This window comes from Neofelis nebulosa, chromosome 1 (assembly GCF_028018385.1).
Source record: "Neofelis nebulosa isolate mNeoNeb1 chromosome 1, mNeoNeb1.pri, whole genome shotgun sequence".
Classification (NCBI taxonomy): Eukaryota; Metazoa; Chordata; class Mammalia; order Carnivora; family Felidae; genus Neofelis; species Neofelis nebulosa.
Window position 1 is genome coordinate 33,051,987 of NC_080782.1, and position 124,690 is coordinate 33,176,676.

General features: G+C 39.4%; 1 protein-coding gene and 1 pseudogene across 1 annotated transcript; one reads left to right on the forward strand and one right to left on the reverse strand.

The window, feature by feature from the left end:
* Window positions 1–2,934: 2,934 nt before the first annotated feature.
* On the reverse strand, window positions 2,935–97,545 carry LOC131505115 (52 kDa repressor of the inhibitor of the protein kinase-like; annotated as a pseudogene).
* Window positions 97,546–98,352: 807 nt separating this feature from the next.
* Window positions 98,353–112,358, forward strand: PTGER4 (prostaglandin E receptor 4). Its single transcript, XM_058718250.1, has 3 exons — window positions 98,353–98,489; window positions 98,950–99,871; window positions 110,423–112,358. Exons 2-3 carry the CDS (start codon window positions 98,993–98,995, stop codon window positions 111,017–111,019), a joined length of 1,476 nt encoding a protein of 491 aa, XP_058574233.1. The 5' UTR covers window positions 98,353–98,489; window positions 98,950–98,992; the 3' UTR covers window positions 111,020–112,358.
* Window positions 112,359–124,690: the final 12,332 nt, after the last annotated feature.

The window sequence follows — 124,690 nt, forward strand, 5'->3', positions numbered from 1 at the left end:
TTTGTCTTTTACAGCTTTTAAAAGGTAGTCACAATTCTAGGCTTGTGGTTCTTTCCATCTGTAAAGACTGCAATGGCTGGTCAAATCTTTCTCCTATTTTATGATTCTAATGCCCTTCTGACTCCCAATTCCACTTTCACACTGGGTCCTCCCAAATAACTCAGGATAGTCTCCGAATTTTAACGTCAGCGCATTAGAAATCTTGATTCCACCTGCAACCTTAATTCACCCTTGCCATGTAACATAACATATCCACAGCCTTCAAGATTAGGGCATAAACATCTGTGGGTGGCCACTATTCTGCCTACCACAGTAAGTAGATTACATAGATACATACATACATCCATACATTACATACATAGAGGTTCTGAAGAGATATGGCTTCTTCCATAGGATGGCTTTTTTTTTTTTTTTTAATTTATTTTTGGGACAGAGAGAGACAGAGCATGAACGGGGGAGGGGCAGAGAGAGAGGGAGACACAGAATCGGAAACAGGCTCCAGGCTCCCAGCCATCAGCCCAGAGCCTGACGCGGGGCTCGAACTCACGGACCGTGAGATCGTGACCTGGCTGAAGTCGGATGCTTAACCGACTGCGCCACCCAGGCGCCCCCATAGGATGGCTTTTTACATTAGAAAACATAACATTCAAAATCCTTGTCTGAAATAAGTGCTTTTGGATTCCTTTGGCACTGTTGGGAACCATTCCAAGACATATAAGGAAGTAGTTGTGACAGTCTCTAAATATATGCTCTGCAGCCTGACTTCCTGGTCCCAAATCCCAGGTCTACCCCTTACGCTGTATGACTTGTACCTTAGTTTCCTCATTCATAGAATGAAGTTAGTATTTAGTACCTATATCACAGGGTTGTTATGAGGCTTAAATGAGTTACTACCATTTAGCGTTTATTTATTTTTGAGACAGAGCATGAACGGGGGAGGGTCAGAGAGAGAGAGAGGGAGACACAGAATCTGAAACAGGCTCCAGGCTCTGAGCGGTCAGCACAGAGCCCGACGCGGGGCTTGAACTCACGGACCGCGAGATCATGACCTGAGCCGAAGTCGGCCGCTCAACCGACTGAGCCACCCAGGCGCCCCGAGTTACTACCATTTAGAAAAGTGCCGCACATAATAAGTAATCAATACATGCGACGTAGTTTGACTTGATTCACACCTGCATGACTCAGAGTGCCCACAAAAGAATCCCTCCCAGGACACAGAAATGGTCAGCCCCAAATCCTGTCTCTGTCCTAGGACCATTGAGAAGAAAATATTGATAATTTTTTAAAATCCACCTTTAAAATCCACTGCCATCTAGTTTTTTTTACCTTTGACTTACCAAACTGAAAGTTAAAATAACAGCCTATCCAGTAAAACATCAGGTAAGAACCTGGTAAGCCTACTGGTTTTCTGCTATGGGTTATATGGATTGAGACAGTCTTTGACCTTAAGGAAATTGCCACGCAATGGGTAGGCAGTACAAACAAAGACAGAGCATAATTAAACAAATTTAACAAAAAGATACATTTCTACAGCCTCAGAAAACTCGGATCTAATAAAGCGAAGGAAGTGGCTCTCCATTTTGTTCTGTTTGCTCCCAATGTCCCAAGTCTGAAAACTCTGTATAGCAGTTCTCATAGCTAACACCAAGGAAATAGAACACACGTGTCATTTAAGGTACCAACTTTGGAACTATAGCCACTCGGTGGGACCAAACTACCTATCACCAATCCTTTAGAAAACTTTTCCTCTAGTTTCTAGGGATTGTTTCTGGGAAATAGCTAAAAAGATAGCTAATTCATCCCTCTTCATCCCTCTGGATCAATCATGCTAAAGGATTACCCAGTGCACAAAGCTCAAAGACAATTACAGGAGCACATGGTATCTTAGTCCAACAACTAAACAGTACTTAAAACATAAAGATTACACTGAAAACCCTTTGGAGTTTTGTGATTAGAATGTTGTAACGGCCTATCCTCATTCCTGCAAAATTACTGCCAAATTTGAATCAGTAAATCTATTTATTCTCCTTTCAAGTATTTTGGCAGCCACTCCACCATATAATTTAAAGCACTAAGAAAACGGATGATACCTGAATGTCAACACCATGGAAAAGGAGTGCATGCTTGATAGTCTGTACTTCATCGTGATTATCAAATGAAATTCAATTTTATATTATCAAAGATGGCAATTTCTCTCAATGTGATAAGCTATATAATTAATGATCTCAGGAGAAATTAAATACTAGCCTGCTAAGTATACAATTAAATCCAGTCTTCAGCCATTCCATACTTTTCATTACCCCTATGGAAACGTTCTGGACTAGCAGCCTTTTAAGTTTTCTATATGGAAGATGAAATTTCGTTCAATGGGAATAATACAGCCAGAATCTATACAACCAGAATATAAAACGGTTTAGTGAGATTTGTCTGTAGCTCCCATTTACAAATATCAAAGTTATAAAGCATTTTGGCTGGTAATGTCACATTTACTGGGATTTAGGTTAATCAGATTATAAGCACTTCTAAGTGAACAACATCTTTTTCTCTTTGCTCAGAAATTGTCCACATCTCTGGTTCAGTGAGGAGAGAAGAAAAGCTTTGTCAAAGAGGCTGAGAATCTAAACCAAATAAGATGCTATGTGACCACAGTAGAAGTCCTCATGCTGACTGTTTTATTTTTTTCTTTTAATTTGGGTCCATTTATTCGGTCAAAGTGAGTTTTTGGTGAGATTAAAAAATAAATAAATAAATCACACCTGAATTTCTGCATTCATTAAGAAGGAATTAAGCGTCACCCATTAAGTGTCAGGCACTGTTCTAAGAACTGGGTATACGTACCTAAGGGACACGTCCAAAGAAAGGCATCATCAGGATTCCAAAGGTTGGGCAATGGCTAAAAGTGAGTGCTTGAGAGTAGCTGAAATGTCTGTTGAACAAAAGAGAAGAAGTGTCGTATTCCAGGAGTACGGTCCAGCCAACCAATTTTTTAAAAGAACTGCCATTAAAAATAATTGTAAATTAATCACAAAACTGAAGACAAGGCAAAGATGTACAGCACACAAGATAAGGCCAAAAAGAAAACGGAGAGAAAGCGGTCTGCAAATACAAAATAAAGCATGGGCACAAAGAAACCCAGAGTAGAAACTTCTAGGGGTGAATGAGAATCTTTGGAGAAGTAAATCTGATGATTTTGACTATGTCCATCTCATCTGGCTGTGTTTATAAAAAGGGGAAAAAAATGATGAACTCGGGATTGTTTCCCCTCATGCTGCAATCAATAGAAACTTCCTTTTCGCAATGAGACTTTAAACAATTAGGGAAACATTTTGGTTTCCAGCTAATGGATTTCATAGTGATTGCCATTGCAGGAAAAGCACTTCATCCAATTGTAGGCATGCCAGAGGTGGAAGAGAGGGAGGCAGAAGACGCATAAACTGCACTAAAGGCCCTCACAGCTGGCTTTGAGTCACTGAGAAAATAATATCCTTCCTCTAATAATCCCTTAAAGACTTGGGTCTGCTTTTGTGCACGATGAGAATGTGCTGGCCTAAGAACAACTGTTGTTTCAGCACTTGGACATCAGGGACCTAGATGTTCTATTTACTGTACCGATGCCAGGCATTCCTAAGTAATATGTGAGCTAACCTTGAGAAAATATACATGTAGTGGAGGTTCAAATACTTACATACCAGTATCTAGTTAATGGCATATTCAATCCTCCCACATTTTTTCCTAATGCTCATCATCCTAGGGTCTCTAAGTATTTTCTGATTCCCCGGCTCTTCACCAGAGCAAAGTTGGGCAGAGAAAGGAAAAATACCCTCGGTCACCCACACTAGCACTGTAAGTAATCTGTTAAATTTGGGGCCTGCTTTTCCAGAATTAACCCTCACATCTGCTTGCACCGGTGCCATATTATTTTAAATACATTTAACTTATGGCCTTGCTTTATGTATGCATCAATATTTCAACTGACCTACAAATGTCGGCATATAAAAATTTGCTATTATAAATACTGATGTCAATATGATATAGGAGGATGATAATTAAGCTTGGATAATTTTATGAATTAAAGATAATTGGCATTGAACCAATAAGGCACATTTATGCATTATGTATTTGCTAAATTAATTTCTTGCCTACTTTCTTAACATAATATTCAAGTGCCCTGTCTATTGATTTTGTGTTATGAGATTATGCCATTTGTTGTGTGAACAAACTGTACTTTTATTTTTTTAAGTAAAATTCACATTTTATTGAAATAAACTCTACAAAATTGATTTTCTTCACCAAAAATAACAGCAATATTTTCTGTATTATTCCTAGATACACCACAAAACACTTGTTTTTGTAGGTTTTCCAGGTTTTGCTTATAAATCAAGATGAGGCAGTAGATATAGTCGTGAAAAAGATAGAGGAAAACAGACAAATCAGTTGTCCATGGCCAGTATCCATGGCCTCTGATCTTGACCATGAAATAGAGGTGTTCAACAAACACCTGATAAAAAGCTTATGAAGATGTAGGCTCAACAAGGACTACAAACAAGCAACAACCTAATGTGCACCAACAATGGCAGGCTCGCCCATTCAAACTGTAACTGTAACTTGTTCCTTTAGGTTCATTTGATAAAGACAAAATCTACACTGAAATCCTTGCTTGGCAAGCTCACGTGTTTTCCATTCTCTCTATATATATCTCTCTCTGGCTGTCTGGTAACTCTCTTAACTGTCCATTTTAGATTTTTAACAAACTTCACACTCCAGGTCACTTGTGAGCTTCATTGTAACATTTTATACACTGTATTCCTTTCTCCCACACCTCTTCAAAATCTATTTCTTCCAAGAACTGATAACTCAATACCTGACAACTGGATCCAGTGATAATAAATGTTGTGTCTAAAATGACCTCACTAAAACAATTCCAAAGCACGATTAGCAGAGATCACACAGAAGTGTAATGTGGCACTTTCAGTGCTATCTTCTGGAAGAACAGTTATGTCTCCAAAGCATAAGAGTTCCAACAGGGGCCATTTAAGTAGGCAGATCATCAATGACTAATGGACTCAATGAGAGGTTGACGGGTCAAGATATTCAGTGATTAAGTGGCCTACATACATGTGACAGCTTTTCATGAGATGTTTTCAAATTTCTTACAGATTTTTCCAAATATCAAACATAAGAGAGAGCCTACTTTAAAAGTCTCCTAGGTATTTTCAATGGTGTCTGAGTTATCTGTAGGAAGCTCTGACTTAGTTGTATAGAGTTTGATATAGGTGTCCACCATTAAATCCAGGTCATGTTTTATATCAAAATTTATGTTAAGCAAAGCCAAGATACTTGATATTTGATCTGTCAAAATGTTCCTCAGGTACGCTTTGAGATGCTTTTGCCCATTTTCATAGCATTCATTCTCAACCTTCATCACAGGAAGAATATATAGGGCTTTTGGCAATGCATAAACATTTGGAAAAAACTTGATGTCTTGCAGATGCAGGGCTCCATAAATGGTGGATGGAAGCTCCATATCTTTCCCTCTGTTTCCACCTGATTCTCCAACAAAGCAGCTCAGCTGACAGTGTGTCGGGGTTGGGTAAGTCACTCCTGTATATGCCAGCATGGTGCCCCTCCGATGTATTAAATTTGAGCTGTCCCATGATAGAGGGTACCAGAGATAAGCATTTAAGAGCTCTGAAGTGCTGTTCTGAGAATGTACCTTTCAGTTCCTGAATAATGCGTTCCACTGTTGGGACATTTAGAGTTTCTTATAGTAAGGTAGAGTTACTTTATAGTAACTCTCTCAGAGGTTAGCTGCGATTCCACATTACCTTGCTGGGCTCTGCAGAACTTCCCAGGGAGTTTCAGCTGAATATCAAGTTTAGTTGCCAAATTTGTGGCTTCGGCAGACCAAAATTCATGATCAACTTCAATATTTTCCATCACTTCATTTAGTGAATACAGCACTGCAACCAAGCTACCGGCGGCAAAGAAGACATTGGAGGTTTGCCCTCGAGATTTTTCCCAAAGGCTCTTGTAAAAGATAGAACATTTTTAAGAACAACAATGGTAACAATGAAATCAAAATCTGTTACTGTGCTACAGAGTACAAATGCTCAACCAGCTAAACAGTTATTCCATCTAATGTTTGTATCACTATACCGTCTAAACTATACCATAAAACAAGTGCTTATAGGAGGTCTTTTAAAATTTCAAAACCATTATGCCTGCCAGTCCACTAAGAATGGCAAATTTCCCTCATTTCTTTACCTTTTTCCTCACTGCTCTGAAAGAGGACAGAAATGAGACTGTCAAGCTCTAAAAGCAGTTTTAGAGTTCGATGGAAGGAAGAAAGGACTTCCTCAATTGTTCCTAATACAACAGATACTCCCACAACAGGCACGGATTTTGCCAACCATGTATTTAAGGGACAGGCAGAGCAAAGTGTGTAGACAGCTTGGGGATATTTCTCTAAAGTCCAGAAGCAACAACTTCCATTTTGGAAGAAAATCCATTGGACACAGCGTTAAGCCTGGCCATGACAACATTCCACGTTCAGTCCCCACTTCTCAATTACCGCGGTGTGAAATTTCACAGCCAAACTTTCTGGATCAGCTTCCTGAGGCACGAAGGCCATAGAGTCCTCTCTCAGGTTATGAGACTCCTCAACCAAGCTCACCAACACAGGCAAGTGTTCTTCCTCTGCTATGTCCACTACATCATCAGTGATGATGGAAAGAAGTGGGAGTCTCTCATTTCCCTGAGGGTTTCCTCCCGAACGCAGCTCTCACAGACCTCTGGCATCTGCCTCTGCTGTGTTTTCGAGCGGAACAATGCGTTAACTGCTGTTGTCTCAAAGAGCTTTCTTGAACCTCTTCTCCGGAATTTACACCGCATGCCAGCAGTGCTTGAAAGTTACCAGAAGTAAAGAGACCCTCTGGGGGCTCATCAGTTTCATGTCTGTCCAGAGGTATGTCTTGTTTTCCTGCAAGAATCAAGATTTCACACAAAGATTTGAAGTACTCTTTGTTTTCTTTCTCTTCAAGGGTTAAAGGTAAAATGTCTTCATCCTGGTCTTTACCCCCTTCTTCTGCACTGGGGTTCTGAGCATTGCTGTTGTTTATTTTTTTATGTTTTTGTTCCTGTTCGGAAGTTTCACCCATTTTTTTCTGTATCAGAGTCTCAGGACCCAATTGAGTCTTCACTCAATTCTTTCATTCATTTTCTCTGTCTACTATGATAGACACAAATGACTATCAAATGACTGGTCAAATGACTGGTAAGATCAAATATTGTTGATATCGCATTATCTCAAAGAACTGTCCTGTAAGGCCTCTCCCAATGACTTCACAAGTATCTGCCTCAATTAATTTTTACAAATAAAATAACCCAATCATTCTTGAGTTTGCCGATGCCTCTGCAAAATGCACAGTTCTACAGATCATAGAGGTCTCAAAGTGTTTGGCACGTAATCAGTAATGTCTATTTAGTGGATCGGGTGTTTTATCTTCTAAGACTGCTCTCCTGCAATTCTCCACCCACTTCTGGCATCTGGAAGCATCCCGCGGGAACCTGGAGAAAGCCAGGTCTCACTGAGCGCTCTCCCTCATGCAGTGGGGAGAGTGCAGAAGTTTGGCCTCAGGGGAGAGGCCAGGCTGACTGGCTCAGCCAGGGGGCAGGGGGTGGGGGGGGGGGGGCGCGGGTGAGAACTAAACTGTACTTTTAATTATAGTGTAAGAACTTCTGTAGCGTGAAATTAAGTTATGAAAAGCAAAATATAATATACAATTCCCTTTTAGGATATTCTATCACTTAGGAGTAGTTTTAGCTGCAAGTAACAGAAAACCCGACTGGTGGGCTTAAGCCACAGGGACATTACTTAACAAAAAGACCAGAGAAAAGCCATCCCAACATTGAATCAGTGGCTCAATGATGTCATCAGGAGGCAGAGGCTCCTTCAAATTTTCTGCTCCACCATCCTTACTGTGTATTTAATATTTTTCCTCAAGGTCTAAGATAAGTACCACAGCATGCTGTTTTCAACGACAATAGGACTTTCCTAGTGTATTACCTAAAGATTATTTTCCAGAACAGGTTCATATGCTCATCCAAACAAGTCACTGGCAAGGAGCAACAAGACTGTCATAAGTGCTTTTACACCAAACGTGATTTATACCCGGAGCCAGGTACACTGGCATGGAAGTAAGCAAGCAATAGAGTCCGTCCCATGTGTGAAACCTCTGAAGCCAAGCACGTAATGGAGATCCTACCAGGTAAGTAAATGGTGATATTCTGAGTCTTGCACACTAGAGTCAAAGCTGAAGAGAAAATATGCTTATGGGCTTTGGCATTGGATCACCCCCCACTGAATTACCTCTAAGTCCACAGGTCCTCTCCTGAATGGACAGACACCGCCTCTAATGTCAATAGTAAGAAACAAGTGCCACTGTCTACTATCCCCAGCTGGGATCCGGCAAGGACGAGAGGGGAAACAAAGAGACAAGGAGTGGAGAGCATCTTCATGTCTGCAGATGGAAACTAAAAAAAAACTATGAAGCCTTAGGTCTAAAAGTTTTGCCAAGAAACCCAGATAACATTTTCTTCTACTAACCCTGCTGGGAAAACTATAGGAGCTTTGAAGTAAGGGTCAGAACACTGCTTCAACTCCAAGATGAAGGAGCTTAGGAACAACAACTGCCCTCATCACCATAAATCATCTTTGTGACATTACGTCTCTTTTAAAATAGGAAGTAAGGGGTCAAATTTGTGGGTTAAACGATGACCCCTACTAATTATACATGTACTGCAAAATAATTCAAAAACTGCTTTAGGGACACCTGCATGGCTCACTCTGTTTAGCATCCAACTCTTGGTTTTGGCTCAGGTCATGATCTCACGGTTCATGAGTTTGAGCCCTGCATCAAGCTCTGGGCTGACAGCTTGGAGCCTGCTTGGGATTCTCTCTCCCTCTCTCTCTGATCCTCTCTTGTGTGCTCTTTCTTTCTCTCTCTCAAAAATAAATAAATAAACTTTAAAAAACTACTTTAGAGCATAAGCCTGGCAATTTAGCTTATTAAGAAAGAACTTTCCAGATTTGCAATCAGAATGTACTAAAGAGGGAAAAAAACAAAATATGAAATTAAAGCCATAATCAGCTTAAGTGGAAACAATAGTATCTGTTCATGATTGCCATTCCCATCATCAGCTGAATTAGCAAAAGTCCTGGACTGCATGACTCCAAGCTTCAAATGACTTAGGACTGATCCAAGCTTCAAATGACTTAGGATTGATACTCAGCAGTGCCTTGTAGTGGAAGGAGACAGGTCATTCACTGAGGTGGCCAGCAGTGAGCCTTTAGGAAAGCTGCTTAAACTTTATGGGTCTTGGTTTCCTTATCTATAAAATTATAAAAAATAAAGTCTGTGCTACAGGGATGGAATGGAAACAAGGCAAATTAAACAAAGGATGCTCATTTATTATCATACTGATATATCAAGTTACGTTCTTTTTAGAAACATCTTAAATATATGGGTCACTAAATAAAACAAATACATGGGAGGGGTGTCTGGGTGGCTCAGTGGTTAAGTGTCTGACTTCAGCTCAGGTCATGATCTCACGGCTCATGGGTTTGAGCCCATGTCAGTCTCTGTGCTGACAGCTCAGAGCCTGGAGGCTGCTTCAAATTCTGTGTCTGTTGTCTCTCTCTGACCCTCCCCCACTCAAAATTAAATAAAACATTAAAAATTAAAAAAAAAACACACAAATATATGGGGAATGAGAGGCCCAGAGAAGGATCTTCGTTTGACACACTGTTGTGCCAATTTATTTTTTCCAATGTAGTGGTTTTAATCCAGACTATCACAGTATTCCATAGGAGCTGTTAGCTACAAATTATAGACATTTCATATATTTCAAGAAACTGAAAAGTGAAAATGACATGAAATCCCAATGCAAGTCTAAAGCCAAATGTGGTTAGAAAATTTTTGACATTAAGCCTGGTTTTCAAAATAAATCTCTGAAATTTAAAAAAATGCTTAGGAATTTATACATTAAACCATTTGGCATTTCATTTTCTTGTCCTTTTAATATAATATCAACCAGGATATAATCGATACATGGTAGGAAAAAATGAACAAATATCTCTTCCCATCTTCTATGTCACTGTTACTTTCTAACTTTGTCTTTATCTCAATTTTTGTCTCTGTTAACATGCAACCACACACACACACACACACACACACACACACACACACACACACACATCTGGGCTAAGGAGCCAGGCACTGATTTAGAGAGGGAAGGCCAGGGGAGTGCCTGGCTGGCTCAGTCGGTAGAATGTGTGACTTTTGATCTAGGGGTTGTAGGTTTGAGCCCCACACTGGGTGTAGAGATTACTTAAAAAAAAGAGAGAGAGAAGGAAGGCTGGGATCCAGATCAACACTAACAGAGGTGAGCTCCAAAGCAATCCATCGACAATTACCTCTCTACCGTTAAAGCCTCGTCATGTGTACATGTATGTGTGTGTCAGCAATATGCTCTCATTTTCCTACTTTCCTCCTTACGTGTTACCCCAAGTGTTCATTTTTGTCTGCAAGAGACAGGCAGGTAGGGAGGGAAGATAATTTCCAATATAATTACCCACTTCTAGTGCCACCATAGCTGAACACTGTGGCTGGTTTATGGCTCTGGTTGGTAATTTACATATCACTTTCCTCCTCCTCTCAAAGCTGATACGTGTTTTCTAAGCAACTATTTCACTTCTTATTATCTGCAACTGATCCTTAACAGATACTTTCAGAATCAAACTTTTATTTTCCTCTATTTTTAATGATAAACCACCTATGGTTCTACTTTTTTGACTTTTTTCAACTTTCTGCTTTTTTCCTGATAAAAGGCATGAATTCCTTAATAAAATTCATTTTCTCACTCCAAAAATGTTTTAAATGTTTATTTATTTTTGAGAAGGAGAGAGACAGAGCACGACTGGGGGAGGGGCAGAGAGACAAGAAAACACTGAATCTGAAGCAGACTCCAGGCTCTGAGCCGTCAGCACAGAGCCCAACGCGGGACTCGAACTCACAAACTATGAGATCATGACCTCAGCCGAAGTCAGACGCTTAACCAACTGAGCCACCCAGACGCCCCTCTCATTCTCATTCTTAAACATTATGTGTACATTCACATTCTTAAATATTATGTGGGGCTACCTCTTCCCTGTTGACTCCAAATTAGATTTTTTTATGAGGCATGTCCCCATTAGATATGCACCCTTGAGAATAGATGGGTGCCCAAGTCTGCAATGCATACAAGAAAAATAATTAGAGAGAAAGTTATTATATACTTTTTCTTAGGATCCTAGGACTTTATATTAGGAAGGCAATAGGTTCATCTACTTTGTAGAACACTTACACTTTCCTTTCCTCCTGTCACACACACCCAAATCTATAACACATTAGAGTAAATGGGGAAGATCAAAAGACATGTTTAGAGTATTGAAGACAATGTAAATCATCCACAAAAGACAACTGATCCTGAATTATAGATGGTTCTATTGTTCTAAATAGTCATACCCTCCAAGTGATGTTTTTCTGATGAGATGAAATGTAAAGAGGAGAAAATGCATTTCTTCCCCCCACCCTCCCTCCCTCCCTCTCTCTTTTCTTCATTTAGAAAAAGAAGGAAGCCACGTAGTACTCCATTGTGTATATAAACCACAATTTTTTTATCCATTCATCAGTTGATGGACATTTAGGCTCTTTCCATAATTTGGCTATTGTTGAGAGTGCTGCTATAAACATTGGGGTACAAGTGCCCCTATGCACCAGCACTCCTGTATCCCTTGGGTAAATTCCTAGCAGTGCTATTGCTGGGTCATAGGGTAGGTGGATCCTGACTTAACAGAAACCCATGGGGGAGGGGAAGGGAAAAAAAAAGGGGGGGGATTAGAGTGGAAGAGAGCCAAAGCATAAGAGACTCTTAAAAACTGAGAACAAACTGAGGGTTGATGGGGGGTGGGAGGGAGGGAAAAGTGGGTGATGGGTATTGAGGAGGGCACCTTTTGGGATGAGCACTGGGTGTTGTATGGAAACCAATTTGACAATAAACTTCATATATTGAAAAAGAAAAAGAAAAAGAAAAAGAAAAAGAAAAAGAAAAAGAAAAAGAAAAAGAAAAAGAAGGAAGCAAAGAAGTTTGTCAACAGACTGAATTTCTTCAGGAGATTCTTTTTAAAGGTAATGAGACTGTTTCAGATGCTCCCGAAAGGACAAAATGGGAGAACCTTTGGCTCACACCCACTTTCCCCAGCCACTGCCTTTGATTCTATGAGAAGAGACTTTTCAACCCTACAACCTGCATCAAGCACCTATTCTGTGCCAGACCCTGAGCTAGGGCTTGGGAAGAATAATACACAGTCATGTGTCTAATAATTTCCCAGTTTGGAAGGAGAAACAAACACATGGAATAATAATTAAAATACCACGTGCTGAGAAGCATACTAGATAGAGGTACAGGCAAAGTATTCAGGGCTCATAGAAAGTTCTTTCAGCTGAAGTCAGGGAAGGCTTCCCAGAGGCAGTGGCACATTACAGAGAATAAAGAATGAAATCTGTACCAACAAGTCCTAGTTCTCCCTCCTAGTTTCCCCAGAATAATTCTGCAGAAAGCAGCCCAACAGCATATTTCTTTAGGATGAATCATGTTGCTGGGCAACTACCACCCCTAACAGCATTTCTAAGAAAAGCAATTAACTAGCAATTTTCCTTTATTATTTCGCACACCCACATAATTAAATATTCTTAACGTACTCATTTCATAGTGCTTTATGCAGAATGATAACACTATCTACTGTATACTAATGACAATATAATTAGGCACCAGTTTCACATGCTTTGATGTATTCTTTCAAAAAATTATCCTAAAATACAAGTTTAATGTGAGGTTAAGAGTGCACTAAGTCTTTTCTAAGACACCACTGCTTGTCTTTATTTCACACAGGGAAATATCTTGAAGTCTTGCTTAGATTACTCTGGTTTTCAAGGAAAACTTAAAGGTCTATATGAATATATTTAAAATGTCACTGGTTCCTCAAAATCACTCCCAAGATTTCTGTCAGTTTTCTCATTTTGCTTTCAAATATGATTACTGTCATTGTGATGTATTTATTATACCATATAAACATGCACACATATATAAACATATACACATGCCTACCTATGTATAAAACTTTGCATGTGTTATATTTTATATATACAAACATATACATATGTGGTTATATATATGACACACATATATGTAAATTAAAAACCCCTTAAGCTTGCCTCAAATCTCATCTCTATGTCTTACAAATATCAAAAGTTATTCTTCCTCAATCCCTTTCATGAAGTCTTTGTGGGTCAAGCTAAAAACGTTAACTCTAGATATGGTTTCCTTAGAGTTATGTACTATGAGACACATCCTGACTCTTCCATTGTACCCCATATGTATGATTTTATATTCACTTTTCTCAAGTAAGGAGGAGTATATTTATTTCCTTTACCTTCACCATCATTTATGCAGTTTCAGGCTGTGTGGGAACCGAGTTCAGAGTTGCAGAGCAAGACTTTCAGTAAAACAAACTGGCCCCCATTGATAATTATGCACATAGCTTGGCCCTTTCTATCCTAACCTCTCCTAGGAGAGTTTCCTTTGAAGGTTATAACCTCCTGCTTTTTGAGGTGGACCAAAACCAATTCTTGGTATGCTCAATGTTTCAAGAGATGACTTAACATTTCCAGCAATAATATTTCAGTTATATTTAACATTCTTGTTTTCAATGCATTTTTGCCTCCTACTCATGCCCACAGAAGTTTACGTTATCAGGTAAAGGAATTTAAGATACAAACCCCTTAAAAGTCGGGAGATAAGCTTTAATAGCTATATTTAAAAGCTGTCTTACAATAACTTCCAAACCAGGGCACCCGGTGGCTCAGTCAGTTAAGCATTTGACTTCGGCTCAAGTCATGATCTAGAGGTTCGTGAGTTCGAGCCGCATGTCAGGCTCTGTGCTGAAAGCTGAGTTTGGAGCCTACTTCAGATTCTGTGTCTCCCTCTCTCTCTGCCCCTCTCCCACTCGTGCTCTGTCTCTCTCTCTCTCTCTCTCAAAAATAACTTAAAAAAAAAAAACATTAAAAAAAGTTCAAAAAAACCCAAAACTTCCAAACCATGAAATGGTTGACATGGTTAACTTTGGAGGAAAGCAAAACCAAGGGTTTGCCTCAGGTGAGTCAATCTTTGGTAGGACTCAGACCAAAGTCTCTCTGATTCCTCACTCATCAAAACACACTGCCTCTGTCCTTTTCCAATGTATACCTTGTGCACAAAATTACAACTTCTGTGCTGTGTCAAAGCTTATGTACTACTTTCTTCTACTTTGCAGACACTACAAGATCGTTTACTCCACCCTTTTCTTAAGCTGGCTTTGTGCTCAAGAATGCTGGCCAAGGTTGTGCCAAAAACTTTCTGTTGGGTTTTTTTTTATTTGTTTTGTGCACAATTATTATTAAGGTCAACGCATAACTATCAAGCAAGTCATTTATCTGTGCAGTGGCTTAACAAAAATTAGGCTGTATCATTCTTTCAATACCTCATTAGTCAGTGCTGCTGATGCTCCTTTGTCATTAACCATAAGCCACCTGGGATTTTCCAGCTCTGCTGTATATAGTTGGTTGCCTCGCAAGAATAGAGGCACATAAGCATAATTAAGGACCTATTTATTAATGTCATGCAGGAGTGTGGAGTGTACACTTTACAGAACATTTTGTCTTAAGCGAGGAGGTTGGTTTTTCCAAAAGCCTAATTCATATGCTTCCATGATTCTGAACACTAGCAATCTAGCATGAACACTGAGAGATAAGACAAACATCATTTCTAAGAGTACTTTCTCTGTTTCTGTCTCTAAACACTTAGTTGCTTTAAAAAAATAAAAAATTTTATTTTTTTAAGTTTTATTTCTTTATTTTGAGAGAGAGAGAGAGCATAAGCAGGGGAGGGGCAGAGAAAGGAAGAAGGAGAATCCCAAGCAGGCTCTGCACTGTCAGCACAGACCCTGATGTAGGGCTCGAACTCATGAACTGTGAGATCATGACCTGAGCCAAAGTCAAGAGTCCGATGCCCAACCAACTGAACCACCCAGGCACCCCTAAAAAAAAAGAATGTTAAAAGGAAGATTATCAAACGAGAAACATCTAGCACCAATCTGAAATCAGAATGGAAGCTTTGGTTTTGTTGAGAAGGATTTCCACATGACAGCTATTAACATTTTAGTGCTCCTCTCCTGCCATCCTTTACCACCAACCACTCCTCAGCTCCTTCACAATAGCCCTTATTTTCTTGCTTTTGTTGCCTCCTTTCCATTTAAGCCCTCGTTGCCAAGAGACACAGTAGAATGGACCATTCTCAAGGTTTACCCCTGTAGAACACTGAGGCTCCAAGAGACGGACAGAGACAGCTTTTTAAATCCAATCTGGGTGGCTTTGTTTTACGACTTTCAGGAGTGGGGAGAATTCACAGATTCATTTTTCTCAGTGGAATGTGTTTGTTCTAAATCTTTTCCTTAAAAGGTTGACATATCTGTAGCTCATCTATACTAGAATTTGGTTTGAGATGGTATTTATAGCATGAAATGATATTCTTAAGCTTAGTAGAACAATTGTTCATAATGTTTTACAAAGATGATTATGACTTTCAAGAGTTCTCTCATGTGAGCCAGTTTGGGCTTCTAAATCTTCTTCCTGCTTCCAATTCCTCCCAGAATCATTCTTCTTAAAACACCTCTGATCTCATTCCTTGATGAAAAACTTTAATTGGCTCACCATTATTTGTTGCACAAAATCCAAACATCTGAGCAGAGTTCCCAGGGGTCCTTTGAGCTATATTATAGTGCATTGCTTTTACAAAAATAAACTTTCCTTACTTCACACCACAAGGATTGATATGCGTGTGTGTGTGTGTGTGTGTGTGTGTGTGTGTGTATGTACACAGAGTCATATCACACAATACACACTCGATGGGGTATTGTCATTCATAATACAATACATTCCTGGAATCTATATGATTTATTTTTGCAAAGAACCCATGTTTAATTACATACTTCATTCTGAACCAAGAAACTTATATGAAATGAATTACATGCCGATAGTAATAGGTGAGAAAATAAAGCTAAAAATACATATCCTAAGGACTTCTGGATATAATAAAATCATCCTTCAGGTAAAATACGAAATATGATCAAATACTGTAATTGTAGATCACCTCAGAGACTGATGCAAATATAGCACATATGAGCACTCTAGTCCATAATATTTGTCTAAAATTAATATGCAGACTATAACAAACACTGAAATGCTTTAATTTATACATTGTTTATAATTGCTTAATTCATAATAATAATGTTTATCTAAGAATTTAGAAATATTCAGTTGAGTAATTTGGAGTGCTCCAGTCTCTCTAAGAAAGCTGTCCAAAGAAAACTTAGTGGGTGTCTTTTTCTTTTTACAGTAAATGTCCTTATTGTCGGTAGTATTCAAATTCATTCTAGTTCCTTTAGAAATATTTTTTACAGGCGCCTGGGTGGCTCAGTCAGTTAAGTGTCCAACTTCAGCTCAGGTCATGATCTTGCAGTTAGAGGGTTTGAGTCCCACTTCAGGCTCTGTGCTGACAGCTCAGAGCCTAGAGCCTGCTTCAGATTCTGTGTCTTCCTTTCTCTCTGTCCCTCCCCACTCATGCTCTGTCTCTCTCAAAAACAAACATTTTAAAAAATTTAAATAACAAATTCATTCTAGTTCCTTTAGAAATATTTTTGGACATGTCCATATATTTTCATAGTTGTTATGTTGTTTCCCTTGCTGAAAAGCATTTTTTTTCTTTAAAAAGGATGGTTCCAACATTTCCACATTTCAATGTGTCTTTCTTAGTTTAGTGGAAGCTGGAAGCAAATTGAATAAACACCACAAAAAAAATTTTTTTAAATGGGTTCCATTTGCCATTTTTTGATACTAGTCAGGGAGGAGTAATCTTTAAAGACTCATATATTTACATTTTTCTTTAGTATAGACAATTTAAAAAATTATTTTAAACCATCTCCTATCTCATAATGGAAGCTCAAAGCATTATTTGTACCTTTAGTGGAACAAAAGAGCCATAGGCCTTTATGATTTCATTAAGTAAGAGTTAGGGAAAGATCAGAACCTTAGCGATGAAAGCTTACCACAATTCAGCTTTAATATCAGAGCCACTTGTTCAACTACCCTTTTTCCTTTACACCTTCGGGAACATCTGTTGCAGGGAGTATGGCCGGAGTCGCAAAAGATGAGTCTGCAAAGTGCAGTTAAGTGAAGGTCCTCACACTCAAGTCCAAACGAGGGCCCGACTCCAGAATGAAGCTTCTTTTTATTAGGATAATTGCTAAAGACTATCTACATAAAGTCAGCTAAGCAAGTGTGTTAATCACTCTAATGGTTTAGCATTTCAAGGCTGAATTTTGAATTAATTGATTTCTAGAACACTAGGAAGGGCCAGGTGTGAAGGAGGAACGTTAATGGCTCTAAGGTGTTCCTTACCAGCCGCAGCAGCCGCTTTCAGCTGTGTAAACATGTCCTAAGGCCTTGCACCCTCTCCAGCCCTTCCCTTTTGAAGCCTTTTCCTTTGATGCTTCTCTCCTGCATCTCCCACAAACACGAGTCAAAAGAACCCAAGGATGAGACAGTAAATTAGTATGACTTTTGAAAGCTGGCAGTATCTAGTGAAGCTGAACTTATGCATATCTTATAACCTAGCAATTCCATGCCTAGGAATATATCCGACTCAAACACATACATATCTGTTCAACAAAGACATGTCCTGTCATGTTCATAGCCAAACTATTCATAAAGGCCAGAAACAGAAATGCCCAAATTCCATCAACAGTAAAACTGATAAATAAATACTACATTTTTACACATTATTCATAAATGAGAATGATTGGCACGTACATATAACCCAATGATTCTCACTAACGTAATATTGAATGAAATAAGTCCTATCCAAAAGACTACTTTTGGATAGGCAAATAATGTCTTTGGTATGACCAAAACAAGATCAAAGTATAAAAACAGGCAAAAGAAGTCTATGCTGTTGAAGTCAACATCACGGTTATCGTTGGTGGGGAGAGCAGATAGGAGCCTGAACAGAGCACAAGGGGGCCTATGCGATGCTGACAATGTTGTTGTTGTTTTTACTTGAGAGAGAGAGAGAGAGAGCAAACAAACAGGGGAAACGGGCAGAGGGAGAGTGAGAGAGAATCTTAAACAGGCTCCACACTCAGTGCACAGCCCAGTGCGGGGCTCAATCTCACGACTGTAGAACTCAATCTCATGGCTATGAGGTCATGAACTAACCTGAAATCAAGAGTTAGATGCTTTACCCACTGAGCCACCCAGGTGCCCCAGTGTTTTGTTTCTTGATCTAAGTGCTGGTTACACAGTTGTGTTTTTTTTTTTTTTTTAAATCTTTTTCCAACGTTTTTTATTTATTTTTGGGACAGAGAGAGACAGAGCATGAACGGGGGAGGGGCAGAGAGAGAGGGAGACACAGAATCGGAAACAGGCTCCAGGCTCCGAGCCATCGGCCCAGAGCCTGACGCAGGGCTCGAACTCACGGACCGCGAGATCGTGACCTGGCTGAAGTCGGACGCTTAACCGACTGCGCCACCCAGGCGCCCCCACAGTTGTGTTTTTATACTGATGCTATGTGTACTTTCCTGATATGTGTATATCTTATTTTGGTAAAGTTTTTTTAAAGGGACCCAGGAAGTCAAAAGCACTTTTCTACATCTACAAAGGGAACATGACCTTTTAAAGATTTTAAGGTTTTCTGAGTATCCCAGTAAGACCAAATGGAAATGTTATTCAAAGGAGGCACAACTCAGCCAAAATTCAATCCAGTCGACTTAGGGTTTTTTTGTTTTTGTCCTTTTTTTTTTTTTTAAGAAAAGACAATTAGAACATTGGGAATGAAGGTAAGTTAATATCTCAGTTGCACCAAGTAGTTTAAGGATCACCTTCAACACAGTTCCCATAAAAGGAAGTACTTACAATATACCAGCCCAGTTTTTTAAATCAGATCTAATTCCTATGAAGTAGAAAAATGATGGAGAATTAAACTTCATGGGGAATCTCAAAAGGTCAAGAAAGTGACAGCTTGTCTTCCTCTGGAAATTTGCTGTGGCTTCATCACCATGAAAATATGTTTCTCCACCCTCACCATCACTTCCCCCAAATTATTTTTCTTTAACAAGTCAAATACTCAGAAAAAACATTCTTACCAACTATTCTGCCATTGTGACATGGCTGTAAACTATACTTCCCAAGACTAAGACATGATATATTGTAATGATAACAGCTGGACATTTGGAAGAAGTTAGCAAGTGACCAAGCTGATACTTTAAATCTGGACTTTATTCGGATGCCAAATAGCATATTTCTGAGATCACATTATCTTCTTCAAGAGTCAAACATACAATCTCTTTGCTCAGGAAATTCCACAGGGACAAGATATAGAGCAAACCATAAATATTCAAAGAAGAGGATGTGTTGATGGATCTGGTTCTTGCTTACTGAAAAATTAAATACTCAGACCTGGGCAAGAACTCAAGCTTCCTTCTTCATGGGAATAAATGCAAAGTATCTCTTCTAACTGGTTCCTCTTTATCCTCCTTTTCATTTACTCCTAGAATAGCCAAAGACACAGGACTGCCTGCAACACAACTTTATGTATAGCCCTTTGGAATGTCTTTATTTCACCAAATGATCTCTTTACCATCTAAAAGGACATATGGGCCACACCTGAATATGCAAAATAAATATATGCCTAAAGCATGTCACACTTTTGAAAACACATTCCTCTCAACTCACAGATGCTGAGAGTGTTAAGATTTGGAAAGAATATTTAGATTATTTTTATTAAGGCCTTCATTGAAAAATCAAATTAGGAGACTCGGCTAAGGGCATGTAACTAATTAAAGGTTAAGTTAAGACTAGAATCCAGAATTGCTGATTCTTAGTCTAATACTTTTTTGTGCTATCTCAAAATGTCTTGACTCACAAGAAATTATATGAACGAATTACAATCCAGTTTTGTGGGTTATGCATCGCTACTCAAGCAAAGCCAAGAGTTGTAAGCCACAAGAGGTAAAATTAAAACTTTCTGATCTATGAATGGGACATTCTTCAAGGGGGTACATGGTCTGGTGGAAATGCCCAACTCCACCAACTCACACAGCTGTTGTATCTACATGAACAAGAAGGAAATAAAAAGAAAACAGATGTCTGGCTGCCTCAGTCAGTGGAGCATGTGACCCTTGACCTCAGGGCCATGAGTTCAAGTCCATGTTGGGCCTAGAGCTTACTTTAAAATAAAAAAAAAGGAAAACAGAACACACATGCATGTGCATATACACACATGCTCTCTCCTTTACCCTACTTTATTCTACCCTGACAAGCTACTTACATCCTAAGAATACTGGTGAAGAAATAGATAAGCAACAGACTGTTTTACCAGAGAGAAATGGAGGGATCAAGTCCACCAGAGATGGACTTTGTCAAGGACCTAAAGAGTCAGTACACAAAGAAAGGAATTCTCATTCATTCTATCATTCAGTCAATACTTTTGTATTTCATGCCTGTCATGTTGAGATATGGTGCTAGTGAGTGAAGACACACAGTGAAAGACACTGGTCCCTGCCCTCAGGATGTGGCAGTTAATTGGGCATGCAACAGTTGCCAAGCAGTGTGATAACTGCCACCCATGGTAGAATACAGCAGCTGAGACAAAGGGTTTCCAAGGGTGGAGGTTGGGAGATGTAGGGAAGCAGAGGGGAGGAGAGGATAAGGGGAAGAGTTAATGCTAAGAAGATCCTCCTAAGGGTGACTAGTAAGAACATGAGAAATAGTATCATTTTCTTCTCTGAGGGACTTTCCCACATTCTTACTTGCTCAATGGTTCTCAACATGTGGCCCCAAGACTAGAAGCATCATTACCTGAGAACTTGTCAGAAATATAAATTCTTGGGACCTACCCCAGGACTGCTGAATCAGAAACTTAGGATGGGATCCCACAGTCTGAGTTATAACAAGCCTCCCAAGTAACTGTGATGTGTGCTAAAGTTTGAGGACTATTGTACTAGATAAATCAAGGTGAAGTTAGGTAAATGAAATTCCACAAGGTCTGGTCTGAGAAGTTTTTATGTAAATGTACCATTCTGAAAAATCATTTTGCCAGGCATGTTCCAATTTGTATTTCAGAAAATACAGTTCTCTGTTTATGTTTGGAGCCTGATGTTTCTGAAGTAAATGCTATGCATTTTACCTGGAGTCAGGTGTCTTGAATGGGGATCGAAATAGATCAAACTTCAGAAAGCAGAGGAGGGTCCTTATGGAAGGAACCACAGAATATACTGATTCACAGGGACTGCACCTTTGACTCGCTCAGGCTACGTGGTCTCTGATGTTCAGCACCCATTTCTTTCCCTACATCCCCTCTATAGAAAAAGTTTTCTACTTCACCTTTTTTCAAAACATGTAGTTTGCTATATGTCCACTCTTCTCCTTAACTCTGTATGACCATAGAGATCCAGGATCTATTACATTTAGCTACATTCTCTAGGTTCCTAGACTTTATGCTTTTTGGCTAAAATTCTTAAGAGAAAAAAATGTGTCCAAGTTTGGCTCAGTGGTTCATCTAGCTAGGGGCCCTGGGTATTAACAAGGCAGACAGGACAGAAGAGAAGGCTGGAACTGACCTCGGAAGAGGTTATGGCTTTGGCAAGGAGATTACTCAGAAAATCTAATACAATAAAAATGATCCATCCGGCCCCTGAGAGTTTATCTAACTTCAGAAGTCTGTGAAGCAACAATGTATCCTTAATTTCTGTGATTTCCCCAACAAATGGTAAGAAATCCACATAAGAATGCAACGGCTTTTGGGGTACCTAAGCAGCTAAGTCGGTTGAGCATTTGACTTCGGCTCAGGTCATAATCTCATGGTTTGTGACTTCAAGCCCCCCATCAGGGTCACTGCTGTGGGCACACAGACTGCTTCAGAATCTGTCCTCATCTCTCTGCCCCTCCCCCACTTGTGCACATGCTCTCTCTCTCTCTGTCACACACACAAATAGATGAACATTTTAAAAAGTGCAACAGCTTTTGAAAAGATAATTTGTTTACCTACCAAAACCTTAATTATATATACACCCTTCACCACAGAAATTTATATTCTAGGTTTTTATCTTCAGGAAAAAAATGGAATGTGTCCATTAAGAAATGAGCAAACAAGGATTCTTATCACTGTATTATCTTTCAAAGCAAAATTAAAAAGGAAACTACCTGGAAAGTCTAGGAAGGAAAGATTTTTATGAATGGACCTCATATTCATATCCATCTAAAAAAATCCATCTACTTTTTCTCCTTCATTAAAAAAATCAGTAAGCCCTAACATTGTTTTAATACTGGCATAAGGCAGTTGCAGGCAGGTTGCCTCCCACGGTCTGTTTTTCTTGTCTGGGTTACAGTCACCATGATGATCCAGCCACAGCTGCTAGATGATCTCCTCCAGCTGCAGATGTCATCTGCTCCTACCAGCCACTAATTGAATTCCGTTGCTTCCCCTGTCTCCTCCGCTTCAGCAAAGGCCTCCCAGTCTTAAAGTCCAAGTCTGCCTCCTTGCCTCTGTCCTCCAGTCCAATAGCAGAAAAGCCCATGTCTTGGGCTCTAAAGCTCAACTAGAACACATTTTTGTCATTCTAGCCAATAATTAATATTAAAAAAATGTTTAATGTTTATTTTTGAGGGGGAGGGAGAGGGAGAGAGAGAGAGAGAGAGAGAGAGATAACATGAGCGGGGGAGGGGAGAAGAAAGGAAGACACAGAATCCAAAGCAGGCTCCAGGCTCTGAGCTATCAACACAGAGCCTGACGCAGGGCTTGAACTCACAAACTGCGAGATCATGATCTGAGCTGAAGTCGAATGTGTGACCGACTGAGCTACCCAGGCGCCCCGTACCCAATAATTTAATATAATTTTCATAATACTAGCTAAACAGTTCTTACCTCTGACTTGATATAGAATACTTGAGTCTCCTTGCTCTCTAATTATCTTAATGGATAAAAGCAATAGAAGCTGGATTGCTAGAAACCTAGAATGAGATGTATCTTTTCTTTGAATATTATGTCCAAAGACTACAGAATTATAGTCTGAGAGCACAAATAGAATTAATAGAGTCATTTCCCCTAACCCAGAATCTTCTCCTCTATCAAAGTGTTTGATAAGAAGATGTGGAATTGGGTTTGCATGATAATTCTTAGTCTATCACTAAGAAGAATGTAACTTTGAAACCGTGACTGGAAAGGCAGGACTTCAACTGGAATCATGGGCAACAATCCCAGAGGAGGTAACACCAATAAAGGTCAAAGCCATGTGCATCACGCTCACTGACTGCAATTTCTTAAAAGCCCCAAAGTCACCACAGTGGCCATTAGTTGATGCCTATGACATGGCCACCTGAATGCAATATGACCGTCTTGGCTGCAGCATCGCATAAACATGATAAAAGTGAAATTCACTCCTATAAAGAGTATGGAGAGCATAAAGAATACTATGCAGCTCATTGGTTTGGCAAATGGAAGGATCCTATTTTTGTGCCTTCTTAACCCACCATTTGTTCACCTCAGATGCTGACTGTCCCTAAGTTTCTTCCTCTGTAAAAGGAAGAAACTTCAAAAGGGCCAATAAGTAAAAGTTTGGAGCTGCTCCAGTGGAAGGGGACAGGAGAGAACCAGAATTCTATTACTGTCTCCCCTGTCTCTTCCTTTCTTCCCTGTGCCCAGTGATGGCTGTAGATAAACCAGGGTAGAACCCAAAGGCCCTGTGGAATCCAGAGTGACAACCAATAGGCTATATGATTTCTAAGGCCCCTTCCTACTACAACATCCTTTACTTACATTTTTTACTTCTACACTGGCACCCAGTACATGGCAGGTGCTCCGTGGATGTTAAGCAAATTGAACTTGAAGCTTTATCAGTTGCCCAATGATCTAGAAAAGCTTTTATAAGAGCAGATGTTTCTAGGTCCTGACTTATTCATTTTTTAGCAAATAAAATCAAATTATAAGTCAATTTTTTAAATTAGGACACCTCTGGGGCACCTGAGTGGCTCAGTCAGTTAAGTGTCTGACTTGGTTTTGGTTCAGGTCATGATTTCACAGTTTGTAAGATGAGATCTCGTGTCAGGCTCCGCATTGACAGTGCAGAGCCTGCTTGGGATTCTCTCTCCCCTCTCTCTGCTCTTCCCCTGCTTGCTCTCTCTCTTAAAATAAGCAGAAAGAAAGAAAGAAAGAAAGAAAGAAAGAAAGAAAGAAAGAAAGAAAGAAAGGAAGGAAGGAAGGAAGGAAGGAAGGAAGGAAGGAAGGAAGGAAGGAAGGAAGAAAGAAAGAAAGAAAGAAAGAAAGAAAGAAAGAAAGAAAGAAAGAAAGAAAGAAAGAAAGAAAGAAAGGTTAGAGCACCTCTTAATTAATTGTATGACTTTAGGCTCATATTGTTAACGTCCACTTAGAGCTCCTTATTGTTACTGCTTTTTAATTACTCACATAACTCACAGAATATGTTCTTCTTTTTACATCATATGTCACACAGAACAGGTGGCAGAGTGTAACGTGGCCTGTTTTTTTGGAGTCACTCTGAGCGGCATTCTCATTCCAGCTCTAACATTTACTCTCTGTGGGACATGGAGAAAAACTTTAACCTTTCCACCCTCCTCATATGAAAGACAGGAATAGGGAAGTAGGAACAAGACTGTCTGAACAGCATCTGGCAACTAATAAGTGCTCCATAAATGACAATTGTACTTATTATTTTTTTCCAAAATTGATCAAAGTAAGGGACAGATTACATAGCATATCCTATAAGACTAGAAGGCATGGAGCATATGAGAAAGATAGAAAGTCCATAAAATTATTTTGTTTTGTTTTGTTGCAAGTTTTCATGATTCTGTTTTTAAGTAATCTCTACTCCCAATGTGGGCTCAAACTCACAACCCCAAGATCAAGAGTTGCATGCTCTACCGACTGAGCTAGCCAGGAGCCCCCATAAAATGATTAAATAACTACCCGATAGTAAATAACAGCAAGAATAATAAATGAAGTAAGACATGTGAGGCGCACTGAATAATTTTAGAACTCTATACACTCTTGATAATTAATAGTAATTATTATCATTAGGTTTCATGCTAGAATTGCCCAAACCTTTCTATGGCCATGGATGAGACAGTTCCTAAAAAGTTAAAAGCCATAAAATAAAATAAAAATTATAATTCATCTCCTTAACATTTAATTAAAAGAAATATTCCTTGAGGCCAGCAATCTGTAGCAATTATTATGAGTTCTGTCTGGAAAGTGATTTATCTAACAATTGCAGCAGAATTTTCCATCCTTCCTATTTTGGCACCTTATCAAAGAAAAGGCAAGAATGTTATTGTGGATAGAATGAAAAACAGAAATAGTGTTACCTCAAGTATTGCCAGGCAGTTGTTTGGGGTTTTTTGTTTTTTGTTTTGTGTTTTTTTTTTTTTTAGTGTTGACATAAGGATGGTAAACAAATGTACACAAATTGAAACTTGCAAAGTTTCTCTCTTGACAGAGTCAGTACCCACATGACTTAAAAGTTTTTCAACAGGCAAAATTATCAGAAAGGAAGAAAGGAAAGGACAGAAGACACAAATGTATCATTACATCATCAGGGATGCTACGGAACAAGATGCTATAATCTCTTACAGTGATAAATGTAATTATGTTGCTAGTAATATTGTGTTACATTTCATCAGATTCCTTCCCTCCTCCCAAGTAGCCTCCCATTACACACATTAAGCCACATTAAGTCCTGAGTCATTTCAAAACTCAAGGGCACATATTAATAATAAATAGAAACACCCAGGATTTCTACATGAATTTTCCTCCCACCCAAGAACACCAAGTAATCTTGCTAATTTCACAACACACCTTGGAAGAGGATGCAGACGGCCATCACTGCTCCTAAGTCACCAGTTAGAAAAGTTTCACAGGAAAGCTGAGTGAACTATCCTACAACATGGTGCTAAACTGCACTGTTATCTCTTGGTAAGGGAAAAGTCAGGATGATGAGGAAAAAGCACTGGTATAATGGATGACTTAAATTGCTTATTTATAGGTTATAGAATGGTTCACGGGCACTCTTTTAACACAGATAATAAAACATAGTACACCCCAATTTCAATATTGTAAATGTAATTTATGAATATAGGTGTTTATTACAAACAGGGATTCACGCTACATATACTCTTTATAGCCTATTCTTTTTGGATGGCAGCCTATTTATAAACAATTTCCATACATCTACATCAACATGTGCAATGGCTATAATGTACTCCACTTATAAATCTATCCTAGCTTACTTGTGTTTGAAAATCTCTTCCCCAAAGCCAGGCATGAATATGCTTCCTTGAAAAAAAAAATCAATATAGATTGATTCCTTCAACAAATAATTGCCACTCTGATAGGAATCTCCATGAAAGACAGCATCAGCACACTCAAGCACCAAAAATTTAGGAAGGGACATCAAATAAGTCAGCAACTACAACGGTATGTGGTCAGCCACTCTTATCAATTGAAACAAGATTTTTCTAGAGATTAATTTGGCTGAACATATAAAAAATTCCTAAAACTGTAAATACCATTTGCCCCAACAACTCCCCTACTAGAAATGTATCCTTAGTTTATAATGAGATAAGTTTCAAAGACGTCTATACAAGACAATATGTTAAACAATAGTGAGAAAGAGGGGAAAAGAGAACAGTTTAAATAAATTAGGATATATTCAAAGCAAATACATGGAAGCCTTAAAAATGATCATGCAGGGGTGCCTGCCTGGCTCAGTGGGTTAGGCGTCTGACTTTGGCTCAGGTCACGATCTCACAGTTCTTGAGTTCAAGCCCCGCATCGGGCTCCGTGCTCACAGCCTGGAGCCTGCTTCGGATTCTGTCTCCCTCTCTCTGACCCTTCCCCAGCTCACACTCTGTCTCTCTGCGTCTCAAAAAGAAATAAACATTTAAAAAAATTTTTTTAATGTTGATACAGATTATGGAACAATATTCAAGATATAGGATTATGTTTTTAAAAAACAGGCTACATCAAGGAGTGCCTGGGTGGCCCAGTTGGTTAAGCGTCCGACTTTGGCTCAGGTCATGATTTCGTAACTTGTGAGTTTGAGCACCACATCAGGCTCTGTGCTGAGCTGAGCCTGGAGCCTGCTTCCGATTCTGTGTCTCCTTCCCTCCCTTCCCCTCCTCTGCTCACTCTCTCTCTCTCTCTCTCAAAAGTAAATAAACATTAAAAAATAAATACATAAATATAAATAAAAATAAAAAATAGGCTACATCAACATGTGTGTATGTGTGCAACGGAAAGATAAAACTCAAAATACTAGCAGTGGTTCTCTCTGGGTTACGAGTTTCTTAGAGGCTCTCCTTCATGTTCATCAGATTTTCTAATTTCGATATAATGAACACACACTACTTACCCAAAGGAGAAACTGACATGAACATTTTTTTCTTATGATTTTTTATTTACTTTGAAAGAGAGAGAGGGAGAGAGAGCTAGGGAGTGGCAGAGACAGAGGGGGAAAGAGAGAATCTGAAGCATGCTCCACACTGCCAGGACTTGTCTCTCTCTCAATAGAAAAACTATATATATATATATATATATATATATATATATATATATATATATATAGGGGGCACCTGGGTAGCTCAGTCAGTTGAACATCTGACTTCGGCTCAGGTCATGATCTCAGGGCTCGTGAATTCGAGCCCCTTGTCGGGCTCCGTGCTGACAGCTCAGAGCCTGGAGCCTGCTTCGGATTCTGGGTCTCCCTCTCTCTCTGCCCCTCCCCCATTCGTGCTCTCTCTGTCTCTCTCTTTCTCTCAAAAATAAATAAAAACATTTAAAAAATACAAATAAAAAATTTAAAAAAAGATAAATAGAGGGTGCTCTAGGAGCCCCTAATAGTCTGAAGCTGACAGGAAGACTGGGGACAGCCTCCCGTATTAGTGCCACTAACACGAAATCTTCCAGGCTACATGGCAGTCAGCCAGTTAAAGAAAAGAGAAAGAGCACTCTAAAATGAGGGAAAGCCTTGGAGGAATGTGACAGCATTCCAGTCAAAGTAAGTAGTTCACAGGCTCCGGAGAGAGCAACTGAAAGAAATAAGAACTAAAGGTGCCTGCTAGATTTTGAAATGGGGGGGTTCCATTTTGACGTAAGCCTGCACAGTGTCAGGGAATAGGTGAAGGCAGAAGCCAGAGAGATGAGCACAGGCTAAGGAATGAATGGGAGGTAAGGAAGCAGGGATGAAGGTGAGCACTAATTCAGGAAGTGCTGTTCTAACCCTGAAAAGAGAGGAGCCATGGGATTCGATATGGGGCTATAGAGAAGGTTCTATTTTCTAAGATGGGAGAGCTGAAGGGTGTTAATAGGAGAAAGAGCCAACATAAAAGGAGAGGTTGACTTACAAAAAAAAAAAAAAAGAAGAAGAAGAAAGAAAAGGAATGACAGGATGTGGATGCCAGTTTGATATTCCTACATGGACCCTGCAGTTGGGTCAGGTGACATCACAGGAAATCATCCCTTAGCTTCAAACGACAAAGTCATTCCGTGGAAGGCACTTTCTTAGAATATAGGCCCAGTGAGTAGGTACCACCAGGAGAACGCAGAAAATATTTAGTATCATCAGAAAATGTGGTATAAACAAAACAACACATTGTTATCTCACCTCCGTATGACAAAAAATATGTGTGAAATTTCTGTGACCTCGCCTAAGGAAAGACATAAAAAAGCTATTAGAAAAAGTATAGAAGACAGAAACTAAAGTGTTGAAGTGGATGGCAGGAGAATGAACAAGATGTGAACTTTTCACCAAGAAAAAAACAAAGCCTATTATGGGACATATTTTATGTTAGTGGCTTCTGGTCTTTCTGAGTATAAAAACCTTTTTTAATACCAAAATAGTTTGAGAACACACATGATAGTGTTTAAACACTTAATAATTATTGATTGGGAAAAGACATTATGACAAAAAACATTCACAAATTGAATCATTTTTTAATTAACTTGCATTTTATTAATCTCAGCACTACCTACATATTTTTGGTATGTGTGTATTTATGTGTGACATTATGTATTTATCCTCCCAGAGACAATATTTGGGCACACATGAAATTGCAACTCCCTTGTGATAATTCTGAACTATCAACCACCATCCTGCACATGCCCAGGACCCTCAGAACATATCTGAGAAACACTGTCCCTAGTTTATAAAACCCTGAATTGAATGAATACGCATCTCATCGCCTAATATCCAAATACTACAATTAAAACATGAAACTTGAAAGACGTGTATCTAGAACACAGTAGTCTTTTGGAAGATTTATAAACATTATCTTAAATAATATAAAATGAAATACAGAAATGGTTTCCAAAATGTTTACATAAGTCACTAGATGATATTTCTGTAGTAAGTTTTAAAGAAGAATTGTGTTTGCAGAGGCCATAAGCTTTTGGGTGACATCAGAGAGTGTAACAGGGCTCTGTGCCTGGACACTTCTTGGTGCTGCTGAACCAAATAAACTTTAAGTCTTGTCAATGTTAATTCTCAGAGTCGTATTCTGATCAGGCATAATACAGAGGAACACATATATTTAAAATATTCTTGTATAAAGAATGAATCAATCAATCAATGAATCAATGAATGGAAAAGATGGAAACTGGAAGAAAAGAAACCCAAGTCCAGGGCTCAATAATTTCACTATCCTACAAATAATTTAAAGTATAGAAATCACTATTTGCAGGGTTCTAAGAATCGATCCTGTCTGGATTTCCAGCAAAGATAGAAACTACAGATTAGAGAAAATGAAACAGAGAATGGTTTAGTTTCACTTTTCTATTGACTAGAAAAATGTATTTTGGAATTTGCATATATATAATCCCAATCAATGTATTTTCTAGGAAAACCTGGTCAGTTAGTTAGCTATTTTGCTGTTCCTTTAAGCAGATCTGAACCTGCCTATTTAATTTCCCTGTGCAAGCTGCCTTTGAATCCAGCAACCTCCCTATGACCACAATCTCCATATCTTACTCTATAAGCTTCTGCACTACCCATTCGAGAGGGAAGACTAGGGGTGCCTGGGCAGCTCAGTCAGTTAAGAGCCTGACTTCAGCTCAGGTCATGACCTTGCAGTTCATAAACTGGAGCCCTGCGTCAGGCTCTGCGCTGACAGCTCAGAGCCTGGAGCCTGCTTTGGATTCTGCGTCTTCCTCTCTCTCTCTCTGCCTCATCTCAGTTTGTACTCTGTCTCTCTCCCTCTCTCAAAAATAAACTTTGAAAAAAAGTTTTTTTTTAAAAAAAAGGAAGACTAGAATGAACAAGATAATTAATCTTCATGAATAATCTGTGTTCTAGCAAGATCTGCTTTTGTCAGTAAATAACAATATGGGGCCATTTCAGTCAATTAATAAATTCTAAAATTTCAGTAAACCGGGATGGGAAAATAAACTCACATACTCTTCTTTTTTTTTTTTTTTAATGAAAAACCAGGGCACCTGGGTGGCTCAGTCGGTTAAGCATCCAACTCTTGATTTCAGCTCAGGTCATAATCTCATGGTTTGTGACTTTGAGCCCCACATCAGGCTCTCTGTTGTCAGAACAGAGCCTACTTCGGATCCTCTGTCCCCCTCTCTCTCTACCCCTCCCTAGCTCATGTTCTCTCTCTCTCTCTTTCTCTTACTCTCAAAAATAAATACAACCACACAGAGAACTGATTCTATTAAAAAAAAAAAAAGGCAACTACTTTTAAATAAATGAAATGAAATGAAATGAAATGAAATGAAATGAAATGAAATGAAATGAAAAACCAAGCACCATCTAGTATTCATTTTGTTTTGCTTTAAAGATGACTGTGCAGGGGCGCCTGGGTGGCTCAGTCGGTTAAGCGTCCGACTTCAGCTCAGGTCATGATCTGAGTTCGAGCCCCACATCAGGCTCTGGGCTGATGGCTCAGAGCCTGGAGCCTGCTTCCGATTCTGTGTCTCCCTCTCTCTCTGCCCCTCCCCATTCATGCTCTGTCTCTCTCTGTCTCAAAAATAAATAAAAACGTTAAAAAAAAAAAAAAGATGACTGTGCAGAGCTCAGTGTCCAGCTGTGGCTCTGTTAACATTTATGTGGCCTTGGTTAAATTCATTAGCCCCTGCCCTCAAGTTCCTCTTTGACAATATGTGGAGGTTGAGTCAGGTGATCTTTAATGTCTCTATGAGTCCAAATACTTCAATGACTGATAATTAAGAAATTTCATCTATCTTCTATATTCTTTATGTTAAGAAAATGGTGAAATTTCTAATAGTGGTTCAGCAAAGACATCAGCCAAATCATCTTCCCATTCATTAACTAAGCCCCTAAAACGCTCCTGAACTAGCTCCCAAAATGACATTATCTTTCCACATTCTGAACTATAAAGATAAAATTGGAATCACTATAGGCCAATTATTTCAGATCCATATTTAGAAAAACATGAATCTACATATTGATTTAACACATAATTAAGTACTAAGTGAATTAGCAAACACAGGGAGCACAGAGAAGAAACAAACCTAGGGCATTCCCTCAAACCTATTAGAATCAGAACAGGGACAGGCTGTTAACTCCACGTTTATAATTCACTATGATAATTGCTAGGATGGAACAAATTATACACAGTACAGTTATGGAGGACATTTTGATTGTTTGATTATGTCTTTTCTTCCACTAGAGTCTAAGCTCCATGAGGATAAGAACCTAGATTTTTCTGGTCATTATTCCCCCAAAATCTGGCATATGATTAGTTCTCAAAAAATATTTGTTGAGTTAACAAAGGAATGAATGAATGGCCAAGTCACAGGGACATAAAAGAAATGAACCTAAGTCTGCTAGAACAGTATAGTTAGTTAAGGGCAAAGTTAGAGGCTACATCCTGAAGGTCCACATTATTCATTGTCAGTTGTTTTTTCATTATATTGGAGAGAGAAAGAACAAAATTTGTACAGTTGCATTCCCTTTATTCATTTCAAAACACACTTTATTATTTATTTATTTATTTATTTAATTATTGTGGGGTTTTTTTTAGTTTATTTATTTTGAGAGAGACTGAGAGAGAGTGCAAGTGGGAGAGGACAGAGAGCAGGGGGACAGTGGATCCGAAGCAGGCTCTATGCTGAGGGCAGACAATTTGAGAATTCACCAACCGTGAGATCATGACCTGAGCCGAAGGCAGATGCTTAACTGACTGAGCCACCCAGGAGCCCCTTTAATGTTTATCTAATTTTGAGAGAGAGACAGAGACAGAGAGAGAGGGAGCCACAGAATCTGAAGCAGGCTCCAGGCTCTGAGTTGGCAGCACAGAGCCAAACATGGGTGTTGAACCCACAAGCCATGAGATCATGACCTGAGCCCAAGGCAGATGCTTAACCGACTAAGCCACCCAGGCGCCCCAAAACACATTTTCAACATTATAGAGCTAGGGTATTTTTTAAAAAATAGGAGAATTTTCTATGTGGAATTCAATGTATAGAACTCATAAATTTATGTAAATGAAAAACAAACAGTCCAGATGACAACCACTGCCACTTCTGGTGTGGGTTCATTTATGTGACACCTGTCATACTTACATCAAATTCCCTACCACCACCACCACTGCCAAAAGCAGAAAAACATCAAATTAAAAACTGCTTGCAATTTACTGGTATCCTTTTTTGTATTTGCTAAGAGCTAAGGGCATGGAATCTGGAACCAGGTCCGTTCTCTCTATATGTATGACATTCAGCAAATTACTTCACCTCTTTTGCTTCAATTTCATTTGAAAAATAAAGACAATAATATTACCTCATAACATGTTATAAAAATTAAATAAATTAATATGTGTAGACCTCTCAGAAGAATGTCTATCACATGAGAAGTTCTAAGTTCTGCTAACCACATGAGATAAACAAAATCATTATATTATCAGCCTACTCCATTCAGTTGGAGCAGTGGAAGACAATGTATGCTGAAGACAATTTGGGGGGAGGGGATTATGTTAGTGAATTTTTCAAAGAAGAAAGCTGTGGATTCAGAATATCCCCAAATAAAGTAAACTGGTGAACAGAGAACGTGAAGGAGGGCAGGGGGGAGACGGGGGGGGGGGGGGGGGGGGAAGGGAATTCTAGAACATGTTAAAAAGAACCAGTCACGTAACTGCTTCCATTTTATCATGAGAAAATTTTTCCTCAGGGGAAGTAATGACTCCAAGTTAGAAAAGATATTAACAGTAATACTATTTTTGGAGTAGTGAATAAAGAGGATTTTTAAAGGTATTAGGCTTGAAAAAAATGTCATGAAAAGTACTAAAAACCTATCCAGCAAGTGCATTCATAAAGTTTAAAAATAATACCTAGCGAGCATTAAAGTGGCAATCCCTAAACCTGACCATGTGTCACACTTAACCTGGGGAGCTTTTGTAAAAATCGATACCCTGGAGGAGATGACTCAAAAGGTCTGAGGTAAAGTCTGGCATTTTGATTTTTTAAAAATTCTCCCAGTAATTTCCAACTACAACCAGTCAGAATGAATTGTCTGACACTGCTACAGAGAGATCTCTAGAGGTAGGTGGCTGTATTGTCTGTTCAGCCCCACCTCTGCAACCTTATTGCCCTTAATGATGTCAAAAGCTATCAACTGCAGATAGGACAAAGTCATGAGACAGGACAACATGCTGCCTGACCAGCCCAAGAGTCCAAAAAGGCAGGAAAAAATAAACTGTAAATCTCATGACAAATGAACCTTCATTCAGATTCAGAAGTCAAATGTAAAATTGCAATAAACAGGTGCCATAAAAAATGTTTCACAGCTCTTCAGTTGAAAATATTTCCTAGGTTTGTTTTTATCACCAGACACACAGCCTACTGGGTGATGCAGATGTCTGCAAGCTGACACCTTCCCACTCAACTCTGTGCCTCAGACCACCTCTACAGCATCATGTTCCAAACTGGAGAGGTTTTTGGTTTTTTGTTTTTAGAGAGAGAGAGAGAGGAGGGGAGAGAGGCAGAGGGAGAGAGAGGGAATCTTAAGCAGGCTTCTCAGTGTAGAGCCCAAAGTGGGGCTTGATCCCACAATCCTGAGGTCGTGACTTATGCCAAAATCAAGAGTCAGATGCTCAACTGACTGAGCCACCCAGGCGCCTATGGAGTTGTTTTAAGAGCGAGGTTGACTAGGCTGATATTTGGCAAGTGTGCACCAGGATGGCCAGAGTGACTGTTATAACACTGAAATGCTTCAGTACCAGTTGGTGAATAGCTGCTGCTTAGAGCCCCCGGGTCATTTCAGCCGTTCTCCCAGGACCTCGCCCCTCCCCAACAAAGTAAAGGTTAATGAGAGGCATACCCAGGTCTCCACTCTGATTGGGTGTTACCTGCTGCCAGATGCATTGTTAATATTTTCAAAATGGAAATACCTAGAAAAGCAACTAACCAGGAGAGGGAATTGCCTGGAAATTATATCCAAGGAAGAGTTCCTGCATCTTTAGCCTTGAAAGGAGAACACATGAGATGGGGTGGGGACAGGAGGAATGGGATTGTTGCCTTCAAATACTTGCATGGCCTCATGTGAGAAACATTAGATTTGGTCTCTGTAGCTTGGGTGGGAGGAATCACACACAATGATTGGAAGTAACAATGCGGCAGGCTGACGTCAGTTCCATATAAGGAAGAACTTTCGAATCCTGGTGCCACCCAACCACAGTGGCTTTGGGAGAACAGCGAGCTTCCAGGGGCAGCACAGGAAGGAAGTCATGACTGAGATCATTGCAGCTGCAGGTGTTTCTGCTCCGAATGGTGAACTAGCAAGACCACTGATTCCCAAACCTGACTGTTTACCTGAATCCTCAACAGAACTTTTTTTAATAGACTTTATTTACTGCTCACCACAAAACTGAGCAGTAAGTACAGAAAACATCCATATACTCCTTGTCCCCTCATATACAAAGCCTCCCCTACTGTTAACAATTTGAACCACATTGGTACATTTGTTACAGTCACTGAACCTACACTGAAACATCACTGTCACCTGAAGTCCATAGTTCAACACACAGAGTTAACCCTCAGTACTGTACTCTCTGTGGGTTTTAACAAATGTGTAATGACACATATCCATCATTATCAATGGAACTTTTTAAAGATTAGACCTCCTTCTCTCCACTCTAGACCCAATAAATCAGTACCTTCTGGCATTAGAGTTTGGGAAAGTGTATGTTCTAAAGTTATTCAAGTTATACTGACACATAGATAGTTTAGGAAATCTTCAATCAGTGATCTAGAAGGTTCATTCCAACCTTCAGATTCTGTAATTCTCTTCCGTAAAAATCATGTTATCTTTTTTTTAAAGAAGTACTTGATTCTTGAAAACTGTCCAGGGCTTAGAAGCAAATCTGTGGGATATATATGTATATGTATGGTCAAGCACTGTGCTAGACCCCTTTAATTATTTAAAAAAAAATTTTTAATGTTTTATTTTTACTTTTTGAAGGAGAGAGAGAGAGCATGAGTGGAGGAGAGGCAGAGAGAGAGGAAGACCCAGAATCTAAAGCAGACTCCAGGTTCTGAGCTATCATATCAGCACAGAGCTCGATGTGGGGCTCGAACCCACAAACCGAACCGTGAAGTCATGACCTGAGCTGAAGTCAGACGTTTAACTGACTAAGCCACCCAAGTGCCCCTTTATTTGTTTTTTTAGACACCTTTAATTCTTATAAGAACCCTACAATGTAATTGTTAATATATATCCCCACTTAATAGACAATAAAACTGAGGCCTAGATAAGTTAGTGCCCAAGGTCACAGAGACATAAAAGGCAGAGGTGGGATTCAAATAGAGGGATATTTGATCCACATTCTCTCCCTTATACCAATAGAGAATACAGTGACTATTACTTTACTTAAAATATTTCTGTATCAATATTGTGATACTATATAAGTACTGATTAGCTCAAACTTTAATTCTCAGGGTATTCAGCAACATTCTTTCAAGAATGCATAGTCCAGGGATGCCAGCTAGCATTATATCAGAAAGGGTCACTTTCCAGGGGTGATTATTCTAAGTCTCTCTACTCTCCATATCTTGATTGACAAGTGATTGTTTGTTAAGTAGCATATTATGTTAAAATGGATGGTACTGGTGAAACTAACGAGTGATTTATTTGCACAATGCAAGCTATAAATGTTCTCCCATTGGTACAATTAAAAGCATTCAAAGAATGTGGATTGTCTAGCATTGTTAAAAATCTGTCCACACTTTCACGCACAAGGAATATGAATATCTTGTCCCCTTAAGGGATGGAACCTAATTCCTAATACATCCGATATCCAGCCATTGATCTGACTGACTAGAAGACACTAAAGCATGACAATATGTACTCTGATGCTCTGAAAGAACAGATTACAGAGGTTTCAAGGAGGCTACAGATCAAACCTGTGAATGGTTCTGTGCCTGCTAATGAATTGTTAATGAATGTTTGTTGAATATGCATTTGAATATACAGGAGAACTTCGTCTGAGATCTACACATATCTTAGTATTCTTTATAACCTGGTAGTGAGGTTGTGAAAAGAAGTCAACCATCACCACCTCAAATACCTTTTGCAATTATTGAAATGTACCAAAAAGAAAGAACCTAAAAGTTTTGCATGACTAATGTTAAGTTAGATTGGCTTATAACAAAGGCTTTTTTTGCTTTCTACTGACCTCTTTCTGAAGTTATTGGCATTTTGTAAGTTGAATGACTATTATTTGCAAACAGAAAATGAATTAAAATTCTTAGTAGAAAAACAAACATAAGCAGGTATTTCACTGGACATACCAAATATAGTCAATAACAATATGAAGAGCTGCTCAGCGTCATTAGTAATCAGGGAACGACCACAAGAGATACCACCTTAAACCCACTGAATTGGGAAAAGAAAAAAAAAAAAAGTCTGACCAAGCCAAGTGCTGGAGAGGATGTGGATCCACAGAATCTTTTATTCACTGTTGAAGAAAGTGTAAATTGGCTCAATCACTTTGGAAAATAATTTGGCACTATCTCATGTAGTTGAATATTCACATATTCTTTTTCACTCCTACATATAGACCCAAAAGAAACCCTTATGCTATTACTCCAAGAGACCTGCTCAAGAATGGCTAAAGCAGAAAAGCCAAAACCTAGGAATAACCACAAAGCCCATCAACAGGAGAACGGATGGAAACCCCTGTGGTCTATCCATACAATGAAACACTATCCTAAAGTCAACATGGAATAACTACAGCAATACGCACCAATATGGGTAAATCTTAGCTATCGATGCAATAAAACTATATTAAAAGAAGTGAGAAAGCAAGTAAAAGAAAACCACAGCGTTAAGGGTGAGGCTTCTTCAGGAAGTGAAAGGCAAGGGGTGGCTAGGGAGAGGGGAACCATATAATTTGATGTAAGTTATTAACAAGAATTAGCTCTTCTTTTTAGTGATGGGTTCATGAATGATTACATTATTAATGAGATGTTAGATAGATAGATAGATAGATAGATAGATAGATGCAGGCTATACATAGGCCAATGATAAAACTGTATCATGAGACATTGACTGAGGTTTGTCCAATTCTGTACACTTGAAGACAAAACTAAGATAAAACCAGAAAAAGTATAAAAAGTAAAAATAAAATTTAAATACCTATACACAGTGTGCAACAATTCTGTGTTTAAGTCTAGATGAAAACAAATGCCTTATCATACTTCTTACATCAAAACACATGGTCAATATTTAGCTGAATTGAATTGTTTTTCAATAGGAGCCTGAGTTTTACTGGGTTGTTGTGGGCTGTTGTTGTTGTTCTTTTGTTCGTTTGTTTGTGTTTGCATTTTCTGCTGCAGCCATCATATGCCAAGTCTGATAGTTCTCTGCCTTTCTGCAGTTTTTTACGTGAAGAAGAGAATTAGAAAACAAGCTGTCTCATCCTGAGAGCTATGTGAATGCCATATGGTACTGTAGCTGGTTGATCCAGGTTTGTCATCCATGAAGCAGCACCAACTATGTCCCAGGCTCTGTTCTAGATTCTGAGGACAAAGCAGCAAATGGCAAAGTACCTGCCTTCATGAAGCTTAAATTCTAATATTGTAGATATTGTCATGTCATGAGCAATAATATGAAGAATGCAAGACATGGAAACAGAGAAAAGACAGAGTAATCTTGGAAGCCTCTCTGAGAAACAGAATGAAACATGAAACTGAGTCTAGCTAGAATAGGAGCATTCCAGAGGAGAAAAGAGCAAGTACAAAGTCCTGGGGTGCAAGATTTCTTCAGGTATTAAAAGAACAGTAAGGCCAATGTGGGATGGAGGGGAGACTGGTAGATGATGAAGTTGGGGTGGGTGTTTGGAGCACTCTAGAGATCTTGATAGGAGTTTCACCTGCATGGAAAGGAAGAAAGCCTAACTGAAGTGAGTTCAAAAGAGGCTGGGGAATGAGGAGTTGAGGTGGCAATACAGCTAATTCTTTTGAGGAGTTTACTCAAAAAAATAAATCTCCAAGAAGAAATAAAATATGCCGCATGCCAGAAACCTAGATGTGTCTCATGACTTTGAAAAAAGGGAAGACTGTTCTACAGATTGTCCTATGGAGATAACACCTTACTAGGTGGATTGACAAAGAGGCCATTAGGGACAGGAGTCCCTCAAGGATCTGTCTTTGGCCTCCCAATCCCTTCTACTTCTACTCCCTTGGAAAACCTCCGTAATCCGAGTCTTTCTCCTTCCTCCTCTCCTATCTGTATCTTCAGCTAGGCCCTCTGATTACAGGATTGATCGCATATCTCCTTACCACCCACCCTCTTCTGCAAACCACCACCCAGAAGCTAACAAGCTATTCCAAGTCAGGAGCTGCATGGCCCTCAGAACCCCTCAGCCTGTGATCAGTCCCAGAAATGCCTTCAGGCAAAATTGTTCTTTTTCTCTGAGGCTACACTAGCCTGACTTTGCACAAAATTGGTTGACAGCTTGTTCTCTTCTTGTTGTAGCCTGTTTCAAGAGACTCCATAACCATGGTGAGATGGCTGCTGTCTGAAATCTGATTTCTGCTAACATGGGGCAGAAACTCTGGGTCTGGAGGCCAAGGTGGGGGTTACCTCTTCTCTCAGTTTCCCCTCATGGAAAGGTGTGGGAGGTCCCAGTCATTTTATGAATGCCACACCCACCTGCCTTCCAAGCCTTATATAGGCCCCTGCAAGTGAAGCAACATCAGAAAACACTCACAGCAGGCCCATGCTAGCACAGATTCCCAAGGAACCTGAAAGGCAGACTTTGGCAGTGTTTCCCCCTTCAGCTAAATTGTCTTAGACTCACTGACATCTCTCTCAGCCTCAGACTCCTAAGACACTGTTTTTCTGATGACCACCTAGATATTCTGGTATTGACCAGATTAGAAAGTCTCCGAGAAAACCTGTCCTTCAGGAATCACACAGGAAAAGGGAGAGTAAAGACAGATGGACAAATGTGTAAGCACTCCAAACAGCCAGGACCTTTCCAGCCACAGGTGTCTTTCTAATACTGCTAAATGAGTCAAGAAGCCATCACATCAGGTCAGCAGAACAAATGAGAAAACAAAATTGTGAATCAGTAGACACTGATTTACCCCTGCTATACTTTAATGAAGTTTCAAAAGAAAAATCATACTCCAGCAGAGGCACACATCAACAGTGGCCAGCTTTCCTGATCAATCAAGAGTCCTATAAATTGCACAGAATTAATTGCATAGAATTTCTGTTTAGGGGATCTGGGTGGCTCAGTCGGGTAAACATCTGACTCTTGATTTCAGCTGGGGTCTTGATGATCCCAGGGTCGTTGGATGGAGCCCCGTGCCAGGCTCCTCACTGAGTGTGCTGCCTGCTTAAGATTCTCTCTCTCTTCCCCTCCTCCCTCCCCTGCTCAGGCATGCTCTCTCTCTCTCTCTCTAAAAAAAGTTTTAATTTAATTTTATTTATTTAATTTTTAAATGTTTATTTATTTTTGAGAGAGAGAGAGAGAGGCAGAAAGAGGGAGACAGAGGATCTGAAGCAGGCTCTGAGCTGAGAGCAGACAGTCTGATGCAGGGCTCAAACTCGGGAACCGCGAGATCACCGTGAGCCACCCAGGTGCTACAAAAAATGTTTTGTAATTTAAAAGAAAGAATTTCTGTTTAAGCTTTTTAAAGAAAGATATCTAAAGTTTTTGTAAATATTACATGTGGGACCAGGAAGTCTGTCTTTTCAACTCATTAAATAGTTTTTTAGTTAATTCAATCATAAGGGCACCAAGTTAAGCAGAACCTAGAGGTATGAATTAGTTCCAAGTTCCATAAATCTTTCATGTTGAGAAACAGGCTAGGACCTGAGTATTTTGTTCCAAAATACTAAGACATTTTAAGTACTTCAGAATCATATGAAATTATTCTGTGTCTAAGAAAAAAATATTTTATTGAATCAGGTTTTTTTTATACACCACTACATGCACAGATTCTCTCTGAAAGAGTTCGGGAATCGCAGTGCTTGTATACTGATGAGAAAAAAAAAAAACCTACTCAGACCCAAAAAGAACCTCACAAGTGTTACAAAAAGGAGTTCTACCCCTTTCAGAAAGTGCAGACGGGAACAGCTCCTGTTATGGACACGGGGCTGGTCAGTGAGGAAACAGAGGCCAGAAGCTGGGAAGAGGAAATAGCAATGCCATCAGCCAGCTCAGGGGCGGGAAAGGGGGATGGAGGGAATCCCTGGTTTACCACTGTCAGGGGGAAATCCCTTGCCTGTCATTTTTCTCTGTTACAGAGTTGTCCTTTTCCAGCTGAGATGTATCAGCTTCACTGTAAAGGTCCTCTTGAAGCTTCCTTGAGAACATGTTGAGGCATGTTGACACCTCAAAGCATCCCCGTATTTTGAGAAAATGAGAAGACCTAAGCTGCTAAGCCCAACTATCAAGGAAAACTACAAAATGAAATGGAAATGTGTTTCAATAAGCGCAGGGGCAAAGGCCGGCAGGCCGGGCTTCACTTAGCTCTATTTGGATAAACACACACTCTAGGATACTAGCCCACACCAGAAACATATGTTCTGAAAATATCAGAGGAGGCCAGCGAGCAACACAATCCCAGGTCACTTGATTGAACACCCTCCTCCTCTAAGAAGATAAGGAAGAGGAATTATAAAAAGACAAAGATGAGAATCAGCCAAGATTTAGCTTTCGATAAACCTTGAGCTCATACAAGGATATGAAAAAATGACAATCTCTGGGAGGAAAATTATGCATTTCTCTATACTAACCAAGCAGTTCATGAGAAAGCTGCTTCTCATTTCCAATGATGTTGAAACACTTCTTCCAAGAAGTCTTCTCTCTGACTAATGGGAAGAGGGTTGTAGTAAATCACTTTAGAGTTCCTCCTTGGGGCAAAATTGTAAGCTTAGTAAAATACATCTGACAGATTTACTGATCCTTCCTCCATTCTAAGTACTTTGTGCTATCTAGGACTATCATGCACATCTCCATTCCTAGGGCCTTGCTGGGGTAAGGATACACCCCATACTCTTAACATTTTCCTACCTTTTCTCTTCCATGTAAAATGTGTTTGTCCTATGTTCAATCTCCATAGATCCTGTCCTTAATCGAAGTCACAGTGAATTAGTCATATAAACAAATTAGCTAGCCCATATGCTACACTGATGTGCCACAGATTAATGTGTCTAATCTTGTTTTTTATCAAAAGACATTCAGTTGGGCTAGGTAAACTTCATATTCTCTCCGAACTCTAATATTGTAAAATTTTATGAGTGACTCTGGTCAAAAAAAAAATCTTAAACCTTGGGCCCCACTAGTTGGCAAATTGACCTTTTAAGGCCCTTGAAATTAGACCAGTTGTGTTGTTGTAAACACGTCATATCTGATAGCTGCCCTTCAATCAAAAAGTTTAATGGCAATTTTTAGACATTATTATTGTACATCTTGTATATTAGTGAACTGAAGATGACCTAAAGTCTTGGCTTTCCTCTCATCGAGAAATTAGTCTCCTTTCCCTTTGACATGGAATCCAGGCTGGTCTTGTAACTCTCTTTAATCAAGGGAATTTGGGGAAAGTGACATTTTGCCAGTTCTAGCCTAGGCCATAAGAGGTATGGAAGCTTCTTCTGCTTTCATCCTCTTTGGAGCCTTAAACCAATGCAAAGAGGTCCAGCTATTCTGCTGCAGACACTGTGTAGAGAGAGAAATTGATTCCCAGCCAGTCCCTATCTGGTCCAGACATCTCAGCTGAGGTACCAGACATATGAGTAAAGCCACTTTGGACTTCCAGCCCTAGATCAGCTCCAGATAACTGAAGCTGCATAACCCCAGATGAGACCAGGAGAAGAACCACTGAATTGAGTTCAGTCCATAGACAGCTATTCTTATTTTAAGCCATTAAGTTTCAGAATGGTTTGTTATGCTGCAGTAGATGACTGAAACACATTCCTAAAAGCTGGCCTCATCTTTTCTTTGAACAAAGAAGGAATGGGAAACAAATAAGAGAATTTTTTAAATGAAGTTCCTAAATTATTATCAGTTATTCCACCATCCAGCACTGACTGACTCCTTCCCATATACAATGGCATATCCATAAATTCGTTCAATACTTTCTCAGCTATACATATGTCCCCAATATCTGCTGCCATCCAAACAGAGAGAACTTGTAAGCTCCTGCTGGTCAGAAACCAAGAATTTTAACAGGTCTTTTATAAAGGCTTTTTAGCAATAATAATTTCTGCAGAGGACTTCAGCAATGATCAACACTATGTCCTAGAAGTCTTGCTACTTCTCCAGACTGATAAGTCTAGAAATGGAACCTCAGACAGAAACTCCATTTTGAAAGCCTAATGTCATCCTTTTGACACTGAAACCATAAGACCCTCTCCTGCACTCCTCCCACCAACAAAATACATTACACAGTGACCATAGGCTTATTCTACAGGAGTATTTTTTTTAAGTTTATTTATTTTGAGAGAGAGAGAGCGAGCATGAGTCAAGAAGGGGCAGAGAGAGAGAGGGAGAGACAGAATTCCAAGCAGGCTCTGCACTGTCAGCCTGGAGCCTGATGCATGGCTCGATCTCATGAACCATGAGATCATGACCTGAGCTGAAATCAAGGGTCAGAAGCTTAACCAACTGAGTCAGGTGTATTTTTTTAATCAGTGGTTATAAGGTTGGTTATTCCTAAAGGGAAATTTTATATCTCTCTGCCATGCATTCATGTGTGACAAACCCCTAACACCTGTATGGAGGCACCTAGGCCAGAAGCTTGTGTTCTTGTCTTGCCACTATGCCTAGGAGTCATCCTGAAAGAAACTGTGAATAAAAGAGGCTACAGTGTGCTCACATAAAATGCTTACAGTTTGTAAACCTCTACCAGAATACAACCGGGCCCCTCATCATGTTTCAAATGACAATGAAAACTGAAATGTTGATGAAATATTTTTTTTTTAATTTTATTTATTTATTTGGGGGGGAGGGGCAGAGAGAGAGGGAAAGAGAAAGAATTCTAAGCAGGCTCCACACTGTCAGTGCAGAGCCTGATGTGGGGCTCAAACCCACAAACCGTGAGATCATGACCTGAGCCAAGATCAAGAGTCAGCCGCTTAACCGACTGAGCCTCCCAGGTGCCCTGATGAAATATTTTTTCGAAAAACTTTCAGAGTTAAAACTTCTTTAAGGTTAAGAATATTTGATTTTTATTCTATATACTTCTGAATTGCTAGGATTTTTTTAGAATAAATATGAATTATTTCAGTAATTAAAAAATAAGTATACTAGGGCAATCATATTGTGTCTGAAATATTCATATAAATTTTTTTTGCATTCTTTTTGGCATAGTCATAGCATAAGTCTGGAAACTATGAGGTGCAATAATAGAGGCAGAAAAGCCCATTTTATACGTCAGCAAAGAAGTAATATTGTCATCCTTTATCTTAATGTAGCAACAATTGACTTATAAATGCACTATGTCCTTTCCTGTCCACTGCATTAATCCCCACATCACACACCAAACTCTTAAACTCTGAATAATGTAAACTGCCACTGGCTGTTTGTTATGTAAACTGTCCTCATATAAAAGTCCAGAGTAGGTCATACTCCCTAAATCTTTCTCCACCAGCCTAACTCTATGCTTGAAGTTCCTACTAAACCCATTCTTTGGGTTAAATTGTTGTAATGCCTACAGAATATCTCTCAAAATACAAATACTGTAGTGGTTTTCTTAAAGGAGTAACCAATTAACCTGTTAGAACCAAAAGTTTTAGATGATGAAACCAATGCAAGGCTCAACTCAGAAAAAAAAAAATCCATTGTTGATTGGTGATTGGGTTTAACTTCTTCATCTTTTTCTCATGTTATATTAATAAAAATGATCATTATTATCAGTACAATTTATTGAGCACCCATAATGAATTGGGCCCAGTAGTTAGTACTTGCCACATATTACATACTACTTTTCCCATTTCATAGATTAGGAAACTGAGATCAATGAAATTAGGTGATCAGTCAGGATCAAACAGCCCCTAAGAAACAAAGTTGGAATCCCCAAGATGATGGAAGAGTAGGAGGACCCTATTTATTCATCCCATAAATACATCTAACTAACTATCAAATCATCCTAAATACCCCCCAGAAATCAGCCTGAGGACTGACAGAACAAATTTCACAACTAAAGGGAGAGAAGAGGCCACATCAAAGAAAGTAGCAAGTGCAGGGACATGGCTTAGGGGAGAAACAGACTGTGGCTGCGGAGGAAGGGAGGGAGCTGTGGTTATGGAGAAGGGCAAGCGAGAGAGAGAGAGGGAGGAGTATACAGGGGAATGCACAAAGAGAACACTTCCCTAAAGCCACTGGTTTGGAAAAGAAGAGGGCTGAATTTTGTAAGTTCTTGCAACTAGTGGGGCTTAAAGTCTAGAGTTTTAAAGGTCAGCAGGTTTGGCTGTGATAGAGCCTGGAGGACACTGCCCAGCTCCTGGAGAGAAGGAAGGCAAACAACCCAAGGACAGACAGTGTGGAAACAGTGATCTGAAGAGGGCCTGTGGCACACAAGGAGATTATTCACTCTTCTCTGAGTGCACCCCTGAGAGGCAGCATTCTTGGAGACTCCTCTCCAAGAACAAAGGAGCTAGCCAGCAGCACTTCCTTCCCCCACCCCTTAGCATAAACACAGAGCCACCTGTGTTTATGTGGGAAGCAGCACAGCACCAACGCTGGCTGTCTAACTTGCTTAACATCAAGCCCCACTTCTCCTGCACTTCAGTGGAACTGCCCTTCTCAGTCATGCTTGCTTCAGTCCCAATGCAGCACCTCCCACTCCCCAGAAGACCAGCACAAACCCCTGCTCACACCATATCTCCTGACCAGAGAGTTCTGCAGAGACTCAGTTCGGGTGGAGTTGGTGTCAGGTCTCATTTCACAAGCAGACCAGAGCACACCTGGTTAAAACTTGCTACATCGTGCCTGGGACCAAACACTGTCCATAGCAGGCAAGGTGAGCCTCTGCAGATGACTGGCCTGAAGGATAGAGCAGCATAGACAACAGCATAGCACACGCAGCACACCCTGGAGACACTCCTTGAAGTGCCAGGCCTTGGGCACTACAGCACCTCTTCTTCATAAGACCATTACTTTCAGGAGCAGGAGACATTTTTGGCTTTTATAGCACACAGACGAAGGCAGAGACTCAGATAAAATGCCAAGACAGAGGAATTTATCCCAAATGAAAGAAGATAAGGCCACAGCCAGAGATATAAGCAAAATAGGTATAAATAACATGCCTGATGAAAAATTTAAAGGAACAATCATAAGAATGCTCACTGGGCTTGACAAAAGAATGGAAGACATCAAAGAGACCCTTACCACAGAGATAAAAGAGTTAAAAAAGAATCAGTCAGAGATGAAGAATACAACAAATGAGATTGGAAACAGGTCTGATGCAATGAACAGCAGGTTGGAAGAAGCAGAACAATGAATTAGTGATATAGAACACAAAATAGTGGGAAATAATGAAGCTGAAGAGAAAGAAGTATTATGGAACAAGAGGATACACTTAGGGAATTCAGTGACTCCATCAAACATAGTAACATTCATATTACAGGGATCCCAGAAGAGAGAGAAAAGGGAGCAGAAAATATACTTCAAAAAATAATAGCAGAAAGTTTCCATAATCTGGGGAAGGAAACAGACATCCAGATCCAGGAGGCACAGAGAACTCCCACTAAAATCAACAAAAGCAGGCCAACACCAAGACATATTACAATTAAGTTTGCAACATATAGTGATAAAGGAATAATCTTAAAAGCAGTAAGACAAAAGAAGTCCTTAACTTACAAGGAAAAACCCATAAGGCTAGCTGGAGATTTCTTAACAGAAACTTGGCAAGCCAGAAGAAGTGGCATAATACATTCAAAGTGCTGAATGGGAAAAATCTGCAGCCAAGAATGCTCTACCCAGCAAGACTATCACTCAGAATAGAAGGAAAGATAGAGTTCCCCAGACAAACAAAAACTAAAGGAGTTCGTGAACGCTAAACCAGCCCTACAAGGAATATTAAAGGGGACTCTTCTAGGGCAAAGGGGAGACAAAAATAAGAAAGGGTCAGGAGAAAATCCCCAGAAACAATGACAAAACAAGTAATAAAATGCCAATAAATACATATCTATTAATAATTACTTTGAATGTAAATGGACTAAACATTCCAATCAAAAGACATAGGGTATCAGAATGGATAAAAAACAAGACCCATCTATATGCTGCCTACAAGAGACTCCTTTCAGACCAAAAGACACCTGCAAATTTAAAGTGAAATTTATTATGCAAATGGATGTCAAAAGAAAGTCATAGTGGCAATACTTACACTAGACAAACTAGACTTTTTTGTTCTTGTTTTTATCCTGCTTTGATCAGGATACTACTAGCCTGAAGGAATGATTTTAAATATGTTCCCTCTATTTCATTATTTATAAGATTTTGATAAAGACTGTCATTAATTTTTTTTTAATGTTTTGTACAATTCATCAATGAAACCATTTATGAATGGTTTGGGGCTTTTCTGTATTAGATATTTTTTTTTTTATTCCTAATTCAACTTTCCTTCTTGTTATTGGTCTAAGAAGATTTCCTATTTCTTGGATACAAGATTCATCACTCAATCTTGGTAACTTGTGCATTTTTAGGAATTATCTGTGTTTTTTTCTAAGTTATCTGATTTGTTAGTATATAATTGTTTATTGTTATCTGTTATCATACTATTTCTGTGGTTATCTATTGTATTGTCTTCTCTTCCATTTCTCATTTTGATTTTTGAGTTTTCTCTCTTTTTTTCCTTAGTTAATGTAGTTTAAAACATTACCAATTTTGTTTATTTTTTGGAAAACCTGGTCATTACTTTCAATGTTATGTTATTGTTTCTTCTAGTCTCTATTTTATTTTTGAAATTTCTTTGTTATGTTTTTCCTCTAATAAATTTCAGCTAAGTTTCTTCTTTTTCTAGTTCCTTGTGGTGTAATGTTGTTGTTTACTTGAAATTTTTTTCTTAATACAAGCATTTATAGCATAAACATTCTAACATTTGGTTTTGCTGCATCCCATACGTTTTGGAATATTGTGGTTTCTTTTTTCTGTTTGTTTTGAGACATATTTTGATTTGCCATTTGATTTTTCATTTGGCCCACTGCTTGTACAGTAGTGTGTTGTTTAATATTTATATATTAAATATTTAAAATATTTTTTAATATTTATTTATTTTTGAAGGAGAGAGAGACAGAGCGTGAGCAGAGGAAGAGTCAGAGAAAGAAGAAGACACAGAATTCGAAGAAGGCTCCAGGCTCTGAGCTGTCAGCACAGAGCCCAACGCGGAGCTTGAACTCACAAGCTGTGAGATCATGACCTGAGCTAAAGTCAGATGCTTAACCAACTGAGCCACTCAGGTGCCCATTAAGTATTTAATATTTTTTAAAAAAGAAACAAAGTCAAGATTCAAACCAGAACTGTCTGATGCCAAAGCCCATGTTCCTTCTATATACTGTGCTTTATAATACTTGAAGGCAAGAAAATGCTATAGCTATGACAAATTTTTAGAGTTAGCTATTTGTGATGAAAAATTCCTTTTCTCTGCCATATTGTTGCCATCCAGAGCCAGTAGCAGAAAGAAAGCCATTGCAATCACTCACAATCCAGTCCTTCCGTGTGGGCCTCTTTCAAGTTCTAGTCCTTAGCCAAGCCTCCAATCTGTCCCATCCCCCTGTGGTTTCTCTAGTCTAATTATAGCTCTTAGAAGATTTGCTAATTCAGACAATAATCACAACATCCTGTTGAGTTCAAACAAAATGTTTTTTTAAAAACAAGGATAATTACTCTTCAAGGTGTTTTATAAATAATAAAAAGATAATATCTCCTTCAATTCATACAATGGGTGCTCTTTCTTTTCAAAGAACTTTACAACTATCAACTAATTGGTGCTTTAATATAATACTAAATATCTTTTAACCCATGGAAGCAAAAGTGTCTTACGGTAAAGCAATTCTGACTCTTGCCTGACAGCACAGGGGGTTCTGACTCTCATTTTGGGGAGTACAGCCTCCTGAACATGAGGAGGACAGAGCAGAAAGTAGTGAGAACAAAGGCTGGAAATTAATGGAAATCTTCCCATCTATTAGCCACGCAGCTCACAAGGCACTTGTTTAGATAAGATGTTCCTTCAGCCATATAATTTAGTATTTTAAAAGGTGGCTTCCATCAATTATGATAATGTGGTATATGATGTAAGGAAAAAGCTGAAATCCCAGTGAACTATATTATACAATAGCTGACCTCACACTGGCTAAGACTGAGTTAAGAATGAACACACATGAGGTTGCTGTCAAACAACCCTTTGCCACCTCACGATATTATTCAGAAGATCAAATAATACTTCCCTGGTTCTGTACTGGCTTTTAAAAATATTAATATACAGTTTATTGCTTTCTTAGTTTTAATTTATTTTTATATATTTTTATTCAAGTATAATTAACATACAGTGTTATAAAAGTTTCAGGTGTCCAATATAATGATTCTACAATGTGTTCTTCATCCCCTCACCCACATTTCCTCTGGCAACAACCAGTTCCCTGTATTTAAGAGTCTGGGGTTTTTTTGCACATCTCTTTTTTTTCTTTGTTCTGTTTCTTTCTTTCTTTTTTTTACTGTTTATTTATTTTTGAGAGAGAGACAGAGAGACAGAGAGACAGAGCATGAGTGGGGGAGGGGCAGGGAGAGAGGGTGACACAGAGTCTGAAGCAGGCTCCAGGCTCTGAGCTGTCAGCACAGAGCCCGACACGGGAACCCAAACCCACAAACTGTGAGATCATGACCTGAGCCAAAGTTGGAAGACTAACGGACTGAGCCACACAGGCACCCCTGTTGTGTTTCTTAAATTCCACATATGAATGAAATCATGTGGTATTTGTCTTTCTCTGACTTATTTCATTTACGATTATATCCTCTACATCCATTCATGTTGTTGCGAATGGCAAGATTTCATTCTTTTTATGGTTGAGTACTACTCCACTGTGTATGTTTGTGTGTGTGTGTGTGTGTGTGTGTGTGTGTGTGTGTGTGCGCGCGCGCGCCACATCTTTATCCATTCATCTATATATGGACAGTGGAGTTGTTCTATAGAACTGTGGCCAGTTTCATCTACTATTTTATTGTAATTTGTTGTAATAGTTAAATAACATAACACTTTTCTATTAATTTTTTATATTATTTAAAGACTTTCTTTAAGGATTCCCAAATAACAATTATTTACATGGAAACATGGGTCTCTCAGGAGCACAACTTCAAAACTAAATCTAGACAAATACATGGGACCCTTCTTGGTTTCCTAGAGCTGCAAGATACACAACTGTAATTCAAACTATTCTGTACAGAAATGTGACCACATGCAACATTCAAGAAACCAGCTTTTGGGGTCAGTAAGGAAAAAAGAGACAAAATTCTTGACAGATGGGCTTTAAAAAATTGCAAAAACAACAACCTAAACCAGCTTCCTTAAGGCTTATTACAATATCCTAAACAACAACCAAAAAAATCCAGATTAATCTTTAATATGAAACCTTGGTTCTCTTTTGGTTTAAGGAGGATGCTTGGTATTTTGGCAAAGTTTCCTGCATTCTTTTTGTTTCCTTAGGCAAGAGGAACTCATCTCTTATAAGAAATCCTTAAACACTATTATAGGCTTAATGTTTATGTCCCCTCAAAATGCACATGCTGAATGCCTAACCTTCAGTGTGACTATATTTGGAGAAAGGGCCTTTATGGAAGTAATGAAGATTAAATGAGATCATAAATGTAGGGCCTTGATCTGATAGCAATAGAGTCCTTATAAGAAGAAACAACAGAGTTCAGCTCATTCTCTCTGTCATGTGCAGACACAGTGAGAAGGTGGCTGTCTGCTTTCACAGGAACCAAATCGGCCAGCACCTCAATTTTGGAGTTCCCAGCCTCCAAAATTGTGGACATAATAAATCTCTGTTACTTAAGCCCCCAGTTTACAGTATTTTGTTATGATAGCCCTAGCAGACTAATACAGATACCAATTAAAAAGAAAATATTCTACAGTTTGGATGAGAACTATATAACAAAAGAATATTTGCAACTGAAAATCTATAATGGAACTTGCTTGTATAATTTTTTTCAGTTGGGCTTCTACGGAAGAGTCCAGTTAAACATCTTGCAGAACCAGGGCATGGTAAAAGGATAACCTGACTTTAATTATCTTGCATGTTTAACTTATTTTAATAAAAGAATTTCTGCAACAACGAGAATAAAATACCTAGAAATAAATTTAAGCAAAGAGGTCAAAGACCTCAAAAGCAAAAGGTCAATAACAACAACAACAAAAAATCCATTTAAAAATTGAAGACATACAAATGGCCAACAGGTGCATGAAAAGATGCTCAACATCACTAATCATGAGGAAAATGCAAATCAAAACCACAATGAGGGGTGCCTGGGTGCCTCAGTTGGTTAAGCGACTGACTCTTGATTTCAGCTCAGATCATGATCTCACGGTTCATGGGTTTGAGCCCCGAGTTGGGCTCCACAGCAGGCAGCACAGAGCCTGCTTGGGATTCTCTCTCTGTCCCTCTCTCTCTGTCCCTCCCCCACTCATGCTAGCTGTCTCTCTCAAAATAAATAAATAAATTTTAAAAATAAAAAAAAGAAATTCCCTAAAAAAAAAAAAAAGATTCTCTCCCTCCCCTCCTGCCCCTCCCTTGCTGGCACAATGAGAATATCACCTCACACCAGTCAGAATGGCTATCATCAAAAAGACAAGGGGGCACGTGGGTGGCTCAGTGTGTTGAGTGTCCAACTTCGGCTCAGGTCATGATCTCATGGTTCAGGGTTCAAGCCCCATGTTGGGCTTTGTACTGTCCATGCAGAGCTTACTTTAGATTTTTCTGTCTCCCTCAGTCGGCTCCTTCCCCATGTACATGGGTGCACGTGCTCTCTCTCTCTCTCTCTTGCTCACTCTCTCTCTCTCTCTCAAAAATAAATATTTAAAAAAAGACAAAAATAACAAGTGTGGTCAAGGATGTGCAGAGAACCCTTGTGCACTACTAGTGGGAATGTAAATAGGTGCAGCTACTGTGGAAAACAGTATGGAGGTTCCTCAAAAAATTAAAAATAGAACTACCACACGATTTAGCAATTACACTTCTGCATATTACTCAAAGAAAATGAAAACAATAACTCAAATGGATATACTGCTTCATTACATTGTAGCATTATTTACAATAGCCAAGATATGGAAGCAGCCTAAGTGTCCACTGATGAATGAATGGATGACGAAAATGTATATACATGCACACACACATACACATACACACACGAGATAGAGTACTAGTCAGCCACTAAAAGAATGAAATCTTGCCATTTACCACAACATGGACAGGCACTGAGGGCATTATGCTAGTGAAAACAGTCAAACAGAGAAAGACAAATACTAGATGATCTCACTCACACGTAGAATCTAAAAAAAAAAAAAAAATTGAACTTATAGATACAGACAACAAATTGGTGGTTGCCAGAGGCTGAGGGTGTGGGTAGACAAAACGGGTGAAAGGCATCAAAAGGTACAAACTTCCAGTTATAAATAAATAAGTCATGGGGATATAATGTACAGCATGGTGACTATAGTAAGAATACAGTATTGCATATCGAGCAATCTTAAAAGTTCTCATTGGAAATAAATATAACTATGATGACAGATATTAATTAGACTTACTGTGGTGGTCATTTCACAACATATACAAATATCAAATCATGTGTACATCTGAAACTAATATACTGTTACATGTCAATTATACTTTGATAAAAAATAAATTACTTTTTTAAGTTAAAAAAAAAAAGAATTTCCCATAGAACTGACAGGTGAGCTCATCTGTATGTTTACATTATTTGGCATTCAGAGGTCAATATCTAAAGCTACAGGTAGAATCCCCAGGGCTCTACAGAAATCCTGATGTGGCAAAGACAGTGCTCATCGAATGAATATTCCATGAACTCCCCTATATTTCACAGTACATTTGGGATCATGTAACTAATTCTAGCCCAAGGACTCTGAGCGGATGCATGTCACTTCCAGGACAAGGCAGGCGAGAGCCAATGCACCTCAACTGTCTCCATTTTCTCACCCACAACCACCCCAGAAAACCACACATTCCAAATTCCATACCAGCAAAATAGGAAATAAGTAAGAACTAAGCATTTATTTGGTAAGCCCGGGAGATTTCAAGGTTTTATTTGTTGTGGCAACTAAGAGTAGTTACCATAATATATCTTGGAACTCTGATTCTGCAGAAGATTTTGGGACTTCAATGCTATTTGAAACTTGAACATAGACTTAAACCTACCTGCCAAGTTGCGACAGACCATAAGCAATTGAACATGGAGGTAACTGGGGAGATGAAGCATCAGTGTCTCCACAGGAACCACTTATTAAACTTCTTCTATGTTCCTTGATCTGAGCTACATGATGTGGAGTGAAAAGAAAGAAAAAGACATGGTTTAGGCTCTCACAACGCTCCCAGTTTTATTACCAGCAAGGTTTTAGATTCCTGCCTCTCCTAAGCAGGGTATTACTAATGTGCTGGAGCTCCTTTGCTTAAGGAATTACATAATTATGTCACATGGAGATTTTATACATACCTAGAATGATGATCGCATGAACCAAGGAAATAAGAAATGAGGATTTAATTGATGCCATGGGTTTCAACTGCAATTATAGCAATAAAATTCATAATTTGGTTTATAGTAACTTTCTCTACTGCATCCCTGCCAAAATGCTTAGGGCTTATAAGGGTAATTACATATAATCAAAGAAAATAGTGCTAATTAAAATCGTAAGCTAGACTATGGTGATGGTTAGATTAAATGGACATCCTAGCTAATGGTACATTCCCTTATCTTATTCCAAAAGACCCAGCAAAAAACCTTTTGTCATCCATCTTGTTTTTACTAATGGAGAAATCGAAGGACATGGAGGCCACCTGGCTGGAAAGCATGGCAGAAAGACCAGACAGAAACCCATGTGGAACACTGAGTTTACTTATGGGCCTGTGCTCCCTCACAACCCCCATGCTCTGTCCCTTTGTCCCTCTTCTCTACCATTCTCAGATGTCACTTTCCAGTTTTCAGAAGATACAAAGTTTATTTTTGTTGTTTTGATTTTGTCTTTTTTGCTTTCATGGTGTCTACCCGATGCCTTTGTGTTCTTAGAAAACCAGGACACTGCCTGGTTCTCATACGACCCTCCTCCACCGGCTTCCTCCAGTGTCCACTTTTGAAAGGAAAAGAGAGAAAGAAAGAGAATGATTTACTTCATGGATTGGCCCCCTCTAAGGCCCAGTAGAATCCTAATTATCAAGGCCTGACATGGCAACCTGTCAAGAGTATGAAATGACTGGTGTATATTAGGTCAACTGTCTCTTCTGGAACCTCCTTTTGCCCAAAATAACCTCTTTTAAATTGTCAACTGCTTCTTCTAGCTACCATAAAAAAGCTTCTCAGAGCTTCTTCTGAATGTCTCAGGACAGAAAAAAAAATCTGGTTAAAGAATATTACATTAAAGATACAGAACAAATGAACACAAGGGAAGGGAAGCAAAAATAATATAAAAACAGGGAGGGGGACAAAACATAAGAGACTTAAATATGGAGAATAAACAAAGGGTTACTGGAGGGATTGTGGGAGGGGGGATGGGCTAAATGGGTAGGGGCATTAAGGAATCTACTCCTAAAATCATTGTTGCACTATATGCTAACTAATTTGGATGTAAATTTAAAAATTAAATTAAATTAAATTAAATTATTTTAAATTAAATTAAAAAAAGAAAGAACTACAGATAAGCTTGGAAATATGTTTAAAAAAAAAAACATGTTATATTAAGAAAAAGAAGAAGGGCACCTGGGTGGCTCAGTTGGGTAAGTGTCCAATTTCGGCTCTGTTCATGACCTCACAGTTCGTGAGGTCAAGCCCCGAATTGGGCTCTCTGCTGTCAGTGAAGAGCCTGCTTCAGATCCTCTGTCTCCCTCTCTCTGCCCCTCCCCAACTTATGCACGCTCTCTCCCTCAAAAATAAAGCAAAAGAAGAACAAAAATATTGAGCACTTGCTGCACTAGGGGCCAAACACAGTTTTATTTGTATTATGTAAGTTTACTCAACTATTCAACTCACAAAAAGTTATGAAGTATAAATACAGGTATGACAATTACTCAAATATAAAGCTTAGTTAGAAGTCATCAGTATGTGACTAACACTAAAACATGAAAATTTTAAAAAAATGTTTTAATGTTTATTTCTTTTGAGAGACAGAGAGAGACAGAGCATGAGCAGGGGAGGGCCAGAGAGAGAGAGACACAAACACAGAATCCGAAGCAGGCTCCAGGCTCTGAGCTGTCAGCACAGAGCCCAATGCAGGACTCGAACTCATGAGCCCTGAGATCATGACCTGAGCCAAAGTCAGACGCTCAACCAACTGAGCCACTGAGGCACCCCTACAATTTTTATAAATTCTTCCACTGAGAAGATTCAGTTCTTTAATCTTCTTTATGAAGTCCAAAAATACCATGAACCTTATGTTGACTAAGAGTGTTCCTCCATTTGCATTAGTCTCAAATACGCCAGAAGGAATCAACTTGCACCATAATGAAGGAAGCTTATTTTGCTGGATGTTTTCCTCCACATAATCAGAAAATAACTTCTATTCATCCACTGTTTGAAAGTGAATTACACTGAGATAGACTGAAAAGAACATGGAACTGAGAACTGGAACATCTGCATGTTGAACCTGGCTTTGTGTCTCAGTCAGCTGTGCCACTTGAGGAAGTCACTTCACCTCTCCTATGACCCACTTCCTCATCTATAAACTGAAGAGCACATTTCCATATTGTCTGTTTTGACTGAAAGAAGCTAATTTAAGATACATGCTGTTTAGGATACATCCATTTAAGAATAGTTTGCATTACTTCCGACATCTCCATGTTTCCATCATCCACTAACCAATGATCATATGTCAGACCCATAGGTCAGACCCTGTGAGGTATTACATGGGTCTATAATGTTTTAGGGATACAATATGTAAAACATTATCTTTGCCTTCTACAAGACCATAATTGGGTAGAGGGGAATAGTCATGTAAACAAGTAACTCTAATTCAGTGTTACTGCTACAACAGAGGTAGGGTCCCAGTGCTATAAGAAAGCAAACGAGTTAGGGTGTTCAGGTAACACTTCAGAGAAGATGTGACATTTGATTAGTACCTTGAAAAATGAATGTTTCATATTTTTCTATAAAACCTCTCTCTCCATGTAGCACCATTTTAATAGACTTTAGTAGACTTTGGTCTACTTTCATGACACGTTAAAAACCAGTGCTCCAGGGGTACCTGGTTGGCTCAGTTAAGTGTTTGACTTCGGCACAGATAATGATCCTCACGGGTCGTGGGTTCGAGCCCTACATCAGGCTCTGCACTGATAGTGCGGAGCCTGCTTTGGATCCTCTGTCTCCCCCTCTCTCTGCCCCTCCCCTGCTCATATGCTCGCTCTCTTTCAAAAATAAAAATAAACATTAAAAAAAAAAAACAAACCACAGTGCTCCAGCCAACTTGAACATGGTCCTAAATAAAATTTCCTTCTGACAAGGGGGGATGGGCAACCCCATTGCCAAAATAAAGACCACATTTCATCTCTTTTGGTGTGATAATGGACCCAAACAATTACAATGAAATATGGAAGTGGCCTGAGGATATAGACGGAGTCAACTGAAGCCTTCCAAAGAGCCCACATTGCCTTTTATCATTAGAAAACATTCAACTCCATTTTTAGAGGTCTGTAGATGCCCTGTGACTGTATCATTGCTTTCTCTAGCTTAAATACCCAAACTCCTGTATCAAGAATTCCAGCCAAAGAATTAAGCTTCAATTTCTCTTTGGGGATATCCTCAACCTACAAAGACATATACTATCACACATGACATGCTGGCTCACGCACACATCTCTATTAGGACATCCACAGCTGCGCACTCCAACCAGCCTCTATCACACACACAGAGCAGCTCTTTCAAACCAACCCAAGTAACCTGTTTCTTCCTATCAGCAACTGCATCAGGACAGTATTGGTGTGGAAAGATTCACACATAGGTGAGGCAATATACCATAGTGAATGGAGTAAAATCATAAAGACATGTGCACGATGGGACTCTGTAGGGGGATCTTAAATAAAATAAAAATTATTATTTTTATATTAAAAATAAGTTCTCAAGGGGCGCCTTGGGCGGCTCAGTGGGTTAAGCATTCAACTTCAGCTCAGGTCACGATCTCACAGTTCGTGAGTTTGAGCCCCACGTCGGGCTCTGTGCTGACAGCTCAGAGCCTGGAGCTTGCTTCAGAGTCTGTGTCTCCCTCTCTCTCTACCCCCCATCCCATGCATTCTCTCTCTCTCTCTCTCTCTCTCTCTCAGAAACATTAATAAAAATTTTTTTTAAGAAAAATAAAAAGAGGTCCTCAAGTCTGACAAGAGTTCATTAAAAAGGGAAATATTGATGCACTATAGTCAGGGCTGTGGGAGATTACAATCTTTTGGGAAGCAATTTATTCGCCTGTATCAAGAACTTGAAAATGTTCATATCCTTGGACCCAGCTTCTAGAACATAATGCTGTTTAGAGAAAATTCTTTATGTATGAAGGTGGTCATCACAGGATTATTTACAGTAATTAAAAAACGGTACAATCCAAAAGTTCAACAAGACAATGACTTTTTTAAAGGATTATACATCTATGTATTAGTATACAATAGATCCATTAAGTAGAACTTAACAAAAAGTTTATAAACCCTTGAAAATCACTTAATTTAAAATATTAAGAAATAAACCAAAATATAAAATCAAGTAAACAGTTGGAGTTTAGATCACAACCCTGCTTTAAAAATGCACAGACACAAGAAATATATCAAAAGATCCTCAATGATGGTCTTTGAGTGAAATAACTGACTGACATATTATTTTACTTTTTCATATTTTCCCTGTTTTCTCTAATAAGCTTCAAGAAATAAAATACGTGCATTAAATGCAATAACTCAGAATAGCCCTGTTTAGGTATGGTATTACATATTCATAGATCCACAGACAGCCAGACAGACCAATGACCAACATGAACAAACACAAAATCCAAAAGAATGTCAGCAAACTGAAAAGCTAAAGGAGACACAGTAATATAAAACAGGAAAGTTAGATTCCCAGAACTTATGAGTAATAAGAAGATAAATACAGAGAAAAATTGCTATTAGAAATGCATCTGATTTTCCAAATAATCTGCAAGACAAATGAATTCAGAATGTCTCTGGTAATGAAGTTAAATTTGACCAAAAAACTAATTCAATTAATTCAACAAATCTTTACTGAGAACCTGATGTATGCCGGGCACTTGTCCATGTGTCTGGGACACAAAGATAAATATGACATGGTCCCTGCATTCAAGACGCTTAGCAGAATATAGTTCAATGCTATAGCTTTTATTATATTTGGACTTAATTAATGCAGGTAGCTTCCCAAAAACTGACCAAAGATAAGAAATTTTTGAATACTTTATTTCCACTGGTGGGAAAGAAGGAAGATTAAATTCCAAAGAACTGACTGATGAAAGACATTAAAATTTGGAGTTAGAAAATCAAGTTAAAAGTTCAATAATTCATGTTGTGATTCCACAGCTGCTAACACCAAAATAGGCTGGAGGAAGAAGTCAGCTTACCAGAAGTGAGTCAGTTGGCCAAAACCATTTGTTGAGTGCCACAGCAGCCTCAGGCAGTGTAAAGATACTGTGAAACAGTGTCCAAAAAATAGAACATTCTATCTCTTCCACAAGAAGCTTCCATGTTGACCTGGGAAACAAAACACAAAAGAAATAGTCAAAGAAAACTTTTATAAATTTCATTTGTCAATATATCCAAAAGGGAAAATTAGTGCATAGAAGTAAAGAGGGCACTACAGGAACAGGGACCATAATCTAGGGTCAAAATTGTAGTACAAAGTATTTGAAGTTGTTTTTTGGTTTTTGGTTTTTTTTTTAGTTCAAGTTAGTTAACATACAATGTAGTCTTGGCTTCAGGAGTAGAACCCAGTGACTTGGCTCTTATATATGACGCCCAGTGCTCATCCCAAAGGTGCCCTCCTTAATGCCCATTACCCATTTAACCTACCCTCTACCCAACACCCCTTGAGTGACCCTCAGTTTATTCTCTGTATTTAAGAGTCTCTTATGGTTTGCCTCCCTCTCTGTTTTTATCTTATTTTTCCTTCCCTTCCCCTACGTTCATTTGTCGAGTTTCCCAAATACCACATATGAGTGAAATCATATGGTATCTGTCTTTCTCTGACTGACTTGTTTCCCTTAGCATAATACCCTCTAGTTTCATCCACATTGTTGCAAATGGCAAGATTTCATTCTTTTTCATCTCTGAGTAGTATTCCAGTGTGTGTGTGTGTGTGTGTGTGTGTGTGTGTGTGTGTGTATCTTTCCATAATTTGACTATTGTTGATAGTCAAATATTGGGGTACATGTCCCCTTTGAATCAGCATTTTTGTATCCTTTGGATAAATTCCTAGCAGTGCAATTGCTCACTGAAGTTGTATTCTGAAGGTCATGGGGACACTGACATAGAAAAGAGAAAGGAATGGCGCACTCAACAGAAGGGGAACAAAAGAGTGTTATGCAGAATAAGGCCTGGAGGTCAAGTTTGGCTTGGGCTATCAATGATTTCCATCTTTAATTGCACCTGCAAACTTTTTAAACACACCCACACCCAGAGTTCTAACTTCACTGATCCATGTAGTGCCCAGGCATGAGTATTTTTAAGAGAATTCCCCACGTGGTTCTGGTGTTCAGCCAATGTTGAGAATCCCTGAGTAAAAGGACCATGTAACTCAGTAAGGAAAGATGATGTACTTGAAATGGGAAACAGATATTTGCAACTTAGTTAAAAGACAGCTTTAAATTCTGGAATTAATTTGGTGTGTTAGACTGTGAACTTCTTAGAAGCAGAAATCATGTTTTTGTTCATTTTAAAATAAACATACTATCAAATTTGTATTTTTGAATGAAACGTTGAATAAATGAATGAATAATTACCTTAGGCAATTCAGTCAATAGAGATGATGATAATGTTTAAGGGAGATTGCTTCAATATTATAACAGAAGAAAGAAGAGATAGACAACAGCTAACATCCACTGAGTGTTCCCTACGTATCAGGCTGGTTCATACTTAGAACCAGCCTATTAAGTGGACATTGTTATCCCAAATTAGGGAATGGAGGCCTACGGTGATTCAGTGTTGATGAAGAGCAAAGCTGGAATCTGGCTTTACAAAAATGACATAGTAGTTCTTCCTGGTGGATGCCTACATGTATATGAGCAGTATACAAACAGTATACAGTATACAAACCAACATAAGCTCAAATTTCTGAACAGAGCTTCAGCTTTTGACTTATTCTAATGATGCAGAAATGGCATGTGATTTAATTAAGGTATTTACCTAACTACAAGATTAGACCTCTTAACAGTAATCAGACAGGTGGGTCAACATCTGGTGTTTCTGGAAAATAATTTCTATTGCTCTGTCTCTTCTCACATAGGACTTTATTAGAAATATAATAAGAAAGAAACCATGCTCCAGTGCAGTCTGTTTTGAAATAGGAAATATAATTGCTTTATAATTTAGGGGAAATTGTTCACCATCTATTGTTTCTCTGTTCACATTTAAGGAAAATTTTTCCTTTCATCCTTTCAAAGCTTGTCTGGAAAGAAATGTTTCCACTCTACCTGATGCCATGTATTATGTAGAATAGCAGGATTATATGTCAGTAGAAATAAGAAATTAGTAAACTGAGGAGGGTTTCTCACACTCATGTGTTAAAGATTGTGATTGACATTAAAACACTGCTTTGGATGACTTTACACTGGGAACTACAAGAGAACCAGCCACTCAAAACAGTAAATTTGTTAAAAAAAAAAAAAAAAAAAAGTAAAATTGAGGACATTTTAGGTAGTATCTCTCTGCTTAAGGGTAAGTAGAAGCCCTCAATTTCTAAAAGAAAAACTTAGCTTTCTTAAGAAGGAAAATGGGAAACCATCCTATTAGCATACAGTAATATCAATATAAACTTAAGCACATTAACCACTCTGTGATTTCTTGGGGAAACCAGAAACTAGATCTTTTGAGAAGCTCTGTGTTTGGGTATAACCAAAGTCAATTTACCTGAACAACAATTTGCAATATATCGCCAACTGGAAACACAGTTGAATTTTTCTTCTGTCCCTAAAACACTTTAACTTTGTAAACTCAAAAATCATAACCTTTACACATTTCTCATTCTATCTCCTTTTTACATTAATGATCTTCTCCCTTGAAAACCTTGAATTCCCTATTAGCATTTTAGGCTCAAGCTCAGCAACTATACTCTCTGAAATATTCATTCATTTATTAATGAAGTTTGCTCATATTTTTAAATATCAAGCTTTTAATGTCCCTCTCTGTGGTTTGTTCCTCCTCCTTCAGATCCATGTATGACTCTATCATAAACAGCATCATTTATTTTTAATTGGCATCAAAACTTCAAGGTTCTAATTGGAGGTTTCATTTGGCTTCATTTTGGCTGTTGTGAGTGTCTGAATTGCTCTGGAAGTAAGAAAATAGCATTATCTAGAAACTTCCATGAGCTATCTTTAGGACTAACCTACTACCCTCTCACAAGAAAGCTTACTCTCTGGATCTCCTGAATTACCTGGAAGGACCCTTTTGGAAGGTGGAAGGGCCTTTCTAATTCATCAGATGTAAGATTGGAGCTTCTCCATAGGCCAGCTTATGAGAGCTGCTCTGAAAAAGATAAAGGCCTTCCTTGGGCAGGGATGTCTAGAGGAGACACAGAGGTCTTCCCTGTTGGGGACACAGGCTGTCACATTACACAGTAGCTGTAAATTCCACTTCTTCCCATTTTCACTCTCTACACTTCTCATCACTATATACTCTGTGTCATATTCTGCATTTCAAAGTGAAAGAAAAAGGGAAGTGAAGGATGATAAAATAGTTCAAAGATTACATAATCAAAGGCGGAACTCAAACCATAAAACAAGTTGCTACAGTAAAACCACCAAACCCCCCATAGGACAAAAACACTACCAAGAGAGGAGAAGTCTTCTAAGTTTGGTTCATTGAAAGGAAAGTATTTTTGGAAGGGAGGCCAGGCCAGAAGGCATCTCACATGAGGGTATCAATGGTCATACACCCATTACTACCCAGAAGAGGCAGAACAGAGCTCCTGCCATCAGCATTCCATAGCATACAAAAGCTCTTTGCCCAGTAGACAAGGCAGATCTTCCTGTCTGTTGTACACACATGGTGTTCTTCCTTTCCCATTTTCCTTCCTTAAATTACTGCTTTGCAGAGACTGGGGCTTTAGTCATCTTCTTTTCCCAGCAATACAATGCTCTGCAATAAATTCTTGTTGAATTAAAAACTTCTAAATTGAGGCGGTGCTATTAATACAGGTCTTTTAATTACAAGTGCACCAATGGGAAGATCTATTTCTATACATACAGACCAGTTCTCCATGACTACTATGAAGGATTTCCTGTGTCAAATTGATCATCAGGATGCCATGTCTTAAGCATAACGTTTTGTATATAGCATTCAAATACCAGTTGTCAATATTTTGAATATTAGTCTTTAAACGTGTATTTTATGGGGTATCTGGGTGGCTCAGTCGATTGAGCGGTCGATTTCGGCTCAGGTCATGATCTCACAGTTCATGGGTTCAAGGCCTGCATCAGGCTCTGTGCTGACAGCTCAGAGCCTGGAGCCTGCTTTAAATTCTGTGTCTCCCTCTTTCTCTGCCCCACCCCTGCTTGTTCTGTCTCTGTCTCTCAAAAAGGAATAAACGTTCAAAAAAAAGGTTAAACTTGTTATATTCTATGCGGTGACATTTAACTGTCACAGCCTTTCTTTTCTTTTTATCCTAATACAAGAAAAAACAAAACAAAATAAAAAACAAGGGACAAGAAGGAATTTAGGCCTCTTCTACACACACACGCACAAAATTAAATTAGATACATAGAAATATTAACATGTTTCATATTTGAAAACCCTGGTTATATTTTCTCTTTTTAAGTTTTTTAGTGTTTATTTTTTTGAGAGACAGAAAGATAGAGCGTGAGCAGGGGAGGGGCAGAGAGAGAGGGAGACACAGAATCCAAAGCAGGTTCCAGGCTCCGAGCTGTTAGCACAGAGCCCCATGCAGGGCTTGACCCCACGAACCGCGAGATCATGACCTGAGCTGAAGTCAAATGTTTAACTGACTGAGCCAACCGGGTGCCCCAAAAACCCTGGTTATATTTTCTATTCTACCACTGAATGACAGAAAAAGGTTTTCCTTACAGTTTAACCAAACCAGATTGAGAAAAAAATGAACATATCTCCTACAGCATCTTCAGTCAATCATCTTCATGGCCACTGAATTTTCTCTAAATTCATTTCCCCACTCTCAAAACAGAAAGCAAGGGAGTTAGAATTTCTCAGGTCAGAAATATCATACCTTAAGTTCTCTGTTCATCTAGGTTAAGTACAAGAAGAGGAAAATATTTCCACATACAGGCTTCTGTCCCCACTTCCCTTTGCATGTGAAAAAAAAAAAAAACTATCTGAAAACAGTAGTGATAATAACAACAATCTGGAATTCTGACTTTGTTCACAGCTTTACACACACTATCTCCACCCAACTTCCATCGCAGCCTTATGAGATCAGTATGGTTGTTATCTGCATTTTACAGATAAAGAAACTAAGGCTTAGAGAAGTAACGCAACTTGCTAAAATTTCTTTGGGTAACTTTTTTCTTTCTTACAGGAAAAGGGAAAAGGGGAACTTGTCCAAGGTCTAATACCATAAGAATACCCATAAGGGACTAGAACTCTTTAAAATTTTAAAGAAAATGAGGCTGACGATATAAATTTACATGGAAGCATGGCTGATATCAGATTCCTTTCTCATATCCCAGTTCAAAAGTACTGGCTTGTTTTCTCAAATCCAAACAGAAAGAAATTCCCCATGTGATGGTAAAGGGAGCCCAAGTTTCACTGACTAGCTGTGTGGCCTTAGGCAAGATCCTCAGCCTTCTTAGGATGGACTGAGAAATGGAAATGAGAAAGACTTGCCTCTTGTGGTAGCTGTATGGGTTAAATGAGGTGACCTATGAAACGCCCCTGGTATGTAGTAATCACTCAAGAAAGAAACTTACACTAAGTTCTCACTGGAAGACATAAAGACCCAGGGTTCAGGAACTGGAGTTCAGAAGTTGGTAGACTTGGAGTAAGTGTCTCCATATTCAGAAAATACTGGCCTCTGTCAGCATCAGAAGGGGATCATATGTGGAAGCCACTATCTCCTTCCGCTACCCTGCCCTCAGGAACATTGGCCTCCACCTGGCTCTTAGGACAGGTCACCTGATTCCAAGGAGGTCTTCCTTTCACTCCATTCACAGCCACAAGGACATCTGTGAAACACAGTTTATTATACAAAGCAAGTTGTATCTGTTGGTGGGAATGCAAACTGGTGCAGCTGATCTGGAAAATGGTGTGGAGGTTCCTCAAAAAATTAAAAATAGAATTACCCTATGACCCAGCAAAAAACTACTAGTAATTTATCCAAAGGATACAGGAGTGCTGATTCGAGGGGGCACGTGCACCGCCATGTTTATAGCACCGCTATCAACAATAGTCAAATTACGGAAAGAGCCCAAATGTCCATCAATTGATGAATGGATTAAGAAGATGTAGCATACACACACACACACACACACACACACACACACACACACACACACATAATGGAATACTACTCAGAGATGAAAAAGAATGAAATCTTGTCATCTTGGCTTCAGGAGGGGAACCAGTGATTCATCTCTTACATATAACACACAGTGCTCATGTCAACAAGTGCCCTACTTAATGCTCATCACCCATTCCCCCCATCAACCCTCAGTTTGTTCTCTGTATTTAAGAGTCTCTTATGGTTTGCCTCCCTCATAACATACACTGTATGTTATCTAACTTGAGAATAAAAAATAAAATATAAAAAAATAAAGCAAGGTGCATGAAAACTTCAGTGTCAGAATAGTCTATATCCCAAGGCTAGGGTCTAGACCTTCTCCCTTAAAACCTCCTCACCCGAACCACTGCTAAGCTTGAGTTTATAACCATAAAGCAATAAGCAGACATGATAACCCATCTCCCCTTATCTAACTTTATAAAGTAGGCACATGGGGAATGGTTCAGTTTATGTCACTACAAATCCCTTTATTACTGAGGAAAGCCTACAGAATCACTTATGCACATTTTCTAAGCCTATAAAAAAATTAATCTGCACCTCAACAAGGTTCACTCACATTACCAAGTATTATATATGTCTCAGTATCTAACAATTCCTATCTTTAGGGCTTGGTTCTAACATTTCCTCTAAATAATATAGTTTAGTTCTGTACTAGAGTTCTTTCTCGGTGATAAAATCCAATGTCTTTGGAACACATGATTTAATGTTTATTTATTTTTAAGAGAGAGAGAGAGACAGACAGAGGATGAGCGGGGGAGGGGCACCGAGAAAGGAAGACACAGAATCTGAAGCAGGCTCCAGGCTCTGAGCTGTCAGCACAGAGCCCAACACGGGGCTTGAATCCAGGAACAGTGACATCATGACCTCAGCCAAAGTTGGACACTTAACCGACTGAGCCACCCAGGTGCCAAGGGACACATGATTTAAAATAATTACTATAAATATTTCCAATTCTTTGATTCACACTGCATAGAGATGTTACAAGAACCCAAACATGAACTTTTTGGATACATCGGCATAAACAAGATCAACAACCAGGAACACCATGAAATCTCTCATTCAGTTTGTATAGTTTCTAACATCAACTCCACAAGGAAGGTAGTTAGGAATGCCATTTGTGATACAACCATACATAAGGGGAAATGGAAAAGACTAAAGGAGGAAAATATCTAACATTTTTAAATGATTATTTTGTGTGGTGCAAATATAAGTAATTGCTCCCTCTTTCTGTTTTTGTTATCTTCTGTATTTTAAATATTGTCTTAAAGAAAAATCCATATTTCATAAAATCTAAGATACCATCAACTTTTTGTTTGCTGAATTAACTGCCCAAAAGTAGTTATTGTAAAATGTCATCAATTATAAGATACACCCCACTTTTAGAGATGTAAGAAGATATAAATAGGTGCATCTAGGAAACACGAAATACGGTATAAAGTAAACATACTTTTTAAAAGTGGTCTTCTTTATCTTAGATTTGTGTATTTCAATACAGAAAATATACAAATAAAAGCTGAACGTCTATCATTCTTAAACTACATCATGCAATTTAGCAACCAATTAATCACTGTCTTAAAATATACTCCAATGGCAGTAATTTCTCTGACATCGGCCATAGCAACATTTTTCTAGATATGTCTCCTGGGGCAAGGGAAATAAAAGCAACAATAAACTTTTGGGACTATATCAAAATAAAAAGCTTCTGCACAGTGAAGGAAACAACAAAACTAAAAGGCAACCTACTGAATGGAAGAAGATACTTGCAAATGACTTGTCTGATAAAGGGTTAGTATCCAAAATATATAAAGAACTGATACAACTCAACACCAAAAAAATAAATAATCCAATTAAATAAGGCAGAAGATATGAGCAGACACTTCTCCAAAGAAGACATACAAACTGCTAACAGACACATGAGAAGATGCTCAACATCACTCATTATCAGAGAAATGCAAACAAAAACTACAATGAGGTATCACCTCATACCCATCAGAATGGCTAAAATAAAAAACACAAGAAACAAGTGTTAGCAAGGATATGGAGAAAAAGGAACCCTCATGCACTGTTGGTGGGAATGCAAACTGGTGCAGCCACTCTGGAAAGTAATATAGAGGTTCTTCAAAAAATTAATTTTGTATGATCCAGTAATTGCACTACTGGGTATTTACCCAAAGAATGCCAATTTGAAAGGATATATGCACCCCTATGTTTATTACAGCATTATTTGCAATAGCCGAACTGTGGAAGCAGCCCATGGGTCCATCAATAGATGGATGGATAAAGAAGATGTGGTGTGTGTGTGTGTGTGTATATATATATATACACACACAGTCAGAGAAAGACAAATACCATATGATTTCACTCATATGTGGAATGTAAGAAACAAAACAAACAAGCAAAGGAAAAACAAAAGGAGACAAACCAAGAAACAGACTCTTAACTATAGAGAATGAACTGATGGTTACCTGGGGGGGGGGGTGTGGAGGGGGGGGAGGATGTGTGAAATAGGAAAAGGGGATTAAGAGTACACTTACCATGGTGAGCACTGAGCAATGTATAAAAATGTCAAATCACTCTATTGCACACCTGAAACTAATATAATGCTGTACGTTAACTATACTAGAATTAAAATTAAAAACTTAATAAAGAGAAAAATATGGTCCAATAGTTTGTAAGTTAGTTTTCTCTCCCCAAGTAGACTATACAAGTCTGTCTCCCTCAGGAACTTTGCCTTTTTTATTCCTCTCATACTGTTTGCATCATTACTTTTTACATTTTGTGTAATGACCCATTTGAGAGTTATGATATCACTCTAGAGTGATAGGTGCAATACATAATAAAGGTAAGAACCATTACATAATACTTTTGGGTTTTTTCAATTATATTTATAATGTGTATACTGGTTGTGATATCTAATGTATTTCTTATAGTATGCCATAATCAAAAATGTTTGAAAAATATTACTATAATAGCATAAGAAGCATTCAATAATATTGATTAATTGATTTTTGCAGACTGAAGCCGATTTTAAACGTTTTTGAGTGGTCCAAAATTTTGGTTTATTTCCTTAAAAGTTATTATCAGGTTGATATACTTTTATCTTCTTTAAAGGAATATTAGAATACCCTTTCAATCTCTCTGTTTATCTTTATGATTACAAGATCGCAACCTAACATATTTCTGTTTCTCAAGGTAAGAGTCTCAATTCCAACTTGCAAATGAGAAAATCAGAGTTCAGTCATCTGGACTGGATCTAGACTTTTGAGTCCTAAAGAGGCAATTTGATCAGCAAGACTGGCCCCAAATCTGCAAACTCAAACCAATGATAGATACAAAGACCTGATCCACCAGCCTTGAAAGCAGTTCCAGGACTAATTTATTTGAGTTTCTCAAACACAATACTTGAGGGTACCTCACATCTCATGCACATGACTTATCAAAATATATCTTCCAACAAAGTCAGTAGTCTTTCAGGAAAGAGTTCTGGTACATATCATTTCTTCCCTGTTACTTTCTATTACTTTCTCAGTAATGTCCAGTTCCTAGGCAAACTGGCTTCCTCCAGAGCTGCCTGACTAACCTACCTTTTACTCCTCTTAATCTAGCTCTGGCTATAACAGGAAAATCTCTGCCCTGGGGCCAGCTGATTTGAGTGCCTATCCTGGTCATGTCATATAACAAAGAACCTGCAGTATTTTATTTAGATTCACTGAGCTTCATTTTCTTCATCTATAGACAAAAATGAGTTCCCTGCCTTTATGTGATCTAATGCTCTATTCTCCATGGTTCCATATCTTTGATGAGTTGTCTTCATATCTGCTCCAAAGAATGGGGTTTATAAAAGATGGGAGTATGGACCTCACAACCATGCCCTCCTTTTAGCCATAAAAATTTTACTATAATCAGTTTCTTTTCTAAATCTAAGTAAGATTTTATTTGAATAAATAATTCCCTGGACAAAATAAATAAAAATATTCTAGGAATTTATTCATGTCAAGCATTTGTTGAGTAGGGACTATGTACCAGACATTGTTCTAGGTGCTAGAGTTTTCCTTGTGAACAAGACAGAGAAGTCCCCTGTGTGGTAGATATTTGAGTGACTATTCATGTTAAAGTAATTTGTAACCTTGAAAGCACTACACAAGACAATATGTTTGCTTATGTAAGTGAATACAATTTTACACTTATTTTATTGTTAAAATATTTCGTCAGACCTCATATTTGTTATGATCCATAAGAATATAGTTGAAAAAAAATCTCTAAAATCAACTAGAAAAGAGAAACATTTTATAAGGAGAAATGAATTTCTGTAAAATATATCTCACTTAATGATGTTAACGAAGAAATGCTATTAATATGGCATTTCCTTTCAAATAAGGAAGTAGAGGTAATCTGTGAGATTAACATCAGGAGAATAGAGACTAAAATAAATAAGAACATACCAGTATTGTTTTGACTCAGTAATAGCCATCTCTTTCTCAACACTGTAAACTCCTTGACGGTAGGAGATGTACATCTATTTCTCTCACAGCACCTACAATAGGACTTTTATTACATATTAGCTTTAGGAACGAAACATGCCAAACACTCAACTCTGGGAAATTACAACCTGCTGCCATCACCATTGTTAGGGTGAATACATGACACTCATTTAGCCAGGCCAGCAGCAGTTCAAGCCTGCTGTAAGGTAACAGTGTCGGGTTTGGCAAGATAATCATATGCTTGCCCTAATCATAAGCCTCAATCACATGCATCCTGTTTTTCAGTTGCTTTTAAGGTAAAGAACTCTATCTAGAACATTCTGGCTCAGGTTCTGATTTTATTCTACTCTATGAGCAAGCAGAGTAAGTGCAGATCTTGAGAACTGTATTTCTGTTCCTCTTTCATTACGGTATGGAGAAGTACAGTCCCTCAGGGGAAAGGTCTGTCTTTGGGAAACTGAGCTAAACCACAAGCACACCTTGCTCTATGAAGACAAGGCCTGGCTGAAAGAACCTTTCACCTCAATCCCGGCGATCCAACATTGCTATTAGGCAGATATGCCCTGCCGCCTGCTACACCCGGGGATTTAGGAGGATAACTGGATCACATCTGGTAATCACTTTGAGGTCCATATAAACGGATGCCAGATAAATTCCTGGCATTGTTAGAAGAACGTTACAAAGGCCAGACTGTAGAAATTTCCACTAGTCATAACTTCAGGGAAATTATCTTAACCAAACTTCAGCTTTCATCAAACATGCATAGGAAGAAGGAGAAAAAGAAGAAGAAGAAGAAGAAGAAGAAGAAGAAGAAGAAGAAGAAGAAGAAGAAGAAGAAGAAGAAGAATACAGCAGCATCTATTTGACTCTTACCTACCTGCCCTCACACAAAAACCCTGTGAAAGCAGATGGGGAGGTAACGCTGGGGAATACAGCAGCCAACGTTTATGTCAGGGAAATGCCTACATTGAGTAGCCAAGCTTTGAACGAAGAGACTAGCCTTGAAAAGAAATAAGGTAAAAGCAGTCTGCATCATTTGTATTAATATAAATAAAGCTCAGATCGGGGCGCCGAGCCATTGCCTTCTGATTTCTAATCCCCCTCTGTCCTGGGCCTGGCAGTGATAAAGGCAGTTCTGTGGCAGCCACAGCGCCATACTGGACACTCTGAGAAGGTCCTAGAAAGGGAGCACCATCGCCCTTCTTTCCAAGGTGAGGTTAATTCCTGCCCAGTCTTAGAAGTTCAAATTAGAGAAAAGAGTTCTGGGTGTGATGCAAGGGGAAGTCTGAAGGTAGGTACCCACTCAGGTATTCTTGAGGACAAGAAAATTAGAAATGTATGCTGACTTGACTGGTTTATGTCACCCTGGACATGGATAAGACAGGACACATATCCCAAATTTAATTCTGGTAACAGATTAACTTACCTCCCCTTCTTCCTCTTTCCCTGTTACTTCTTGGTTACCCCCACTTTCGTACCCAAAAGTGACAAATCATTTAACCTCCCTGTATTTTAGTTTCCTCATCAGCAAAATTGGTGGGGCAGTTGGGAGCGGGTATGGATTACATTTAGGCAATGACAATCCCAGAGTATTAGAGAAACCCCCATATTCCTTCAAGAGGCAAAGGCATAGCTATCATCTCCCTTCCCCAGTCATGCTGGCCAAGTGTGGAGACAGAAGTGAAAGGAACCTGAGGCACCAACAGCAAAGGAAAGCCAATTCTGTTGCTGTAACAAAGGATGGTTAGAGCATAATCAGATACTCATTTCAGTTCCTTCCTACTTTCTTTTCCCTCTGTCTTTAACTTAGTCAAAATGACTGGCATTCTCATTATCCCCATCTGTCCTGCCCATAGAAAGGGCACACAGCTGGACTTTGGAAACCTGGCATCCAGCACGCTCCAAACAACAACCACTGGTGTGGCCCTGGTACAGGAACTTAACTCCCTAGACTGATTTTCTTCACCCGTGCAATCAAGGGCATGGGCTCCATGAAATTTAAGATCTCCTCCTACTCAAATATCTGTAATTTCCTAAAACTCTTTACTCCTTTTTCTTTGCACCCCCTCCCTTCTGACTTCTTACAGTTGTGCTTGTGCTCCTGAGCTCCTATATATTTAATCAACTGGCAGAGGCAGGAGAGACCAGAGATTAAAAAGTACAGAGCTCTGGCAGCAGAGAAACCAGAATTCAAGGTCCAATCCTACGACACACCAGCTGTGCGACTTTGGGTAAGTTATTGCCTTATCTGTAAAATGAGATTAATAATAGTATCTACCTCATGGGCTTGTTGTGAGGATTAAATGAGATACAGCATGCAAAGTGCTTGACATGTAGACTTACTGTGGTGATCATTTCACAGTACGTATAAATATCGAATCATTATTCGATAATCATTATGTTGTACACCCGACACTATTATGCTATATGTCAATTACTTATGTGTATATATATGCTTGACACATTTTCATTCAATGATTCAAGCACTGACTGTGTGACAGGCACAGTCCTAGACCCTGGGAATGCCGCACCATAGAGAGGTTATATAGCGGGGGAACAAGCTCTTGAACAAATCACTGCAAAAGTACAAGAGTGGTCTGTTATGAAGGAACCATCTGGAGATAGGATACTGAGGATTGTAACAGGGAAGTTAATTTTGGTGGTGGCACGGCAAAAAAATCTTCCGTGAGGAAATTCAGTCTGAGTAAAATGGGGTCAAGGAAAGAGTAGGAACAAAATCCCAAGCAAGGTTAAGGAAGGGCTTATGAGAAAACCCTAGAGCTGGAAGGAGCAGCCATGACGGGAGATCCTGAGTGCAGGAGGGGTTCCATCATGCAGGTAGACGAGGTGCAAAAGGTTAGCTGTTGACATGATTACTCTCCCCACAAATGTCACATATCCAAAATGGAATCTATCTTTCTGCCAAAAGCGACTCTTCCCCTCCTGTTTTCCCCATTTCTTGTCATGGTATTATTTTGCTGACCCTCATATTTTGATGTCCTCTTTGGCACTTTTCTCCCTTAGCCCTTTCCATACATTTATCCCACAAATCTTAAGTACCTATTGTGCTCAAGATACATAATCTAGTGCTTCAACTTTTGAGACCTTCTTCTACCTTGCACTCTTGCTGTATGTATTCTGTGTATTCTGGATGAAGACCTGAGGGTGACTCCTCTTCTGACCTCCAACAGCATATTCAAAATTCAGTGATGGATATTTTTCTCACTACTTAGAGGTCTCTTAGTGCCATGGATCATTAACCCCAAGGTGGCCAGAAGCCTGAAATAAAGTATGTAGGAGAGACCCTCTTGTTGAGTAACTCTGTATTACTTACGCAAGTGATTCTGGTCTTTTGGTGGGAAGATTGCAATAGGCAATGAATGACCTATAGGTGAGTGTTAAGAGTTAATATCCCCATCCCCATCCCAATCATAAGACGTAAAAACCTAAGTAGCCTTTGTACTGCATTAAATATATGTTTGGAATTAGACAGTCATCGACTTAGGCCATTTCCTAAAAGTTTACTTGGGCCTCAAAATGTAGTTAGGTCCTTGACTGTATTCCATGACCCCCCTAACAGTAAAGGCCCACAATCTCCTGGTTATAACCTTATACAAAAGCATCTGAAGCCTTTCCAAACTACTTCTCATGTCTAACATAAGATTTAGGACAAAGTAAGCACTCATATCCATCATGTCATCAGCAGCTACAGTGGTTAAGATTTTGCCCTATTGATAACTCTCTGGCTATTGAACTTATAGTTGTATTTTAATGCGTATATTTTCTTCCTACTTTAAGCTCCTGCTTTTCTTAAAGAAAAGTGAAAACTAAAGCTATTTCTGCACCTACATTGTTGTTATGGCATCTTTATACCTGCAAATCAATCTTCCTTTGCGTATTTGGTTGGTTTCTCTCTCTCTCTCTCTTTCTGCCCCTCCCTCCCACCTAATTGTTGGAAACTTAACATGAAAATGAATCAGCAACAGCGAATGCTGCACTTAAGGAAATGTATGATCTGCTTTATAATTTATGCACCGACTCCCGAAGGAACGTATTTAACTCCTAATTTATGAAGAAAGTATGAGTAACAGCAGCTCTCAATTTGATTCAACTTGCTCATTTTATCCAAATCGAATGTCTAGATTTAGTTCTCACTCAGCACGCATTTCGCCAGCAGCTGAATCCCTAAAAGTGGAGCTGCTGTAGAATATCTGGGTTTAGCTAAAACCCCTATTTCTAGTTTCAAGACAAACCACAGCAGAGGCCTTTGATATTCACAGAGAACATTAGCGCTCTACCTGACGGTAAACAGCGTGAGGCAAAGGAATTCCTTCTCAGGGAACTGAGGGGGTGAGAAGGAAAGAGAGAGGAAGGCAATCACAGAAGCATTTTTTAATCTGACGAATTAATACAACTAGTTTCAGAATTTTCTGGGGATCATTCCATGCATGTCTTTCCTGACAGCACACCTAACGTCAACTTCTCTCTGGTTTAGCAGATTTGGCACTTACCCTTTACATTGACCTTCCGTTTCCCCCCAACACAAAGTGCCAGCCCCTCCCCCGCACCTTTGGCACTGGGTGACTTGACCATCCAGGGGGTGTGTGCATATGGGAAAGACACCAGATTAGGAGATAGTAAGCCCGGATCTTATTCCTTTCTTGCTAATAAACTGGGTGACCTTAGCTATGTTGTTTAACCTTCCTGAGTCTCGGTTTCTTCATTTATAAGATGAGAGGGTTAGCTTGATATTGTCTGACTATGTCACTTCTTAGAGCTTTCTCTAATTTAACCTAAATATTCGTTTAATTCCGTAGTACTTATCATTTGACATAATATATATTTTACTCATTTTTTCTTACATCCCTCCATTAGAATGCAAGTTGTGTGGGCAAAGACTTCTTCCCATTTTGTTCACTGCTGTATACTTCCAGCACTTGGAGAAGTTCAAAGCATCATGGCCACTAAACAAATATTTGTTGAATGAACTGATATATTTTTTTTTTTAATTTTTTTTTCAACGTTTTTTATTTATTTTTGGGACAGAGAGAGACAGAGCATGAACGGGGGAGGGGCAGAGAGAGAGGGAGACACAGAATCGGAAACAGGCTCCAGGCTCCGAGCCATCAGCCCAGAGCCCGACGCGGGGCTCGAACTCACGGACCGCGAGATCGTGACCTGGCTGAAGTCGGACGCTTAACCGACTGCGCCACCCAGGCGCCCCTGAATGAACTGATATATTGAAGTATCATGCATACTATTCTTCCCTAAAGATGCTCTGCAAGTCAAATTTCCTCCATCAGACTCTGCTGACAACTCCAAACCCAAATCTCTCCCTTCTGTGAACTTCTAATACAATTACAGTTAGTTTAGTACAGGTTAGCATTTCAGAATTATCTGAGTATTTCAGATATATCAGCACTAACTTGTTTGGGTAAGAGTTTACATTTCTCAAGGCCAAGGCTATCACTTAGACCTAGTGTGTCACACATTTATTAGGTATTTGGCTGATTAAATTTAGGAAACATTTTTTGCTTTGTGTTAGGCAACAAACTCAGGTTTCAGTCATCTGCACCTCTTATCTGTTAATCTCTACATCTGTTCTCTGGCCAGGGCTTGCAAGGATGATGAAACCGCCCAAGAAACCACCCACACCCAAGTCTCTGCAAGCAGCAAAGGAAAAAAGTAGTCAAACATTTCCTTTGCCCATTACTGTCAGTGAAAGCATCCAGTATCTCCTGGTAATACAGAGAGTACAGTGGGTGCCAAGGGAGTTTTTTGGGAGAATCAAAATAAAAATAACTGGAAGGATCTTTTAAATAGGAGAAAGAAGTAGAGAACATGACTTCACATGGAATTCTAGAAATAAAGAAGTATCTTAGACGTTGCCTCTTCTCTTACCCTGCGTTTATCTGAGAAAAGTGAGGATTACAAAGTGAAGTGACTTGCCTAAATGCACACAGATTATTAGTGAAATATAATGAAATACTGCTGATCAAACTCTTGTCTAGTAAATTGAATTTTCTCATTAAAGTTGTACAAGACATCCATTTGATTTGTAGCTGTGATCAAAAAAGCTTTCTAAAATATATCTGCAAGGATATAAAAAATATTGGGGCATATTACTTCTAAGTATAGCCTATTTAAGTAATTTAATCTGTCTTTGATATTTTAGGGAAATATCACTGAGCGTCAATTATGTCAGCAGCATATTAAAGATGTAAAAATTATAGGAGATAGAACTGAATTGTTGATGACAATTGACTTGGGGATATTTGGTTTTTATAGTAAACTGTCTTCTTTAGATTTGCTTGTTTCTCCTAAAAGTCCAATGCTTAAACAATTCATTCAATTAGAAGTCCAAATTAGTGCATGTCCAGTCATCATTTTATAATCACAAAACAGAGGGGCTTTTTTTCAAATACAGGATTAGCTGTATTATTGCAAACACTTAGATTTTGCCCTTATGAAGACATGTAATGAGTTAACAAAGTAGATCTTTATTGACTGTACTTCTACTTGCCCTGCAGAATCATCACAGACCGCTGAATTTAGATGGGAAATTAAAGAACATCTTGTTCTATTCCCTCATACAGGAGGGAACTAAGATCCAAAGAAGTTAAGTGACAAACCGGAAGCCATACAGCCAGGGAACGTTAGAACCTCTCATAACATCGCGATGGTTAATTTTAGGAGTGTAACCAAAGGTATCTTAGTTGTTGGAGGAGGCAACCTCCAACAGGCTAGCAGTAGCTCTCAGTTGGTACAAACCAAGCACCACACACACAGCTTCCTTGTGATTCCATCCTGACTTATTTGCTAGAGCTAAATTCCCAACTGCTGGGAATTAACCTGATGGCCCTACAAAGGCTGTCAAGTGAGTGCTCTTGGTCTACTGTGTCCTTCATCATTCTGTTAAGTAACTCACCACATTGAAGCCACATCTGTGGAGTTCTGAGAAAAGCTCATTCTGTGTTCTATTCAAATTTCTGAAGTGACTCCTTTGTAGGGAACTATGATCAATACTGTCTGTACTTCACTTTAATCAGCTCGTTTTGGGGGCATGCACTCACTGCATAGCACTCACTGTACAAGATCTGAGGGAGCCACCGTTTCTGAAGAAGGATTGTGCCATTAGTGCTCAGCTGGTAAACAGTCTCAAATTTGGCGTGGGAAGCATGTCTTAATTTCACAGGTTAAAATCTACTTTGCTTGTGGAACGCATTTACCAGTGAAATGATTTTGTTTTGTTTGCTTAACTGAGTAACATCACAAGTATAGGACACCAATAAAGTAGCTGGCTTGGTAGTCAGGGGTCTACACCTATTTCAGTGAACTGATAAAGACACCTTAAAAAGCAGACCCTTGGAGCACTTATGATGCATCAGACACTCTTCTAAGAGCTTTTCACTGATTAACTCATTAAATCTTGAAGAAAACCCCTGACAGGCAAGTATTAATACCATGCCATTTTATAGATGGGAAACTCAGGCACAGATAAAGTTGGTAACTTGCCCGTCGTCACACAGCTAGTAAGTGTCAAGGCCAGGATTATGAACTCAGCAGTTCCTATTTTTACCATTATGCCATACCTACCACAGGTAATTTGAAAAAAGAAATGAAAACCTTTCAATCTCCATTTTCTAAGCATTTCAAGTTAAAAGTATATGGGGATCTGAGATAATTATTTGGACAACTGACCCAACAGCTAAAGACTCAACCATGCATTTATCTGACTTTTTTTTAAATCATAATTTAGTTCACATTTTCACAGTTTTACAAAATAATCATATGTATAAGAAATTTTGTATACTACTTGACCTTGGTACGTTAAATATTTCACTAGCTACCTACTATGTGCCAGGCTCTGGAGCAATAATCATAAATTAGTCATGGCCTTTCCCAAGATGCTCACTGTCTTACTGGTGAAGACAATATTTGAACATAGGGGGGAAAAAAAGGCAACAACACAGGCAATGCATGGTACACGTCAAATTGGGAGGCTGACAGTAAGTGTAAAAAAGAAATTCTTCTAGAAATAATTTGGGCATTGAGCATTCTAAACACTAAGGAATATAAAAACCTCTTGGAATAACTCAAATTTATAAAATTGTGGAAAATATTGTATTTTCTATTATAATTGTGGTGCTATTACTTTTCAAATCTTGGTATAATCAAATAAACATTTTATTAAATATATACTCTGATTTAAATAGTTGGATTATGCTTTTAAAAAGATTTTGAATTGGATACCAGCTAAATATTTCCTTTGTAACTGAACAACATATTCTATAAAAGCTTCGGTGTGTTTAATGTTTATACCTTCTTGCCATGTCTGTTTTTCTTTAAAATATAATAAAGATGGGGCACCTGGATGGCTCCGTCTGTTGAGCGTCTGACTCAATTTCAGCTCAGGTCATGGTACCAGGGTCATGGGATTGAGCACCATGTCGGGCTCTGTACTGAGTGTGGAGCCTGCCTGGGATTCTCTTTCTCTCTCTCTCTTTCTCTCTCTCTCCCCCTCCCCTGCCCCTCTCTGCTACTCGCACACTTTCTCTCTTGAAAATAAAAACTTTTAAAAATTAAAAAAAAAAAAAAAAAAAATATATATATATATATATATATATATATATATATATATATTTCCAAATAAATCACACAAGCACTAAAAATGCCAGCATTCTTAACAAGTTACCTTCCTTTCTCTGTAAATGTACAATTTCTTGATTATTCTTCATGCATTAAATGTGTCACATAACTGTGCTTACATCTCAAGATGATATTCAGTTTTAATTTTATTTTGCACAGTGGGTTCATGATTAACATGTTATTCTTCAGTGAACTATGGTTACTTTGAGTCTGAATGTTTATAGTCATTTTCATTCCCAACTCATTTTCACTGAAGTCTGTAAGAATAAAAAGCTCTAAGAAAATGTATCTAGTGATACAGACTGAATTGTATACCACCACCCACCCCTCCGCCAAATTCATGCTAAAGCTTAAACCTCAGAGTCTGACTGTATTTGGAGAGAAGATCTGCGAAGAGATAATTAAGCTAAAATGAGGCAATTTAGGTCTGCCCTAATCCAATCTGATTGGTGTCCTTATAAGAGGAAATCAGGACACACCCGGAAGAGCACCCACAGAGGAAAGACGAGGGGAGGACACAGTGAGAAGGCGGCCATCTGCAAGCCAGGCAGAGAGCTCTCACCAGTAAATGAACCTGCCAGCACCTTGATCTTAGACTTCCAGCCTCCAGAACTGGGAGGAAATAATTTCTGTTTAAGCCCCCGAGACTGTGGTATTTTGTATGGCAGCCTAGCAAACTCCTACACCCACGGAGGAGCATACTCTCCTTTCCCACCAAGTCAGTTCCTTAGAGTCAACTTCATGTGTTCTGCTTTGTCCATATCACCTCGGGCTCTGCCTTCCCTCCATGTCATGCTTCCTCTCCATTTCTTTACTTAGTCATGCCTAATTTTAAAATACAAGCTATAGTTCTGGTAAGAGGATCACTTCTGAACCACATGCAGAAATGCCGACAGCTTTTTTATTTTCAACAAGAACGGTATAGTAGGTCAGAGTGTCTCTCCAAAACTAAAAGCGTTTGGGAAGCTACTAGTTTTGTACAAATCATTTTTATTACAAATGTAATTTATATTAATTATGTTTTTAAAACTCAAACAATATGAGCATATATAAAGTTGAAAATGGAAGCAACTCCTATTTGCTGACCAAATCCTTCTCCAAAGAAATACCCACTGTTGACAACATGTGTAAAACTCCTGCTTTAAATAGGGCGACCTTTTTAAAATCACATTTGCAATACTCTACAGATTTCTCCACAGACTGTTCTGCAAGATGTCTCACTCCCGGCCCGGAAAGATACCTCCTTCGTTTCTAGAGACAGAGACCCAGCCATGGCTTCATAACCTGGGTATCTGCCAGCCAGAGAAGAATGTCAACCTTTACAGAAAGGCTTCTATCAAGTCCTAATAAAAGAATCCCAGAATTGTTTAAACATTAGATGAGTAACTGTTAAGATTTATTTGTTCCTGACACAATATGTCAGCCCTTGTCGTTGAAAATTAAACGATAATATACTTCCCCCTCTGCTCCACAAAGCAATAACCTGTTTCCCTGGTGGTTGATCACAGGCCAAAGGGTGGGTAATTTATCACAAAAGAGAAATTGGAAGACTGCCAAGAGTAACAACAGGGCAGTGATATCCTTGCTCCCTCCTGCATGGCACCAGTTTAATTAAGGCAAACCTAATAAACTTTACCCCTGATTCCTAACCATTTAAGATCAAGTTCAGTCTTCTTAAAGCCAAGATGGCCAGCCAGATCCCAGAAAATATGTAGGAAGTAAAAGATACCATGTCAATCAACTTTTTCATTTTCAAGCGCTGTATGATCTAGGAATCAAAAGACTGCTATGTTATAATCTAGTTGGTTTCTTCAACAATCTCTGGCAATATTTTATAGAATTATGTAAATTAACATAGGCCATACTACCAGGAACTAAATGAAATCAAGACAGGTCTCAGGAAAAAGATGCAAAGTCATTAAGAATATTAAATTCTGTATGTTTTTAAAAATAAGTAATTTATAGGTTATTTTTCATGAGAACTGTGTGTGTGTGTGTTTGAAGCATCGAGCGTCCGTTCATTCTCACAATCAAATGATAGTTCAGAAATGACACTGAGGAAATAGAAAGTAATATTAATAAACACATGAGGAGTTAGCGCAAATTTCATAGCTGCTAAGCTGTGCTTGCAGGTTCAAACTTATATATATGGAAAGGGTGACTGTGGCTTTACACATAAAATGAAACAAGAGAATTCAAAGTCAGTGCTTAGATAATACAAACATATGTGTAATGGCATAAATAAAGAAGAGATTAATCACATGGCTTGTATGGGGCATATATGCACATGTCTGTTAATTTAGACTGAAATAATCGCTTTGGGTCATGGTATCTCAAATAGAAAACATCCTACAAGTGTCCTATTTCAGGCCCCCACCAAAGACTTGAGCGAGCAGAAGTCCTCCAGCCTCACTCTGGCTATCTCTTCAGGGAGAGGAAGCTCACTGAAGAAACCTCTGTACAAGCGGCTCTGACTGCTAGGAATTTCTTTCTAGTAGAGATGCACTCCTTTCCCCTTAGCTTTCACTTAGGCAAGCATTCAATATTTGGTTTGCACCTTAGCCCTAGAAAATCTCATTCCCCATTCACTAGACAGCCTTTGAACGTTTGTGGAAGACGTTACCCCAGGGCTTCTCTTTACTATGTATTGAAAATGATTTTCCCCTAAAAACAAGCCAAATCACATCACTCCCTATTGGAAATGACTCTTCACCTATGAGGCAATGTCCCAATTCCTTTGCATGGCAAGCATATGCCATGGCTCAAACCCAGGGAGTCAGTTTCTTCCTTATACTGAATCCAAAAAGGGTGTTCCTTATCTGCAGGCACCTATGTTCCAAAAGGTGATTCAAGAACCTAGGCATTGTCGTCTTATGGCTTTACCATCTTCTATAAGTGACTTCTAAAGTTGCCACAAATGTTTACAGTGAGATGGAGACTAGCTTGTGGGAGACTTTTAAGGGTGCAAAGAAGTCTAGAACGATGCAAGTCACTTCCACACACATTGCAACCATGAGGACTCTATCACATGGCCTCAGCTAACTGCAAGAAAGACTGGGAAATGTGCGTGCTCAGGAAGAGGAGGAAATAGCCTTGGGATCAGCAAGCCACTCTGGTGAGACCTTAACTTCTCTTTCCTGCTTCATATCCCACCTCTCCCTCAAGCAACTACATTCAAATCCAACCCAACCTCTCATTATTTCAAAGCATATCAGATCCTCACTTTGCCTTATGCCTCTTCGCTACATGTAAGTTCCTTTGTTTGTTTTATGAACTCCTATTCATACTTCAAGTCCCCAGTTCAAATATCACTCCCACTCTTCTCCACCTCATTTCTCTGAATACTAGTGTTATTTTCTGCCTCCTGTGTTCCCATAAAACTTTACACATGTATGCACTGTAAATTTCAATATGTCTATATGTGTATAAACAAAAACCTCATTGTATCAATCTCTTCTATTTGTGTGATCTTCATTATTGTTACAACTCTTATATTCTCCTTTTTACATCTCCATAGGCCTTCCATTTCTCTTACCTGGACCATCGCAAAAGCTTGCATACTGATCTCCCTTTCTCACCATCTTACCACCCTCTGCACGGCTCCCCAAGTAATTTATCAAAAATGTAAATCAGGCTGAGAACCTACTGAGAACCTTCTAACTCCCTTAGAGCAGCTAACCTTAAAACTCAACTTGAGTTCCTCCTCCAGAGGGTCCAGAATATGTGTTCAGTAAGTCTAGAGTGGGGTTCAGGAAAGTCCCCAAATGATTTGGATGTGAGACGTTGGTAGACCACATTTTGAGAAATACTGAGTTACAGAATAAAATCCAAATGTCTTGGCAAGCCATTTGGAGCCATTTGCCATTGAGCCATTTGTCTCAATAGCAAGCTATACATAGTCCCTGTATACATGTTACCGTTTCAGTCCAGTGGTACTTCTGTACATGTTCTTCCCTATATTTAGATTGTTCTTGTCTGTGTGGTCTTCCTAATGGATTTCTACTCAGTCTTGAAAATGCTGCTGTCTGTCTTAGAGCCTTCCCAGTCCCTCCCTGCCCACAGGATAAGAATTAATCTCTTCTTCCATATAATTTCTGTGTCTTGTAAATATTTATACTTTTTACATATAACACATTGATATAGATATCAACAGCTCGGACTGAAAAGGACAGAGATAATACAAAGTGAAAAGAGGACTTTATACCCCAAACTTCTACAAGCAGGAAGTAAGCTACACATTGACTACTGAGCTGCAAACACATACCTCTCATGGAAAAAAAAAAAAAAAAAAAAAAAAAAAAAAAAATGGCTGAGAGCTTGAAAATAAGAGCAAAGAGCCAAGGAGCATTATTTCCAAGACTTGATTCCTAATTAAGAACTGTTAACCTGTGCCCAGCGAGAAATCAGAACTGCGTGGACCAAGCACTACTGTGCACATTCGGTTCACCCTCTTTCTGACAGAACTGTTTACAGTGGTTCTGCTAGGCCCATCCCACCATTGTAGGCTGGCTGGGGTGGAGTAGATAACTTGTCTCTTCAGTTCACTGGTCTTAAGATCAAGAGGAATGGTATTAAAGGAGCTATATGTAAGGGACTACGCCCATGAACTTGTCTCTCCATACTTGGACCTGATTTTGAAGCTAACATCCCACATTCCAAGCTCATAATTTAAATGAATACAATTTGGGGGGGGATGGTAGGAGGGGTTTGGATATTTTTCACGTGGAGGCAATATAAGTAATTATGGCTAGAGGAAGAACTGTGGTGGTTTCCAAATATGCCCACAAATTCTCTGATACCCCTCCCTTCAAATGATGGAGCGGGACACCTGGGTGGCTCAGTCCGTTGAGCGCCCGGCTCTTGATTTTGCCTTAGGTGATTATCTCACAGTTCCTGGGTTCAAGCCGTACATCAGGCTCTGCACTGGCAGCTTGGAGCCTGCTTGGGATTCTCTCTCCTTCCCTCTCTCTCGGCTCCTCCCCTGTTTGCACTCTCTCCCTCTGTCTCTTTCTCTATCACTCAAAATAAATAAACATTAAAAAAAAAAAAAAAATGGAGCCAACTTCCTCTCCCTTTAAATGTGACCTGTATTTGGTGACTTCCTTTTAACAAAGAGAATATAGCAAAAGTGACAATACGTGACAGCCAAAGTTCCCTTTGCCTTTTGGATCATCCCTTTAGGAGAAGCCAACTGTCATATGTGAGAACACTCCAACAGCCCTATAGAGTCACCATGAGGCATGTAACAGAGGCCTTCTGCCAACAGCCCTAATAACCCACAGAAAATAGAAAAATTAGTTAATTTTTAAAAAAATTCCTGGCTTACTGAAACTATGACATGAGAACTCTTTGTTGTTTTGAGTAAATATTTTAAGTAAATGTCTAAACTTGTGCCTTCATTTGCTACACAGCAGTAGGTAACTCACATACTGGGTAATTACAGATCTTGTATTTATTCAGGACCAGGTGGTATGCTAGGGACTGGGGACATGATGATGAACAACGTAGCCTAAAACTCTTCTCTCAAAACACACGAGTGAGGAAAACAGATACCAATAAACACATGCATTTATAAATTGTGATAAGTACCAAGAGAAAAGAAATACACAGGGAGGAGAAACACTGCAGAGACAAAATGTAGACTTGGAGGGTCTCTCTAAGGATGTGGCATTTAAACACGGATGGAAAAGAGGGGCAAGAGTTAGCCAGGTAGCAAGAGACTTACAGATAGAAGGAACAGCCTGCATGAAGGCTCTGAGTTAAGAAAGGGCTTGCACGGGTTAAAGAACATCTTAAGTGAAATGGGCAAGAGAGAGACAGGATTGAGCTGAGGTCGGAAAAGGGAGCCCAGAGGCAGACGGTGCAGGAATTTGTGGACCATGATGAGGACTTTGCACCCAAGGAAAGCCTCTGGAGGAGGTGGAAGAATGACATGATCCAATTTATTTTATTAAAAAGACCGTTCTGATAGTAATGTGGAGAACTAATTAGAAGGGGTCAAGAATACGGGGGGAAACAGGAGCCCATGGCTCTAGACCAGCAGGGAGAAGCAAGTACATCATCAGCCCAGGGTGGTGGTGCAAGTGGAGAGAACTAGGTGGGGTCAAGCAATATCAAAGGATCAGGGTCAATATGACTTTAATCCATCAAGTCCAGCAGGACAAGCAAAACCTCTAATTCAGATAATTGAAAGCAAAACCAAACTCCACAAAAATTTTTCTACGAGTTATTGCCAAATATCTCACTACTTGGTAAGCAGTCTGCTTTTTCTAAACGACTCTCCAAAAACATATGAACTTTAGTGTTCTTCAATGTCAAAAGAGAAGAAACAAAGGGATAGTTTTCTAAACTTCTCTTTTGGCTAAAAATTTGAATTATCAGCCATTTATAAAATGATCCACTTGCAAACCTGCAACACCAAACAGGTGAACTTAGGTTAAATAGAACACCTTCGGGAGTGAGCGAGTCGGTTGTTTGTTTGTTTCCATTTTATTGCTACTTGTACAGTCAGGTAAAACCTTAAGTTACAGTGTTTCACCTGGCTACTACATAATACAGATAATACCCATAAGATTGCCAAGATAAATAAGCTAAGGGTGATCCTTTGAAAAGCTAGATCCATTCTACCAGGTCAGTTCCAAAGATTTTGCAATCAAGGGGTGTGTTCTGAGCTGGATGTTTCCTGTTCTGGTTACACAAACTGTACCACCCCTATGTTAAACACCATGTGTCTAGGTCTATAGTAGGAAAGTCTAGAAAGGACTGACGGATGAAAAATATTTTATTACATGTTTTAAAAACTGATCACGAAATGTGGAAGGGTTGTCTTAGGTAACTGCTTCAATTACCAACATTTGCAGAATGTCTTTCTTCAGAAGAGACATTTATCCCCTAGAGCAACATTACTCAAGTGTGGTCCAGGGGCCCTTTGCAAGCATCAGCATCACCCACATGCTCATGAAAATGCAAATGCTGATTCAGTGAGTCTTAGCTGGGTCCCTTGAATCTGAGTCTTAAATAAGCATGGAGATAACCCCTATTTATATACACTATAATTAAAGTACCTGCATTATAGGATACACTATCATGGCTTACATAAAAACTCTTGAGTAGTTGCAAAGTTATCTGGTTTGATAGCCAAATGACATCAAACCATTTCAAAAGAGATCAGAATTATATTATTTATAATATATTAATTATACTCAATTATAAATCCTATTTTACTATATGAGGAGAATATAATTCAAAACTGGCTGCTGGCTGTCAAAACTAAATTGGTCAAAGCAAAGTCAATTTTCTTTCTTCAAAGGTTTTAGCACACAAAATGGTCTTTACACTGGAAGGTGAACACAACTATAGCTGGGTGAGATGTGTTTCTTCATCTTGGTGTTTGTTACAAAGTTGTGTTCTCTTTGTAAAAATTCATCAAGCTAAACACTTGTAGTATATCAACATTTCTGTATACAGAGTACTGCTCAAAAAATTTTAATTGATCTTTTAAAAAATCCAACCTAATTAAGAGTTCTATAAAAACGTGATATGTCTTGCCTTTTGCATTACTAACCCTCAGTTTTGATGACTGTTGAACTGAAATTGTCATTCTTGTATGCATTATTTTGGGGGAATATAAATACATGCAAACCTTCTGAAAAGCAATTTGATAATCAATATTTGACCAAAGCTTTTAAAACAATCGTACACCCGTTGGCCTAGTAATTCCACTCCTCAGAATCTATCCCATGGAAAGCATCATCAATATGGGAAAGCTCTAGTCTCAACATCCAAAATATAAACCAGTATAAATAATCACAATAGGGGAACTACTAAGTAAATCATAATACATCTATATGGCAATATTTATTCACTGGTAGTAAAAATAAAAAGGAAACGATGGCTAAAAATTCCTGATACAAGTGGGGAAAGGCACTAAGAGCTCCCAATTGCCTCCTCATATTCTATTGAAGTGTGGTGTATACACAGATATTCCTATTATTATCATCATTTAAACTATACCTATATTTTATATACTAATACATGTGTCTATGTTACATTTTATAATATACAATTTTATATACTCTAGGAAAAATAATGTTTGCTAAAATTTATTAACATGAAAAATGCTCATGTCATAATGAGGAGTTGAAAAAAGGATATAAAATTGATTATAAATTATAGTAGATAGATTATGTGAAAGAAAGTTGGAATCGTCACTACAAGACAGAAATCATCTCAACTACTATTTGATGTTGTGCTGAAGAATCCCAGTAAAGAGTTCCTCTAGAAAAACAAATCAGGAAAAACATATTTAAGCTGATATTCTTTTCATGTGATATAATTACGTGCCTAGAACTTTCAAGAAAATCAACTGACAGTGTACCAATATGAGTGACAGTTCAGGAATCTTACCAAAAAATTGTCCTAGACACTGGCTGTAATAACAATAGCTAACAGTTTTTGAGGGCTATTTACCAGGCACTGTACTGAGTGTTTTTTAATGTATTTTAATCTGAGGGAGATTAGTAGTATTATCCTTATTTTAAAGATTAAAAACACCCAAAGGAAGAGACAGGTTAAGAAACTTGTGTAAAGTCAGTTAGTAAGTGACAGAGCCTGATAGAGTTTGTGTACATAACCATTATATTACAGTTACTTAACCGTAAGCCATTAGAAATGTAATAGATCGCAGGATCGTATTCATAAATCAAGAATCATTAAAAACACAAAAATCAAAACTAAAAAGCCCTAGGGATAAATCTATCTAAAGAAAGTCATTATTTTTGAAAATTTAAGACAAGACTAGACTGGAAGTCTAAATACTACATTATATGGATGACAATTCTCCAAAATAACAAAAAACTGCAGAGAGGGGAGGTGGGTGGGTGTAAAACCAAAGAGAGTAAACCTTGCCCTCCAGATTAGTCTCATCCACAGGCCAGAGAATTCCCTGGAGCTAGAACTGCAGGGTGCCCCATTCACACAAAGAACTCAAATCCAAGAACCTGGCTCAGCTATTTTGAGAAAAGGGCGCAAAAAGATCCCAAATAATGGCATGTCAACGAACGAAGCGTTCTGCTTCACCGACACCCAGGAACCAAAGCAAACCTGACAGCCCAAGTAAACCTTCAGTAAGGTGCAGTCAGCGCAACATTTGGCCATGGTTTTCCCGGTAGAGATAGCTACAGGATTACAACTCTCCAGCTATGCAACAACAAAGGAGCTTTACCTGAGTGCCTGAGGGGAGTTGGCAGATCAGATGGCCACTGTAACCTTCCATTCACATCAATGTTGCTGAGCTTAAGTCAGCCTCAGATGTTCTCCAATCCAGCAATCCCTATTTACAGATAAGGAAACTGGGTCTAGAACAGGCTTCTCTTCCAGGTCATAAAATTATTTTAAAACCAGAACCAGAGAGCTACTGTCCTTCTTCCCTATATGTCCTGATGATGAGTTTGAATATACACATGCAAATTACTGCAACCTATTAATATTTCCCAATCTTCAATTACTCACCTTCTACCTTCACGATTTTGCCATATCTATATCATTTCTACTATCATTCACTTTATACTTTCTTTAAATCTACTCATTTCTCACATACATTAACTTAGATTCAGTCCAAGCAACAATAGCCGTAAAATCATGAATGAGATACGCATTTATCCTAACACATAAAAATAAATACATATCTACTGCAATTACAATGTTGGTCTCTGAACCACTCCCCCAAATAATAAATTATCCTTTCCCATATTAGGAAAGATTCCCTGCATGTGTTGCAAGGAATTCTAATCTATATCATGTTAATAGGTGTTACTGATGAAAGGATGCGTGATCATATAAACCTGGGAGATGTTAACTAAAACAAAGTAAGACAGTTTTGAGTTTTTTAAATTGTCAGACATCTCAGGGCCTTTTATAGCAATATGCAATGAGACTTTCTAACAGGAATACAGTACATCTCCAAAACGTATTTGACCATGAAAGCCTTTCTTCCAGGCAGGATCAGTATTGAAAACATTTTCTAAGCTGTACTCATTTTCAAAAAGCTAATTTTTCTTTTTGAGTCTATAAATTATACAAATGGATATTATAAATAGTAATTTACACTGTATCTATTAGCATATTCAGAATATTTTTATAGTGGTAAAAAAGAATAGAATCTTTATCTTTTTTAGGCATTCTTATCTTTGAGTATTTGTGGTATCATGGGGAAAATATTTTTAAACATTTTAATATTAATAAGATTATTAATATTTAATGTATTTAAATAGTGTTATTTGAGTTGAGTGGACAATGTTACATTAGTTTCAGGTGTACAACATAGTGATTCAACTTCTCTATACGTTATGCTATGCTCACCCCAAGTTTAGCTACCATCTGTCACCATATAATGCTATCACAATATCACTGACTATATTCCCCCTGCTGTGCCTTTTATTCCTGTGACTTACCCATTCCATAACAGGAAGCCTGTATCTCCTGCTGCCCTGCGCCCATTTTGCCCATCCCCCACCGCCCTTCCCTATGGCAACCATCAATTTGTTCTCCGTACTTACAGGTCTGATTCTGCTTTTTGTTTGTTTTAAACTAATGCTTTAAAGCCGAAGTATATGAATATTTCTTTCTACTGCATTTTCAAATAAAATTAAGAACCAAACTCAAAGCAAAGAAAATGCTATAATACCCTTTTTCAGTATAATGAAAGTGAGTATTACATTAATACAGAAGAACCCTGATATGTTAAGAAAAAAGCGTTCCTTCATCTAACCATGAACCAATTCACAGGCCATTTTGAATATTCTATCCTTAATAAATACTTATTTTTTCCCAACAACCAAAGGTTCAATATAGTCTTCCTCCACACCTTATAGGGGTTATCAACTTACAGAGTAAATTTTTATTCTATAGAATGTGTTTTGTTCTCTTGTTCAAAAATATTTATTAACTAGAAAGCTGTATTCTTCTGAGGTTCCCCACCAAACACCGGATGTCAGGGAAACATTCAGGAAGATGATTCAGTTCTTGTAAGTGACCATACTTAAGACTGATGCACTGCAACATAATCAGCTTGAATAAGCTCAATTCTCTGGAATTTAAGGTAGGTAGAAACTGAGACTAAAAATGGAGTTTTCTCCTCTCTCTGGTTCTAAAATTAATTGTGCACCGTACTACACTTATAATGAGTAAATAAATAGCATTTCACCCATTTGGTAAAGGAGGTAAACAAGAGTTCAACTTGTATAAATACGATTAAAACTATGTACTCTACTTGATACAAGTGAGAATTGTTAAAATACACCAAGAGTAAAAGATAAAATAGATATAACTAATAAATGTTTGATCCTTTAGGGAAACATTCCCCCAAAGGGCTCTAGTATTTTAGCAAACTTCTATGCATAGGTTTTAAATGATTTAATTTTTCAAATATTCATTTTTGTGTACATTTAAACATCACAATACCAACTGAATAATGTAACGTTAGGTTTTAATGATCGCAATTCATCTTTTTTTCAATCATTTACTCCTTACTTGGGTCCCAAAATTCTATTTATTAGAAGATTTAGCTAGTTGGAGCTGAAAACATTAAGATATAAATGCTGGTTTGACCCAAGAACAAGCTGTTCCTGACTCTTCAATTTGTCTCCTGCTGCTCCCTGACTTGCAAATGTGGGTATTTTGCATAAAGTCATTTATTATACTATGAGACACATTCCAGACATTCTTAAAGCATCTAATAGGTGCTTTGCACATATGCTGCTTTGCAAGACCCTCTATCCTGAGATTTATTTTTCTAGTTACGTATTTAATGATGATGATCTCTCTCCTGCTGTACCCACTTCACATTCTCTTCATACAAAGTTTGCCCTCCAAAGCAAAAAGTCCTGATAAAAGATTTTCATAGCCCTTCCATAACCTCCTAGGCAAAAAGGACCACAAACACATATCATCACAAATTTACAAAAGCACCATCTATTAGGGTCTCTTCAAACCAACTCTGTACACGTCATATGTTAGATCAAGCATGACAAAGGAGTTTCATTTCTTGTGCCATTGCTAGTAAATCAGTGGCGGACCCTTGAAGGAAAGAGTGATGTTATTAGCAATGTTTGCAATGAGTATAGAAAAATAAAAAGGGGTAGATGATGTATTTCTCCTTCCACCACCATCCCTGACTTTATGTTTACTTTCTTGATTATGCCCATTCCCACACCATTTCCCCTAAAAGAGATATGCCAAATGAATGCAGATTTTTCTAGCTGACTTTACACCCTGACAGACCTGCAGATGCAATAATGCCAACTCCCTTGAAGAATTACCATAAACTTATCAAAGATAAATATAAAGGGTTTAATATAAGCCAAGCTATAAACTATAGCACACAGTTTATACTCGATTGATGCTTTTTCATGTCATTGACAGCACTCTCCACCTATAGGCTCAACCTAAGCAGGAAAGTTGATTTTCACTGTGTGTCTGTGAACAAAATAAGCCAGAGCTTCATAAGGAAGTATTCGATCATTTAAATGTCATAGAAACTGTTAACGATCCCCTTGGTAGTTGCAGAAGTTGTTACCTACTCCACATAAAATTGAAAGTTAAAATAAGTGGCTATAAACTCAAATCAGAAACACTGTGCATTTTCTACTTCTTATTTTGCACCTGCTTCCTAGGGGCACAGGGATAGGTGGTGGGTGTCTAGACTGAATATATCATTATTATTCAGAGAAGTTTTGCCTGTATCCTTTATTAAAATGTAGTGGCCTTGTTTCCTTTTGCTTTTTTAAGGGATAGGCTGAGGTGTTTAGGAGTGGGCCCCTGCTCAGTGCTGGGGAAGGAGACTCTGTAATTCTGTGGTCAGTAACTTGCATGCTCTGTCACAGCATTTACGAGCTCTGTGACCCTGAAAAAATTACTCAACTTCTCTCTGCCTCAATATCCTAATTTGTAACAAACGGCAAAAAAAAATTCACCCAAAGCATGATGCACATTGCCTGGTACATGGTAACTACTTAATAAATGTTAGTTATTGATATCGCTGATACAGAAATGGAAAGGGTGAGGAGAAAAAGAAAGAGGGGAGATGTGCGTGGCTTTGCTTCGTAAGTAATTTTACAAGGTGTCTGGAATCCTGTTTGTCTAGACCCAAGGGTTTGTGGACTTAAAGCTCAACAGGTCTGCCATTCTAGAGAAGAGTGGTGGGGACCCATTGTTGCAGAGCAGGGACAGGGTGTGGAAAGGGAAGTTCTCAATAATGAGGCTTAATGTGAATGATAGGAAAGCTTTTATCATTATTATGGATGGAAGGGGGAAATGAGATATTAGCATTTGCCCAAAGTTTAAAATGCCACTACAATTAACACATTAGCTCAGGGATTACAGAGTTGATGCTGGCTCTGTAAGGGAAATGATTCCTTCAGATTTCTAAAAATAAACAAGAGCCCCACAAAGCTCCACACGGCAATGCAGGGGTTACTTGGGCAGAACTGATAAATTCCTGAAACAAGAATTTCGGATAAACACAGCTTTTATAAAGCTACAGATCTCAGGCCCCTTTCTCCAAAAGTGGTGTTTGTGGGAAATCTCTAAAACAGTAGATGCAAGCCTCTAACTCTCTTGTACAGAGCCCATCTTAGAAAAACACAGGGGAAAAAGTCAATGCAAAAACACATTTTTGTCAAAGTCCTAGGAGAGTACACTAATCCTTAAAAAAAATAGCAAAGAGACATTTTTGAAAAATACAAATCACAGTTTAAAATATACTTTTAAATCATTCTTAGGACTTGCCTTTGGCAAAAGCAAAACCATTTGATTTGGGGTTAAAAGCTGAATCATCTGCCATCTAAGCCAAAAGGAGAGACCCCTGGACTTCCTTCGACAACCTAGGATTTATGGACACTTCATAAAATGGGCATTTCTAGCACCACGCCTATAAGAACCCAAAGCAGTCTGTAAACAGGATCTCCAAAATTATGGGAGTCCAGGGAAAATCGTATGTAGCATATGTCTTCCTCCTCAAGAGGAAAATATATTTTATTGTTATTCTTTTGGGAGGATTTTTTTAAAGTGTTCAATTTGGGAAACAAAAGAGGAGCTGCACGCCAGGAAAAGGAAGACAAAACTAAATAATACTTTTTCTTTTTATGGTTTGCTTGGCTGTAAAAAAAAGCAAAAAAACAAAAAAACATTTTAATCAACAGGTAGAATACTCAGGTAATAAGTAACTGCTATCAAAGTTTAAATTAGGGGCGCCTGGCTGGCTCTGTCTGTAGAACATGCAACTCTTGATCTCATGGTTCTGAGTTCGAGTCCCACATTGGGTATAGAGATTACTTAAAAATAAAATCTTTATTATTTTTTTTAAGTTTATTTATTTATTTTGAGAGAGACAGAGACAGCACAAGTAGGGGACGGGCAGAGAGAGAAGGAGAGAGAATCCCAAGCAGGCTCCGCACTGCCAGCACAGTGCCTGACACGGGGCTCAAACCCACGAAACCATGAGATCATGCATGCCCTGAGCCAAAATGGAGTCGGACGCTCAACTGACTCACCCACTCAGGCACCCCAAAAATAAAATTTTCAAATAAAAAAAAGTTAGGGGCACCTGAGTGGTTCAATCAGTTGAGCATCTGACTCTTGATTTTGGCTCCGGTCATGATCCCAGGGTCGTGGGATCAAGCCCCTGGTTGGGCTCTTCAGTGAGCAGGAAGCCTGCTTGGGATTCTCAGTCTCCCTCTCTCTCTGCACCTCCCCCACTCAGACTTTCTTTCTCTCTCAAAAATAAATAAATAAGTAAATTTAAAAGAAAAAAATGATTCTCTCTCCCTCTGCCCCCTCCCCTGCTCTCTCTCTCTAAAATAAAAAAAAAAAAAGTTAAAAACTAAAGTTTAACTTAAATATATATAGTTTAGAGTGAGTTGCATTTTAGACAATGCACTGCCAATATATCTTTTAAAAACACCGCAGCACTGGTGTAATATGATCAGAGATGCAGACAACTCATTAACACAGCAAGACAATTTTGAAAAGTGTATTCTGCTTTTTCAGCTACTAAAATTTCACAATTTTTTTTTTTTACTTCTTAACAGTTGACACCTTATACTAATTCAAGATTCAGAGAAGAAAAAAAATCCATATTTGATACTCAGCCCTCATATTAGACATCCTCAAAATGTACTTGCTTTTCCTTTACTAGATTAGATGAATGAATGTTTCCACCAAAATGCTTTATGTATATTTTATAGCTCTTTTTAACACATAATCTATTATCTTATAGGAAAATACTCTAAATAACTTGGTATCAGAAAATCATACTTAAAATTGCTGTTTACATGAAAAATCAAATCTCATTTCTTGTTAGATCCAGCACTGTAGCTGTTTAAAAAAATAAAAATAAAGGGGCGCCTGGGTGGCTCAGTCGGTTGGGCGGCCGACTTCGGCTCAGGTCATGATCTCGCTGTTTGTGAGTTCGAGCCCCGCGTCGGGCTCCGTGCTGACTGCGCAGAGCCTGGAGCCTGTTTCGGATTCTGTGTCTCCCTCTCTCTCTGACCCTCCCCAGTTCATGCTCTGTCTCTCTCTGTCTCAAAAATAAATAAACGTTAAAAAAAATAAAAATTTAAAAAAATAAAAATAAAAATAAAAAGATTAAGTTTTCCTATAAAATTAGCTGTCCATCTGGTTCATTTACTCTGAAGGAACTGACCTACCTCAGACTTCCATATCTTTAGACCTTCATAAACTACAGCAGAGGTTCAACTTGTAACTTTAGTGTGCTTTGCGATCAATACCCATTATGCTGGAGGTTAAGGAGCATGTCAGGGAAGAGATGAATTTTTGGATTGGATTTCAACAAATGGCAATCTACTTCATCTCTCCCTCTGCTCCCCAACGAAGAGCTTCGAACTTCTGTTGCAGGGGTTCACTAAGTATCACACGTAGCCGAATGACCGATTCTCTCAAGTCGTAAGTTCCTCCTTTCAGTTGGCCTAGACTTTGTCTAATGCCAGAGAGATAGGTGGGTGTGAGAAGAACCTGACATATAGTCCGAATGTCTGTCTTCCTAGAAAAGAGACTCCTGAACTAGTAAGGCCTCCCTCTCTACCACACCTTCAAAGTGGACAACAATAAGTAAATAATCCTCTTTCTTTGCCCTCTTTTTTCTATCCACAATGGAAGAGTGGTGGAAATATGGGGGGGGGGGGTGGAGAGGGGAAAAATTAAAAGGGCAGAAAGCTATCACTTTGAGGGGTAAAACTGCTGGACAAGGAAGTAACCTGAAGTTTCAGTTGGTGGCAACCAGCCTCCACAGCAGTCAATTTATCATCATATGAAGATGTTGGGGACTTAATCACAGTACTAACATGTGTACAAACTCTAGGCACTAGACTCAACATAAAATTCACCCACAGAAAATGATAATAATTGGGAGACCACACATTTGAAATGCACCACTAAAAAGGGAGGGCAATCATTTGACGGCCAAAGCCACAATTGTGGACCTCGCCTCATGCCCACGGTCAGGTAACGTCACATTTTATGATCCACCGAACCACTGGGTGAATGCGTGGAAAGCAAATGCATCCAAGAGCACTGGGTTATTTACACCAGCTAGATGCCTTTTTCACTGTTTTTAGCATCCACATGGCCTGTCATGAAAGACGGAGAGCAAACACAACTTACTCAGGCTTGCTACATGAATGTTAGTGCTTTAGGAATGCTCTAAGGTCTGGCCAGGTTAGGCTCTGCAAAGGGTCCAGACCAGATCTGTTTCATCTTGCTATCTTCCTCCCAAGAATTATCCTCTTTCTTACCCATCCCTTCGATCCAAGGAAGATTCAACTTAGTCAAGGGGAATGTGGTTGATAACCTCCAAGCAGCCTTTGCTTTTGAACAGGTTCCCACCCTCAGGTGTTTACTCAAAAAAAGTTGTCAAATAACTAGCTAAAGCAGAGCAATCAAACTGATCAGTCAGGCAGTTCTTGGACTAGGTCAAACCTTCAAAGACGATTTAACAACAGTTCTAAAGAACTGAACCCAGGTCTTCCAGTGCAGAGAAGTAGGGATTGAGGTGAAAACTGCAAGGGAGGATACAAAACAATGTTTAGAATAAAAACCTTTTCATTGAAATATACTAATAATGACAAGAACTGTCCATATGCTCATGGCAATTCTTCATTTCCTTTTGCAATGTAGATTCCTAGCAGAGTGTGAGGGAAATTGAACTACACCATCCCGGTTTTTCAAACTGAGAAAGTAAAATAATTGTTTCCCTAACCTTCAGATTCTACTTCGAAAAGCTAAACTTAAGTTGTTTTGTTTTAATGTTTATTTTTATTTTTGAGAGAGAAAGAAAGCATGAGTGGGGAGGGGCAGATAGAGACATAAACAGAGTGTCTGAAGCGTGCTCTGTGCTGACAGCAGACAGCCTGATGTGGGACTTGAACCCATGAACCATGAGATCATGACCTGAGCTGACTGAGCCATCCAGGCACCCCTAAACTTAAGCTTTTAGAAACATACACCAAAAGAGGGTACAGGTAAACCTTATTAAAATTTTTTAATCGTATGTCCTGGTTTCTCACTTATGTCAATCTTCCTAAAGCTACTGTGATGATAAATATTTAAAGGACCAGTAAGAAAAGATAGCTCTAGGGGTGCCTGGGTGGCTCAGTTGGTTAAGCATCCAACTTCGACTTGGGTCATGATCCTATGGTTCATGGGTTCAAGGCCTGCGTCGGGCTTTGTGCTGACAGCTCAGAGCCTGGAACCTGCTTCAGATTCTGTCTCCCTCTCTCTGTCCCCCCCCCCCCCCCCCCGCCGAATCTCAAAAATAAGTAAACATTAAAAAAAACTGGGGAGGCGGCTGGGTGGCTCAGTCAGTTAAGCATCTGACTTCGACTCAGGTTATGACCTCATGGTCTGTGAGTTGGAGCCCTGTGAGCCCCGTGTCAGGCTCTGTGCTGCCGGCTCACAGCCTGGAGCCTGCTTCAGATTCTGTGTCTTCCTCTCTCTGCCCCTCCCCAGCTCGCGTTCTGTCTCTCTCTCAAAAATAAAAATAAACATTAAAAAAAATTTTTTAAAAACTCCATTAATAACAAGCCCAGTTCATCAATGACGTGCGAAATCCTGCAACACTCACTAATTACTTCAGCAGTGTGCCTCAACTGTTAACATTTAATATACTCTTCATCCTTAAAAATTTAACAGGCACCCAGCCTGTTTTCCATGTGAGGAACTTCAAATGGAAAGAAAACTGGAAAAACTATTTTTACTAACGTAAAATGAGTCTAAGTGGAACTTCCCACCTCCCCTTGGTGTGTTTACTGATAACCACCTGACAGGGTGACAGTGATGCAATTCAGTTAGGGAAGGATGGGGGTAGAATGTGCTGTTTCCTTTTTCTAGTGCCAACTTGTTTTCAATGCTAACACAACCCTAGAGGTTACTACTCAAAGAAAGCATAGACAACAGACGTGGTTATTATGGTGATAAAGGGAAAACTGAGAAACTGACCAATTGCCATCAGTTATTTTTACAGATTCCTTCTGAATCCCTGATATTCATGAGGAAATAGCATAAACAAGAGAATGTTATACTAATATATCCATATGGAATCTTTAATTATCTTTAATTTATCAGTAATTAGTTAAGTCTGGGATGCTCTGTTTCTCCTATTACTCATTTGTTGCTGTGCCATTTCACAATAACAGGAGAACCGGATCAATTCTTAGGAGGTTTATTCATGAAATCGCATTTTAAGGAATGAATGAATACCTGCTCCTCATATAAAAGAATCGAGTTATTTGCTTAATCTACGATGAGATGCAATATGTTAAAATGCATGTATCCCGCATATGGAAACAGATTTTTCTAGGAATTTAAAAGGCCCACACAATCCTACTTCATGGTTTAAAACAAAAAAATGGTGAAGCAGTTAAAACACCATGGAGTTTTGCAATCGTTTCTTTTTAGTTTTCAGTCCCGATTTTAGGAACCAGAGCACAAAGAAGTTAAATAATGCGTTTGCAAAAAAACTACTTCCACCACAAAGTAAGTCCAACTGCAATTTAAAGAAAAAAGGTAGAGCGACTAGGCCGATCCAAGAGTAAATCACGGAGGTAATGACTGGAGAACTCCTTGACTCCAATAACTTTCAAATCCCCGTCGCACCCTCCATCAGCCCGCCGACCAAAGGATTCGTGGTCAAAGTGTCCAAAGTGAATATAACAGGGCCGAGCCACGAAGCTCAGACTACCGTTCTTCCTGGGAGGAGTAGTTCCCCGGAGGAGTTGAAAGATCTCCGCGGTTACACACCCCTCCCACCCTAACACTCCCACGAGGTACCTGCGGGTCACCTCCTTCCACAGCCGCAAGGCTCCGCCACCAGCGCCGGGAGAGGCTGCGGTCTCTCTCTCTCTCTCTCTTTTTGTTTTTTAGCCTGGGGATGCCCAACGGGGCACAGCCCACAGCCTGGGCACTGCCAACCAACTACCTTCATGGATGGATTGTAATTCCTTTCAAAGGGCAGATTCTTCGTCGTTCCCCCGCCCGCACCCGCCGGCCCAACCACCCGCCCCGTCCGATGCGCGCTCCTGACTTCGAGCCCGGGGCCGCGCGCGCGCACAACGCGAGCCTCGCCACCCTACGTCCCGCGGGGCCACGCGCGCGCGCACACACACACCTCGGCCGCTCCAAGGTGCAGTTCTAGAGCAGTTGACCTCCCTGCCTAGCGCCCAGGTGTTGCGATCCACGTGTGGAAGGTGCGAGAAACAGCCCACTCGGAGCAGGAGGCAACTAGGGAGAGGGGATGCTGGTTTCAGAGTTAGCCCCCTCTGAGTGGCTAAGAGGGTTCCCGGGAGAACACCAGGGCTTCCGAGGCTCCGCGCCGACGGCGGCACTCGGCACACAAGCCTGAGGCGCGCGGCCATGTCCTTGCGACCCCAACCCGGCCGGGGCCGGGAACGCAGGGAGGAGAGGGCCCAGGCTGGGCGCGAGGGCCCGCGCAGCTCGGAACCCCGCCCCCCCAGGCCGGTGCACCGCCTCTCGGCGCAGAGCACTGAGGACACGCCCCGCCCCCTTCCCGTCCGGCCAATGGGCGCCCGGGCCGCGCACTGTGTGTCCCCGCCTCCGCCGGGGAAACTTGGAGCTGGAGAAAAGTTTGTACAGAGGCTGGAAGGGCGAGAGCGGAGCTCGGAACCCTGTAGCCAAGAGGAAGAAGATGAAAGGTCCCAGGTCAGAGCCTCAGGCCGAGTGGACCTCAAGCCGCCCCCAGGGCGCCGGAAGCAGCCTCAGTGGCAGCCGCCAGCCCCGATAGCCGCAGGTGCTGCCCTGGGCTTCCGAGGGGGGGGCGACCTGATTCCGGGAGTGAGGCTCCGCGCCACCTGCGCGCGCGGCCCCCACATCTGACTGCTGTCCGCCCGGGAACGGGACCTGCGGGCTCCGAAAAGTTTGGTCCCGTCTTTGAAGGAACGAGGGAAAAAAGAAGAGGAGGAAAGAAAGAAAGAAATCCAAGATCAGACTTCACTGACCCATCCCGCTACCCTTCTGGTTCTCCCAAGTTTTTTGAAAGCTGGCCATTCCGACCCCAGTTCCGGAAAATTGGCAGCCGCGGAGACCCGGCTCTGAGAAGGCAAAGACTTGGCAGGCTCCACACTGAGCTGGGCGAGACTTAGGGCAGGTTGGAGGCTTATCCTGGACATCTGAGTGTTGACCCTGGGGGCTTACGCGGCTGCCACCGCCGCGGCAACCACAGGTGAGATGAGGCTTTGAGGGCAGCGGGCGGAGAGCGATGGGCGGGCGCTCCTCGAGCGGAGCCCGGGAGGAACGAGCGCGCTTTCCAAATTGCCTTCCGTAACTTGTTTTCGGTGAGGATTTTATTGACTCAGAATCTGTCGGGAATAAGAGCGAACCACTCGCTTTTCCCTTGAGATAGGCCTTGTTCATCTTGGCAGTGGAGTAAGTTGGGCTGGAGGGGGCAGGGAGGAGGAGAGATTGGAAGTATCAACTAGCAAATATTAATGACAGCAGAGTGGGGGGCTGCTGGCAGGAGGTATCCTGAGCCTGACGATTTCGGTAGCCGAAGTTGGTAAATGGCTAGATGCAGGCGGGATCCAGTTGTTGGTCTTGTCTCATCAGCATATTGTTTCTTGGGAGCGGGTCTGACAAGTGGTAATTTCATCTCACCGCGCCTTTGTCTCTCCTACCATCCCCAGGCCCAGCTTCGAAGGCCAAGGTTGTGTACCGCGGGCCACCACCATGTCCACCCCTGGGGTCAATGCGTCCGCCTCCTCTACCCCCGACCGTCCCAACAGCCCGGTGACCATCCCGGCGGTGATGTTCATCTTCGGGGTGGTGGGCAACCTGGTGGCCATTGTGGTGCTGTGCAAGTCGCGCAAGGAGCAGAAGGAGACGACCTTTTATACGTTGGTTTGCGGACTGGCCGTCACCGACCTGCTGGGCACGTTGCTGGTAAGCCCGGTGACCATCGCCACATACATGAAGGGCCAGTGGCCCGGAGGCGAAGCGCTCTGCGAGTACAGCACCTTCATCCTGCTCTTCTTCGGCCTGTCGGGCCTCAGCATCATCTGTGCCATGAGTATCGAGCGCTACCTGGCCATCAACCACGCCTACTTCTACAGCCACTACGTGGACAAGCGGCTGGCGGGCCTCACGCTTGTCGCGGTCTATGCGTCCAACGTGCTCTTCTGCGCGCTGCCCAACATGGGCCTGGGCAGCTCGCGGCTGCAGTACCCGGACACCTGGTGTTTCATCGACTGGACCACCAACGTGACGGCGCACGCCGCCTTCTCCTACATGTACGCGGGCTTCAGCTCCTTCCTCATTCTCGCCACGGTGCTCTGCAACGTGCTCGTGTGCGGCGCGCTGCTCCGCATGCACCGCCAGTTCATGCGCCGCACCTCGCTGGGCACCGAGCAGCACCACGCGGCGGGTCCCTTGGCCGTGCCCTGGGCCCCCTGCCGGGGCAACCCGGCCGCCGCCTCCCCCGCCCTGCCGCGCCTCAGCGACTTTCGCCGCCGCCGGAGTTTCCGCCGCATCGCGGGTGCCGAGATCCAGATGGTCATCTTACTCATCGCCACCTCCCTGGTGGTGCTCATCTGCTCCATCCCTCTCGTGGTGAGTGGCCGGGAACGGGGCCCTTCTGGGCCCTTTCCTCGCATGCACCTCCCTCCTCCGTCTAACGCTTCCTCCTTGCCCTCTCCTGCCTCGGCAGTGAACTTGTCCTCCAGCTCCAGCCTGGAATCTTGACCCTCGGCTACTCAGACCAGGCCCAACCTCCTCTTCGGCCGCATCCCTCATGAGATGTAGTAGGTGATTTTCTCCTACATCCCCGAGTTGCTTTCTCCGAAAGCCTGGTTTCCTTTCTCTCCCGGGACAGCCCCTACCCCTTGCTGCCTGACATTGGCCTTGAGCCTTCCGGGAACACCTGCCACTCCTTCAGATGGGGAGGGGAAACCGCTGTAGGGTGACTTAGCCCGTCCTCCACAGTGAACCGCAGAAGCCCGAAACTTCGGGGGTGGTGATTTCTTTGTTCTCCCCGATTCCTTAGGGGCAGCGCGGGTTTGGTGCTTTGATTTTTGTACGGATTTGTTTTTTGCTTTTGTTTTGGGTTTTGGTTTTGGTTTTTTTGCTTGCTTGTTTTGGTAGATTATGTAGAAGTTTAGAGCTAGAGAGACTGGATGTCTTTTGGTCTAATCTAATCACCCTCACTTTACATAGGGCTTGACTTGCTTAAAATAATCGAGCAGAACCACACTGTCAGGCGAGATTCCCTGCTCCTTCCCAGGCTGTGCCCTGGGAGAATATCTCGTTGCGCATGTGGGTCACCATTCCTACCCAGGCATGGCCTAGCGTCAGGTTCCTTCATTCTTTCTTGGAACCAGGAAAGCCAGGTTTCTCAGGGGGGCCTATTAAGTTCAGACTGATGTACATGGATGACTGAATTTGAATTCTCAACAACCCTGAGAGGTACAATGTCATTCTAAAGAAAGGAAGCTTTAGAGATGGTCATCTAATTATTGCCAAGCCCAAACCCTGCAGCTTGTGATGAACCTCAGACCCACCTGACTCCAAACCCTGTTCATATAATATTACATCACGTCTCACTCCTAGAACATTTCTAATTTTGGCCTTCGTACAGTGTGTGCATTTGAGTTTTGGCACACTTCACTTTCAGGACACCGCCTTCTTAAAAATGCCTTTGGATTAACTTTGTTATAAGCAGAAAGGTGGAAAACGTACCTAGTTCTCTACTTTGCCTGTCATTAAAACGGAGTGCACCAGAAACTGCTGGGTTCACACGCATAATACTTTATCTAGAGTTTCTACTGAAAGCAACAGGTTCTGAATTCTTTTGTCTCTCAAAACACTGCATTTCTGGAAATTCTAAACTACCAACTCAAAAAGAAATGACTTCTCTGTCTTATGCTGATTGGGAGCAAGAGAAAATAAATGTAATGAGCCATTATTCCTTTCTCTTATTAATACTGTCCAGGGATATTTAATATAAAAATATTATATCTCTGATAAAAATGAGTGTAAATGGAAGGAACTTAGATGTGGCTGAGAGCCAGCTTACAGTAGCTTCTTGACAATTTGTATAAACAGAAATAAATGTAATTGGCCAGAAGGGCCTTTAAACCATTCCAGGACCCAATATAACTTACCAAGTTAAGTCACACTTGAGCCACATAAATATATTTTACTGTCTGTAATGGCAACTCAATACAGTGAGATTTGGAAGAAACAAATCTGCTCCAGCTGGGACTCCCTTCTTTAGCTTCTGCCTTATGTTTTACAGAACAGTAAATGACAAAGTGAGTGATTGTTATGTACAGAACATCCACTTTAAGGAGCTGAGGAATTAGAGCTAGAAGTTTAGCAACGTGCACATACTTTTAAAATATGAAGGTAAGGATATGAGCTGTTGATGACTGCATAGTCACAGATGAATTGTTTTCTTGGAGCATCTAGAGATGCATTAAAAACTTCATTCATTTCATGGGCAGAAGTGGTGGACCCGACCCCTATGGTACAGGGCCATTTAGCACAAAATGTTTGAAGTTATTTGAGAAGCTAGAGGCAAGAAATTATAGGAGCTATATTTGTAGTTTGCAAAAGAGCTACATTTTAACTAACTACTATCCACTCTATTATATAAAGTCAGGAACGTGCAGTAGATACTAAGTAATTTTACTCTGAAAATTGGAACTGGCTCAACTAAGAAGTAATCACATAGTGATGTACTCACATGCCTTTGAGTAATAAAGAATAACAGTAATAAAGAGTAACAGTAGCTTCAGTTTTTAGCCTTTAGTTCTGGCTACTAACCTCTTAACTTCAGATTCAGTTTAATTGTAAATTAATGATAAGCAATGAGGTCATTACACTACTCACCCACACACAGTTTGGCTGTTACTGAAAGAGTTAAAAGGGGAATTTACCCATAACTGTCGTCTTCCTTGGCTTCCTTTCGCAACTTTCATGTATTTTCATGTTTCTCATATTGAGATTGTAATTTAAGTTTAAAGCTTCTGAACTCTGACATTTGAAGCAGTCGGACCTGTCTTCAGTTCCAAGGAAACTAATGAAGCACCTTTTTTTACTTACATCAAATCAAGTTGGTGGCTAATCCTACTTGAGGAAAATCAAATCCTTCAAAACACTTAAAATGCTTTGGAAAGGCTAATAGAGCAAATATAGTTTACTTGGAATTTCAAAAAGCTTGACATAGTATATGAGGTTAACAGTCACTTGAAAGGCAAGTTTTGTCTCTTGGACACTAGGGAAGAAAAAAACTACAGTGTCTCTTAGAGGGCAGTTGATATTGAGTTTTATAGAAAAAGTGAATTTTAATTTGTTTTCCAAAACATATGTCTCACAAAGAGAGCTTGGAATGGAAATTGAGAAAGCTTAGGGAATTAATCGTGGATATAAGAAACTGGGCTAGACTTGAGAAACTTTCTCAAATGAGTCATAATCAACAAATAGAGAAGGTGTAAGTACATTTGACAAGGAACATTACATGACAAGATTTGGTGGTTCCTGTCATTTTGTCTATTCTATTTAAAACCAGTCTCTTTTTTTTTCTTAAACCCAGAAAAAGCTGAAGAAATGAAAGAGTCTATGCTTAAATAAAAGGGACTGAATTCTTCAGAAACATGCAAGCAAGACAGGTTTCTAAGGTCCCATGTTACATGCTATAGCTGTATTAACATCTGGTGCCCAATTTTTGCAGTTACTAATGTTAAGATAACAATTAAAATCAAATCTTTTGCCGCAGGACTAAACAGCTGGACTGTAAGATTTTTGGAAAGGCATTTTCCCCCATGCATAGGCAAGCCGAGGCATATTAATAGCTTACTTGTCTCTTTCATTTTCTTTCTTCTTACTCTGAAGTAACAAGTATTCATCTCTGTTAGGGGTAGAATGGCCAATTTGATTCATCTTCTGCCTTGGACAGGTAAAACAGATGGTTAGGAAAATAGCTTCCTGTGAGTGTTTATTTGACTGTTTACCAATAAACCAGTTGTCTTGATCAAGGAAGATTTATTATAGCAGAGGAAGCTGTAAATAGTTACACTTTTGTTTACTGTAGGCAAACTGAAGTAGAGTCACAGAACAACTGATGGGATTTCAGATGAGTACAAATCACATTTAAAGGTGTAAGAGTAATGCCATAAATTTGAGTGCCATTATAGCAGAACCTGAAGGATTTAATTAGTTTTTCAAATAAATTTGGCTAAGTTAAAAATGGCAGTTCCTGGGGTGCCTGGGTGACTCAGTCTGTTAAGCCTTGGACTCTTGATTTCTGCCCAGATCATGAACCCAGGGACGTGGGATCAATCCCTGCTTGGGGGCTCCATGCTGAGCATGGACTCGCTCTGCCCCTCCTCTGCGTGAGTGTTCTCTCCTCTCTCTCTCTCTCTCTCTCTCTCTCTCTCTCTCTCTCTCTCTTTCTCTCTCTAAAAAAATTAGCAGTTCCTGAAAGCAGTGTTTTAGTCATAACCATGGAATTGGTAGAAACTTGAAGACTGCAGAGTAGCACATAAAAGGGATTCCCACGTACAGCATCTCATCTGAGTCTTGAAAGCTCTAGGAAGAACCCAGGGCTGGCCAGTATTTTCATTCTGCTCCTCAGTTTTCTCACCTGCAGTTGAGGAATTTATATCCTTCTGCAACTTGCTGGGGGGAGTCCCAGTGTAACAGACTGTCACCATGCTTGGCTGACCTGTCAAGCCTTGGTTTTATGGAACATCTACTAACAAGATTTTTTTCTCCCCAGAGATGAAGTGATTCTTGTAATCTCCTATTAGAATATTGAAAATTAGAGTTAAAAAAAAAAACCTTTAGAAATAAATGTTCAATGTAGAGACTGACCTGTAGTGATTAAATAATTTGCCTGTAGTAAATGGTGACCCAGAAGGAGGGAGAACTCTCTTACATCACCACACTCAAGAACTCTTTCCACTATCCTTTACTTAAAGATTTTTTTTTTGTCACTAAAAAAAAAGTGGTAAAAATTTCTAGCAACAGCTGTGTCAATTTTGGATTCTTCACAGGGCAGTTAGATAACCGAGCACACACAGATAATTCCTTCCATGTTCTTGGAACAGAACACATAGCACACACAAATTCAGCTGTAGGACCGTGTCGTTTATTGGAAAACATTTGTACTTTGACAGTCAATTACTAAATCGGTCTTATCAAAATTTCAACATTCTTTTTCAATTAGACATTCCCTGCCAACAGGTTTTTCTCACATAGGAAGTAAATGTCTTTTGACACCAAAGCTACCTCTGAGCTGTGGTTTTGGAATTATTCACACATTCCACAGTAGCCGAAATACCATGTATGGGTTACCAAAAAAGCAAGGGCAGCAGATATTTATGTTACGTGCTAGGCATTGAATGAAGCACTCTCATAATTTGTACATTAATTAGAAGGAGCAGAGCCAGGATTTGAAGAGAGGTTTGTTTCATTCCAAAGCTTGTGCATGGACCTCTACAACATACAGCCTCCCTTACAGCTCTCCTGTCATCACACCTTTTGAATTTATCATATTATCTCCAAGTTCTGTTCCAATGCTCCCGAATCCTAATTTGTAGTCATCCTCTCAAGAAGCTTAGAATATTGTAACATATGCCAATATTCTAAGCTCCTTGATTCACTTTTAAAATTGCAAGAGAGTATATATGTTGTTTGCGTTGAATGAACTTTTTAAGCTGTCTTTTTCCCCTGACACAGAGATTCTGTTTTATCAGCAGCACACTCTTCCAACACTGAAAACTGCCTGAACATGTGTATTTCTGAAGCATATTAAGGACAGGAATTCCAGAAAAGTGCTTTCACCGCCCACCCCATGACATTGGAGTACTGCTATGGATATTCCCATATTCATCTGGACTTTCCCCTGCTATGGGGAGAGCAAACCAAGTAGCCTTTAAAGTGAGGCAGAGACAGGGGCGCCTGGGCGGCTCAGTCGGTTAAGCGTCCCACTTTGGCTCAGGTCATGATCTCATGGTTTGCGAGCTCGAGCCCCATGTGGGGTTTTGTGCAGACAGCTCAGAGATTGGAGCCTGCTTCAGATTCTGTGTCTCCCCCTCTCTCTGTCCCTCCCATGCTCATGCTCTGTCTCTCAACAATAAATAAATGTTAAAAAAAATTTTTTTAAGTGAGGCAGAGATCGCTAAACTTTTTCAAACATTACAGAGTACATGGAGATTTTGTTCATTTTGTCTTTTTCTCTGCCCCAGGGCAGTCTCCAATGCGAACATGCTATGAAGGAAAACTAATGTGTCTTCATTTTTTTTTTAATAATTTGAGAATGTTTTTATCTGAAGTTTTAAATGTTGCTTTTCATTCTCCTCTTTATTGCTACCTTGTGAGCTCCCCTTTGCTGAAATGACATTAAATAACCAGGCTTAGTGGCTTGTATTAATTGTAAGCCTGTCCCCCCTCCATGGAACTCTAAAATAGGGCTTCCTTCATTCCCTTGGATGCTAGTCAAAATCACTCAAAACTGTGGAGGAAGTGAGACACGGAGTGATGTGATCTTTCCTTGCTTCTCATCACCTTTGATTATGAAATCTCATTAATTATTTTTACAACACTCTAGCTTTTCTGAAAGGTCACAAAAATTTTAAAATAAAATGCTAAGTCCTAATACATTCCAGTAAATAGATACAAATTTCATTCCTTTTATATCCATTTCAACTGTTCAAAAATGTTCCTCCTTTCAGTACTAACCGTGTTTCCTTTGAGGTGGGAGAGGCAACCAGCAACAAGAGATTTCAATGTTAAAAATCTCAAAAATGCAAAGTCCAGACTTTACCAAGATTCTGTTCTGAAAGAGGGTCTTAGAGATGGCTAAGCAAACCGCTTCTTAGGGAGAACCTGTGGACCAAAAACTTCCAGGTGGAGCAACACCGCCACCTAGAGGCTATAAGTCTCCAGTCCTCACAGACCCTGTCTCAGTTTTATTTTGTTTTTTTTTTCTAAAGACTATGTACAGGGAAGGCCTGATACTAACACATTTTAGTCCAATGTTTCTTTTACTCTTGGGAACATAGTATGCGATGTGAGTAAAATACAGACCTCATACGCTTTACCAATGATTCCATTGTCAGGAAATAATTCTTAAGCAGAAAGCCAGCCAACCTGGTAGAACAGAAAAAGGGACATGGAAGTCACCAGAAGACCTGGGGCCCACACCAGAATGAGCCACCAACAAGGTGGCTTGATAAGTTCCTCAAAACCTTCAGGTCTCAGTAACATTTCATCTGAGAAAAGGCCCGTAGACCTGAGGGCATCTCTCAGTGCCCAAATACAGCTATGGCAAGAAGAAACCAAAGTGCTTTGTGTCACTAGTTTTTAGAAAATGGAAAATCAATCATGCTTTGTCTTGATAATATCATTTATCCAAGCACAGTTTCTAAAGGTATTTTAAGTCATCATATACTTCTGTTTATTCTAGTTCAGTTTTTATTTAGCTGTCTGCCAGAGATCAAGGTATTAATTTCATGCTAGTTAGAGCCATTTGACCATTTTATTTTATTCTGTGAGATTTACAGGACAATAACCTGATTCAAAACATTTAGGGCCAGATGTGTTTTAGAATTCAGAATTTCTTGGCTTTTAGAATTTTAGTAATAGGTAATATTACATATTAACCATATGTAATATTCCCATCAAAATTGGGACAATACCTCCAAAGCAAAACCCAGGAATACTTATACTAAGTAGAATAACCGAACTATAAATAGCCTCACAGTCTAGTTCGGTTCCAGTTTTACTGCCGAAATAACTTTAGGTCAGGTTTTGCAATCAAAAACAAAACAAAACAAATGAATAACAACAAAGGAACAGCAACTGAAAACCAATAGTTTCTTAACAAGGGACTATAGACCTGTATAGATCACAGTCTGAATTCCAGCTAAGGAAGAAATAGAAATACAGCTACATCTCACTAATCTAGGCTCATCTAGAGATAAGTTTCTCATGAATTGAGTTTTACAGATTAATGCACTTATCTCCTTAAACATTTTAAACTTATTTTATCCAAATTGTTATAAATCTTTCTAAACTATCCCTTCTTTCATGGTGATTCATAGACCATGAATATTAATTATTATACTGTATAATAAAGTAGCAGTATCCTCGAGTCTTGTTAAAGTTCGATATTTGCCCCTAAATGGCTCCAGCTCTGCTTTTGTGGGTTCTTTCTCCTTTTTATGGTTTTTGTGCATCCTCCTTGGCTGAGACTTGCCTCTTACTTCTCCCTTGTGAAAATAATTACTAAAGGCAAGTAATAATTATTAAGTAATTACTAAAGATAGAGATCATGTACCTTTTTTTAAGTTTATTTATTTATTTTGAGAGAGCAGGAGCACAAGCAGGGGAGGGGCAGAGAGAGAGAATCCCAAGCAGGCTCCATGCTGTCATTGCAGAGCCTGATGCAGAGTTCCAACTCATGAACCATAAGATCTTGACCTGAGCTGAAACCAAGAGTTGACGATTAACCGACTGAACCACCCAGGCACCCCAAGACAGAGATCACTTTTAAAGCCCCTTTTTCTATGAGGTGAGCTTTTTACATACAAGATCCTATTGGAGGGGTGTCTGAGTGGCTCAGTCCGTTGAGCATCCAACTCTTGATTTCGGCTCAGGTCATGGTCTCACTGTCCTGAGACTCAGCCCCAAGTTGGGCTCTGTGCTGGGTATGGAGCCTGCTTAAGATTCTCTCTCTTCATCTCCCTCTGCCCCTGCCCTCTTCTGTCTCTCAAAAAGAAAAAACAAAAACAAAAACAAAAACAAAATCACACCTCCTAGTGGAATTAGAAGATTTAGATAATAATAACAGTAATACTCCAAGAATAAATATAAGAGTGTACATTTAGCAAGTGCTTTCTCCTCTAAGGAATAAAATACAGTCTTCCTTAGGTTTGCATAAATTCATACTCTCTTCATTGAATCATTTGAAATTCCCAGAAGTCACTTACAATGACTTTACACAGAGAATGACCTCTATTTGAAATGTTATGTCCTTCCTTCTAAATTTAGCAAATTCCCACTCACCCATCAAAAACTCCCTGCAAGATTCCTCTTCTGCAGGAGGCATCCACTGATGCCCTCCCCTCCAGATCTGGATTAGTTGTGCCCCCATATATACCTCTCCCATTTAATTTAATCACCCTGCAGTCAGAGTTGATCTTCCTTCCTATGTTCTGTGCTGCAGGTTACTCTCTGCCTTCAAGAAGTTTGTGGTATTCAGTGGTGCCTGGGTGGCTCAGTCAGTTAAGCCTCCGACTTCAGCTCAGGTCATGATCTTGTGGTTTGTGGGTTCGAGCCCCACATCGTGATCTGTGCTGACAGCTCAGAGCTTGGAGCCTGCTTCCGATTCTGTCCCTGTCTCTCTCTCTCAAAAATAAAATAAAAACATTTTAAAAAATTCGTGGTATTCTAAATGCAGCTTTTTGTGGCCAGACTTATCACAATGCCTAATACACAGTAAGTACTTACTATTAAATGATTAAATGCATGAAAAAATGAAAGTAATTATAGGAAGAGCAAAATTTTTGAACCGCCAAAAATAAGACCCCAAAATAGCAAACAGGTTGTTAGGGTCTCCTTCTGTTTACTTCATTTATGCCTGCCCATCCCATGGTGGGCTGGCAGATGTGCCCTTTGCCTCAAATAACTCAAAGAGCAGTAGAATGAATTGTCTTCCCCACTGGTCTGTGCAGAGTGTGCTTTCAGCACTTGGCTTCTTTACTGGCTCTAATGCTCTATAGACACAAAGGAGGGATTGATTCTGACTGGAGTTTCAGGATGGATTCACCAAGTGGCAGTCATTGAGCCAAACTACAGTTTGCAAGCAGCAGGGGGCCACTGAATGTTTAGGGATTGAGCAGCACAATCAGATCTACTTTCTAGAAGCAATCCTCTCGTGGCAGTTTGGAGGCTGGATTGGAGAGGACAGAAACTACAGGTGGGAAAGCTACTTTGGTGGCTGATGCAATAATCCAGGTAAGGAATGCAGTGAAAGGGCAAAGATTGGAAGAGGTTTTTGAGGGAAGAGTCGTTAACACTAGATGATTCTTATAACTGGGGAACAGACTCTATAGAAAAAATAGAGGGGCGCCTGGGTGGCGCAGTCGGTTAAGCGTCCGACTTCAGCCAGGTCACGATCTCGCGGTCCGTGAGTTCGAGCCCCGCGTCAGGCTCTGGGCTGATGGCTGGGAGCCTGGAGCCTGTTTCCGATTCTGTGTCTCCCTCTCTCTCTGCCCCTCCCCCGTTCATGCTCTGTCTCTCTCTGTCCCAAAAATAAATAAAAAACGTTGAAAAAAAAAAAAGAAAAAATAGAAACTATTCACCGGTCATTCTGGATGACAGGAGATTCAGACATTGGTTTAAAAGTTTCCAGTGTATTCTTACTGGACTCTATAATTAAAGGGATCTCTGGGCTTTTCTGTGATGATTGGTTAGTTGACTTAAAAAATGAGTTTCAGGGGTGCCTGGGTGGCGCAGTCGGTTAAGCGTCCGACTTCAGCCAGGTCACGATCTCGCGGTCCGTGGGTTCGGGCCCCGCGTCGGGCTCTGGGCTGATGGCTCGGAGCCTGGAGCCTGTTTCCGATTCTGTGTCTCCCTCTCTCTCTGCCCCTCCCCCGTTCATGCTCTGTCTCTCTCTGTCCCAAAAATAAATAAAAAACGTTGAAAAAAAAAATTTTTTTTTAATGAATTTCATTTAAATATATAAAAAAAAGCAACTGGAATAAGGGAAATCAGTGGCTATCTGGAGGGAAAAAGATACATCATTAGAATCACAAAAACTTAAAAGCACTCACAAAAATGAATAAAATGTTTCCCAAAGAAACTTCATGCTTCTGTCTGTTGCCTATGCATACATTGCATTTTTGTATACCATCTTTGATCTAAGTAAGATATTCATAGGATAGTTACAAAAATTTTAAAGTTACACTAACTCAAAACAAACGTAATTGCACAATCGCTGGTTTTCCTGAGGCTTATCATGTAAGTTGCTCTTTCTTGGCAGTTATTAACAGAAAATAAGGCAGCTAGCTAATGTTACTAGGTTAGACATTGCGGGTAAATATTTCCCTAGTTGATTAATGGTAAAATCTAAATGTGGGCGTCTCGTTTATGCAGGTACGGGTGTTCATCAACCAGTTATATCAGCCACGTTTGGTGCCAGAAATCAGCAAAAACCCAGATTTGCAGGCCATCCGAATTGCTGCTGTGAACCCCATCCTGGACCCCTGGATATATATCCTTCTGCGGAAGACCGTGCTCAGCAAAGCAATCGAGAAGATTAAATGCCTCTTCTGCCGCATCGGCGGGTCCCGCAGAGACCGTTCCGGACAGCACTGCTCAGACAGCAGAAGGACATCTTCCGCCATGTCTGCTCACTCTCGCTCCTTCCTCTCGCGAGAGCTGAAGGAGATCAGCAGCACATCTCAGACCCTCCTTTACATGCCGGACCTCGGTGAAAATGGTCTCGGTCTCGGAGGCAGGAATCTGCTTCCGGGTGTACCCGGCATGGGCCTGGCCCAAACAGACACCACCTCACTGAGGACTTTGCGAATATCGGAGACTTCGGACTCCTCCCAGGGGCAGGATTCAGAGAGTGTTTTACTGGTGGACGAGGTCAGTGGGAGTAGCAGGTCTGGCCCTGCCCCAAAGGGGAACTCTCTGCAAGTCACATTTCCCAATGAAACGCTGAACTTATCAGAAAAATGTATATAGTAGCTACAGAAAGAAACACAGCACTAGTTCTGGAAGAACATAAAAATCCTGTGCAATAGACACATAAATGAAGTGTTTAGCTGTGCTCAGAAGGGCTGTTCGGGCCCTTCAACTCACATTAAAGAACATTTGGGCTTTTTAGCACTTTTCAAGCAATCAAGGTGATTCCTACAGGACCCGATGTCTGAAGCACATTGGTTGTCACTTCACTAGGACACAGGATTTCTATCACCACTTGATGGCTGGCAAGATCTACCCTCAGTTTTTCTACTTGATAGGAGGATGGCATAAGTTTTGCTATTTTCATAACACCCAGAGCTTTATACCCGGCGTACAGCAGAAGGCCAGGTACAGAAGGGCTCTATTCCAATAAACTATGAGGACTATCTTATGACTTAAGTGTTTCACTAAAGCATGAAATGTGAATTTTATTGTTGTAAATATGATTTAAGGTATTTAAAGTATTTTCTTCTCTGTGAGAAGGTTTATTGTTAATACAAGGTATAATGAAATTATGGTAATTCCTCTCTTCCCAGTATAACCAGCTCAAGTTGCAGAAGTTATGTATTTTTTTTTCATAAACAAGTTCAGGCCAAGGTGTTGAAAATCACAGTGAGACTCAGAGCTATTTAAAAAAGATACAAATTTTTAAAAGAAAGCGTTTAGGATTATAAAAGGAGTCAAGCAAAATGCTATTTTAAGACATGAATATTAGCCCAAAATGTTAAAGTTTTTTCCAAGCTAATACATGGTGAAAATTTTTAGTGATGCTACATGTATTTATCCAGAAAATGGTGATTTCAGGAGAGGCTAACCTGCTGGTAAATATTTTCTATTTTTGTCCCCTCTGATACTTTTTAAAATATAAAATTTTTAAAGTCTCACTAAATAACCCATAATTGAAGTGTATAATATAAAAGAAGTCCAAGCAACTTGTTTCCCTCTTAAAGTGTTCATAGTTTTACTTTCCTAAGGAATGATCTAGAATATCCTTTAAAATTTAAGAGGAAGGCAGATTGTACCATGAAGGCCTTTATTTTGAGATGTGGAAGGATCACAGATTTTGTGAGTTCAACAACATAAGGGGTACAGAAGTTGGACACATGAGGGTGCCCTTCTAGTGGTTTTGTGAATTACCCAGTGATGCTGTACACATTTGAAGGACCTTTCTCAAGGAAATACTAAGCATGTTTTGTTGCTTAAAAGTGTTTTTGTGAATCGCTTGGTTATAACTAAATTCTGAGCCTGATAGTGATGTGGTTTTGAGAAGCGGTTGTACCAACTGAAATTATTTTGGAGATTATAATAAATAAATACACTCAGTCTGAGTTCCATATCATCAGTTTTGGAAAACTTGTGTGATTATTGTTTGTTTGTTTCGGGTGATCGTCTATGTCCTTTTAAATTGGAATAAATTGTTTTATTTTGAAGTAATGTCAAATTTAGAAAAAAAGTTGCAACAGTGCAAAGCCTTGGATCCACTTACTGGAGAATGATCCTTAGAAACTAAGATCTGGGTGTAAGGTGTACTCAAAGTCACATTTGTCTATGGAGAGTTTGTGGTGGAGAGTGTGGCAGAGACAGTCTTATGCCTAACTTGCTGCATGTGAAGAACCCACATATTTATTACAAAAAAATTAACATAAGCTTATGGCCCTTCCTACTTGTAAATTCTCTGAATCAGGGCTTCTCAAACTTTATCATGCATCAGAACATCTGGAGAGCTCATGAGAATGGTTTCTGATTTAGTAGGTCTGGGGTGTGTATACATTTCTGAAAGAAAACTCCCCGGTGATTCTCGTGGTGCCCTTGGAGTAGAAGTAATACCCAGGAGTGTGGTTGTGATTTGCTATTTGCAAATTAAAAAAATATTTTTGGGTGATGTCAGAAAAATAGGACTGTCATCTTCACAGACCTGAAGGCACAGTGATTCTCAGCTGAGGTCAGAATAGCTTAGAAAAGGAGGATCTGGTTCAAGCCTGAGATGTTCTATTTCACCATGCTAACCACAACTAAGAAAACAATGATTTCAGAAATATTTTACCTGTGAAAGAGGCTTTCATTTTTCTCCCATGTATGTGGACAATGAGACAACCCCCAGATTTGTATACAAATGAAATATATTTATTACTATATATATATATATATATATATATATATATATGTTTATATATCACCTGTGTTTAGGGAAGAAAAACAAAAGCCTCATTCACAAGTTAGCATTACTAATAATATTTAGAGCATAATCTCACTCATTCTTCACTTCAGGTTCACCACCCAGAATACTGATTCTAGCTTATTCTTTTTTAATTCAAATACAATTCACAGATTATGAAGCTTGCCCCATATTTTATTATGTTCACACAATGCAACCATCACTGCTGATTCCAGAACATATATATTATCCCAAAAAGAAACCCATCTACAGTTACTCCCCATTTGCCTCTTTCCTTAGCTTTCCTGGCTGTATTTCCACGGATTCTCCGATTCTGGACATAAATGGAATCATACAATATATGGCCTTTACTATCAGGCTTTTTTCACTTAGCGTAATATTTTCAAGGTCCATCCATGTTGTAGCATGAATCAGTACTTCATTTCCTTTTTCTGGCTGAATAATATTTCTGTATTACTGATAGCAGCATCTGTATACAAGGTTTTATGTGAACATGTTTTCAATTCTCTATATACCTGGGAATAACATTGCTGGGTCATATGTTAACTGTATGTTTAATTTTTTGAGGAACTGCCAAACTGTTTCCCAAGTGGCTGTACCATTTTACATTCCCACCACCAATGTACAAGGGTTTGGATTTCTCCATATCCTCTTCCATACTCATTATTGTCTTTTTCAGTTATAGCCATCCTAATGAATATGAAGCAGTACCTCACAGTTTTGATTTGCATATTCCTAATGATTAATGATGTTGAGAATCTTTGCATATACTTATGGGTCATTTGTAGATCTTCTCCAGAGAAATGTCTATTCAAATCCTTTGTGCATTTTTAAATTGGGTTATATGTCCGTATTAAGTTTGTTAGGGTTGCCATAACAAAATACCACACAGACTGCATGGCTTTAAACAGTTTTCTCACAGTTCTGGGGGCTAGGGGTCCAAGATCAAGGTGCTGGCAGGCTTGGCTTATCCTTGCCTTGCAGAGGGCCATCTTATTGCTATGCTGTCACATGGCCGTCTCTCTGTACACATGCTTCCCTGATATCTCTTCTTATAAGGACACTACTCATATTGGATTAGGGTCCACCCTATGACCTTGTTTAACCTCAATTATCTCTTTAAAGGCCCTACCTCCAAATAGTTACATAGTCAGGTTGGGGGGAGGGTGGCAAGGAGGGTAGGGCTTCATCAATGAATTCAAGGAGATACAATTCAGTCCATGACAGTGTCTTTTGTTTGTTGAGCCTGGCTTATTAAAAGAACAACCAAAGGGGTGCCAGGTGGCTCAGTTGGATAAGCGTCCGACTTCGGCTCAGGTCATGATCTTGCAGTTTGTGTGTTCGAGCCCCGCGTCAGACTCTTGTGCTGACAGCTCACAGTCTGGATCCTGCTGGGGATTCTCTCTCTCTCTCACTCTCTCTGACCCTCTCCTGCTTGTCCTCTCTCTCTCTCTCTCTCTCTCTCTCTCAAAAATAAACATTAAAAAAAAAAAAGAAAATTAAAGAAAAAAAAAGAGAACCAAAGAAGAAAAACCAGCATTATTCATCATTTGTTCTACATCTATTTATAAAACTTACCAGCTATGTTATATGAAGACAGTTTCTTGTGGGAAACCTGTTCCTGATCATTAAGAGCTTCAAACTTTCTATGCAAGAAAGTTCTGATAGTCTAACTGGCTGGTATTATTAAATTCTACCTGGCCCCAATGGGTCATAGCTGACAAATAATTTTAGCTCCACCTCATAATCTTTAAGCCAATCTAGCCAACCAGGTCACGTGTATTAGGAAAGACTGTGAGATTCATACAGCTGTTAAAATGGCACTTTGATGAGAAGACATGGAATACCTAAGGACAAAAGTCCTTTCCCAAAGTACGGTCACCCTCTCCGTGAGTTTCTTATTGGGGTCATACACACAAAGGTCCATGGGAAAACCAAGACATAGTACTATTTACTGTTAGCTATGCCTTTGGCCTTAAACCTTAAGACAGAAATAGCTGTATTATTTCTGTAATAATACAGAATTTCTGTAATAATGTAATAGTAAACTCCAACCATCCCCTACTTTCCCAAAGTTTGCATTACACCACTCCCCTTTTACAAAAGGTCTATGTTTCACCAACCAAAAAACTCTGAAGAAGATTTTTGCTTTTACCAAAAAAGGTGAAAAGCAAAAATAGCATTCAATGTTGGCTTTGGATCGAGCCATTCCAGAAGCAGCACAGCCCTGAGCAGCAACAGAGGCCCCGCCACGCTCCTGCCCCAGAACTACACTCAGCATCTCAGCATCAAGCTGCCAGAGCTTGAACTGTGTCTGTGAGTATCTGTGCTTTATCTGGATTTATTTTGTGCATTTTTTTTTTTTTTTTGGCAAAATGTGTCCTAAGGTATCAAAAAAGTCTAAGAGAGGTTTTTGGGGTTTGAGAAAGCTCAAATTTTTTTCCTTATAAATTAATGGTAATTGCTACTTCACTTTACACCATTTCAACCAATGAAAGGTCCAACAGGAAAGCTCTACTTTTGGCTAGCAGTGAACCTGTACTGGTAATAGTTTCAGAAGAAAACCAACCATGAAATGTGCTTTCTTCCACTGCTCTCCCCACCACATTCCTTTCCTACCACCACCAGATCCGAGTCTGAGATGCTGCAGGTATGATCCCAAGATTGCTCTCCAGATACACAAGAACTGGAACCAGAGAAAAGGAGACTCCTAGCAAAGAATATGTCACCCTATTGTTTAGCATGGAGCTGTCCTGGGCCACACCTGGGTCTTTAGCTGCGGGCTGGAAGCACTTTGGGAAAAAAGCAAAGAGAAAGATAGTTGGGCCTCTTATCCTCACATCAATATCAATGTCTCTACCGTTCATTCATTACCCTATCTTCACCTGTCCAGATCATCCACCGCGTTCCACACCATAGAACAGAAGAGTACACCAGACATTCAAGTCCTAAAAACTTTTAACCATGGCAAGCCCACCCGCTAAAATTGGAACAATTAGGTCAATATTTCTTTTTGGAAAGGGATGAAACAAGATTCAGTGCAAAGGAGAAGCAAAGAGAACTCCAAGAACAATAAATAATGGAAGAGCTCAAGACAACAGCCCTGTAGCAGGCTAACAGGATGTGCAACCAGACTGAGGCAGGAAAGGGGACTGTAGAATGTCTCTAAGGTTTAAAAAAAAATTTTGACAGGTTATTTCACATTTGGCAATATTGAGAGTAGTATTATATTTCTATTAGACGATCAAGGGAAAAATTCGTAATACATACATGGAAAACTAAAGAATAGCAATAAAAAAGCAATTATTGACTTCATGAGAAACAGAGAAGTACAAAAAAGGTAAAATAATAATATACTAGGTGAGATTAACTATGTGTAATAATTACACAGTCCTATTAAATAATAAATATAGACTGAAGCCAAAATTATAGTCAATTTTATTGGGAATATACTGGGGAAATGCAGGAGAGCTAAACCATATTCATCTATAGTAAGAAATCAAGTTCATGTCATAGATGTCTAAAAATGAACAAGCGGTGAAATCACAAATGAAGAGGCTGCTTTTAGGCAACATGCTTGAGCAAAGGAAACCTGAGCAAGGCAAAAGGGCCCACAGGGACCACCGACCTGACAGAGGCTCATTAAGCCCCTAACTGATAAAAGGGCTACTTACAACCAGGCATAGTTCTTAAGATTACCAAAAAAGGGAAAATTCCATATGTCCCCCATACTTCCTCATTCCACCAGGTAACTATGGCCTCTCACCACCACCACCCTGTGGCAGTCTCTCCTTTGCTGTGCCGCCCACTACTCCCTTGTAGTGTATTCAATAAACTTCTCTTTTGTTCTGCCACAGGTGAATTATTCCCCGCCCCCCATGCCAAAAGCCTCCACCCAATCAGGATGCTCCACAACAATGATATACAGCAATCATATTTGTAAAAACTTTATAGTCTGAAAACACCAAGTATGCTTTTGAAATTCTCATACTGTTGGTGGGATATAAAATTGATATAACCATCTTGAAAAAATAAATTTGCCATTATCTTCTGAAGTTCAGATGTACACACTACCAACATAAATAATACTGTAGGAATTGAAATATATCAAATACGACTTCATGATACCAAAACAAGATGAAATACCTCACTAGTCACCTTTGAAGGATGCTAAGGGAACCAACCTCTTATTTGAGAAGTACTAAATAAATGGAAAGAACAAAACCTCCACTAAAAAAACTGCCTTTATTACATAAATTGTTTTCCTGGCCACAAAATAAGGTTTTTTTTTTTAAAGAGGGTTTTTTGTTGTTGTTGTTGTTTTAGCACAAAAAGACTAACAATATTTTGTAGATGATAATAAAATAATAGATCTAGGCAATGATAGTCAATGGCTACTGATACTACAAAAAGAGACAGCCAGAAATATTTTATTTCTGGTCTAAGCACTGAAAGCCACCTAAGCTATATTCTTGCTAAAGAGTTCAATGAACCTGATCAATTTATAAGAAAAGTAAATATAAAAGAACATTAATGACATTAGTCATTAATAAACAAAACATAAAATCTGAGAAATTCTAAAGGACATTCAGTTCCTTGAAAAATAAATTGCAAGGAAAAATAGGAAGGGAACCTATATTATAAAAGATTAAGAGGAGCATCTGGGTGGCTCAGTCGGTTAAGTGTCCAAGTCTTGATTTCGGCTCAGGTCATGATCTCACAGTTCATGGGATTGAGCCCCTCATTGAGCTCTGCACTACTTGGGACAGCCTACTTGGGATTCTCTCTCTCCTCACTCGTTGTCTCTGCCCCTCCCCTGCAAGTACTTTCTCTGTCTCAAAATAAATAAACATTAAAAAGAAAAAAAGATTAAGAGACATATCAACAGATGTAATGAATGGACTTTTCTTGGATCCTAATTTAATCAGACCAGGCTATCACTCAATGTGACATAATTGACAAGACTACAGTGTACTATTTTAAAACCGCACTTATAATTTAAAACCCTCCCTCAAAGAAAACACTAAGCCTAGGTGACTTCACTTGTTAGTTCTATTAAACACTATTGAAAGAAATTCCAAATCTACAGAAACATTTTAAGACAAGAGTAGGTGGAAATACTAAACTTTTTAAAAATTGAGGTCAGCATTATCCTGATTAAAGAACTACAAAAAAACTACAGACCAATATTCTTCATGAAGATAGATATAAAAATCCTTAATATTACCAAATTGAATGAAGAAAGATCTAAAATGGATAATCCAGCATGAATAAGTAAGGTTTATCCCAGAAATGCTGTTGATTTGCCATTTGAAAAATAAAGACAATTCATCATATTAACAGGCTAAAAAGAAAAATTATAAGATCTTCTGATACATACAGAAAACACATTTAAGGGGCGCCTGGGTGGCGCAGTTGGTTGGGCGTCCGACTTCAGCCAGGTCACGATCTCGCGGTCCGTGAGTTCGAGCCCCGCGTCAGGCTCTGGGCTGATGGCTCGGAGCCTGGAGCCTGTTTCCGATTCTGTGTCTCCCTCTCTCTCTGCCCCTCCCCCGTTCATGCTCTGTCTCTCTCTGTCCCAAAAAATAAATAAAAAACGTTGAAAAAAAATTAAAAAAAAAAAAAAGAAAAGAAAACACATTTAAGAAAATATATTTACCCAGGAACTTCATCAATTGAATAAAGCGCGCGCGCACACACACACACACACACACACACACACACATAAAACAAAACTACAGGTGCCATTATACTTGATGGTGAAAGACCAAAAGATTATAACAAGGCAAGAATGTCCTTTCTCACAGCTTCTATTTAATACTATACTGGAGGTTCTAGCCATTGCAATAAGACAGATGGAAATAAAAGGCATATAGTTTGAAAAGGAAGAAGAAAAACTGTCCTTATTCACAAAAACATGATAATATAGGTACAATATTGTAAAAAATGTACAAAAAAGCTAATTCAACTAATAAATGAACTATCAAGGTGGTAGGCCACAAGGTCAACATACAAAAAATCGATTATATGTCTATATAATAGCATCAAATTAGAATATAAAAATTTAAAAACACTCCTTTTAATAGCATCAAAAATATGACATACTTAGGGATAAACAAGGTCAAGACCTATTCACAGAAAACCATAAAACACCATTAAGAGAAATTAAAGATCTAAAAGACAGTTATGCCACAATCATGAATTCAAAGATAGGATATTGTTAAGATGGTAATTCTTCCCAAATTGACTTGTAGATCCAATGAGATTCCAAACAAAATCCTAGCAGACTTATAGACAAGTTGATTTTAAAATGTATTATGAAGACAAAAAGAAAATAAAACTTTAAAAAATTGAAAAAAATATATATGCAAATGGAAAGAAACTAGAACAGCTAAACAGTTATGGGGCGTGAGGAAGGACAAAATTGGAAAAATCACAATGGTTTTTAAGACTACAATTTTTAAGCCATAGTAATCAAGACAGTGTGGAATTGGTATAAGAATAAACATATGAATCAGTATAACAGAATACGAAACTAAGACCCACAAAGACATGATGAATGGATTTTCAAGATGCCAAGGTATTTCAAAGGGAAAGAACAGTTTTTCAACAGTGTTTGAGTAGGGGGACATCAAAAAATGAACCTCAACCTTAATTATAAAAGCTAAAACTATAAAACTTCCAGCAGAAAACACAGAACATCTTCCTGATCTTGGAGTAAGTACAGATTTCTCAGCACACAAAAAGCAAAACCATAAATATAAATATAAATATAAATATAAATATAAATATAAATATAAATATAAATATAAATATAAATATATAGTGTGCGTATATATAAATTGGACTTCATCAAAAATTTAAAATTCTGCTCTTCAAAAAATATCATTAAGAAAACAAAAGGGCAGAGCACCTCGTGCCTCAGACGGGTTAAGTGGCCAACTGTTGATCTCAGCTCAGGTCATGATCTCACAGTTCATGAGATTGAGCCTTGCATGGAGCCCAGCTAACAGCTGAACCATCAGTGCAGAGCCTGCTTGGGATTCTCTCTCTCCCTCTCGCTCTGCCCCTCTCCCACTCACGTTCTCTCTCAAAATAAACAAACTTAAAAAAAAAATGAAAAAAGAAAACCAAAGGCAAACCACAGATAGGGACAAATTATTCACAATACAAATATCTCATAAAGAGTTTTTATCCAGAATATAGAAGAAATCCTTACAACTCAATCATTAGATAACCCAAATGAAAAACTGGCAAAATACTTGAACAGGCCCTTCCCAGAAGAAGATACACAAATGTCAAATAAGCATATGAAGAAACATTTAACATTACCAGAGAAATGCATATTAAAACTACAATGAGGGGAGCCTGGGTGGCTCAGTTGGTTGAGCATCCGACTGTTCATTTCAGCTCAGGTCATGATGCCAGGGTTGTGGGATTGAACCCTGTGTTGGGCTCTGCGCTGAGTGTGGAGCTTGCTTAAGATTCTCTTTCCTTCTGCCTATCTCTGCCACTCATGCTCTCTCTCTGAAACAAACAAAAAAAATGTTTAAAAATGAGATATACTATATATACATCCACTAGTTAAAAAACAATGACAATATCAAGCTTTGACAAGGATATAGAGCAACTGAAACCTTTAAATACACTGCTTGTCAGAATGCAAAATGGCACAGATACTATGGGAAAGTTTCAGTTTCCTGTAAAGTTACACATAATTTACCATAAGACGCAACAATCCTACCTCCAGGTATTTAACCAAGAGAAATGAAAACACATATCCACACAGACCTGCAACATATGTACACAGCAGCTTTATTCATAAGAGACCACAACTTAGATGTTTATCAACAACCTAGATGTCCATCAACATATATGAATAGCTACAAATTGTGGTGTATCCATACAACAGAATAATACTCAGCAATAAAAATAAAACATATTGCCAATATACAAAATAGCATAGATGAATCCCAACATGGGTGGATTTCAAAAGTATGCTGAACAAAAAGTGTCAGACACAGAGTAAATATTGTATGGTTTATTTGAAGTTCTACAAAAATCAAATCTAATTTACAGTCACAGGAAGTATAGTAGTTGAACAGTACTGGTTGTTGGAGTGGAGAAGAACTGACTGCAAATGAGCATTAGAGAACTTTTTGGGTGATGTAAATATTCTATCTCTTGATGGTATTGGGGATTCTGTGGTTGTTCACATTTGTTAAAACTCCACAAACTGTAGGGACACCTGAGTGGCTCAGGTGGTTCAGTGACTAACTCTTGATTTCAGTTCAGGTCATGAACTCACGGTTTGTGGGATCGAGCCCCACATCAGGTTCCACACCAGCAACGTGGAGCCTGCTTGGGATTTTCTCTCTCAAAAAATAAATATTAAAAAAAAACGCAAAAAACTCTAACTGTAGACTTATAACATAGGGTGCATTTTATTATATGTATATTACACTTTTAAGAAAGTTGACAGGGTAGGCAGAGAATTTGATTTATTTTACATTCTTTCATTCTAATTAAAGTGAGTCAATGGGGCACCTGGGTGGCTCAGTCAGTTAAGTGTCCAACTTCAGCTCAGGTCACGATCTCACAGTTCGCGAGTTCAAGCCCCGTGCCAGGCTCTGTGCTGACAGCTCAGAATGCTTCAAAGTCTGTGTGTGTGTCTCTCTCTGCCCTTCCCCCGCTCGCACTCTCTCTCAAAAATAACATTAAAATTTTTTTTAATTTTTAAAAAATATTTTACTTATTTTTGAGAGAGAGAAAGAGTGTGAGTGGGGGAGGGGCAGAGAGAGAGGGAGACTCAGAATCTGAAGCAGGCTCCAGGCTCCGAGCTGTCGGCACAGGGCCTGACATGGGGCTCGAACTGATGAACTGTAAGACCATGACTTGAGCTAAATTCAGACTCTTAGACCCACTGAGCCACCCAGGTGCCACCCCCCCACACTTTTTTTTTTAAATCAAGTCAATATTGTGGTCTATGACAATTCCAAGTGAGTAGATCTTTTAAATATTCTGAAAATGTTTACATATTACCTTGCAATTAACATTACCTTAAAATTAACATTCCAATAACATAGAATTACCATGATTAAAAAAAATAATAAAATTAGAAAAAAATTCCCAATTTGGTTTTTAATTTATCTCATGCTTTGAAATGTAATTTTCATAGGGTGCCTGAGTGGCTCAGTTGGTTAAGTGTCCAACTCTTGGTTTTGGCTCAGATCATGATCTCACAGTTCCATGAGATTTAGCCCCGTGTCAGGCTCCTCGAAGATAGCACAGAACCTGCTTTGGATTCTCTCTCTCCCTCTCTCTGCCCCTCCTCTGATTGCTCTCCCTCTCTAAAAATAAATAAATAAACTTAAAAAAAAAAGACTAAACAAATTTATTTCTAAAAAAAAATGAAATATAATTTTCACCAATTTTTGTTGGAGTTTGAGGAAATCATAAAATAATACCCTTTGTCCCCTCCTGTCTTCTTTTTTTTTTTTTTTTTTAAATTTTTTTTTTTTTTTTTCAACATTTTTAATTTATTTTTGGGACAGAGAGAGACAGAGCATGAACGGGGGAGGGGCAGAGAGAGAGGGAGACACAGAATCGGAAACAGGCTCCAGGCTCCGAGCCATCGGCCCAGAGCCTGACGCGGGGCTCGAACTCACGGACCGTGAGATCGTGACCTGGCTGAAGTCGGACGCTTAACCGACTGCGCCACCCAGGCGCCCCTCCCCTCCTGTCTTCTGAGCCACTTGAGAGACCAAGTCAGGCAAATGGAGATTCAGTATGTCAGATTAATTGCTGAAAGATCTAGGTTAAAGGATGTAATTTAGGTTTGTGCCGAAAATGGCCACCTAATAGCTAACCCAGAATTAGACAGACCTGCTCACCAAAGCATGGGCAATCCTACACAACCACAGAGCAGAGAGCCTTCACTGCAAAGTTTACATGTCTGGCAAGAGAACACAACATAGGCTCCACAAACATGATAAATCCCAAAAAAGGGGTTTGCGTGTCCAGTTCTTTATCCCAAACACTTTTTCCCAGGGAGGCGGGAGGGATAAGGGAAGGGAGCAATTGCTTGCTTAATGGATGTCCAAAGAAGCACCGTGAAAGGAGGCTACCTCTGCCCTCTGACTTCCCCACGAAGGGTAGATCAACATTTCTCCACCTTGACACACACAGCAAGTTCACATACAACACTCACAAAGGCACAATTCATGGTACACCAGCCATAAGGCTATCCAGGGCTACTCCTTCCCTTCCCTTCAAGGGGGCATATTTAATTGCAAGTGACTAAAGTGACATATTTCAGGGGTGCCTGGGTGGCTCAGTCGGTTAAGCGTCCGACTTGGGCTCAGGTCATGATCTCGTGGTTCATGAGTTCGAGCCCCATGCCGGGCTCTGTGCCGACAGCTCAGAGCCTGGAGCCTGCTTCAAATTCTATGTCTCCCTCTCTCTCTGCCCCTTCCCTGTTCACACTCTCTCTCTTTCTCAAAAATAAATAAACATTAAAAACAAATTTTTAAGTGACATATTTCACTTTAATTTACTTTGATAATGAGTAAATCACAAATTTCTGTATTTTATTACTGGTATTAAAAAAAAAAAACAAAAACAACCCTTACTTTCTCCATCCTAAAATGTCATCAGTTACAAAGTACACCCCACAGGCTCGATAAAAGTCTCTCAGAAAAAAACACATTTAATATACCCATTGATTTAAAGATAATTATGGAACTATGGTTCTTGTGTCAACTCATAACTCACTTAGATACACATATGTCATGAAATCAAAGCTCAGAATGGCTGGTCCAGAGTCAAATTAGAAAGGTGTGTATATGTGTGTGTGTGTGTGTGTGTGTGTGTGTGTGTGTGTGTTTTCAGGCTTTGTGAAAAAGCCTCTATACACACACATACAAACTTTTCTTACTGCTGGGAACGGTAGTGACAAGCTTTTGATGTCATTACATAAAACATAATTTTCAAACTGAAGAGGCTATCCTGGTCAGTTATAAGCATGAAAACTCTTAGCTTTCTCAGACAAAGCTTCTTTAGTTAAGTCTTCATTATAGTTTTACCAAATAACATCAATTTAAAAGTCTTTATGCTAAGACTACTACCATAAAATTTTGCACCTAGGTCCCAATTACAGATCTGGGTTCTGTGATTTATACCTTGCATGATTTTTCAACGTGTATGTAGTATTTATTAGCACATTTAGGATAAATACTCTAAAATCTAAAATCCTGTCATCTACAGAATAATATATGGATTCTCAAATTATCAGGCATGACCTGGATGTGTGGTGTTCTGACTAATGAGTATCTATGCCATACAATTTTCAAACAAGAATAATATAAATTATGTTCAATACAGTGTTTAGTGTTATTTCAGAAGGTATATTAAACATCTTAAATTACATCACTGTAGCATCAACTATTTTTCTTTCAGACTCAAAAGTATTTGTTAGTGAAGTTAACAGGTTTAGC

What these genes read in the sequence shown, in the direction of transcription:
- PTGER4 (XM_058718250.1), top strand. Translation starts at nt 98,993, where the DNA reads ATGTCCACCCCTGGGGTCAATGCGTCCGCCTCCTCTACCCCCGACCGT. An exon ending in TCTGCTCCATCCCTCTCGTG is followed by an intron (nt 99,872 to 110,422) that starts GTGAGTGGCCGG and finishes TCGTTTATGCAG; the next exon opens with GTACGGGTGTTCATCAACCA.